The sequence below is a fragment of the Triturus cristatus genome, chromosome 2_1 (genome assembly GCF_964204655.1).
Source record: "Triturus cristatus chromosome 2_1, aTriCri1.1, whole genome shotgun sequence".
NCBI classification, from domain to species: Eukaryota; Metazoa; Chordata; class Amphibia; order Caudata; family Salamandridae; genus Triturus; species Triturus cristatus.
The window spans coordinates 657,188,884-657,333,062 of record NC_140581.1 but is presented as its reverse complement, the minus strand read 5'-3'; positions in this window follow the sequence as shown (position 1 = coordinate 657,333,062).

The following is a 144,179-nucleotide window of genomic DNA, read 5'->3' as shown; positions in this document are numbered from 1 at the left end:
TGCCTGCAGGAGTCCGAATTTTTTCTAAGATGGACCATTTGAGGTCCAGCAAAGAGTGGTTGAGATCCTGCCAATGTTGGACAAGGGGGGCTGATGTTTTTCCGTTCCTGATGTTAGACTTGTGTTCCCCTATTCTCGTTCTGCATTCTCGTCCTGTTTCTCCGACATAGATCATTCGACAGGGACACATAATGAGATATACAATGTTAGATGTACGGCAATTAGTCATGGTGGTAAGTTTGATTAGGCGTTCAGGGGTGTCAATGCTGTCTCCAATGATGGCATTGGGACATGCCTGACAATTACCACAGCGATGGTTACCTAGGACAGGTCCGGCATTGGTGATGCCGGTTTGTAGGAATGGAGGAAGTTCTTGGAGTTTTCCTCTGACTAGATGGTTCTTGAGGTTCCTGTTCCTTTTAAACGCGAAAATGGGCTTGGAGATGATATTGTCCTCATTGTTTATGTTGAGGAGACACCAGCATGAATTGATCGCTTGTCTCAGTTTGTGGTTGATGTTGGAGTGTCTCGTTACATAGACAAGTTTGTCGGTCAAGGGTTTTTCTTTAGGGAGAAACATAGATTCACGATTGAAGTATTTGGCCCTTTTGAGGGAATCCTTAACAAGCTTGAGAGGATAGCCACGATGGATAAGTTTACTTTTCAAAATGTTGGCCTGATCGGTGAAGTCATTGATATTGGAACAGTTCCTTCGAATGCGAAGAAACTGACTGAATGGGATACTGTCCCTTTGGCAGCGAGGATGGTAGCTGCCGTACTGTAGGAGCGTGTTCCTGGCGGTGGGTTTAGTGAAAAGGGACACATAGATTTTATTGTCCTTGTGTCTGATCCACACATCCAGAAATTCCAATTGGGAATTATCAACATGGGCCGTGAATTTCAAGTTGGTATCGGCCGCATTTATCCAGAGTAGGAAGGTGTCAAGGGAGGTATGATCACCCTCCCATATGAAAAAGATGTCATCTATGAATCGGACACATGAGCGAACATTTTCATAAAATGGGGCCAGCTCATTAAAGATGTTTATCTGTTCAAAACGTCCCATGTATAAGCAGGCAATGCTGGGGGCACAAGAAGCCCCCATGCTGACTCCTTTAATCTGATGGAAAAAGCAATGATTAAACTCAAAATAGTTCTCGTAGAGAACAATTCTGAGACATTGCAGGATGAAGGGAGCATTAGTAATCTCTGGTTCAGAGGCCAAAAACTCTTGTATCACCAAAAGGGCCCCCTCTTGAGGGATGTTGGTGTACAGTGATTCAAGATCTAAAGTCACCAACAATTCCCTATCAGCTGTGAATCGAGATCCCTCGATTCTAGAGATGAAATGGCCCGTATCCTTTACAAAGGACTCAAGTTTATTGACCATGGGTTGGAGAAAACGATCAATGTATTTAGAAAGGGGTTCTGTTGCTGATCCGATGGTGGATACTATCGGTCTAAGGGGGGGGTCCGAGATGTTCTTGTGGGTTTTGGGGACCCCGTAGATGATAGGCATGCGGGTGTAGCTCGGTGTTAAAAATTCCGCTTCCTCCACTGGAGTCAACATTGCTCCCACACGGTGGGAGCAGCTTCTTCTGTTTACTTCCACAGGGCGAGAGCAATAACAGTTTCCCTGCCTGCAAGAGTGCAGTCAGGGAAACAGAAGTGTGCTTCCACTCTGCGGAAGCATTTTCAAAGCTCTTTCTGCTGGAAGCACACTACTTTCCCTGCCTGCAGTCCTGGGAGCAAGGAAATGTACTGTGACCCGGGGGTTGGCTCCATGGGACACAGTTCCGTAGCCGGCCCCAGGGGATACGCTTCTGGGGACTTGTAAGGCTTGGGTAATGCAGCTGCATGTCCCCATACCCTCTACATGGTCTTTGGCCCAGTGGTATATGGTCCTTGGGCCCATTTTGGCTCGGGAGAGGGGCTGCATGCCCCCTCCTCTAAAGGTGATTTTTTTTACCCTTGAGATGGGTCTCCAGGGCCAGTACAGGCTTCCTACCCCTATAAAACATTAATATTACCATACCAATATATCTTTATTTCGGTATTTCACCATAAAAGAACAGCCACAAATATATACAAGCAGTTAAAAATTTAAGAGGAATAAAAACAATTCATCAAAGATATAACATTGTTAAAAAAAGACAATAAAATGAGGCACAATCAAGTCCATGATCTTGCATCTTGAGGAAGTTTCTCCTGACCCACCACATGGAGCTTAAAAAACGTGAAACTGCAAAGACTAAATAAGAATCTGTGTTGTACTTTAAGATTCTAAATGCTTCCCTGCAATGAGTGGTGCCCAGGTTTTTGCACAGCTGAAGCAGCCATCTACGTCTTGCTGTTTGATAGTCCGGGCAAAAAAAGAAGACGTGGACTTCGGTCTCATCACACAAATTACATGCCGGACACCCACTTGTACTTCCTCCCAACCATTTGCCCGTGAAAGCACGCAGAGGGAGGCAGCCATGGCGAAACTGCACATATAGTTTCCTTCCTAGTGCCGGGCGGATTTCATCAAGACATGCCTCTAGCCTGCAGGTGTCTTTTATTTCCAGGAAGAGTGAAGTGAGGGTGCCATGTGCGGGTTCTGCATGAAATTTTGCGGATATTCTGCCCCAATAGCTAGAACTCAGAGACTTTCGTGATATGCTCAAACAGGCTGTGTCGGGATTCTCCCATAATTGTTTTAGACCTATTTCATAGAGGCTCTCCCTGACAAATAGAAGCCATGGCAGCTTCCCTGAGCCAGGGAGTTTCAGGATTTCCAAAAGCTCTAGTCTGTACTCGGATAATTCCGGTGTTGCCCAAAGGCACCGCCACAAGAGTAGTGGCCTGCAGGCAATTACCTCAGCAATGGATCTAACCCCTAGGTCCATACGCATTGGAACCAAGGGGGAGCTTATCGGTAGCCCAAGCAATTGTCAAAGGAAGTTGTTCTCTGTAATGGCGAAGGACCTGTGATTAGAGTGCCCCCAGAGTTCAACCCCATATAAGGCAGCGCTCCTCGCCTGGCTTTTATAGATCTCCATAACCGGGCTAACTGGCTTATGGAAAGTCTTTCTAAAAAACTTAGCCCGGCCGCCTGTGGTTTGTGTCAATTTGAAGGTTGGATTTCTTAATCTGAGCCCCCCATGTCATATTTTCAGTAAGGGTTAGGCCCAAATAGTCAAATACAGAGACCTAGTCCAAAGGGATTCCATTCATATGTGGGTTTGGGCATGTGGATTTACTGGGGTTGAAGATCATAAATTTAGTTTTATTGATGTTAATCTCTAATCCCCTACCACTACAAATCTTGCAAAACCCATCTAGAATTCTTTGGATGCCCATCGGTGACCTGGAGAGGAGGAGAGTATCATCTGCAAACATCATAGCAGGGAAATGCTTTTGGGCGATTCTCTGAGCATCTGTGTCTTTGCATGATCTCAAAGCATCTATCAACCCCTTGATGTAAATGCAGAACAGGGTGGGGCAAGCACACATCCCTGCCTGACTCCCCTATTGACAGGGATGGGCTGCGTTAATTCCCCATTTTTCCCAAATCGAATTTGGGTGTAATTTCCATTATGTAATCTACTCAGTAAATTTAACAGATAAGAGGGAAGTCCCAACTCACTTAAAACCCTCCATAGTGCATCTCTGGGTACCAAATCAAAAGCACTCTTCAGATCAACAAAAACCAGAAACAGGCTACCCCCTTTTAGTTCTACTGTTTTCCAATAGAGAAGTTGGAGCCTGAATATCTGGTCTATTGTTGACGTTTTCTCCCTGAAACCGGCCTGCAGGGGGGTCAGGATCTTTTGATCTTTGAGCCAGGATTGCAACCGGTTCAAGAGGATCCTTGCAAAGAATTTCTGCGAGACATCGATCAGGCTGATCGGTCTATAATTTGCCGTGACAAGGGCGATCCCTTCTTATACACTGGAATGATCTCGGCACCAAGCCACGTTGCAGGTAGCACTATTCCCTGCAAGATGGCATTAAAGATCACCCAGAAGTATGGGCCCCAGATCTTGGGTTCGGCCCGATATAGATCCCCTGGGATCTTATCCAGTCCGGCTGCCTTACCAGATATGATTTTGTTTAGAGCTTTATAGACCTCTGTCAAGGTTATCTCGGGAGTATCTGTCCCAGGCCCCAGTGGAATCAGGGTGTCTAAGGTCTGGCCTCCCTCTGTATCATCTAGTGAGGCATAAAGGGCTAGGAAGTGCTCTCTCCAACTATCAGCCGCAATATTTGGCTCGAGTGCAGCGTATCCTGTGTTACTACCTGTAGTCACAATGCTCCAAAAAGATTTCATATCTTTAGAATCCAGGGCGGATTTCAGACTGTCCCACTGATCAGTTTCCCATGAAAGTTTAGCAGCTGTAATGGTGGTTTTATAGTCATATCTAGCTGCTTTCACTGTAATGTTGCTCTGTGCTTTTATGGCCTCTATTAATGCCTTTTTGGCCGCCCAACAGTCTTCGCTAAACCAAGAACGCCTAGGTGTCCTCCCACGGGCCTTGGTGCACGATGACCAAAATGTCTCCTGGAGCTTTGTGATTGTAGATTCGTTAATTATTTTGAGTTCATCCAGAGACGCGGCAAGGTCTCCAGACTTCACTAGCTCTGATAGGGCCTCAATATTGGGAATAATGGTAGTGAATAAATGAGCCAATTTACTATGTGATTTTTCCACCCAGTTCCACCTGACTTTCCGTCTATTATTTGAGAGGGTCAGTCTATGGTCAGCGTCACATGGTTTTACAGAATTATACCCACAGGGAGGCAAATTTAATGTGAGTTGTAAGGCGTTATGGTCGCTGTCGTGCCGTGAGCAAACAATAAAATCTCTGGCCAAAGGCCAGAGGTTGGTTTCTAAAAGAATATAGTTTAAAATAGAGGAGTGGCCAACTCTATTAAAGGTATGGTTTCCAGGGGAGTCTGAACCAAAATGCTCCGCTGAGCACCATATCCCCATCCTTAATTTGAGCCCCCCACTGCGACGACGAAGCCAGCGCGCTCACCGCCGCGGCCTGGAGGCCTGGAGGAGTGCCCTGCTGTGTCGCGAGGCCCAGGCGAAGTCCGGGGCCCCGTCGCTGCCGTCGCAGCCGTGTGAGGAGAAGCGCAAGGTCGGGGCAGAGTTCCCCCAACGTCGTGAGGACGGACGCCTGCTGACGCCGAAACGGAGGTAAGCCCGGAGGCCGAGATCCCCCCTGGTGCGCCCCCTGCTGGTCTGGAAACCACACCGCACTTGGCCCGGGTTGTCCCCTCCGTGGGAATCCCCCTCCCCTGCCTGCGCGACGGAGAGACCCCGCCGAGGGATCCTGTCCATGTCCCCCCTCCTGTGTTACTGAGCGCGGTGCTCTGTGAACTGCACCGGAGCATAGGGACTCGCTCCTCAAGTCCAGTAATCTTCCCCGCTGGAAGCCGTTCAAAGTACTGACTGACATTACTCTCGTGTGGCGCTTCACGCCACCAACTCTGCTTCCTCAGCCGGAGAGACCGGGACGGCGAGTAACCCCATGTGTTATATGCACTGCTCGAAAGTAACTATATGCCAAGGAATGCGAGTAGCGCATTGTGTTATATGCTCTGCTCGAAAGTAATTACATGCCAAGGAATGCGAGTAGCGCACTGTGTTATATGCTCTGCTCGAAAGTAGCTATATGCCAAGGAATGCAAGTAGCGCATTGTGTTATATGCTCTGCTCGAAAGTAATTACATGCCAAGGAATGCGAGTAGCGCACTGTGTTACATGTTCTGCACGAAAGTAATTACATGCCAAGGAATGGGAGTAGCGCATTGTGTTATATGCTCTGCTCGAAAGTAGTTACATGCCCAGGAATGCGAGTAGCGCACTGTGTTATATGCTCTGCTCAAAGGTAATGACATGCGACTGATTACGAGTCACGCGATGTATTAAATGTTCTACGCAAACGTATCCACATGCAACTGATTGCGCGTAGCGCTATGTTTATATGCCTTGCTTCACAGTACTAGGGGCCCTTGATCACGAGGAGCGCTCAGTTCTACAGGCGCCATGTTAGTGAACCCAATGTGTCCCCTTTCAAGTATTACGCTTAGTTAGACGGCCGGTTCAGGGAAAGACTTTACGTAAGCGCGCACGGCGCTAGAACAAGGTTAGGCACTGCATAGATATCACCCAGAGTGTCGAATGTAATGTCACAATGGTATTATGATTCATGTATTACCTTGTTATTTCCTGAACTGCATCTGACCAGCTATACTTGGATAAACTTGAAGAATTTGCATAATTTAAACGGTGTGGCATCCCTTACTGTGTGTGACTCTAGTCCATGAGAAGCGTGTGGTGTATGGTTGCTTAACACATAGCCCTCTGGTTGCCCGACCGGCTCGCGCCACGCTACCGCCTATAGGGCCTGGTGACCCCAGGTTCCTACATTGGTGGCAGCGGTGGGATCCTTGGGACTTGTGACCATACAGCACCCTTCCGTGAGGCGAAGGGCGCCACAATTAAACGCCTATCCTACATTATTTTTGTTCCACAGCTCAGAAACCATTGTTGCTGGATCATTAGTTCCACTGTCCAGGTAGAGAGTGCAAGAAGCCTGGTTAGCTATTGACTGTTGCCTACACCCTAGGAATTTTCTCCTTAGTGTCTAGGTCCCCATCTGCCGGAATGGAATCCCGGTTAGCTGACCTCGAGGGGTACACAGCGAAGCAACTAAGGGAGTTCGCGCAGGAGTTGGGGGTGCCTGGGATGCGGAGGGCCAAAGGGCCGGAACTCCATACCGCCATTAGGGCATGGGTAGAAGCCCACCCAGACGGGAGAGGGGATGAGGGACAGGAAGCGCCAGAGGCACCTCAGGGGGAGAGCGCCCAGGAAGTCCTAGACATCGTGAATGTAGACATGTCTGAGAATGGGGCCAGTAGTAGGACAGGGTCCAGGAGGAGCGCGTCTCCACAGAGTACGAGGACAGGAGGGAAGAGAGGCAATTAAAATGGGAGCTTGCCAAATTAGAGCAGGAGAAAGAAAGGGAAAGGGCCAGATTGGAACAAGAAAGGGAGAATAAGAAATGGGCAATGGAGGAGAGGAGGATGGCGCACGAGCTTCGGATGAAGGAGTTGGAGCTGCGTGCCCTCCAGATGAGTGTGTCCAGTGAGGACACTGGTGGCAGCATACCGGAAGCTCCACAGGAGCTAGAAGTTTATTTATCCCAGGATGACATCACCAGGGTGTCTGAGGAGGCATTGGGGTGTGTACCTGAAGGGGGTGGTGCAGGGATCTCCCAACCCAGCGAGGTGGGAGAAGTGGCAGATAGCCCAGCTAGGTCCCAGGGAGAGAGGGTTGTAGGGCCTCACGACCTATCTATAGGAAGGCGTGAGACGGGGAGGTATCCCGAGGTGCCCCAACCGAAGTCTCAGGGCCTGGAGAGTTCCGCAAGGGAGCCCCAGGTTGGGAGCCTAGGCTGTCCCGATGTGCCATCCAGTGCAGGGGAGCCCCTAGTGTCAGGAGGACCCAGGGCGACTGTAACCAGCGCGCCTGAGGTTCTGGGGTTGGCCCAGTCGCAGGGTTTAGATCCTGTGCTGGGATGCCAGGCTCAGGGGTTGCCTGACCTGGCGGGTGGGGCCTCTGCTAACAGGGTCCCCCCGAAATTGACTTCCAGGGGTACCTTTCCAGGTGGGAGGGTGCGGAACTCTGGGAGGGGGTGCAGAGGGAGGAAGGTCTCGCCTCGGGCACCGACTCAGACTAAGGGTTTAGACCCTAGGTTGAGGAATCAGTTGAAGGGTCAAGGCCCTGTACTGAGGAGGAAGTGGTGGTTTGAGGGTGCCTCGCAGGGTAGGGTGAGGAACCCCAGAAGGAGAGTTAGGGGGAGGAGAGCCTCGCCCCTGAAGGCTGGTCAGCCTAAGGGTGTGAACCCCAGGAGGAAGGACCAGAGGCAGTTTAGGACTGCAAGGAGGAGGACCGGAGTGGTCAACGGGCACTACAGGCCTGGGGCTACTGCCCCCCACTCCGCGAGATCACCCGGGCCAGAGACATCTGGACGGCCCAGGGGCCGTTCCTGGCCACGACTAGCTAGGGAGCCCCAGTGGGGTGGTTTCGTTGGTCCAGGGAGGTTTGTTAGGGAACCATCGGGTTCCAGAGCGGCAGAGAACCTGCGGGTGCTCCTGCCGTTGCGGGCCTGCGTCCACCTTTTCTCGCCCCAAGCAGGGAAGACCATCAAGGCATTGATCGGTCTACCCTGGCTTTCGGCTGGAAGGGGGTTATGTTGGACTTGGCCCTTTTTCCCTCATTTTTTTCGTTTTTGTAATGTTAAGGTGCAGGTGCTTACTTCGCCCAAGATGGCTGCCACAGACCCCTGCTACTGCAAGGTGGTCGTTTTTCATAGTAGCACCCTAGCTGCCAGGAGCTGGCTGGGACCCACAACAATGTTGCGATACCAGCCCGCCTTTTTGTCCCATAGTTAGAGTGGGGAAGCTCCTGGAAGAAGCTGGAACCTTCTAGAAGGGAGGTGGGGTTTTACTTTTGCCGCCTTGGCTAGAGGTCACCTGACCTAGGGCTACTTAAGAGTGGGAGGGAAACTTTTGTGGTGAGTTGGCCATTGGGGTGAAGCAGAGCTGGAAGAATCCACCAGGAGTGTAGGCGGTAGGGCCTAGCCAGGGACTTATGCCTCTGAGAGTGACAGGATTTAGGTACTGCCTCTTAAGTGAGTGAGGTGCCCTGTGAATCCCACTGATCTTGCCCAGTAGTAGGAGGACCCAGAGACTCTCTGCCAGCCTGACTAGGAAGGACCTAGTCGCCCTCTCCATCCCTACCCCTGTAACAGAACCCCTTAAGGGCGCCAGATACATCTGCGCCAAAAGACTTCATCTGTCAACTGAGAACTGAAACCTAACTTTAAGAACTGAGACTGCATGACAAGAGCGAGCTGTAAGCCTTGAATGCCAGAGCTGAGACTGCGTGTCCAAGCTACCCTAGTGAACAAAATACTAAGCCGATTGCCAAGTCACCGGGGATCGACCAGGTACTAGCGCTGTGACCCCCGCGCTCCCTGCCCTGGTCTGGGACCCCCGGCAGCGTGCTCCGCTGAGCACCATATCCCCATCCTTAATTTGAGCCCCCCCCTGCGACGACGAAGCCAGCGCGCTCACCGCCGCGGCCTGGAGGCCTGGAGGAGTGCCCTGCTGTGTCGCGAGGCCCAGGCGAAGTCCGGGGCCCCGTCGCTGCCGTCGCAGCCGTGTGAGGAGAAGCGCAAGGTCGGGGCCGAGTTCCCCCAACGTCGTGAGGACGGACGCCTGCTGACGCCGAGACGGAGGTAAGCCCGGAGGCCGAGATCCCCCCTGGTGCGCCCCTGCTGGTCTGGAAACCACACCGCACTTGGCCCGGGTTGTCCCCTCCGTGGGAATCCCCCTCCCCTGCCTGCGCGACGGAGAGACCCCGCCGAGGGATCCTGTCCGTGTTCCCCCTCCTGTGTTACTGAGCGCGGTGCTCTGTGAACTGCACCGGAGCATAGGGACTCGCTCCTCAAGTCCAGTAATCTTCCCCGCTGGAAGCCGTTCAAAGTACTGACTGACATTACTCTCGTGTGGCGCTTCACGCCACCAACTCTGCTTCCTCAGCCGGAGAGACCAGGACGGCGAGTAACCCCATGTGTTATATGCACTGCTCGAAAGTAACTATATGCCAAGGAATGCGAGTAGCGCATTGTGTTATATGCTCTGCTCGAAAGTAATTACATGCCAAGGAATGCGAGTAGCGCACTGTGTTATATGCTCTGCTCGAAAGTAGCTATATGCCAAGGAATGCAAGTAGCGCATTGTGTTATATGCTCTGCTCGAAAGTAATTACATGCCAAGGAATGCGAGTAGCGCACTGTGTTACATGTTCTGCTCGAAAGTAATTACATGCCAAGGAATGGGAGTAGCGCATTGTGTTATATGCTCTGCTCGAAAGTAGTTACATGCCCAGGAATGCGAGTAGCGCACTGTGTTATATGCTCTGCTCAAAGGTAATGACATGCGACTGATTACGAGTCACGCGATGTATTAAATGTTCTACGCAAACGTATCCACATGCAACTGATTGCGCGTAGCGCTATGTTTATATGCCTTGCTTCACAGTACTAGGGGCCCTTGATCACGAGGAGCGCACAGTTCTACAGGCGCCATGTTAGTGAACCCAATGTGTCCCCTTTCAAGTATTACGCTTAGTTAGACGGCCGGTTCAGGGAAAGACTTTACGTAAGCGCGCACGGCGCTAGAACAAGGTTAGGCACTGCATAGATATCACCCAGAGTGTCGAATGTAATGTCACAATGGTATTATGATTCATGTATTACCTTGTTATTTCCTGAACTGCATCTGACCAGCTATACTTGGATAAACTTGAAGAATTTGCATAATTTAAACGGTGTGGCGTCCCTTACTGTGTGTGACTCTAGTCCATGAGAAGCGTGTGGTGTATGGTTGCTTAACACATAGCCCTCTGGTTGCCCGACCGGCTCGCGCCACGCTACCGCCTATAGGGCCTGGTGACCCCAGGTTCCTACACCCGCAAAGAGTACTTTAGGGTGAGTGCCTTAATTTGAGGTGCCAGTGATGTCCAGGCCTTTATGGGGGGAATATTGGTTTCAGGGATAGCCCACAACTCGTCCTTCTCTGTAACAAATGGGCCCATTAGATCTTTCAGAGGTTCAAATTGGCAATTTATATCGCCACCCAGCACTACTGAGGCATTATTCGGGAGGCTGGCTAGCAAATTATCAAGTTGTTCTAAGATTGCTGACTCCCGGCCTGTCCTAACCGGCCTTCAGTATATGTTAATTAGGGCAATTGTTAGCTCAGAATTGAATGTCAGTACAAGGTAGATTATGTCTGTGGAGATGTGTGGCACTAGAGTGGTCCTGCATCTAAGATGGCTCCCAACCACGTGCAAAGCCCACCCGATGGTCTACCTCATCCCTTACTTACAGCTGGTATGTGGAATGAAATAAAACCCTTACGGGTTGAGTTCACCACCGACCAGGTTTCCTGAAACATGCAGATGTCACATTTATCTACAAATATCCCCCAATCAGGGCAGTCAATCTTGTTTTTAATGCCTGCCACGTTCCAGGACATGATCTTAAGCTCGTCTGATTCTCTATTACTGCCTGCGAGATCCCCCTGCTCTAGAATCTTTGCTTGGATAGCAGTGGCTGGTTTAGGTGCAGTACCTGGAGTTATTGCTAGGGGCTTGTTTGGGGGATTAAAATGTCTTGTGGTATCTGCTCCCCTAGCTACATCATCTTTGTTTCCCCTGCTGTCACATGGGTAGATCGGGGCTAATGGGTAAGTAATGCCAGATTATAAAACCATGGGGGTAGGGGAAGGTTTAGGGCTGGCTGATGAGATTGGGATTGAGGGGCGATCAAGGAGAGTGATTTCCCCTATGTAGGTGTTTTCAGTGATCAAGGTGGGGTTAATTTCTTGCGAACTAGGTGACTTCTGGTCAGGGTCGCAGGCTTTTCCCATTGGGTGATCCATCGCAAGATAAGTCCAAGGTTGCCCCATAATAAAAAATCAATCGACCTCCTCTAGGGCCCCAAATCTATTTGCCAGGGGCAGGTTGAAGACATAGGGTTGCATTAAAGGTGGTCTGTGTCCTGTCATTGCCCGTGTCTGGTGCCATGTGTTCTATTTAACTCTGGGACCTTCCCTGCCTTCGTTGGAAAATAGTGGGACACATGGGGAGCCCTGCCCTGTACTTTGCCGATTCTGACTCCATGTGTGAAGCCTCGATCTAGGATTATCCCTTTCATCATAAAAAGCTGCTGGTACATAAAAATGGGTGAGCGGGAAGAGTCTAATAATTGTACCTATAAATGGAAAACAATTGCTTGAATGCAATAGACTGTACACAGTAGTGGGGTTTCTGAAATTAACTATCATACAGTCCCCCCTGACATCTTTAGGTTTGTTGCCCACCCAACCCACTCTATGTGTCAGGAGTATTTCATCAGCATTGGCACAATTAAATTGGCTGTGTCTGGCAAACAGATATAAACATTTGTTTTTAAGCTCAAAATGACTTTCCCTCAGTCCTTCTTTAAGAGATGGAACTCCTGTAAGAACGATGACGTAAGGAGCGGAGGCTGGTGGAAGTTTATAATGGGCAAATCCATCGCGTCCCCACCTCTCAGTCTCTTTGTGTCCCCCTTATCATGGAGTGGCCCAGTGGTACCCTCATGTCAAGATACAGTGCCCCTTTCTTTATGGCCTTTCTCACGCTGTTTAATTTGGCCCTCCTGAATGGCATTTGGGTCCCTGCTAGTAATAGTGGACTCCTCTCTGAACTCAGTGATTCCAGATTCGGCTGGCTCTGCGATCACTTTGTCGATCTCATTTGCCAGTGTGGAGGGCTTAGATACTATCCTAGCATTGCAAGAGCATTTAATAGTAAGTAGATCCAGACGAGCGGATATGTGGGCAAGTTCCTCAGTCATAATGTCTCGAATTTGGCCACGTATTGCTTCTAACATGGGAACTACCCAAGCTGGTGGTGTTAAGTCGGTGAACCAAAGTTCCCCCTCCGACAATTGGGTCTGGCGAGCCATCGTTGGTCTTTTTTTGATAAACTTCTTTTTATTGTGTTTTGCGGCATAAAGAACAATATCAGGAATAATATACAGCAGTGCAGTGAACAAGGCATCAGTATCGGCAATCAGGAAAGCATCAACAGGCAAGTGCAAAAACCCTCCCGCCCCCTCCCATCCCCCGTCCCCCCCCCCCCTGCGCACCCACCCTTCAAAGCAGGCCCCCCAACCATTTCCCCCATATCTTGCGAAATTTTTTTGGGCAGCCCCGTGCAGTGTATAGCGACCGCTCCTGAGCTGCACACCAATCCACCCCTCTACTCCAGGTAGCCACTCTGGGCGGGTCTGGCTGTGACCACGCCGCCGCTATGTCTCTTTTAGCCACCATAAGGGCAGTGGTGAGGAAGTACTTCTCATTGCGGGACCCGTCCATCCCGTCCATGATGCCCAGCAGGGCCATTCTAGGCTCGTGGGGGACCTCCCAACCCAGGACCTCCGCTAGATCGGCCTCGATCGCTGCCCAGTAGTCCCCCAGACGAGGGCAAGACCACACCATGTGGAAAAAATCTGCCGGAACCTCCCCGCAGCGAGTGCAAGAGGCGTCCGCGCGGAGTCCCGCACGATACAGGCGGGCCGGGGTCAAATAGGCAGTGTGGAGGTAATAAAGTTGGATAAGCCGCAGCCTCGCGGAGGTGGTAAGCGACCGAGGGCCCATAAGGGCGTCCCTCCAGTCCGCCTCATCCAGGGGTCCCACCCAAGCCTCCCATCGCTGCTTTAGCCCGCTCCAATCCACCGGTGTATTGTTAATTAGGGATTTATAAATGCGGGATATGCCCCCCCTCCCAAGATACCCCAACATCACCTGGGCCTCAGGCGGACTATGGGAAGGCAGTCTGGAATCTAGAGGGACGTGAGCCCGAACCGCGTGGCGCAATTGAAGGTAGCGGTAGAATTGAGAAGGCTGCAGCGAGAAGCGGGTCCGAAGCTCCTGGAAAGAACACATGCGGCTTCCACGCCATATATCGCCCAGACAGGAGATACCGAGAAGATCCCACTGCCGAAAGCCCGTGAGTCCCACCACCTCCCGCAGCCACGTCCCGTGCCAAAGCGGAGTGAGTTGCGTGGACGTCCCCGACCATCTGGTGTGTCGCAAGGCCGCGCGCCACGCGAGAAAGGGAGCCCGCACGACGCCGGGGAGCGACAGGGGGAATCGTTGTGCCGTAGAGCATGTTTTGGATGGAGGGGAACCCGAGGCAGTTCACCTCGAGTCGATAAGCCGGGTCGCCCCAGCCCCCTGAGAACCAATCGTGGACCACCAGTAGTTGGGTGGCCAGATAGTAGAGGTAGAGGTTGGTCATGCTTAGGCCGCCGTCGTAGGAGGGGACCCTGCAGCGGTCCAAGGCCAGCCGAGGTCGACCACCGCCCCAAAGGAATTTGGTCACCATCTTATCCAGGTCCCGGAACCACGGGCGCGGAAAGGGGCATGGAGTGTTCTGCAGCATGTAAAGAAACTTGGGGAGGATCATCATCTTATATAAGGCGACTCTCCCTAGCGGATTCAAAGGGAGGGCCTGCCACCGGAGCATATCTGATCTGGCTTTGTTTACTACTGGAGCCACATTGAGTGCCCAGCAGAGTTCCGGGAGGAGGGTGACCCAGATCCCCAGGTACTTAAAGGAGAGTCTCCGGAGGGGAATATCTGATTGCCAGTCGAAACATTCCCGCGACGGGTGTAGCGGGACTAGAACAGATTTTTTTGGGTTCAGATGGAGACCCAACGCCTGGCCAAACCGATGGAGGATCCGGCGGACCCGGGGCCCCGAGGTCGCTGGGTCGGAAAGATAGAGGAGGACATCGTCCGCGTATAGGGCAATCTTATCGGGGGCCACAGCTGGCCATTCCCAACCGCGAAGAACGGGATCCGCGCGAATCAGCATTGCCAGGGGTTCCATGGCCAACGCAAAAAGGAGGGGCGAGAGCGGACAACCCTGGCGCGTCCCCCGACCTATGGGAAACGGGCGAGAGAGAGCCCCGTTGACCAACACCCGGGCCCGCGGGTGCGCGTATAGGACCGCTACCATGGCACGGAACCGGGGGCCGAAACCCATGCGTTCCAGGACGTCGGCCAAGTACGCCCATCCCACGGAATCGAAGGCCTTTTCAAAGTCAACCAGAAGGAGGGCCAGGTAGGGAGAAAGGCGGCCGCGGTGCGCCATCGCAAGATGCAGGCGCCGCAGGCAGTGTCTGGTCCCCCGCTCCGGCATAAAGCCGCATTGATCCGGATGGACCAAGGAGGCGAGCGACGGGCGCAACCGCTGTGCTAGGACCGTAGCATAGATTTTGAGTTCGGTGTTGATAAGGGATATCGGCCGATAGTCAGAGCAGGACCGCGAGGGAGGCTGAGTCTTGGGGAGGGCAACTATGGTTGCCGTGTCCGTCTCGGGCCGGAACGAGCCCGTGTCCACCACGGCTGCAAACAGGTCCCGAAGCCTCGGGGCCAGCGTCTCCCGATAGTGAGCGTAGTACTCCTGGGGGAACCCGTCGGGTCCCGGGGTCTTCCCAGGTGCTAAGCGGCCTATGGCCTCCTCGATCTCTTGCAGCTCGATCGGTGAATCAAGGGTCTCGGAAACCTCGGGCTGCAACCGCGTAAGTGTAGCCGCGGTCGTCCCCAGCAATTCCTCAAGGGAGAGCGTGGACGGCCTGCGGCGGTATAGCTGGGAGTAATAGTCAGCGAACGCCTGGGCTATCGCCACCGAGGCTGTGTGAGTACCACCCGCTGGGTCCGCGATGGCCGGAATGATCCGTCCCGCCCGGGGATAGGTCGCCAGCCGGTGGAGAAGAGTGCCGTTTTTGTCTCCCCACCCGTAGACCCGGGCCACCGAGGAGCGCCATAGAATCTTCGCCGCCTCCAGGGAATGGAGGCGAATCTCCTCCCGCAGGAAGGCCAAGCGACGAGATCGGGCGGCATCGTCCAACTCCCCCAGACCGCGCTCTAATTCCACGGCTTGGGCTTCGCATTCCGCGAGCTTCTGGGATTGTGCCCGCCGTTGGCGCTGCAGATGCCCCTTAGCGGCGCCCCGGACAGTCGCCTTGCCGGCCTCCCACAAGACGGCAGGGGAGGTGACAGAGCCCTCGTTATGGGAGTAGTAGTCGGCGATCTCGCCCCCGACCGCCTTCCGGAAAGCCTTGTCGTGGAGGAACCAGGCGTTCAGACGCCACATCGGACGGGCAGAGAGGGGTGGGGGACCAAGAGCGAGGAGCACAGGCGAGTGGTCCGAAAGGCCCCTCGGAAGAATGCGTACATCTCGCACCCCCGCGCAGTCGGTGGATGGTACGAAGATGAGGTCGATCCGGGCATGGGAGTGATGGGCCGCCGATGTGTGGGTGTATTGGCGTGCCTGTGGGTGCCAGATCCGCCAGACATCGCAGAGGCCCTGCGCTTCGGCCCAGGATGAGAGCTGTTTTGCGCGGGCGACGCGGGACAGGGAGACCGGGCCCGTCGAGTCCAGGGGAGGCGAGTAGACGGCGTTGAAATCTCCGCCGAGAATGAGGGAGCCCGCCGGAAGTGTCGGGAGGAGACCCGCCGCGTGGGAGAGGGCCGACTGCAAGAGGGATGGCGCCGCATAAAGGGACATCAGGGTAAGGGGTCGCCCCTCCAGATTGCCAGAAACCACCACTACCATACCTTGGGGGTGCAAATGCACCCGGGACAGGACAAAGGGGAAGGACTTGCGGAGCAAAATGGCCACCCCTCGGGATCCCCGCACAAAACCGGAATGCCATACCCTGTCGTAACCGTAGCGGCCAAGGAAGGGGCAGTTGTTACCCAACAGGTGAGTCTCCTGGAGGAGGAGTACATCGATCTCAGCGCGTTGCGCGTATTTGAGGACCGCCATACGTTTAAAACGGTCCAGAAGACCATTGACGTTCCAGGATAGTATGCGCATGGCGGCCCTAGGGACAGGCGGGTCAGCCATGGTCTAGGACAGGAGAGGGGGCCAGTAGGGGCGCGGCTGAGCAGGCCCCCAGAGAGGAAGGACAACGGGACATCGGGCAGGAGAGCAAGCCAGACAGCACATGATGCCTTAGTACAACAATTAAGAGGGAGTCATCCCCCACCAACAAAGTCTTCCCAACGGGGAAGAAACAACCCCAAACCAACCCCAACCCCCCCCCCACCCTACACTTCGAAAACGGAAGCATCTGTCGCCCGAACCAAATGGAAGAACCACCAAGCTAAAACGCTTGGGCTTGAGCGCTAGTGGACCCCTGAGACCGATGAATTCAGACCTGAGTTACCTGCCCTGGCCAAGAGCAACACTGATAACGGGGCATCCCATCCCCGTCCAGGCATCCCCAGCCCCCCCTCCCCCCAAAGGAAACAAAGAGAGTCAAATGTTGGGGCTGCGAGAGAGGTCCGAAGAGTCCACCAATTCGACCGGCTGAGTTGCAGGGCCCGTGGGCCGGGGCGACACGGTCCGCCGTCCATCTGCCCCGGGACTGGCATGTGCGGCCGAAGAGGCAGAGGAGGCTCTCGACCCTCGGCGTGACCTTCTCCCAGAGCGCGTGGTGATCACCTCCTCCGCTGTGCGCTCCCGGGGTAACGTGCGGTGCCGCCGACGGGTCCTCGATGTCCGGGGTCTTCCTCGTCCCCTCCGCATACCCACAGGCGAGCCGCGCCCAGAGCACTGCAGGGGGTGCTCCTCCGTCAACCAGGCCCAGGCCGCCCGCGGGGTATCGAAGAACAAAGTCTTGTGCTGGAAGACGACCCGGAGGCGGGCCGGGAACTGGAGCTGATACTGGAGTCCCAGAGAGCGCATCTTTTGTTTCACTTCCGTGTAGGAGCGGCGTTGCTCTTGGACTTCGCGGGTGTAGTCCGGAAATATCATGATTTTGTGGTTCTGGTAAAGGAGGGCGCCCTGGCAGCGGGCCTCGCGGAGGATGGCGTCCCGGTCGCGGAAGTTCAAAAGTTTGAGGATGAACGGCCGGGGAGGCGCACCTGGGGGCCTGGGGGCCAGGGAGCGGTGGGCTCTCTCCACCACGAACGAGGGAGATAGGCTGTCCGCCGGCATCCAGGACCGGAACCATCGCTCCAGGAAGTCGTCCGCTCGGCCCGATTCAACTCCCTCCGGAAATCCCACTAAGCGCAGGTTGTTGCGCCGGGCGCGATTTTCTGCATCCTCGACCCGGCGGTGTAGTTCCTTAGAGTGGGTGGTCAACTCCCGAACCTGGTCCTGTAGGTGGCGGATGTCGTCCTCGGCGGTGGAGATCCGGGATTCGGCCTCGGAAATGCGGGCGGTGGCATTCCGCAGATCCTGTCGGAGAAGAGCAACGTCCACTTTGACCTCTCCCACCATGCCCTCGAGGGAGGCGCGGGAGGAGTTGATGGCCTGCAGGATGGCAGCAAGGTCCGTGGCAGGGGCCGGGGCCGGCGCGGCCGTGGAGCCGGGCCCCTTGTCGGTAGTAGTAAATTTGTCCATCCTGGTTTGGGTGGCCCCGGACGCTGGCTTGCCGGCCCTGTCTTTGCCCATATCTGTGGCGGCCGTCCGTGAATCAGGGCAGCGAGCGAACGTCACACCCGCAGAGCGTCAAGGGGCGCTCGAGCGGACAGGGGCCCAGCACGGGGGCGGCGGGGGGAGCCCGCAGCCGGACAGGGCCCGACACGGCCGGCCCCAGTGGTCAGCCTCCGGCGGGGTCCCCAGCGGGGCAACGAGTCCGATCCCTCGCCTCGGCCGTGGCCGCGGGCCTCTCTCAGAAACGATCCTCCGCCGCCGCACTCACCGCCTATTCCTGCTCTCAGGCTCCGTTCGGGGGGGGTCCCAGCGCAGCCCTCCAGGGGGCCTCGGGCTGCAGCCGCGAGGTAGGACAGCACCCAGCCGGTGCACCAGCTCTCCGCCGCAGGCCTCGGGACACCAGGGCAGGTCCAGCAGCGTTGGTGGGGGAGAGTGGGGGGAGACTGTGCCCCGGCCGTCGACACCCGGCCCGAAGGGGAGGGCCCCCACCACCTCCAGCCCCACAGCAGCTCAGGTCGTCCCACCAGGGAGTGCCCCACTCACCGCCCGGCCCTCCGTCTGGTACCACAGCCCGGAATGGGCTCCACAGCACCTCGCCGCCGGCCACAGGATCCCAGGTCGGGGCCCCACCGAGGGGGGGGCCGCCACTGCTGCAGCGACGATCTCACCGGGCCGCCAGGATTCTCAGGCCCAGCACCCTCGTGGGCGCCGCGGTCTCGAGTAGCCGCGCGCCCGCAGCCAGCGTCAGGGATCAAAGCCGCCTCCCGCCGGGCGCCGACAGCAGGCAGCAATCACAGCTCCGGGGGGGCGGTCGCGCTCCAAACTCGCACCAGGGACAGCCAGGCGGGCCCGGGCCCCAAAACTGCCGAAATCAGCCGGCCAGGGCAGGATCAGGCGAAGAAGAAAGGATCGGCGGGGTCTCACGGCCGGAGCCTCACGGCAGAGCAGCCATGTCGGTCAGGCGCCACCTAGCGCTCCATCGTTGGTCTTTTTACGCTTGGCCCCAGCCCTTGTTGACTTGAATGGTTGTCTTGGGCAGGCGGGTTTAGCTGGACCCTTAGTGGCTTCCCTCCTTCTAGTAGCGAATTTGGGGGTCAAGCTAATGTCAGACCCTGGGGACCTGGTCAGTTTGGCTGCTTCAGGAGGTTGGTCATTTCCATGCTGTGAATTTTGAGAGTCTATAATAATACTAATCTGTGGGAGATCTGGAGTTAGTGATAGTCTACGTTCAGTGAGTTCAATCTCATTTGCCACAACACCAATTGCCCTTTGAAGCATCTGGTCAATAGATGCCTGCGGTAGAGAGGGGGGTACAAGCCGTGGTGGTGCATGACATGAAGCGATTGTAGTTTGTTATCCCATGATTACAAAGTTAGCTGAGTACAATACTAGAGGCAGTTTAATTTACTTAGACTGGGCTCAGGTGTGCCCTTCCACAGCTGTTTGCCGTGTGGGGACAGAAAGAAGGTCAGAGTGAACTATTAAAATAAATGCAGCTGAAAGAAAATAAGAGGCTTGAGTCACTTACGGTTTATCTTGCAATTGCCCTTAAAGTTGTTGTTGAAGTCCAGGCCTCAATTTGCCTCTGCTCTGATTAGGTGCGGCCACGACAAAGCAGTCCATTCATAATGCCGGGTAAAATGGGGCAAAACCAAGGGAGAGGGCCCAGCCCAGCCTCAGCCAGCCACGGACGGGCCCGCCCTAGGGCCCGGGCTTCGCCCGCGTGCGTCCCGCGCTACGGGAGCCGCAAGATGAATTTAAGCGTCTCCGTGCGCTGGAAGGTGGCGTCGGCCTGGAGGCTGCTGGGGCTTGCAGTCCCCTGAGCCCCCTCTGCCTCACAATGCCTGGTGCTGGTGGAAAAAGCTGGTGTCAGCGGCTCCCGCACTGCGGGAGCCGTGAGATGAATTTAAGCGCCTCCGTGCGCTGGAAGGTGGCGTCAGCCTGGAGGCTACTGGGGCTTGCGGTCCCCTGAGCCCCCTCCTCCTTACAATGCCAGGTGCCGGTGGAAAAAGCTGGTGTCAGCGGCTCCCACGCTGCGGGAGCCGCAAGATGAATTTAAGTGTCTCCGTGCGCTGGAAGGTGGGTCGGCCTGGAGGCTACTGGGGCTGCAGTCTCCTGAGCCCCCTCCTCCTCACAATGCCTGGTGCCGGTGGAAAAAGCTGGTGTCAATGGCTCCCCTGCCTTGCCTCTCCTCCACTCCTGTGCAAGCTCCTGTAAAGCGCCCACGCAACAGTGGGAGCCAAACACGCCACACACCGTGCGCCACACTCCACGCACCGGCCCCTCGGTGCTCCTGGTACCTTGTGCCTTGTACCTTGCTGTCGGACCGTTGCGGTTCTCTATGCCCCCTGCTGGCTTTAGTGCACCTCCGCGCAGCTCCCTGAAGGCTCCCTTGCAGGCTCCTCGCTGTCCTGCCCACGGCTCCTCTGCTCCTCGTTCTGCCCGCGTCTAAAAGACTTGCAGCCTCGCGGTCGGAGTTAGGCGGGCGGGGTTGAGCGCCGGGAGTCGGGCGCTGAGAGCCGGAGTCGGCAGCCTCTCGCCTCCGTGGATTTTGCTGCTGCTCCAGCTCCCGCCTCTCAGAAGCGTCCGGGCCTGGGGTTCCTTGGAAAGCCCTGTGACCCAGCCACAGAAAGGAGAGTTTGTTCTACGGCCACCAACATTAAAATTATTTTGGCCCCAGGGAATGAGCTCCCTGAGGCCTATAAAGCCTTAGGGAGATGTGCCATGTGCCCCCTTCCCCTTTACGATGAACTTGGCCTTGGGGATGGAGTCTCCTGGGCCATCTCTGGGTTGGGAAGGGGGTGCATGTGCCCCCTCCCCTAAAGGCGAATTTCTTAGCCCTGGGAAATGTGGTCCCCGGGGCCAGTACAGGCTCAGGGAGAAGGGGGCGCCTACTCCGTCCCCTATTAGTATATTTTTGGCCCTTAGGGATCGGCTCTCAGGGCCTACTAAGGCTTGGGGAGGGGGTCCACGTCCCCCATCCTCTTTATGATGAACTACGTTCCATGTCATGGGGTTCCCAGGGCCTATCTCTGGCTCAAGGGGGTGTGCCACATGCCCCCTCCCCTAAATAATTAAAAAAGACATATGGTAACAGGAGTTTTTTTGTTTTTAAATTGTGATCCCGCAGGAGTCCCGCGAGTTGCAGTCTCCCGCAGGATCACAACTTTTTATGTTAAAAAATATCTATATATTGGCTCCAGTGGGGTCCCTCTGCCCCCACCCCCCACAGGACTTGGGGAGAGAGAGTATCCCTACCCTGCCCCATACATTATTTTTTTTAACTACACTCAGGACAGGAGACTAAGTCCCCAAGTCCTGCATTGTCTGCCTGCAACGTTTTTCCTCATGTTGCAGGCAGACAATCAGAGCCTAGATGGCCCAAGTATAGAAAATCCCCATTGGACAATCAGACAGATCCATTGTTTAAAACTGGGTTTTAGGGCCACTCCCAAGAGTCCGTCAAATCAACCATCCACATATAAAAATATGTTTATACCTTAATATCTCAAAAACAACTGAACGGATTCAAATCACAAAAAGCCTGCTTTCTGGACAGCCACTGAAATTCACCAGCTATAGTTATGTCAAGTAACTATAACTTGTGCCCTAAGGTAATCATAACTCGCTCCCCCGCCATTCTCATGAATAATTTAATTGCAAATGTGGCAATGATATTTTTAATAATGTCATAGAAGATGTCCTGAGTGATGTAAGTTCTGTTACAAAACATCCATGCATACCACTGTGATTTGGTATTTAGAAGGGATGCCTTAAACAAGCCCCTTCCAAATAAGGAATCGCTAAACCAAATTGCGATTCGGTAACAGAATCGCAATTTGGTATATGTACATTCAAAATTTCATTTTTTGCGGTCGCAAATGGACCGATTCTTTGAATTGGCCTCTTCAGCATCGTCAAAGAGCTCTCCAACCCCAGCGCCAGCAACAACGACATCACGCCATCGCAAGACCTCTGCGACTCATTCGCCACGTTCTTCCACCGCAAGATCACCGATATACACGACAGCTTCAGCGCTCAGACCACGTACCCATCCACTGAGCCACCGCCCCCCACCACCACCCTGTGCACCTGGAACCCCGTCAGCACGGAAGACACCACCCACATGATGAACACCATCCACTCCGGCTCCCCAGCCGACACCTGCCCACACCACATCTTCAACAAAGCCGACTCCATCATCACACCCCAACTCCGGGACATCATTAACAACTCCTTCGCATCCGCCACTTTCCCGGAGCGCTGAAAGCATGCGGAGATCAGCGCCCTCCTGAAGAAACCCACCGCGGACCCCAAAGACCTCAAGAACTTCCGCCCCATCTCGCTCCTCCCCTTCCCAGCAAAAGTTATCGAGAAAACCGTCAACAAACAGCTGACCACCTTCCTCGAGACTAACAACTTCCTCGACCCATCGCAGTCCAGATTTCGAGCGAACCACTGCACCGAGACCGCCCTCATCGCAGCCACCGACGACATCAGGACCCTGCTGAACAACGGTGAAACAGCCGCCCTCATCCTCCTCGACCTGTCGGCTGCATTCGACACCGTCTGCCACCGCACCCTGACAACCCGCCTCCACCACGCCGCGATCCAAGGAGAGGCCCTGGAATGGCTCACCTCCTTCCTCTCCGACAGAACTCAGAGAGTCCGTCTCCCGCCCTTCCGCGCAGCGCCCACCAAGATCATCTGCGGCGTACCCCAAGGATCCTCGCTCAGCCCTACCCTCTTCAATGTCTACATGAGCCCCCTCGCAGCCATCGCACGCAAACACAACTTCAACATCATCTCCTACGCCGACGACTCCCAACTGATCCTCTCCCTCACCAACGACCCCGCCACCGCCAGAGCCAGCTTCCAGGAAGGAATGAAAGACGTCGCAGAATGGATGAAGCTCAGCCGTCTGAAGCTGAACTCAGACAAGACGGAAGTCCTCATCCTCGGACCATCCCCCTCCGCCTGGGACGACTCCTGGTGGCCCCCTGCTCTGGGCACCGCCCCCAAGCCCACGGACCATGCGCGCAACCTGGGGTTCATCCTTGACTCCTCCCTCACGATGACCAAGCAAGTCAACGCCGTTACATCTTCCTGCTTCAACACCCTCCGCATGCTCCGAAAGATCTTCCGATGGATCCCACTGGAACCAGGAAGACGGTCACCCAAGCCCTCGTGACCAGCCGACTGGACTACGGGAATGACCTCTACGCTGGGACCACCGCTGAACTACAGAAAAGACTCCAGCGCATTCAGAACGCATCTGCGTGACTCATCCTGGACATTCCCTGACACAGCCACATCTCTGCACACCTGAGAGACCTGCACTGGCTCCCCATCAGCAAGAGGATCACCTTCAGACTCCTCACCCACGCACACAAGGCTCTCCACGACATGGGCCCCGAATACCTCAAAACCCGCCTCACGTTCTACACACCTACCCGCCAGCTCCGCTCCGCCAGCCTCACCCTCGCCACCGTCCCACGGATTCGCAGAACCACCACCGGAGGAAGATCTTTCTCCTACCTGGCGGCCAAGATGTGGACCTTTTCCTGCCATCACGCGCATTACCTCGGATTCTTGCTTTTAACTTGCACAGCTCGATATTTTAAAAATTTGCGTCACTGTAATTGCGCAGCTGTATTTTGCTGTTTTATTTCTGAGCGCTGTTACTGCTGTCACCTGGGGATTAGATAGGCTTACCTGCATTTAAATTGTGCCCCACAAGCCGCGTTTGCGAGACTGAGTTAGTGGGGTCCCTGGTCCTGGTGATTCGTTCGCCATCTTGGGTAGGTAGTGACGCTCTGGGAGATTCTCAGGCGCCATATTGGTTGGGGTTAGAGGCTCGAGCAGCCGGAAGCCCGCTCGGCGTAATACTATAACTAGGATGTGTAAGCAGACGCGCAGCGGATGCGTGCAGCGGAGGCGCCGTAGATGCGCCGGAGGTGCGCCAGAGGTAAGCCCGTTTGCGCCCGTTCGCGTCCCGGGCGCCTCTGGCGCTCCTGCCCCTCCATACCCTGCTTCCACTGAGGACTTAGAGTCCGAGCCCATCATCACCCCGCATAAGACATTGTCTTGCGGCTTGTTGAACGCACGCTCTTTGATAAAGCACCACGCTGAGACTGCTTTATTAATTGAATCGTCACAGCTAGATATACTGTTCGTGACTGAAACGTGGGCCACGAAGGACTGTGGCATGGAATTGGGCTGGGCTTGCCCGCCAGGCTACTTGATAAGACACACCCCCCGCACCTCAGGCAGGGGTGGTGGGGTAGGCTATATCTTCAGAGATTCTATCTCCTTGACCGAATTGGTGACTACCAAGATAGCAGGGTTTGAGCTTATGGGCTTTTCCATCGTGGCTCAAGGAGGTACTTTAGTAGCAGGTCTTTTAGGCTATAGACCGCCCTCCCTGCCCACGACAGCCCTTCAATCTCTGATTGATCTGATCTACGACCTTTCGAACTCGCATACCAATTTTCTAGTACTGGGTGATTTTAACCTCTGGCCTTCTGGCCCCCATGACTTGGCCTTCCGAGAACTGTGTCAAGCCTGTAGCAATATCCAACTTGCTCAACTGGTACAGGTACCCACCCATGATAGGGGACATATACTAGACTTGGTATTTGCAGATAAAAACTTGGTTGTGGTAGATAAGGTCGAGGCCCAGGGTTGGACCGATCATTCCTTGATTGTTTTGTCCCTTCTTATGCCTGCCCCATGGAGACCCAATAAACTGACCAGTAGGAAGTTGAATCGGCAATGGAGTCGTCTCCTTAGGGAACCGATTCGACCCACACTCCTACCGGGAACCTTTCAGGTGGAGGAGAATGTGGATAAGAGCTATGCTTCTCTCTGCCGGCATATTGTATCATCTCTTGATGACCTGGCCCCCTTACGTAAGGTAAGAGACAGGCCCAGGGGCCTAAATGCCTGGTTCAGCGAAGAATTGGGGCACTCCAAACTTCGCTGTAAACAGGCGGAGCGTACATGGAGGAGAGGATACAGGGAGCAGGATAAGGCGGCTTATAAAGCAGCCTTGCACGAATACAAGGCCCAGTTAAGAACCGCAAAAGCCAAGTTTTTGGAAGACACTTTGGCGAAGGCCTCTAACAAATCTCAGACCCTGTTTAGATTGGTCAAGACTCTGTCTGACCCGCCTTGCATGGCGTCTACTATCCCGGCCTCGCAGGCACTGTGCGACTCGCTGGCCCTTGCATTTGAGGAGAAAATCAGGACTATTCTGACTGGACTCAAAAATTCTGAACAATCTGCAACACCCGCAGTCTCTCCTTTGGACCCGTCTGACAACCTGGACTCCAATTGGGCACCTAACAAGGAAGGTATGCCTCAGTTGTCCAGCTTTCCCGTTCCCTCGTTAGAGGAATTTGTTATCCTGGCAAGCAGTGTATCGTCAGGATCACCGCTGGATCCAATGCCTCATAAGATCTGGAAGGCTTTTCAAGAGGAGCTTTTCCCGCCGTTGCACTCCATCTGCTGTCAATCATTGACCACAGCGTCAGTCCCAGACAGCTGGAAGTTGGCTATTGTAACACCTCTGTTGAAAAAGGCTTCTCTGGACCCTCTCTGCGCGGCTAATTACAGGCCAATTTCGCTATTACCATTTGCGATAAAAATCCTCGAGAGATGGGTCACAAGAGCCTTATCCAACTTCCTAGAAACAAATCTGTGTCTGGATGCTGCACAATTTGGCTTCAGGCCAGCGCACGGCACCGAGACGGCCTTGGTCACCGTGTTGGACGATCTGCGAACGCGAGTCGACAAGGGCAAGTCTGCATTCTTGGTGCTACTTGACATGTCGGCCGCGTTCGACACGGTGGACCATGAAGTACTACTTGGCCGTCTTCGGAGTGCGGGAGTGTGCGGTCTGGCCCTAGACTGCCTCACGTCCTATCTGGACAACCGACAACAAGCCGTGGCACTACCACCTTTTCGATCAGCCACTAGGCGGGTGAAACAGGGAGTCCCTCAAGGATCGGCAATTAGCCCGATCCTATTTAATATATATCTCCGTCCCTTGATAGCACTGATAAAGTCATTCGGCATATCTGTTGTCAACTATGCCGATGACACTCAGTTGATCTTTTCATTTGAAGGTTCTGAGTCCATTTCAAGGGATGCCTTTCACCGTTGTATGGCAGCCACAGCAGCATGGCTGCGAGCCAATGCGTTGCAATTCAACGGGTCAAAAACGGAGGTACTCTACTGCTCCTTGGACCCCCGTACACTACCGGCCGATTTTTGGCCAGTGTCCATCCCGGGCTCGGTGGAGGCGGCAGATTCAGCTCGCAACCTGGGAGTTCTATTCGAACCCAATTTGCAGCTCGATGCCTCCGTAAACAAAACGGCAGCAACATGTATGGGTTTACTCCGTGCTCTACGGAAAATCTTGCCACTTCTCCCACGGGGCTCCAGAGCTGAGGTAGTGCGTAGTTCCATTCTTAGCAGGATTGACTACTGCAACGCACTACTTCTGGGTGCCCCGAAGACTCTGGTCCTAAAGCTACAAAGGATACAGAATATGGCCGCTAAACTGGCCTTGTCTCGACCACGGTCCGCCTCTCCATCGGCAGCTTTGGCCGATTTACACTGGCTCCCAGTCCAGCAGAGAATTGCGTTTAAGGCTCTCTGCCTTGTTTTTAGGGCCCTGCATGGACTGGGACCAATACCTCTTCAGACTCTCTTCCTCTGGTATCAGGCAGCCAGACCTTTAAGATCATCTTCGGCGTTCTTGGTAAAAGTCCCTAAAATTAATAGAACGAGAATGGGTGGTCGCGCTTTTAGTTTTGCGGCTGCCACGCTGTGGAACACTCTCCCCTTAGCATTAATGAGCTGCCCTGATCTGCTCACTTTTAAAAAGAGCCTTAAAACTTACTTGTTCCCCAGAGTAATGTAGCTGTTTAATAGATGCACGGTTAGGTCTCAGCGCCAGGATACCCTTTGGGTGACAGCTGCGCTCAATAAGCAATAAATACATACAACTCCCTCCCCACCCACCTACGACTGACCCAGGACCATCTCTCCTTCAGGAGGCACCTCAAGACCTGGCTTTTCGAGCAGTAGCGGCACCCCCCCCTCCCAGCGCCTTGAGACCCTCGCGGGTGAGTAGCGCGCTCTATAAATGTTCCTGATTGATTGATTGATTGATTTTTTGCGGTCGCAAATGGACCGATTCTGTGAATTGGCCTGTTTCTGACTACAAAAACGTTTTGTAGATATGGCCTTTAGAGTAAGATATTTCATGAACATAATGTGACATAAAAAGGCTACTTAACTTCAAACAATTCTCAACCCAGAAAAAAATATTTTTTTATGGTGTAAACAACATTCTGTAAATTTATCTGGGAAAATCTCACTGCACAGACTGGGGCCTATTTGCTAAATAGTTAAATTCATCAAATGGTGATTAATACCCTAAGCAATAAATTAATGTATTAGTATGGCTAAAGCCTTTTAAAAAACCTATGCACCTGCTTTTTTCCTATGTGTCCTTCATTTAAACTGGTAATAAAGAAAAGTGTCCCAGGATCTTCCTAACTGTATTTTAGTTTAATTAGATTCTAGAACGACTTAAAGAAGACATCCAAACTAAAAAGGCCAAGACACTGCTTGTATGAAGGAAGGATGAAGGCAACGAAAATTGTTTCCCAAAATTGTTAACTAATCAATGAAGATATTGAATACATCTTTGATAAGTAACAGTATAGTGTGTCTCAAGGTTGAGGAAGGTGGAATCACGCATTTACCGTGTCAACTTATTAGCGATCTAATGCAACAAGTACTGAGAAAAGACTCTTCTGCAAGGAGCATGGAAACACAATTTTGATTCCCGGGACCTTTTTCCCCATTGGTTAATGAGGGACCAGGAGTCACCCCATCCACTATCTCATGCCAGGCCTAAATGTTGCATCTCCAGGCACATTCTGAACCTGTGTAAAATCAGAAGAATGGACATGGTGTCTGTAACCTGCGAGGAGCCATGAAGGACTGGACCTGCTAACTCTTGTACCTAAGACCAAGAAGTGGACTCCAAGGGTCAGTTGGCTGATTACCTGCTTAGCTACAGAGAGACAAAAAGCTGCAAGAGACCTTTTCCTGGCGGTACCCAGCTGGCCATTGACAACTGGACCCTGCTGTTGGACTCTGCCTGACACCTGGGTAGTCTCTAAGTGCCTTCACTGAGGTCCTGGATGGCTTTAAAAGTGTTATTCTGTGGTGAGTTGGGACTTCAAAGACTAAGGCGCCAATTTATATCTTTGCATTATAGATACTCCATTGCAATGGCAAAAGAGTATCATTTATGGGCAAGTTAATGTTTCACCCACCAGATTTAAATGCGGGTTTAATTATAGCGGAGACTACTCCATCTCCGCCATTATTAAACATCTCCGATGGCCCTGTGCATTAAGGGCCATCGGAGGCATACCTGTAAGTTCACTCACGTAGTTTTAGATGGGTAGAATTGGAGTTCAGATTTCACTGGCCATCACCGCCAAGAAAACCCTGGCGGTAAGGGGCAGTTAAAACTGCTAAATGCTCCCCTCACAATCATGGGAGAGGACACCCATGGTACAGGGAGCATTATTTTCTTCTTCAAAAAGAAAATCCCCATTTGTGTTTTTTTTTTTTTTTTTGCTTGGTGGTGAGCTCCTTCCTATTGACAGAGCCCTGAACCAAATTGCAAAAAGCAATGACAGGAACTGCTGTGACTGTGGTTCCTGGCCATGCTTCATAAATGACTGCCAGCTTAGTGGTCATTTATAAATTCGGCGAGCTGCATCTTTGTCAGGGTGATGGGAGTAATTTACTCCATCACCATGACGGAGAAAAGGGCCGCCCGCCAATATCTAAACCAGGCCCTAAGAAGGTCAACTGACCTGGACAAATCTGGTTGGTGTATTTGATTCACGCTCCGTCATTGTCAGCCTCAAATTATGTCTTTCACTCTTAAATATAATGCTAAATCATAGATTTTTATTTCACATAATATTTCTACATTAAAACGTAATTATGTAAAAGGAAATTACACAGCTTTGGACATGCCTAGTAATAAAAAGGTAAAATCCAGGGGCTGGCTTCCTTGAGCCCAAGATGGCAGTTGACTCTTGAGACTCAAATGCTTAGCCACACTTCTTAATTCAAGCAGTGATCTAATTGAGCTTCAGATATGCACCCATGCTGTAGGTGTTCTGCCCCATGGAGCATCGCTTCTGTAAATTGTGGGAGCCTCAAATGGATAAAAGGAAGTAGCATGCTCCTCTCTCCTCCCCTAATCAGCATGTGTCTGAGATGCACTCTGCAGGTATCAATGGGTCATCAGAGGCCACTGGAGACCATGACTCCTGTGTAGAACTGGAGCAGCAATTTCTGACTTGTTGCACCTGATAGCACATAGAGGTCCAGAGAAGAAAGCTGGGACGATAATTATGGTTATGCTCCAGATGCAGGCTACATTACTCCTTACCTTCAATTGGCAGCATGATGTTTCAGACATGAAACTAGCTGAATGATCCAGTGATGTAGTGACCCCTCCCTCCCAGATCTTTGCTCTGTTCATTGCAGAACTTCAAACTGAGATTGATCTGACTAAGTGAGATTGTGCAGCCCTCCTGCCTACTTGTTGTGCCCATTGCCTGTAATGATGACAGAGAAGAAGTCCAAGGCTCTAACAGAAAGGTTTTTCCAATCTAGAACTCCTGACTTTGCAAGGGTCAGAAAGAGTATTGTGAAGATGGTCCATGTCTACAGCCACGCTCGTACACTGTTGTCAAACATAGAGGGAGGCTAGGAGCCCTTTAAGGTCCAGTATATAGGCTTCATTGGAAACTATCTAAAACAAAAGGTATGCAGTTTGTGGGGGGAAGGAAGGAAGGTAGGATCTAGGTATGGGAACCTGAGACAACAGATCAGAGGATCTGATTGCTCAGAAGCAAGAGCCCTCACATACTTGTGTGAGTGTCCTGCTTCATCATTGGGCAGCTCCTCGTTGGGCCGGTGTTGCAATGCCCAACTGGCCGCTCGACTGGGCTCTTTGCACGCTTGTACACTCTATCAATGTGCTTCGTTTTGGCCTGAAAGCAAAGAAGGACAGCAAACAATAGTCAGTGAAAGTCTTGGGGGTGAAGATTAAAACATTTTCAGAGAGGGTTCTGGGGGTAGAACAGGCAGTGGTGACATTGGAGGCCCTAACGGCATTACTGGAATGGTAATTTGTATGTGTATTTTGTCATGCAAATGGATTAGAGACTTCAAGTACTGGAGGCTTGGCGATCACCTGAAGTTACTAGGAGTTCCTTCCACTTTGCCCATTGAGGGCATATGAAGGATTCTGGCGGTGGTACCAGCACTGATGAGTTGCTAAACTTAAGAGGATGGAGCAGTACTTCTACATCATGCTTATAGACTCCCCACCAGAAGCCCCAAAGCCAGTTGTTAAGGGGAACAAAGCAGTTATGGTTGTCCTGCGATTGCCTGTACTAAAGCCAACTTAAGTTGCAACACAATACAGAAGATATTGTGTGTTGATGCTCCCTGGTCCCCCTCATAAGACCCTGATAAGGAAAAAGGCTCTGGAAAGGATGAAAATCTGAAATAATTGGCTTACAGGTGCCACTGGCCCTTAGTTTTCCTTCGAAACTCAGGCTGATTTATAGCGGGAAAATATTGTTTCAGGCAAGTTTTTGTCTAGCCTAAGATTAGAAGGGAATCTCAGAGAGGTGTGTTCTCCTCAGAATGAATGAGTACACTGCGGATTGGCAGTTAATGTGTTGGAATAATTACCTCAAAGGTGAGTCTCCCAGCGGGTGTTTGGAGATGGGAGTGGTGATTGGGCTCCTTTTGGAGATACTCTTAGGTTGTTTTGTGTCTCTTCTTCTACCTCTTTCCTCCTATGTAGGTTCTCAATGGAACCTCTTTAATCGACTTGTGTTCACATTTTTGTATTTTGGGGGTGGGACCCTATTATTTGAAACTATTGTTTGTTTTTATGGCTATAGACTCCCTAATTTGTCGGGTCAGCACCTTATCCAGAACAAATCAAGCTCTAATACCGCACAACCTTCTCCACATTGTTAGGTGCATGGGTACCCCAGCAGCACTTGAATCCAATTAATAGGGAAGCACCACCTTTGTTCAACAAGACTCATTCTGCCAGGACTAACACCACCTGGATGCTAACGATGCTCATGCATAAAATAATGCATGATCATTATGAACAAGCACACCTCGTGAAACAACCTGCTCTTCTACATCACAAAAACTAATTTCATGCTGTCCATTTTCTAATAACAGTTGCTATCAGCAGTAAGAGATGTATAGTTTGCCACTCAACCCATCCTCCACATGATCTTTCCTGAACACTGCTGGCTATAATTTACTCAATTTACAGGGCCAATCAATTAACAGAAAACCAACAAATGACAGTGGCTGCCCCCCCCCCCCCCCCCCTTCCCACCCCAACAGCCTGTAAGACAAAGATCTATGGTGCCTGCAGTATCTACGCATACCGACGATATACATTCTGGGTACTTGCCTCTCCACGGAAGGCAATAGTGTGTATTTCTTTCAGATAGTTGTAAAAATGTTTATAATTCAGAACCAACGTGGCGATTTTAGACGACGGGAATGACAGCGTTTTCTAGATAACCAGAAATGAGAGGACCAGGCTGTCAGCGAGTGGAGAGGGTATGGTTGACATCTGCTGGTGGCGAAAGCACACTAGGTGCAGAGTGTTGGTGGCTTGTCTTACATAGAAATGTTTGGGGTGAATATGGAGACGAGTTCGCTCTGACTACAAGTAACAGCTAAGACACAAAGGAGTAGGTCTTCAGGAGACAGACTGTACATGGAAGTAGAGAACAGAAGCACATCCCGAGCTTTGTGCATCCCAATTCATGGTGGAGAGAGCAATGACGCAGAATGGAAGTTAGCCACAAAATGGCGACCGTGAGTGTGCAGTGAGAACGCCGGAACAATCTTGCTCTCAATGCTTGTCGATGCTCTGTGAAGAGCCAATATTGAACATGTGTCGCCGAATTTGACATGGTTACGTCGGTTAAAAAGGTGGAGACAATACTGTGTCCGACGAGCTCAAGACCTTGACATACCTACTAAGAGAAGGGATGAACGTTGGCGTAGCTCGGCAGAACAATGCTTAGAGTTTCTCTATGCAAGTGCTAGTTCTGTAGTGTGGCGATTTCCACATGACTTGGCAATGCTTCCACGTTTCAGTGGTCCAAATCCCCCAGAGTGGATCACCTCAAAAATTCAGAGGATCTAGTGACACAAAATGAACAAGCGGCTCCTGCAGCTACACTTGTGCCTGCATCTGTTGACAGCAAAACCCTCAAGCCCGATGCAGCCCAGTGTCGACATCACTAGGACTCTGTAAGGCTGCCCGGGGGGGGGGGTTGCGCAGCGGCCCGCCCCCTTGAGGGCGGCCGCCTTAGTGCCACAGGAAGGCACAGGGGTGGGAGGTCGTGTCCCTGGGCTTGACCTAGGGAGACCCCAGTCAGGTAGCTGCTTCCGGCGGGGAGGAGCCAAGGGGGGGGTACATATTCGGTCCCCGCCCCCTCCTCGACCTCTTGTCCGCTCGTTTGCCTTGATGCACCGCCTCGACTGGGTCTGGCGTCGTGGTTTGTCGTCGTCGCGTTCGTGGGTGCCTGCAGGGCATTTCGGGTGAGTCCCTCGCTACGGGGGTGCCGCGCTGCCTGTTTGTCGCTGGATCGTGTGCCACCTTTGTTCCCTCGGGGCATGGGGTGGGGGCGCTTGAGCGTGCATCGGTTCATGTGCGGGCATTGTTTGCCCTACGTTTCTTTGCGTTGGGGGAGTGGTTCCCTGTTCCCCTTGTGGGGTGGATACTCGGTGTCCGGGGGAGGAGGCGGCGCTGTGCGGGGGGCGGAATTGCTTCCCTCGTGGTCTGTCGGGGGGTGCATGCGGACTAGCTGCTGCGGGTCGCCGCTCCGAGTTTGGGATACATTGTTGCCTGCAAAGGGTTCGGGCACTGGTGATGGCCACAATTGTCGGGTTTTCTGTTTGGAGGGATCACCGGAAGGGGTGGCCCTATTGTCATGTATACTGCGAGGTTTGGATGCGTGGAAGACGTGGATTGGCCGTCGCGCTCGGCTGAAGACGGGGGAGCGTTCCGTGGTGGGGTTGCCTGGACTGCGGTTTCTTGGTTTCAAGTGTGGTAGGAGTAGCCTTGGATGGGCACGGCAGTCGGTCGGGCACGTACTGGATGAAACGCTGCCCTGCCTAATAGATAGGACTGTGCATGGTGCACAAGCGTTTCAGTTAAGGTCTGAGACTCTGTCAGGTAGCTCTCTTTTGGTAGTGCCTGCTCCGGGACACCCGGGCCCGCGTTACCGTCCCCCCCCCCCCCCTCGCCTAGAGACCCTTACGGGTGATGGTTCGCGTTCGTGGCTTTGTGGCAGAGCTGCCGTCCTTGGGTCTGAGGTATCACGGTTCGAGTCCGGGCTTTTAATTTCTCGGTTGTCAAGTGGTAAGGCGTCGATCTCGTACATCTCGTAAACCAGAGATCACGGGTTCGGACCTCGTCCGAGCCTCATATTGGATTATTTTGGACTCGGCAAGTGGTACATTGGCGCCACTTGAGCGCTTTGGCTGGTGCATGCCGGGCGTTTCTATACGCCTGTCGGGGGTCGGTAGTGATTAGGTGCGAAAGGGAGCAGTCAGGGCACCCGGGTCTGTGCGGCCCCTTCTCCCGTAATCCCCTCGAGGCAGTGGCATGTGTCCCGGGAGGGTTGGTGGTCCGCCGGAAGCGAGCCTGCTGTCGGGTGTAGGAACTTGTAGATCGCGGATCGACTAGGGGAGAGGAGTTGGCAACGGACAGGGCGCTCGAGCTCGGACCTGGGTTCAAGTTCGTTTTTTGACGCTGAACTTCTTAACTTCTTGTGATTCTGGGCAAATCACAATCTCCCTGTGCCCGACAAAATAAATAAATAATGTGCGTCCCCATGTAATGCAACTACCTGATTGGACTCCGGCAAGCTAGCACTGTATAAAACTCTGCAATATTAGATAAATAATAATGTGCAAGTTTTCAGCTATCCTACATGCTTTATAAAAGTTGGAATAACCTTCCATTGCGTCAGTGGCCTGGGCAATTCTCTCCCCCCGTCTCGTTTTCTGCTGTGGTGTGCCATGCTCAGTGGTCGACTGGGTGGCAGGCACCCCGGGTCGTGCCGCGGGGCCGCGCTCCGTCCGCTACACTACCACTTCCCCAGGCCGGCAACCTTTTAACTTACCAGGAGCAGATGGTACAGGGTAGGTTTTCGGGGCTCACGTGCAGCAGCCTACATCGGGCAGGCGTAGGCGCCCAAGCCTTGTGTCTCTTTCATGCTATCCGGGGTAGCAATTTTCCTCGCCTGGACAGTTTGCACTTCGGCGCCCGGGTGCTGCCACCGCTCTGAGGGGGAGAGTCTGCGGCCAGGGCCAGGCCTATCCCCCGAGACGGCCAGAGAGGAGGTAGTCTGTTGGCTAGATGGGCCACTTTGGTGCAGGAACCAGGGTCGAACCTCGGGTCCCGTTCACTGACGGTGATTCTGAGGAACTCACTTTTCCTCTCTTGCATGAATGTGTTAGGTATATACTGTGCTCAGGTAAGCGCTTCACTCTTCTGGGGCGAGTTTGCGCCGCCGATTTGGTGCTGGAACCAGGGTTCTAGCCTCGGGGTTGCGTTCACATACGGTGAGTCTGGGCAACTCACTTAATCTCCCCGTGCCTGAAAGTGCAATGTATGAACTGTGCCCATGTAAACACTCCTACTTTAGGGTTGAGTCGCGCTGTCGATATTGGTGCGGAATTACATTGATCCTAATCAGCATAGCGCAGGACACAAACCACATTATTTCCGGCAACTAATAATAATTTTCTAGGGATACCCAATGAAACTTGTTTATCGGGCGGAAAATAACAGAGTTCAAACATTTACCTACTGAAACTTATGCTTTCCATGCACAACTAGCTAGTGCATGGCCCATTACGATATGCTGGAGAGAACCAGGCCCGAAGTCTCAGCGCATTCTCAATATGCAGTGATTCTGGGCAAATCACTTAATCTCCCCGTGACAAAAAAGAAATGAGTGTGTCCTTGGTGTAGCGTTATTTGGTGCACAGGGTGTATAGACCAATGCAATAATCCTGCATCAGTTGTAATTTGGACTTCAGCCCGCCTGAAAGAGATTGTTTATTTGTTGTTACAATGCAGGATATGGTTTAGCTTGGTTGAAGACTGTTTAGATATCACCATCCTATTATGGAGAGGAGCATAGTTGAGTAGACTGCCTTAAGTCTTTAGTTTTGACTAGGCACTATTTAAGAACTCTGCTTCATGTGTGTGAGATGATTTTCATCTGGCAAGGAAATATATGGAAAGGGCTTTTAGGGGACAACATATTCTGTTTGGCACGAAGTAGAAATGACTTTGAGGAGGAAGGTAGGGGTCATGTTTATCATTGCCTTGTTTTTGGTGTAATGTGATATATGGCTTAATGAAACATAGGGGCTGCATCACACAATTTGGTACTGAAGTAGTGGCAACGCAGCACAAACTGTGAACTGCAGCTATATGCAGGGGCTTCAGTTGGAAGGCATTCGTGTAAATAGCTCATTGTTATGATCCCTGGGAGAATCCAACATATTTGGAGAGGAAACCTTGTATAAACTTCCATAAATTCCTATATACTGGGAGAGTGAGGAAAGAAGTAGGGGAAGAACTTTGTCTATATGCAGCAAGAGCTGCTAAGAGCCATGAGTTGAACTTAATTAAATACAAAACATGGCCTCGCTCTTCTCTTTTGGGACCTTTAGTGAATCACCTGACCGCTTGGCAAACTTGATGCACAGCTTCTTCTATTTGCATGTGGAAGATGGCCAGATGCTCTTGGGGTTAAACGTTGACTTTATGTCTCAACACTTTCCTTTAATTAAGGAACTGTTTAAGTCTACAGTGCCTCTCTTCTAAATTATTGTGCTGGTGGTGAATGGACAATAAATATGCCTTTACAACTTGTTTTTATCACGTGTGCTGTGCATTCAAAGACAGGTCATATGTCCCTGGTTGCGGTTTGGGTTTGCGGTGGTTGATTTGCCTTCCTCCCATGCATTGTCATGTCATGGCATCGTTGCTTGTCTTAGAGATTGGGTGACGTTGCTTGAGTTCTACCAGGCTGAAAACTTTCGGAGTGCACGTGGTGAGTCGGCCACCTTGCAGGCAATGTTCTGAAGGGGTAATGTGTTAACAGCATCCATTAGGGGGTAAGTGTCCTCCGCCACAGTAGATTACCTCGTGGGCCTGAGTCGGGCAATGGCATAGGGTGAGGGGCCCGTTTTGTTGTGTCCGTCAACTTCCCTTGTCCAGGAAGGAGGTGTGATTTCCCGGTTATTGCCTGCGTTGGGCCAGGCAGGTTGACCTATTGTGTGAGTTCTTGGTGGCCAAGTGCAACATCTCTGTGTCCACTGCTTTACCAGCCTTTTGTACAAGTCGTTCATCGCCACCGGCCCAACATTGTATTCTGGTGGCTATGCATTGCAGATGCCCTCAACGTATTTGGTATCTCAGTAAATGTTGTAAATAGACCTGGGGAAGCAATGATCTGCCTGACTTTGCCTGGGTCACCAGTAATGACTACGGCTCTCACTTTTGGTAATGCACATCCTTCATCGGGATGGGCTCGGGGCCCGTAGGTATCCCATGTGCCTTTTGATTCGAATAATATTTACACTGAAAGTGCTTTGGAGTGTAAAACTTTAGTAAGTTTGGCTAGTAGTGTTGGTGACCTGGCCTTACCATGCCTGAACGGAGGCATTTTTCAAGAGGATATGCCTGTTAGCCACAATCATGACTCATTCATCTTAGGCACCAAAGAGGCATAGTCAAGCCAGTACTGATGATGAGAGATGGGAGGTTGATTGATAGTATTCCTGCCGAAGCGGGGGACTGGGTCTGGTTTTGGGGGGATTGGTTGCAATGCTTGGTTTCATTGGCAAATTAGGCCGAGTGGACTTAGAACACGTATTAAATGCGCGGTGTGTTGGTGGCCGGTCTGTATGCCATAGTCAGTGCCGGAGCATGCTGGGTAGCCCTGCAGACCAGTTTTACTCTGGAAAACACTTGTAGCTGCGCAGGGCTCCCTCGGTTCTGTCGAGGTCTTTTATATTAGCCGAGCACTCCTGGGACACTTCACCACTATGGTCGGGAGCAGGGGGAGGTGTCACTTTGCATCCAGCACCTAGGCTAAGCAAAGAGTTACGCCTAGGTTGAGTGAGTGTTAATGTACCTGGTCGTTCTTTGGGGCTCCTGAGGGTATGATGACCTACCGGCAAGGAACAGCTAGGGTGGTTTACGTGTGCATCAGCAATCAGTTAAAAAAAAAAAAAAAAAGAATGCAACGGGGGCCCTGGCTCACACGGTAGTGGGCAAAGATCACACACGCCACAGGTGCCGAGGCCTGTTCTGATGCCTGGCGTTGTGCTCCCAGGTTACTCCTGAAGGGCTAGGCCTTCAGATGCTGAAAGGATGTCCGTTGTTATTTACTTGATTGTTAAACGATGGGTTATTTCCGGGGTCTCCGCTGGTGTAGAGCGTTAGGTGCTTGTTGTCCTTCCATCGGGCCGGTTTGATGCGGGATGGTGGTTTTTTGGGCACAGCCACGTGGTGGGTTTTTCTGTGTCTGACTGGGGTTAGCTTTCCGTTAATCTCCCTGTGTGTCGCACACGGTTGTAAGACAGGGGGGTCGATTTGATGCGGGATGAAGGTTTTTGGGGCAGATCACAGGCTGCTTCCTCTTGCTGTGTTTGTTCTTCTAGGTGTGGTAGGGTCAAGTGACGGAGGACAGCAATCATCTTGTGGTATATCTGGGCATGATAGAACGCCAGGCAAGATTGTAGCGTAGGCAGATAGTGGCACTTATCAGGGAAGGAATGTTGGTCTCAATGGCATGCCGCCATGCAAGGGGACCATGTACCTAGGTCACGTACATCAGGCAGTGACAGGTGAACAGGGACCATGTGTACTAGAATATCAGGAGTGGTTCCCACCACGGTCGGGCAGAAGGGAAGCTGTCATCTTGATGCTCGATGGACACCCTTACTCCATCACACCCATTGTAAGCTGAGGATGCCTGTTGACGCTGTTAGACCTGCTATTAGTTAGTACACTCACTGTTGTGCCTTGGCTCGGTTTGTCTCGCATCAGGGCCAGTTGGGTTACTGGCGAATTTTTTGCTCCATGGCTGAAGCGGGCGCTTCTAGAACAGGGCAAGATTGGTTAGGCCAGGCAGCATGACAAAGGTCTTCTCGGCACTGGCAGAATGGTACAGGCTGCGAAGTAGAGCCTTTGCAGAACTTAGATTTGTCTACATTCGGCTAGGGAATGTTTAGCAGCAGGAAGGTATTGAACCATGGTGAGCAATTGGTTTTGGGTTCGTGCGCAACAGGAGCAAGGGAATTGCGTTCTGTTCCATCAGGGTACGGGGACAGTCTATACCACCAGATACTGTAGAGCTGCCATTTTCGCTCTGGGCTGGGGTGTCAATATCTTCCAACTTTACAGCCAGACTCTGAGCAGGCAAAGGCATACTTGTGATGGTGCAACGGGCACTCAACAGTAGAGTTAGATGTGTCATCATACCCCGATATAACGTTAGTGATGAAACATAGGTTGTGGCTACACACGACCAGGCACTCTAGGGCAGCTGGGGCGGGGGTGTGCCAGTGCCAAGAGGGTGCGGGTTGCCTGGGTAGGGCTGCTGGCTTGAAGGGAGCACTACTCGGATCGCCACAAGGGCACGTTTGTGTCATAGAAGGCTGAATTGATACTTTTATGGCATGGTGCCAGTTGCTCTAGTTATGCGCATGTTGCTTGGCAGTGTCAGAAACATTCAGAACGCAATGCTGGTGGTTAGCCTGTTGTCATGCTGTTCAGAGGTATTTTAGCTCAGGCATGGCCATGCAGGGGTTATAGGCCGGGGGCCTGCCCTGGGATTCGTGTTAACAGGCAGGTGAAGCAGCAGAACTTGGAGGGGCTTGGGTTTGACCTCTGGATACTAAGGCGGAGCCTGGTTGCTCACTTGGTAGCCCTCCCTTGAGTTCGATGAAACAGGTACCTTTGATGCAAGTATTAGTACCGGGTAACTTCTCCCGCCCTTCAGCACTGGCTGGCAGCTATGCAGGTTGTGGAAGTGGCCTTCCAACAGGGGCGTATGGTCCATAGGATCGAGGGAAACACCGGGGTAACACTTTTGGGCTCTATTCCGCAGGAGAACATTTGGCTTCCCAGTATTCAATTAGAGAAGCATTTTACAAGTTTCTCTCCTCTGTGGTCACCCTGACCTGTCCCTCCCTGGTATACTAGCAAATTTTGGGAGGGCAAGGCTTACAGTTGATGGGGACTGATGGAATGCGATGGGCGTACTCCAACGGAGTGAAAGAGGAAGCAAGGCGGGCTTGTCATCTCTTACCACCTCCCGCATGGGCACTGCCAGGCAGGAGTGTCTTGTCAAAGGGATTGTTCCGTGGCCATGCAAAGGCAACCGTGGACCATCGCTTAGTTTGGTGTAGGTCATTTCAGTCAAATCCATGGGAGAGTTTAAAAGGACGGGGGAATTCGTCCTGTTGGTACACGCTGGCCGCCGGCCCGGTTGGGCGTAGACTTGTTTGGCTGGACCTGGGAGAAGCCCGGTACCGGTATGCTGTAGGTATAAAGGCCTACCGGGAGCCATGCGCAGTGGCGCAGAGCAAAGAGGTCTTGGCTTCATCAGGCATGGTCTTATACACGCCAAGTCCACAGGGTGCCTGGAGGGAGATGGAAGTGCACCTTTCTAGTTTAGGTATGGATGTTTTCCGACTGGACCTAGGGGAAGCTTTGGCTGCAGCAGGTTGTAAGTACATAGGTCTACCTTGGTGGGGGGCCCTGGTAGTGACGGTGGCCACTCCCAAGGCTGTGGAGGAGTTACAGGGCGATCCAGGGTCTGCACATACCAAGGGGTATAGCATGCAGCAGCACCGTGTGGTGCGAAGCCAGGATACCCAGGGATCTTTTAGCGTGTCCACTGGAAGACCTACGGCGCCCCGCTAACCGACAGGCGGTTGTGGGTCTGAGCAACCGGGGGCTGCCATGTATGCTCCGCCCACCCATCACGGGGGGGCGTGGTGAAGCATGTGGACTGGAGGTCCACGGATGGGAGGGGGGGGACCCTCCCAACATTTGGTAGACACCAATTGGCGTTGCCATGGTGACTCTAGGCTTATCAGACGGGCAGGCGGCATGGGGCTGGCCTGCCCTGGGATCGCCCGTAAGATAACCCACCGTGTTTGCATATTTATTATGCTAATAAACCTGCAGCAATATTTCTCCACTTACATTCAGTGTCATGTGTTTTATTATGGTTATGTACTGATGTGTGCTATGATAACGGTTGCCGATATTGGCACTATGTAAGGCTGCCCGGGGGGGGGGTTGCGCAGCGGCCCGCCCCCTTGAGGGCGGCCGCCTTAGTGCCACAGGAAGGCACAGGGGTGGGAGGTCGTGTCCCTGGGCTTGACCTAGGGAGACCCCAGTCAGGTAGCTGCTTCCGGCGGGGAGGAGCCAAGGGGGGGGGTACATATTCGGTCCCCGCCCCCTCCTCGCCCTCTTGTCCGCTCGTTTGCCTTGCCCGCCCATCCGCTTACCCGGCATCTGGAGGGACAAGAAAGGGGGGGGAGGTTTCTTCTAACAATTTTCACTTTGTGTTGCAGGAGGAGTTACAGGGCGATCCAGGGTCTGCACATACCAAGGGGTATAGCATGCAGCAGCACCGTGTGGTGCGAAGCCAGGATACCCAGGGATCTTTTAGCGTGTCCACTGGAAGACCTACGGCGCCCCGCTAACCGACAGGCGGTTGTGGGTCTGAGCAACCGGGGGCTGCCATGTATGCTCCGCCCACCCATCACGGGGGGGCGTGGTGAAGCATGTGGACTGGAGGTCCACGGATGGGAGGGGGGGGACCCTCCCAACATTTGGTAGACACCAATTGGCGTTGCCATGGTGACTCTAGGCTTATCAGACGGGCAGGCGGCATGGGGCTGGCCTGCCCTGGGATCGCCCGTAAGATAACCCACCATGTTTGCATATTTATTATGCTAATAAACCTGCAGCAATATTTCTCCACTTACATTCAGTGTCATGTGTTTTATTATGGTTATGTACTGATGTGTGCTATGATAACGGTTGCCGATATTGGCACTATGCACATCCCATCTGCCCGGTGACAGATGGACCACTCTGCGACATCACCTGGCAAATAAACCCACCTCAGGTTTCCAGGGCCCACAGCGTTGATATAAGTTGAAAAAAAATATATTTTCAGCATTTCTCCCCACTTGTATTTCCTTTTTGTGTGTAAACTCAGCTGCTCCTTGGGAACAGATTTGGAATGTTGTCATGTGTTTTTTTTCATTGCAAATTTATGACTGTGAAGCTGAGGTTGTGTACACCAGCGCCGAGAGCTACAGCAGCCGCGTGCTCTGACCTGACCCACCTGAGGACGGAAACCGTGGGTTGCCATCCGACGCTGCTCAGGGTGCCCTGCGAGCAGAGAATTTAGCATGGTTATAATGAAATTGAAAACATGAATTAATTCCTGGCTGTTGTGGGTTAGCTGGCCAGAGCGGGTACACAGGTAAATATGTATTCTCTTTGCACTGGGACGCCCTCCGGTATAATGTGTTTTTACAGAGACTCTGTCTACTTGTTTTTCCTATTACTACATTTCAAGGTAGCTTTTTAATCAGGAATGTGTGCTTTCCTTTTTATAGATGTTGTATTAAATATGTATTTCCTGGTGAAGGAAGTTATCACTGCAGGGTATTTTCAATGTGGTGGTGAAGGAACAAAATGAGTACAATCTATTCACTGTATTGCAAAGTAGAAAGCAACACTCTCCAATGGACACTCGCCCAGCCAGTCTCTTTATCAAGGGCTTTCTCCTGAGAATCATGAGACAAACAAACACTGAAAAAGAACATCCCAATTGTTGAAAATGTCACTAAATTTGTTATGCTTCAAGATAGCACTTCTTTATAATAAATGTGCTGGTGTGAGAGAGACAAGTAACTTTGTTCTCTGGCCCCTTCCCTTGGCGCCATAGTCACTGGTTTAGATCCCTACCGTCTGTGGAATGGTCTGTGTCACTTCCTACCTGGGCAGTGTTTTGGTGTTGTGCACGCATGCAGATAGCAAGCGTGCACTGGGCTTACACCTAGGTTATGGGGAAAGTGTGATAAGAGACACAGTCGTGTATGCTGATAACTACTACCTGTGACACGGTGTGACAAAGGTCATTCCACAGGCGGCGGTGTATGCATGCCCGATCACGTCTATTCTCACACTGTTTCCTTAACTTACGCCTAGGCGCAGCTACAGGCTTGTGGCAAGTGGCAACACCATTTGAGCACTACTTGCCATACACGAACACCACCAAACCATTGCGCACATAGGCCACAATGCACTCACACACTTTCCTATGCCTAATCGTTCCACCCTAATCCTTCTTTTATTTAAAAGCAGGCATGATGAAGGCACATCTTTGGTCTTCGTGCACAATATCATCCACTAGACTTGTAGACACACACTCACTCTCCCAACCGTAGTACTTCCACGGAGTATACGTCACGCGTACACCAATGCACCTCGAAGTCTCGTCAGGGGCATTAACAATATTAATACGTCTGCAATACACTTCTCGCACACGCGTTCAGTTATCAGGACTCTTTCCTTGTTTGCAGCTCCTCGGTGGGCTGCAATAGACATGCGATTAGATTAACGAAGCTGGAGAGTTTCAAGAAAAAATAGCCAGGAAAATCTACCCTAAGAAGTATTTCTGCAGTGCGGTAAAGATTTCGGGCATATCTACAAGGTGGCAATAGAAAATGATCGCCGCTTTTGCGTCCGAAAAGCGGCGATAATTTTATCGCCTAATTAGCAAGGTCACGCTAAGGCGTGAAACCTTGCATTAGCACACTAATTCTTAACACCTAGCTTTGCATCTCTAATGAGATGCAAAGTGGGCGTTCCTGACCTGACATGACAGGAGAAATGTCGCTAAGCGACATTTCTCCTATCATCAAGCCCCACGCTATAAAGCATAGCGGCAAGAAAAGTAGCGATAACCCCTGTTATCGCTAGTTTCCTTATGCCTGCTTCAGGACTGACTTAGCCATGATATCCTATGGAAGGTGGATATCATGGCTAAGTTTGTGAGGCCCTATCAACAAGCTAACGCCACATTTCGTGAGATTATCGCTGGGTTTCCAGCGATAATCTCACGTTAGGCAGTTAGCGCTAGGATTTTTATCGCTTTTGAAATAAGCGTTGCTAATAGCACGCTATCTCAGCGATAAAAATCCACGTTAGCCGGCGATAATTATCCTAGCGCTAAGTGCGCTTAGCGATAATTATCGCCGGTTGTTGCTGATATACCCCATAATTACTTATTTAATTGAAGGAGTTGTATAGCATGCCACCTAGCAGTCACTTCAAGGCACTAGAGGGTAAAACTAGTGAAATCTTCAGTAGGTAAAAACGAGGAGGTACATGCATGAAGGAAGGGCATCCAAAATAACCCATTCTAGACTCTCCCCTACTCTACCCCACCTTGCATTATCTGATACCTCTTTTACTATACCGATCCCCCAAAACAAGCCTTTCTAAACTCTTCCCTCTGATTCTTCCCCTCCACATTCCTTTTTATTCATCCCAAGCCTCCTCCTACTATGAACTCTCTCCCAAAAAGAAGTCTAAATCCTTCACTCTTCTATCCCTCCACTATCCTTTTCAATCAAAATACAGACTAAGATGTCCACTTCTCAAATTTCATATTTCTCTCTACTACTTCACCACTAATCCTTTATGGGTTCTGGAGAGGCGTGATACTTGCCAAAAAAGCGCTTCAACACCCCATCAGAGTTAACAAGCGCTATATAAATGCAAACCTCTATCCCTCTTCTATCCCTACGCTATCCTCCTCAATCCAAATAACTAACTAATATCCACCACTCAAATTACTTTCATATTTCACTATACTAATTCACCACTAATCCTTTATGGGTTCCAGAGTAGCGTGCTACTCTCCAAAAAAGCACTGCAACACCCCATCAGAGTTAACAAGCGCTATATAAATGCAAATCTCTTTCCCTCTTCTATCCCTCCGCTATCCTTCTGAATCCAAACAACTGGCTAACCTATCCACCACTCCAATTACCTTCATATTTCACTATACTAATTCAACACTAATCCTTTATGGGTTCCGGAGTAGTGTGCTACTCGCAGAAAAAGTGCTTTGATGCCTCGTCAGGGGTAGTAAGCGCTATATAAATGCAATTACAATACAATACATGCATGCACAGAGAAAGCTGTGGAATAAGCAATCACGGGTATTTCTAAGCTGTGCAATCGGGAGTCCTTGCTTGAAGATGACGCAATCAGTGGTACCGCTCATCCCCTGGTTGGAGGGAGTTCCATAATGTAACACCTCGCAGTTGAAAGCTTTGTCCACTCATGATGAACGGTGAGTATACCTGACTGTACTAATAGTAAGTTGTTTTTGGTGCACCGGTTCCATCAGTTATTCTAGTCAATGATTTTTAAGCGTTGCTGCTGAAGATGAGAAGACTGTGCTACTCTTTTAGGAACGGGGAGCTATGGGTTCACCCCGAAGTGACAGCAGATGAGACACTGGCCTGAGTTTGGGACAATAGATTTTTTTGATGTGTGCACATTGTGGGGCTACCACTGCAGCGGGTATTGACGGTGGCTTTGATAAAGTATAAAGAATCCTTTGTTGAACTGGGCTAATGCGGAATACTTACCTAACCAGTCTAAGGCAAACAGTTTTCATTCCATACTCATTTTTCTTGGTGAAGATGAACTTGATATCGAAGAAGATGTCTAGATGTTTAGCTCTGAGGCCAGTAGTCGGACTGGTGTTGATGCTAGGGGGCTAAATGAAGGGATGAGATAGCTTCATATGTGAGGTAGTGGGGAGAATCTCAGTTTCGGATCAGTTTTAGGCAAATACTTTCTTCCATATTGCTATTTCAGTGATGGTCTTCATTCATATATTGATACTGAAATGTAGCTGGAGGTCAGGGTATTGTTAAAGTTCTGTAGTGAAACCTCTACAGAGATCTTGGGGTACTATGCAAGTCACCGGTTTACAACCAGACAGAGCTAGTTTACTCATTTACTCATTCAAGGACAATATATTAAGTACCATAGATAACAGCAATGGTAACATTTGTCATTTACCATGCTTAAATGCGTCACAGCCAATTTCTCCCTATGAGGAACCCTCATATACACACCACCAGGACCCTGGCACCAATTTCGCTAGTGACATTATGGACTTCATCGTACCTCTCATCATGAATGCCAGCACTTCTTCCTCCTCAGAGACCATAACTTTCACATAGAAAACCGCACCGACCCAAACTCTATGACCCTTCTAGAAAACCTCAGAAATCTTGGCCTCAACCAGCACATTACTGAACCCTCCCACACCAACATCACAGTAGACAAGCCAGAAACTATGACATGGACAGACCTCGCCCATGTCAGTTTCAACATACCCATTCTGCACCATCACAGAGCTACCACTACAGGAACTGCCTGCTGCAGCTGTAAAAGCATCTCAGAAGAGAAGTGGGCTTCCGCCCTCTCTGAGCCACATCGCAAGCACATCAGAAACTTGCTTAAACCCTTCAAAAATGTTAATAGCGGTGGGCGTGGCTTAGGAGCTCACTGAGTAAGACGTGCTCTCTTGCAGCTCCAGACTCCAGCGGCCTTTTAAAGCATCTAAAGGCATTGGAACCATGACTAAATGGTATCGGAATGGTGTGGGCACTTGTGTTCTGTGCCCCGTCGGTGTGGGAGAACTACCGGACACAGAGTACGAGGCCTGGAATGCCAAACCCTGGACCAAAGGTGGTGGCCGTTACTGGGCTGACGGGTGTGCTATTTTGTCTCTCCCGGGACGTGGACGACCACGCTAAGTCCCCCTGCTGGGACCAGGCTGGCCTGGGCTTTATCTGTTGTGGAGGCAGTGGCTTACCTATGGTGGCGCCTCTGTCCCTCCGTGTGTTTGGGCTGCCTCGCAGCACTTCTCTTCTGCGGAGGGGGCCCGCCGGGTGAGCCACCATCTTACGACTGGTGGAGCCTGTGGCTGCATCTCAGCACATCCTTCTGGCCTCCCCAAAACCAGGAGGACCCTTGATGACATCGGGTGTGCTGGTCTTCGGTGCTGCTTGTGGGGTCCCTCCATCCACGCCTCATTCTACCCAACAGTTTTTTGACTCCTGAAAAGGGGGGGGGGGGCGCCTACAGACCATGCTCCACTGTGGAGGGCTGCAGACAATTTGCTGACTCTCCCTGCACCACTGAGACCTCACCTCCTATGGCCCGTCTGGTGAGTTGTATATCGGCGATAGCAGCCTGACACGGGTCCCGCTACCTCCTGTCGGGGACTCCCTGGGGCCTGTTCAGTGGATACTGGTGTGACTGTTCTGGTTCAGGCCTGGGGCATTCTTTACGGAGGGTGTACTGCCGCAGCCTGTAATGGCCATTAATTAACAGCTTGCTGTGACCGCTCCAGCCCACATCCTGTCCTGGTATTGAAGGCCCTTGAAGGTCTCTCGGGCCTGCGTGCCCATGCTTTTATGTTCAAGGGGGCTTGCTGGAGTAAGAGGTAAGGAGCACATAGTTACCTGGGGTCCTCTCTGCCTCTCTGTTCAACTGCTTTTCAACTTTGAGCGGCATGCAGGAGGTTGCTGGGATGCTCTCTAACCCCTCTATGATGCAGGCTTGAGACCAGCACTTCCCTGGGTCTACATCAGGGTTTGGGTCCTCTTTTATGCAACTTCCTGGCTCTATGCAACAACCCAGGTCCCATCCATATTGTCTCTGCATGAGAGTATATTCTGGGAGGACCTTGGCTGCCTGCCCTGACTGCTGAAACTTGGGCAAACCCTTCAAAGACACTCACCGCCTGATCATCTTGGCCTTTCTGGTTACTAGTCTCCCCTTGCATCCTGTGATAGTATTTTCCAGAGAATCTGCAAGTGCCACTCTGGTCTGCTGTGTCAATTGCACCCCAGCACTTCCACTGGCGGATACCATGCCTCATGGCAAAACAGCGAAGGACACGTCTGCTGGATCTACTAGGGACAATCCAGTTATCTAGCTTTGGAACAAAACACCTGTGCAAGACATGAACTCTGTCACTCTGCTGCTCTGTGATACAGCTGGAGACACAGCATCGATACCCATCTCTCAAGAAATCCATACTGAAATTGTCTCCCTCAAAACAGACTTCAAATCCTGCTTAAAGGATATACGCCATGAGGTCACTAACAGGAGAATGAGTGGCCGATTTGAAATGCACGGTTGATGCACACTCCAAGGGCCAAGAAATGTTTGGTCGAGAGTGGCGGCACTGGCGGAGCAGCACACCGTGCTCCAAATGAAACAGGAGGATCTTGAAAATGAAAGCTGACGGAAGAACACCTGCATCAGGGGGGGTGCTAAAGGGGGAAGAGGGTAGTGACATTACTACTGAGCTCCTCCATACCGTTTGTGGAGATGACAACGCTTATTCTCTAGCACTGGATAGAGCCCACCACATGGCCTCCTCCTCAGGAAAGGTTGGAGTATGCCCCAGATATTCTGCCACATGTCAATTTGTTTGTTGAAAAAGAGGCCATCTTAAAAGTGTCGCGGAGTAAGGCGGATCTTGTCTTCCGCGGCCACCCTATTCAACTATTTCAGGATCTCTCCCCTGTTACCCTTCACCGCTGCAGGGACTTCTCGCAAGTCACATACAAATTGCAGGAGCTTAACATCGATTATCAGTGGGGCCATCCATTTGCTATCATGTTTATTTGGGAGGGTAAGAGACAAGTTATTCAATCTCTATCCTAAGCTAAGCAACTTCTTAAACTCCAAACGGATCCACCTGACAGCGCTGCATCGCCCCCTCAGACGCCCTCCAGAGAATCCCTTCAGCCTGTCTGGTCCTTAGTAGCATTTCACCACACCAACAAAAACCATAAGCCCGCAGCCTCACAGGAAACAAAAAGAGACATTATCCAACATCTCGCCAATATGGACAAGAAACCTTCCCCAACCCCTTCGTCAACAGGCTCTCTGTGACTTTGCCTTCAGTGTTATTGTGACTCAACATGAGTAATGTCTTGCAGGACTCACCTTGCTGGAGAGCCTCCTGCTTCACGAGCTACAGATCTTTTAGGGCTGTGCGGCCACACTACATGTAGTTGGGCTCCCATTCAACAGCTTAGAACTAGAGCGAATGCAGTGCATTAGACCACCCTACTGTCTGAAACTTTGGTTGTCTGCCCCGGGTGCCTCTCTGGCCTTAAAAGACCATGAACATTTGGCTGCTTCACGTATACCTCCTCTTTGATCCTAGTGCTGGTTCCTACTGGCTGCAGGGGTCTGGAATCTTCAGGGGACATCACTGATACAATGTCTTACCTGCTTTGTAGCAGAATGTAACCCCTGCGGTTCAATGGTTGCACACCACCGACATACATCCCCCCCTTGATTAACACCCTTGGAGAGTGACTTCTCTGTTGTGTTCGGTGTAATTGCTTGCTGGTCACAACAGGACACAAATAGAGTTGATAGGCCCTGTTGGCTTCACGATGTTTCTGGTTTTATTGCAATCTTTCTTTGTTTAAGGTCAACTACCTTGCGGGGTCCCCCCTCACTGTCCCCACACATGCTTCCCAAGTACCTAAACACTTACACCACACTCCGGGCCCTTCCAGTTACCTGAGTTGTTGATATGACACCAACCCAGACTCTTCCCTGGTCTGGGACCCATGCACAGGAGAACGGTCTACCTCCAAAGGGCTGTCTCCATATCCCTTTTGGGTACACTCTTGCATGTCTACCCGATAATCCCATCACTACACCTCATCCTCCACACAATGACCACCACATGACATATCAAATTACTGTCACCTAAAGTGAGGGATTTAATTCCCCTAATAAGAGAAGGCAAATATGGCGATATCTCCTTTTACAGGACCCCAGTGTAATCTTTCTCCAGGAGACTCCCCTCCGGAGTGAGCAGGCTCCTTACGTGGTCCACCTGAAATATCCTCACTGCTTCAGCATGCACGCCCCTAACAAAACAGCGGGAGTGACCATCATGTGTAAGGCGGGTTTCTGCACTCAGATACTGAACACAGTGCGTGACGTCAATGGTCACTCCGTGAAACTTACCATGCAATGTGGTCCCCACCTAATCACGCTTTTAAAAGTCTATGCCCCTAATCAGTTACAAGACCCTTTCCTTAGGGAATTATTGTGGGAACAGCTGGCGACCGTGAGTGGTGGAATAATTATGGACGGGGACTTGAATTTAGTGTGGGACCATCAGCTAGACCATACTACCACCTCTTTCCAGGGCTCGGGGGATAAGTATGCAGCGCTCAAAAGAGATCATACGGACCTGGTTTTGGTGGATGCTTAAAGGTATAGGCACCCTAACACTCATGACTTTTCATTTTATTCACATGTGCATCCATCTTATTCCAGAATAGATCACCTCTTCCTCACCTGCTCCCTGCTCCGAGTGCTGGAGACTGTCTCCATCTCAGACATTTCCATATCTGATCACGCTCATGTTAAAATTTTGTGGAACTGGGGTTCAGCCATGCTGTAGATTTCCTTCACACCTTCTCAGAGACCTGGTCGATGTTGCTGAAATTCAAAAAGGGGTCACAGATTGCTTTGATCCTTGATCAGTCTGCCCCCTCCCGATGCAATAAGAGGTGGCTGGCCTTGTTACCAGGCAGATTCTTGCACCCTTTCAATGAGCTCCACATGTGTTGAACTTGGCCCTTTTTGCAGGGTCATCCCAGAACTTTTTGCCTTCTTCCTGTATTTTTTCTGACCTGTCGTTGGTGGTTTTAGGACTCTGAGCACTTTATCACTGCTGTTCAGTGTTAAAGTGCATGTACTCTATGGTAAACTTGGTAAGATTGGTCTACACCTGTTTGGCATATTTAAGTTACCTATCAGTCCCTTGTACAGTGGTATCTCATATACCCAGGGCCAGTAAATTAAATGCTACTGGTGGGCTTGCAGCGCTGCTTGCGCCACCCACCAAAGTGGCCTTTCAAACCTGTCTCGGGCCTCTGCCATTGTAGGGCTTGCGCGCTCTGTTTACTGCCGCTGTGACGTGGCACATAAAGTGGTTGCCACGTCCGTGACTCTCCTTTTAATACATATCATTCATCCCTAAGGTAGGCCCTAGCTAGCCCTATGGGCAGGGCGTGGTGTAGGTAAAAGGTAGGACATGTGCCTTAACGGTGTGGTATGTCCTGGTAGTGACAAACAGCCTATTTGGTGTCTCACTGCTGTGAGGCTGCCCTCTCATAGGAATGCATTGGGGATTCCCTGATATGTGCTTCAGTGGTAACCTTGACATGAGATGAGAAGTGTGATCAAGTTTGGTATGTTTGGAATAGTGGTGATAAATGCTGCGTACTGGTGCTCACAGATTTATTATCACTATTTTAGAAATTCCACTTTTAGAAGCAGGCATTTCTGTGCGTCTTTGTGCCTGCCTGTTGTACATTGACTGTCTGGCCTTGGAGTCACAGGGGCTGAGGAGGTGCAGTGGCTCCAGAGGGTTTGGGTGAGTCAGCGCTAGGCTGAATAGGCTTGATCTGCAGTTGGAGAAGTGGGAGGAGTAGCACATGAACCTGAATATGGCTGCGCCTGCCTTCCACAATGCCGGCTCCGCCCCCTGTGGAGTGTCTGGGGCCAGGGCTTACACTGACAATAGAGGTGGTTGTGCACTTGACAATATATGTGTAAGTGCCCCCCAGAACTGGTTCAGACTGGGCACAGAGCTCTGTGCCAGGGGGAAGACCAAAGACATTTGTAATATAAATATTGGGGCTGTGACACCATGTCTGTTGAACTGACTTGGGTTTGAAGAGCACTCTGCCAGGAGGAGCCGCCGTGGGTCTCAATTGCTGCCTGAGGGGGTTGGAGGGGTTGCCCTCTGCTGGGGGGCCCTGCATGCTGGCCTGCCTGTGCCCAGCTCTGCCCTTGTGGACTTGTGGTGAAGAGCGCTGTCCTCAGCTGGGAGACAGGCTGAGCACTCATTGATTGTGCCCTCTGAAATTCAACGCTGGTGAAACGCTTCACACTCTCTGCCTCTGGTCCTGGGGCTGAGTGCAGGTGAGGTGGAGTGCTTGGTTATGCTTGATTTTATTTTTAATCAAAGCACATTTTGAGAGTGCTGAAAAACCGATTGCCCACAGGTGTGGGCCCCTGCACAGTACAGTTCATGGAGTGCGCTTCTACTTCCATCTCCTTGAGCCTTAGGAGTAGTCTCCAGCCTTGTGGATAACGGGTGCGGCCGCGACATGGAGAAAGGGCTGCAGAATCGACAAGGAGGCCACTCCGTGATCCCTATAGTCGGAAGTCAGGCGGAGGAAGCCTGACTGTGGACAGAGCTCCTATGGGGAAGAGGAGAGCCCCGTGTGTTGCCGAGCCTGGTGGTGGGCAGGGCCCGCGGCCAAGAGTAAAGGCGAGGGAAACGAGTGAAAACAAAGTGGATGGATACTTCGCCTGTGTCCCGCCGCAGCAGCCGTGTTGGACTTGTCCCTTTTTGCAGGGTCATCCCTGAAATTTTTGCCTTCCTCCTGTATTTTTTCTGACCTGTTGTTGGCTGTTCTATGACTCTGGGCACTTTACCACTGCTGATCAGTGCTAAAGTGCATATGCTCTCTCTACTGTAAAATTTATATGTTGGTTGGTTTCCATGATTGGCTTATTTGGTTTACTGTCAGACCCCAGTAAAGTGCACCAGGAGTGCCCAGGGCTTGTAAATACAAATGCTGCTGGTGGGATTGCAGCACTGGTTGTGCCACCCATAGAAGCGGCCTAGTAAAATGTGTCTAAGGTCTGCCATTGCAGAACCTGCGTGCAGTCTGGTACTGTCATGCTGACTGGGCAAGTGCACCCACTTGCCAGCCCCTAAACCTTCCCTTAAACTTCATATTAGTCACCCCTATGGTAGGCCCAAGGGCAGGGTGCATTGTAAGCCTAAGGTAGTACAAGCCCTGATGTGTGTGGCATGTCCTAATAGTGAATTACAGCCATTTTCGTTTTTCACTATTGCAAGGCTACCTGCTCCCATAGGCCAGAATGGGCTGTCAGAATTGTTACAACCTATGATCCTAACAGACCCAGGGAACATGGTAGAAAATCGAGTTTAGTATGCCTGAACTCAGAATAATACAATACATCTTTTAGTAAAGTTTATTTTAGTATTCTGTGTTTTCAAATACCACTTTTAGAAAGTTGGTATTTGCTTGCCTAACCAATTTTAGCCCGCCTCTGCTATGATGTGTATCTGCCTGTCTGGTTTGTGTGAGTGACAGGGCTGGGGAAACCCAGAGGGGCAGGGCTAGGTAGCCTGGTGGTGAATAGAGAGATTGACATCCAGATGGGTGGGAGGAGTGCACCTGGACTCTGAATAGGGCTGTGCTCGGCCACCACAATGCTGGCTCCACTTCCTGTGGAGCGGCTGATGTCTCTGCCCTGCACCCTGAATAGAAAGTCAGAGTCATGTCAACAAAGTGCTCAGGAACTGGTTTGGACTGGGCAAAGGCCCCTCTACCCGAGAGGAACAAAGGAATTAGGGGTATAAGTATTGGGACCCTGCTCCCAAGAAATTAGATCCTGCTTGACAAGAAGAACCTCTGCCTGAGGAGAAGGCACTGGGAAAGCTGTAAGGAGGAGTACTGCCCCTGACCAGGGGGATTGGCCTGCAGTGGTTGCCTTGCTGCTGAAGGAGAGGAGAAAGACTACAAAGACTTTATTTCAACTTGTCCTTAAAAAGATCTCCAAGGGCTTGGAATAGAGCTTGCCTCCTGCTGAAGTCTCAGGAACAACAGACTTCACCCCCCAGCTCCCCAGAGTTCTTTGGAAGTGCCTGCTGCTGTTGTTGGGCCTTCTGAGGGACTGCGTATCGCAAGGAGCTGGAAGCACGACTCAAGGAGGAGAAGCGTGCCGCCGTCGGAGCTGCTGTCGTCGCATCTCGTAAAGTGTGTCGCCACTGCAGCATCGCATCGAGCGGAAGCGTCTCGCATCATCCAAGAAGTGTCTCGCAACGCCGAAGAAGCGTGTCGCCATCGCAGCCATCGTAGCTGACGCATCGCACCGCATCAAGAGAAGAGTCTCGCATCGAGGAAGAAGCGTGTCGCCATCGCAGCCATCGTAGCTGTCGCATTGCACCGCATCAAGAAAAGCGCTTTGCATCCACGGAGAAGCGTGCCGCCGTCGGAGCTGCTGTCGTCGCATCGCTTAAAGGGGTGTCGCCGCTGCAACATCGCATCGAGCGGAAGCGTCTCGCAAATGTCGGAAAAGAGTGCCGCTGCCAAGGCCGCTGTCGTCACATCGCGTAAAGGGTGACGCCGCTGGAGCTGACGCATCGAGTCGAGTCTTCTCGCAACATCGGAGAAGCGTAACGCATCTGGAAGATCTTCACGTCTTTATTTCTTTGCACCAAAAACTTAATCGCATCAACATCGTTGCAACAATTTTGTTGCCCTGTGTGTCGCATCTAAAAGGTACATTGACTTAAAGTGTCGCATTTAAGAACTTAAGAGAACTAAGCAAAATTCTACCATCTAAAGTAACAGTTTAGTGTATTTTTGTCGTTTAATGGTCTTGTGGTAACTCTATATAAAGAATCCTTATTTTTAATATAAAACCTGTGTGGTGTCCATTTGTAGTGTTGTCACTGGGTTACTGTATGTGTTCACAAATGCTTAACCTAGAACGCTCTGAGATAAGCCTTGTCTGCTCGCGCCAAGCTACCTAGAGGGTGAGCAGGGGTTATTTTAGGAGTGTACCCCCTTATCCTGACTAGAGGAAAGGTTCCCTGCTTGTCACAAGTACCTATCTGTGCCAACCAGAGAACCCGGATTCTGACAAGCCCAGATTGGAGTCACTTCAGCACGACGTTGGTGGGGAGAGTGACCCCGTAGTGCGTGGTGTCCCGGTCGGTGCGGTCCCTCACGTCCAGGTATTCTTCTAACCCGGCCCAAGGCCGCAGTGGTGAAGCGTCCCACATTCCAGTTATTGTTGAAGCTGCGCCACATGGTTACGGGCAGCTGTGCTCCTCCTTGATGTTGGGGGCATTTTTTAGGGGCATCACGGGGCAAGTCCAGTAGGGGCCCCTGATTCAGAGGTTCCCACGATGTTCCCTGGCTGCCCCTGGGGCCTAGTTTGGAGGTCTTGTGTTGGTAGGGGGCCTAAGGGGATCACTGCCACCCCTCCCGGGAGTGCCTGCACAACCAGGAGGGTTCCTGGCAATTTGGAGCTACTGTACCTGGCTGGTTATTACTAGGATGCAATGTGGATTACGTGCATACCTAATGTGTCATGCCGTGATGTAAATGGGCTGCGGATTGCATTCACAGTGACGGAGTGGTGCTAATTGTGATAATTGTGACAGTGGCCCAATTGTCCTACTGCGATGTAATGCATACTGTACTGTGTTATGCCTCATGCCTGATGCATTCATAGAATGTGCCCGTTATTAGCATTTACTCTAGTGCACTACTGCTGATCATGTTCTGAATCGTGCCTTTGTCTGGAGGGGAAGGCAACCCAGGTTCTTGAACTCTGTTCTGATTCCTGGGGATTGGGGGACTCTTTTACCCCAATCTCCTTGAATGCTATTGGGCAGCACATCTCTGTTTTATATCTGTAATGTGGTGCGAGTGGGCGAGAAGCACTGGTTCCACATGGATCAAGCAGTCACTTGCAGACCCCTTTGGGACCTTGCTTGTCTCCCTAGGCATGAACGACCATGGAGTACCTATATTGCGATCCATACCAGGACTGTCCTTGAGAATTGGGATAAGATTGCACTTAAGTGCGGACTTACCATGTTTCTCTCCCCGAACACTCCCTTGGACTGCAACCTGGACTTCACCCCAGCCTTGAAACCTCACTCATTCCCCAGATGAGAGGAGGGAGATTGTTGCACCTTGTGTGATCTGTTAATAGGGGCATCTATTAAAACATTTGAAAAATGCAAACATGAATTCCAAATACCTGAAACAGCTCGGCTGCAATATTGTCAGCTGTGCCACTGGGCACTACACCCTCAAATGTTCAAGGGACGACACGGCAATTTACCCCTTTTGAAACATTGGCCAGGGCTTATGATGGCATGAGAGGTTTGATATCCCTTACCTTCCAGGTCCTACAACATTCGCCCAGCACATCTGCATGCATATCGATTACAATGGCACGCTGACACCACTGAGGGGATCCCCCAGAAGTAGCAGGAGACACTCTGGTGAGATATCCCCAAGATTAATCACAGTATACAACAGCGCCAGACAGCAAACAAAATGATGACACAATGGTATTACACACCGTCATGCCTTCGCACCTCATCTGATCTTTGCTAGTGCTGTAACTCGGCCCCTGGCGATTTCATAACATATGGTGGTCATGCTCTGTCATCTGCACTTATTGGAAAGAAATCCTAGGCCACATTAAAGGCCTTCTTGGATTCCCACTTCCAGCCTCCTAAATCACAATTGTTATAGGCATACGCCCCCTAGAACTAGAGGCCATGACGCACACAGATTAGCGCCTTGCAAGCCACATGCTGGGTGCTGCCAAGCAATTTGCAGTGCTCCATTGGAAGCAACCCTCTGCACCCGTTATGGCTCTATGGTTCAAATGCTTTTGGCACATTATGGCCATGGAGCTTTTGTCACATAGAATTTCACATTCCGATACTAAATTTGCTTGCATCTGGCAGCCTTTGATTGACTATTTCACACACATTGAATATACCTGCTTCAATCCTCCCACACTGAAAGTGCTCCAACTCTTTGACTGAGCTGCATCTAGGCGGGAGTGGCGAGGCCCTGGTACCTCTGACATGCCCTTCATTCTTTCTCCCCACCTGCCTCTCCCACCAGCCAACCCTACCTTACACATCCCTACCTTCTTTCTGTTAGGACATGAGGGCTCCCTGACAATAGGCCCTTATTTATCCTGTCTTCTTGACCTTTTGTATTTTGTTGTTTAAGCTCTACTGTTTTGTACTAAACGCAGGTTCATGCAATGATTACAAGCTTGCTTGTCTCTCCTGCTGTCATCTTGTTTATCTATGGGAAATTTATCGTCACAAACCTTCTTTGCATTTTGCTGTTTCTTTGTCTGCAACAAGATTGACGTCACTATACATGAACAGTCTTATTCTTTAACTGCTATGTGGATTTGTGGCAAAACAAATTTCAATAAAAAGACTTCAAGTAAAAACCTCAACAGCTGTATCACCACATGCGCTAACACTTTGGCTCCCTTCAAGAGCAACCGTACGGCAAGAGCCTGACCACAGGCCAACTGGCACACAGATATACCCAGGCTGATGAAACAGCACAGCAAGCAACTGCAGTGCGAAAGGTGAACAAGTCAAGACACCGCAGATTAAGACATTTTCAAATTAACTCTAAGACGCTATCACCAGCAGATATGGACCATCAAGCACACAACTCTTGCAGATCGCATCAACACCAGCACTAACAGCTGCAAGGAAATCTTCACCATTGTAGTGTCTTCCCAGCCTGGGTACCCGCCACAGACTATGCCACGCATGGAGTTTGGTATCACACGTCTTTATCCATCCACCTGTAACTGCAAACTCAATATTTTAAAGCAGGTATCACTGCAATGCACTCTATTCATTACATCATAGCTCTGTGGAGTTCATCAGAAGCCAAAAGGGTTCCGTCATTGTTAACCCGCAAGACACCACAACCATTATCAAAGATTTAACTGTGCCTTCTGCTGACTCCAGCAACCTCACCCTTACCAAGACCTCTGCAACACGCCCTTGGAATTCTTCTGTAACAAAATCACCTCCATATACAGCAACTTCGACCCTCACCCGGACCCCGTCACTGACAAAGTCGCCCCCACCAAAACCACCAAGCTAAAGAAATCCACCAAACATGCCAGTTGGTACACCGCACAACTGAGAACCACGAAACTCAACTTCAAGCAACTAGAAAGGAAATGGTGTACCAACAGGGACCATGTCACCTACAAGACAGTGCTGAACCACTGCCACCAACTCCTGAAAGAGATAACAAAGAATGACCTAGCCAACAGCATAGAAGGCAGCTCCTACCACAGCAAAGAACTCTTCAGCATCATCAAGGAGTTCTCCAACCCCTCAGCAATCAAAAACCTCATCACCCCTTCCCAAGAACTCTGAGTCACCCTGGCGTACTTCCTCCACGACAAAATTGCCACCATCTATGAACACTCCAACCCCCAACTAGCAGCCGCGAACATTCTCGACCTCCTCGCTCCCTGTTAGAAATGGGGTTTCACATCTCCTTCCACCAACCACCCAGACGTCTCTGCTCTGCAGGACTCCTACTCACACACATCCTAGGGAAACAGAGAACCAGATCAGGAGGACATGCGCTCTCTTTCTTCACTCCTAAAGTGTGGCACACCCTCCCATTCCACATCAGAGTCTCCTCTGTTCTTGAATTCCACAAGAAGCTGAAGACTTGGCTTTTCAATTAACCAACCGCCCATAGACAGGGCTAGGCACTCACACCTGCTCAGAGCCAGGATGCCCCCACCAGTGATAGTGCACTTTACAAATACACATAACATAACAAACACACTTTTTCATATTATTATCAAGTTCTAGGAAAAGTGTTACATTTCATTTACACCGCTATTAAACAGGACTTGTTTGGACTCTACCTCAGACTTACAGCGCTAAACTGGAAGCTGGGACATGGACAACTGAAGATGAAGAGGTACAAAAAGGAAGAGAAACAGAATGCAGGCCTTCTCCATCCATGCACAAAGGATCATGAATGACATCCCCATCGTCCTCAGAAGTGCTACAACCCTCCTCAGTTCAGGAAGAAGCTGAAGACACATCTATTAAATGAGCATTAGCTCCCCCATATACATTGTAGTACACACCTGTTATCTGCTGCTTTGTAAACATTGTAAATGATCGGAGTTGTGCTCTTGTGCTCACACCTGTTGTCCGGCACTCTGTTGCTTCTTAGCTAGGTTTGTCCTATTATTGATACACATGTGCATACCCTAATTAAGACCTGTTAGGTCTAGCACTAAGGCCTCCTACACCTATAATCAGCATGGTGGCTAAAAGTCCTGGTTGTACACGTCTGTTCTGGTGCTCTCCTTGAGTACTGTCTCTGGAATCATTTATGCTGTGCAAGGAGTCAAGTTATGAGTGTCAGACTCAAACTCTATTTCCTACCTTTCCTTCTCCTACGATTACCTTGAATGAAGATTTACAAATTGTGTAAGAGAAATTGGTTATGAGCCTGACTTGCATCCAGTTTCTTTCAAGTATGTCACTAATTTTGTTTTACTCCAAGTCTGACTGGTAAAAGAAGTGTAAAATGATGTAAAATGCCTGGTGAGTAAATGGACTAATGCACATAGCGGTTAATGGCGTGATATCAACCCCAGTTACCAGAAGGACTAGAAAACGCAGTACCCTCATTTCTTACTGTAGAGACAGTTCTCTGGCGTGAAACTTTGTATGACGATCCTGGGAAAGGGCATACATATTTATCATTGTTGTATGGAATAGACTTCTGTGTAAGATGAACAAGGTGAACCTCTGAGGCATCCTCCAACAAAAACTCTGTGATGGAGATCCTTGGCCCTTGGCATTGCTGCTTGTGTATTTTTGCAGAAATTATGGAGGTCACGATTCACTAGAACAAGGTGGTGCATGAGCAAGACGAAATCTTTCATAGAGTAGAGGCAAAGGGTGAATTTTAATTCACCTTTTTCTGTTTTATTGGTCAAGACGTTTTAGCTTTCAGAGACGGTTCTGAAGGAGAGAACATGAAACACTCAAATACTTAAAGGTCTCTCACTGTACCTATTGTCCTGCAGGAAGGAATATTTTTACATTTTATGTCCATTGAACAACTTTGTGCCTGGCAGAAACACTGTACCACTCTAGAAAAGTTTTTGCAGAAAGTACAACGAAATCTTTGTCCCAAAGAAGGAATAGTACCTATTTGATAATCAGTTCCTTTCTGTTTCAATAGTAAATGCTACACAACATCACCTGATTCTCTGCTACTGTGGGGACTAAGGACTCGGGTGGTTGCTCTTCTGAAAGCTGAGAGTGTCACAGGTGGTACATGAAGTTAGCTGGGTCAATAGGGCGAGTATGAGGATCACAGATGTGACCACTGCCAACCTCTAAGTGACTCCTGTGCTTCAGACACGTCTTTCTTTTGTAATCACAAAACACACCAAACTGCTGTACACAATATTAATAATCGTCAGTTGAAACATAAGTTAAGAACAGAATCATATCAGTAAAACATATAATAAATAACAGCTAGTTTTTATGTAAAAATGTCATTTAAAAAAATAATCCATTCCTAATAGCACAGTATTCACTTGTTAACATCTTTAAGAAGTCTCAACCACACTACTGTCTGACATGGAATATTACTCAATTACTTACCTATTGTAAAAACAAATATCTTTTTCAATCAAGACACTATTAACCCTTTGCGTATTCCTTTATTGCTGAATGTTACTGAAACCTCTTCTCCCAAGAAAGTAGAGACACAGGAAGCACAGAAGTGCTCATGTGGTTTGAAGCTCTACTGACGTTCTTCGGTGGTTTTGAATGAGAGGTCTGGGCCTCTCTTCCTGGGTTAGGGTGGCACTGATGGGCAGCTTTTAAAGGGAGGAATGCTAGTACTAGGGCCACATGGCAGGTGCTCTGCCGGGGCAGGAGATAGGATGTGTGATCTTACTAGGAAGAGCTCAATCACTGAGGTCCACTGGCAGCCTTAAGCATCTGGCAAAGCATAGGAGAAGGTGTTTAAATGTGCTATTACATCTCAGTTTATTAAAATTCTCTCATGTTCAGATCACTCAAAAAGGTATTTCAACCCACCCTTGGTTTGTGCAAAATAGAAAATGTACACCAACCACCTCAAAAAACCATTTCACAGTAATTTGCCTAAGACTGACTATGCTTCCTTCACCCAGGCTCTCAGGACTCCCGCTCTTGACAAGACTTTGGCCATATTCAACGGCAGACATCTTAGGACACCCTCCTTCCTTGTTCAGACGGTCATCTGATTTCTCACCTCCGGGGTGCCTGGAAAGGTACCATGTTGCAACAAACCACTCATATATAAACTTACCTTGAGGTCCTCTGAGGCCACCACAAGATAGTTTGAAACACTTTACAAAAATCCAATCTAAAAAAATTAATGCTCTGTATTTCTGTCAACCCTTATCCCTTGCGCCCTAAGTTTGAGTGACCAGTTGCTATGATATTTTTAAGAGAATACCAAATGTGCTTAAAAAGTCATAGACACGCTTATAATAAGCACATAATTCGTGCAAGGATATGTCAGACTCGAAACAGCCAGAGTGAGTGATTTTCTACCCAAAATGCAGCTTCAGCCACTCTGACTTTTGACTTCAATAGCAATTTATTAAATAGACTTTATTTAGACATTTCTTTAATATCTTTGCTTATTATCTGTATGATAACAGTACCAGTCTTCATAGAAAGGACAACATATCATAGAAGTCAAACATTCATGAATCCTCAGGCAAAATGAACGTAGAGAGTTAATGCATAGAAGCAAGGGATCACTGGTAGTGGAGCCAAAGAGATGCTTTTTGGAGCAGTCTAAATACCAGAATCAATGAAGACACAGCTTAAACATCCTTCTTCTGCCAGGACACTTTTGGAACACTGTTGATGGAAACCTCCCTTTTTTCATCGAGATCATGAACTAAGGAGATAATGCTCCCGGGGCTGGAAGGACGTTTTCTGGCACTAAACTATTTGGAAGCCAAACTCTAGACTGCCACGAGGTACCCAAGAACAAAATCCGGGCTAGAGTTGCATAACTTGACGAGCCAAATATAAGACAAAGGGCCTGATTTATGATCTGCATGCTGTAGTAAGTTATGTAGTACTACAAAATGTACTCCAAAGTGGTATTCATAAACTGAACGTTTGTAGCAATTTACAGTTTTATGATAACCTACTGTTTTGTAGTACATCCCTGCGACAAGTTTAGCTTGCAGCCTCGAAGTACAATTATATTGTTGCAGTGTCACACTATAAATGAGGAAGTAACTCGCAACTGTGTTGGCGTTCTTGAAATAGGGCAACCTTGTGTTTTTGGATTTAATTGCGGCGCGTCTCGCCGTAAGAATGCCCTGCCGCATATCCAGAGCGGACCTGGCACATGAACTTTCGAGTGCCGTTGGAGTTGCGAGTGCCCAGCATTGCGGTATGTGATACTTACAGACACAGAAGTGCCGATTCTACATGGAAACCCACTTGGGGAATGAAATTTGTGGCATGATAACCCGATCAAGCAACCACTTGGTAAATATACGGACTACCAGTCCCATCATACAGTACGAAGTCCTAAAGAGGCGGGACAATTTGGTATAAAGTCTTCACAGCTGCCGGGACTTTTGTGTTTAGCCATTGAGAAAGGGCAGGAGCCCGAAATGCATTTGGCGCTGTTCGTGTGGAAGTCAGCATGCTGTGTTTGTGACCGCAATAAATGAGGAAGTAACTCGCAACTGTGTTGGCGTTCTTGAAATAGGGCAACCTTGTGTTTTTGGATTTAATTGCGGCGCGTCTCGCCGTAAGAATGCCCTGCCGCATATTTAGAGCGGACCTGGCACATGAACTTTCGAGTGCCGTTGGAGTTGCGAGTGCCCAGCATTGCGGTATGTGATACTTACAGACACAGAAGTGCCGATTCTACATGGAAACCCACTTGGGGAATGAAATTTGTGGCATGATAACCCGATCAAGCAACCACTTGGTAAATATACGGACTACCAGTCCCATCATACAGTACGAAGTCCTAAAGAGGCGGGACAATTTGGTATAAAGTCTTCACAGCTGCCGGGACTTTTGTGTTTAGCCATTGAGAAAGGGCAGGAGCCCGAAATGCATTTGGCGCTGTTCGTGTGGAAGTCAGCATGCTGTGTTTGTGACCGCAATAAATGAGGAAGTAATTCGCAACTGTGTTGGCGTTCTTGAAATAGGGCAACCTTGTGTTTTTGGATTTAATTGCGGCGCGTCTCGCCGTAAGAATGCCCTGCCGCATATCCAGAGCGGACCTGGCACATGAAATTTCGAGTGCCGTTGGAGTTGCGAGTGCCCAGCATTGCGGTATGTGATACTTACAGACACAGAAGTGCCGATTCTACATGGAAACCCACTTGGGGAATGAAATTTGTGGCATGATAACCCGATCAAGCAACCACTTGGTAAATATACGGACTACCAGTCCCATCATGCAGTACGAAGTCCTAAAGAGGCGGGACAATTTGGTATAAAGTCTTCACAGCTGCCGGGACTTTTGTGTTTAGCCATTGAGAAAGGGCAGGAGCCCGAAATGCATTTGGCGCTGTTCGTGTGGAAGTCAGCATGCTGTGTTTGTGACCGCAATCAATGAGGAAGTAACTCGCAACTGTGTTGGCGTTCTTGAAATAGGGCAACCTTGTGTTTTTTGATTTAATAGCGGCGCGTCTCGCCGTAAGTATGCCCTGCCGCATATCCAGAGCGGACCTGGCACATGAACTTTCGAGTGCCGTTGGAGTTGCGAGTGCCCAGCATTGCGGTATGTGATACTTACAGACACAGAAGTGCCGATTCTACATGGAAACCCACTTGGGGAATGAAATTTGTGGCATGATAACCCGATCAAGCAATCACTTGGTAAATATACGGACTACCAGTCCCATCATACAGTACGAAGTCCTAAAGAGGCGGGACAATTTGGTATAAAGTCTTCACAGCTGCCGGGACTTTTGTGTTTAGCCATTGAGAAAGGGCAGGAGCCCGAAATGCATTTGGCGCTGTTCGTGTGGAAGTCAGCATGCTGTGTTTGTGACCGCAATAAATGAGGAAGTAACTCGCAACTGTGTTGGCGTTCTTGAAATAGGGCAACCTTGTGTTTTTGGATTTAATTGCGGCGCGTCTCGCCGTAAGAATGCCCTGCCGCATATCCAGAGCGGACCTGGCACATGAACTTTCGAGTGCCGTTGGAGTTGCGAGTGCCCAGCATTGCGGTATGTGATACTTACAGACACAGAAGTGCCGATTCTACATGGAAACCCACTTGGGGAATGAAATTTGTGGCATGATAACCCGATCAAGCAACCACTTGGTAAATATACGGACTACCAGTCCCATCATACAGTACGAAGTCCTAAAGAGGCGGGACAATTTGGTATAAAGTCTTCACAGCTGCCGGGACTTTTGTGTTTAGCCATTGAGAAAGGGCAGGAGCCCGAAATGCATTTGGCGCTGTTCGTGTGGAAGTCAGCATGCTGTGTTTGTGACCGCAATAAATGAGGAAGTAACTCGCAACTGTGTTGGCGTTCTTGAAATAGGGCAACCTTGTGTTTTTGGATTTAATTGCGGCGCGTCTCGCCGTAAGAATGCCCTGCCGCATATCCAGAGCGGACCTGGCACATGAACTTTCGAGTGCCGTTGGAGTTGCGAGTGCCCAGCATTGCGGTATGTGATACTTACAGACGCAGAAGTGCCGATTCTACATGGAAACCCACTTGGGGAATGAAATTTGTGTCATGATAACCCGATCAAGCAACCACTTGGTAAATATACGGACTACCAGTCCCATCATACAGTACGAAGTCCTAAAGAGGCGGGACAATTTGGTATAAAGTCTTCACAGCTGCCGGGACTTTTGTGTTTAGCCATTGAGAAAGGGCAGGAGCCCGAAATGCATTTGGCGCTGTTCGTGTGGAAGTCAGCATGCTGTGTTTGTGACCGCAATAAATGAGGAAGTAACTCGCAACTGTGTTGGCGTTCTTGAAATAGGGCAACCTTGTGTTTTTGGATTTAATTGCGGCGCATCTCGCCGTAAGAATGCCCTGCCGCATATCCAGAGCGGACCTGGCACATGAACTTTCGAGTGCCGTTGGAGTTGCGAGTGCCCAGCATTGCGGTATGTGATACTTACAGACACAGAAGTGCCGATTCTACATGGAAACCCACTTGGGGAATGAAATTTGTGGCATGATAACCCGATCAAGCAACCACTTGGTAAATATACGGACTACCAGTCCCATCATACAGTACGAAGTCCTAAAGAGGCGGGACAATTTGGTATAAAGTCTTCACAGCTGCCGGGACTTTTGTGTTTAGCCATTGAGAAAGGGCAGGAGCCCGAAATGCATTTGGCGCTGTTCGTGTGGAAGTCAGCATGCTGTGTTTGTGACCGCAATAAATGAGGAAGTAACTCGCAACTGTGTTGGCGTTCTTGAAATAGGGCAACCTTGTGTTTTTGGATTTAATTGCGGCGCGTCTCGCCGTAAGAATGCCCTGCCGCATATCCAGAGCGGACCTGGCACATGAACTTTTGAGTGCCGTTGGAGTTGCGAGTGCCCAGCATTGCGGTATGTGATACTTACAGACACAGAAGTGCCGATTCTACATGGAAACCCACTTGGGGAATGAAATTTGTGGCATGATAACCCGATCAAGCAACCACTTGGTAAATATACGGACTACCAGTCCCATCATACAGTATGAAGTCCTAAAGAGGCGGGACAATTTGGTATAAAGTCTACACAGCTGCCGGGACTTTTGTGTTTAGCCATTGAGAAAGGGCAGGAGCCCGAAATGCATTTGGCGCTGTTCGTGTGGAAGTCAGCATGCTGTGTTTGTGACCGCAATAAATGAGGAAGTAACTCGCAACTGTGTTGGCGTTCTTGAAATAGGGCAACCTTGTGTTTTTGGATTTAATTGCGGCGCGTCTCGCCGTAAGGATGCCCTGCCGCATATCCAGAGCGGACCTGGCACATGAACTTTCGAGTGCCGTTGGAGTTGCGAGTGCCCAGCATTGCGGTATGTGATACTTACAGACACAGAAGTGCCGATTCTACATGGAAACCCACTTGGGGAATGAAATTTGTGGCATGATAACCCGATCAAGCAACCACTTGGTAAATATACGGACTACCAGTCCCATCATACAGTACGAAGTCCTAAAGAGGCGGGACAATTTGGTATAAAGTCTTCACAGCTGCCGGGACTTTTGTGTTTAGCCATTGAGAAAGGGCAGGAGCCCGAAATGCATTTGGCGCTGTTCGTGTGGAAGTCAGCATGCTGTGTTTGTGACCGCAATAAATGAGGAAGTAACTCGCAACTGTGTTGGCGTTCTTGAAATAGGGCAACCTTGTGTTTTTGGATTTAATTGCGGCGCGTCTCGCCGTAAGAATGCCCTGCCGCATATCCAGAGCGGACCTGGCACATGAACTTTCGAGTGCCGTTGGAGTTGCGAGTGCCCAGCATTGCGGTATGTGATACTTACAGACACAGAAGTGCCGATTCTACATGGAAACCCACTTGGGGAATGAAATTTGTGGCATGATAACCCGATCAAGCAACCACTTGGTAAATATACGGACTACCAGTCCCATCATACAGTACGAAGTCCTAAAGAGGCGGGACAATTTGGTATAAAGTCTTCACAGCTGCCGGGACTTTTGTGTTTAGTCATTGAGAAAGGGCAGGAGCCCGAAATGCATTTGGCGCTGTTCGTGTGGAAGTCAGCATGCTGTGTTTGTGACCGCAATAAATGAGGAAGTAACTCGCAACTGTGTTGGCGTTCTTGAAATAGGGCAACCTTGTGTTTTTGGATTTAATTGCGGCGCGTCTCGCCGTAAGAATGCCCTGCCGCATATCCAGAGCGGACCTGGCACATGAACTTTCGAGTGCCGTTGGAGTTGCGAGTGCCCAGCATTGCGGTATGTGATACTTACAGACACAGAAGTGCCGATTCTACATGGAAACCCACTTGGGGAATGAAATTTGTGGCATGATAACCCGATCAAGCAACCACTTGGTAAATATACGGACTACCAGTCCCATCATACAGTACGAAGTCCTAAAGAGGCGGGACAATTTGGTATAAAGTCTTCACAGCTGCCGGGACTTTTGTGTTTAGCCATTGAGAAAGGGCAGGAGCCCGAAATGCATTTGGCGCTGTTCGTGTGGAAGTCAGCATGCTGTGTTTGTGACCGCAATAAATGAGGAAGTAACTCGCAACTGTGTTGGCGTTCTTGAAATAGGGCAACCTTGTGTTTTTGGATTTAATTGCGGCGCGTCTCGCCGTAAGAATGCCCTGCCGCATATCCAGAGCGGACCTGGCACATGAACTTTCGAGTGCCGTTGGAGTTGCGAGTGCCCAGCATTGCGGTATGTGATACTTACAGACACAGAAGTGCCGATTCTACATGGAAACCCACTTGGGGAATGAAATTTGTGTCATGATAACCCGATCAAGCAACCACTTGGTAAATATACGGACTACCAGTCCCATCATACAGTACGAAGTCCTAAAGAGGCGGGACAATTTGGTATAAAGTCTTCACAGCTGCCGGGACTTTTGTGTTTAGCCATTGAGAAAGGGCAGGAGCCCGAAATGCATTTGGCGCTGTTCGTGTGGAAGTCAGCATGCTGTGTTTGTGACCGCAATAAATGAGGAAGTAACTCGCAACTGTGTTGGCGTTCTTGAAATAGGGCAACCTTGTGTTTTTGGATTTAATTGCGGCGCGTCTCGCCGTAAGAATGCCCTGCCGCATATCCAGAGCGGACCTGGCACATGAACTTTCGAGTGCCGTTGGAGTTGCGAGTGCCCAGCATTGCGGTATGTGATACTTACAGACACAGAAGTGCCGATTCTACATGGAAACCCACTTGGGGAATGAAATTTGTGGCATGATAACCCGATCAAGCAACCACTTGGTAAATATACGGACTACCAGTCCCATCATACAGTACGAAGTCCTAAAGAGGCGGGACAATTTGGTATAAAGTCTTCACAGCTGCCGGGACTTTTGTGTTTAGCCATTGAGAAAGGGCAGGAGCCCGAAATGCATTTGGCGCTGTTCGTGTGGAAGTCAGCATGCTGTGTTTGTGACCGCAATAAATGAGGAAGTAACTCGCAACTGTGTTGGCGTTCTTGAAATAGGGCAACCTTGTGTTTTTGGATTTAATTGCGGCGCGTCTCGCCGTAAGAATGCCCTGCCGCATATCCAGAGCGGACCTGGCACATGAACTTTCGAGTGCCGTTGGAGTTGCGAGTGCCCAGCATTGCGGTATGTGATACTTACAGACACAGAAGTGCCGATTCTACATGGAAACCCACTTGGGGAATGAAATTTGTGGCATGATAACCCGATCAAGCAACCACTTGGTAAATATACGGACTACCAGTCCCATCATACAGTATGAAGTCCTAAAGAGGCGGGACAATTTGGTATAAAGTCTACACAGCTGCCGGGACTTTTGTGTTTAGCCATTGAGAAAGGGCAGGAGCCCGAAATGCATTTGGCGCTGTTCGTGTGGAAGTCAGCATGCTGTGTTTGTGACCGCAATAAATGAGGAAGTAACTCGCAACTGTGTTGGCGTTCTTGAAATAGGGCAACCTTGTGTTTTTGGATTTAATTGCGGCGCGTCTCGCCGTAAGGATGCCCTGCCGCATATCCAGAGCGGACCTGGCACATGAACTTTCGAGTGCCGTTGGAGTTGCGAGTGCCCAGCATTGCGGTATGTGATACTTACAGACACAGAAGTGCCGATTCTACATGGAAACCCACTTGGGGAATGAAATTTGTGGCATGATAACCCGATCAAGCAACCACTTGGTAAATATACGGACTACCAGTCCCATCATACAGTACGAAGTCCTAAAGAGGCGGGACAATTTGGTATAAAGTCTTCACAGCTGCCGGGACTTTTGTGTTTAGCCATTGAGAAAGGGCAGGAGCCCGAAATGCATTTGGCGCTGTTCGTGTGGAAGTCAGCATGCTGTGTTTGTGACCGCAATAAATGAGGAAGTAACTCGCAACTGTGTTGGCGTTCTTGAAATAGGGCAACCTTGTGTTTTTGGATTTAATTGCGGCGCGTCTCGCCGTAAGAATGCCCTGCCGAATATCCAGAGCGGACCTGGCACATGAACTTTCGAGTGCCGTTGGAGTTGCGAGTGCCCAGCATTGCGGTATGTGATACTTACAGACACAGAAGTGCCGATTCTACATGGAAACCCACTTGGGGAATGAAATTTGTGGCATGATAACCCGATCAAGCAACCACTTGGTAAATATACGGACTACCAGTCCCATCATACAGTACGAAGTCCTAAAGAGGCGGGACAATTTGGTATAAAGTCTTCACAGCTGCCGGGACTTTTGTGTTTAGTCATTGAGAAAGGGCAGGAGCCCGAAATGCATTTGGCGCTGTTCGTGTGGAAGTCAGCATGCTGTGTTTGTGACCGCAATAAATGAGGAAGTAACTCGCAACTGTGTTGGCGTTCTTGAAATAGGGCAACCTTGTGTTTTTGGATTTAATTGCGGCGCGTCTCGCCGTAAGAATGCCCTGCCGCATATCCAGAGCGGACCTGGCACATGAACTTTCGAGTGCCGTTGGAGTTGCGAGTGCCCAGCATTGCGGTATGTGATACTTACAGACACAGAAGTGCCGATTCTACATGGAAACCCACTTGGGGAATGAAATTTGTGGCATGATAACCCGATCAAGCAACCACTTGGTAAATATACGGACTACCAGTCCCATCATACAGTACGAAGTCCTAAAGAGGCGGGACAATTTGGTATAAAGTCTTCACAGCTGCCGGGACTTTTGTGTTTAGCCATTGAGAAAGGGCAGGAGCCCGAAATGCATTTGGCGCTGTTCGTGTGGAAGTCAGCATGCTGTGTTTGTGACCGCAATAAATGAGGAAGTAACTCGCAACTGTGTTGGCGTTCTTGAAATAGGGCAACCTTGTGTTTTTGGATTTAATTGCGGCGCGTCTCGCCGTAAGAATGCCCTGCCGCATATCCAGAGCGGACCTGGCACATGAACTTTCGAGTGCCGTTGGAGTTGCGAGTGCCCAGCATTGCGGTATGTGATACTTACAGACACAGAAGTGCCGATTCTACATGGAAACCCACTTGGGGAATGAAATTTGTGTCATGATAACCCGATCAAGCAACCACTTGGTAAATATACGGACTACCAGTCCCATCATACAGTACGAAGTCCTAAAGAGGCGGGACAATTTGGTATAAAGTCTTCACAGCTGCCGGGACTTTTGTGTTTAGCCATTGAGAAAGGGCAGGAGCCCGAAATGCATTTGGCGCTGTTCGTGTGGAAGTCAGCATGCTGTGTTTGTGACCGCAATAAATGAGGAAGTAACTCGCAACTGTGTTGGCGTTCTTGAAATAGGGCAACCTTGTGTTTTTGGATTTAATTGCGGCGCGTCTCGCCGTAAGAATGCCCTGCCGCATATCCAGAGCGGACCTGGCACATGAACTTTCGAGTGCCGTTGGAGTTGCGAGTGCCCAGCATTGCGGTATGTGATACTTACAGACACAGAAGTGCCGATTCTACATGGAAACCCACTTGGGGAATGAAATTTGTGGCATGATAACCCGATCAAGCAACCACTTGGTAAATATACGGACTACCAGTCCCATCATACAGTACGAAGTCCTAAAGAGGCGGGACAATTTGGTATAAAGTCTTCACAGCTGCCGGGACTTTTGTGTTTAGCCATTGAGAAAGGGCAGGAGCCCGAAATGCATTTGGCGCTGTTCGTGTGGAAGTCAGCATGCTGTGTTTGTGACCGCAATAAATGAGGAAGTAACTCGCAACTGTGTTGGCGTTCTTGAAATAGGGCAACCTTGTGTTTTTGGATTTAATTGCGGCGCGTCTCGCCGTAAGAATGCCCTGCCGCATATCCAGAGCGGACCTGGCACATGAACTTTCGAGTGCCGTTGGAGTTGCGAGTGCCCAGCATTGCGGTATGTGATACTTACAGACACAGAAGTGCCGATTCTACATGGAAACCCACTTGGGGAATGAAATTTGTGGCATGATAACCCGATCAAGCAACCACTTGGTAAATATACGGACTACCAGTCCCATCATACAGTACGAAGTCCTAAAGAGGCGGGACAATTTGGTATAAAGTCTTCACAGCTGCCGGGACTTTTGTGTTTAGCCATTGAGAAAGGGCAGGAGCCCGAAATGCATTTGGCGCTGTTCGTGTGGAAGTCAGCATGCTGTGTTTGTGACCGCAATAAATGAGGAAGTAACTCGCAACTGTGTTGGCGTTCTTGAAATAGGGCAACCTTGTGTTTTTGGATTTAATTGCGGCGCGTCTCGCCGTAAGAATGCCCTGCCGCATATCCAGAGCGGACCTGGCACATGAACTTTCGAGTGCCGTTGGAGTTGCGAGTGCCCAGCATTGCGGTATGTGATACTTACAGACACAGAAGTGCCGATTCTACATGGAAACCCACTTGGGGAATGAAATTTGTGGCATGATAACCCGATCAAGCAACCACTTGGTAAATATACGGACTACCAGTCCCATCATACAGTACGAAGTCCTAAAGAGGCGGGACAATTTGGTATAAAGTCTTCACAGCTGCCGGGACTTTTGTGTTTAGCCATTGAGAAAGGGCAGGAGCCCGAAATGCATTTGGCGCTGTTCGTGTGGAAGTCAGCATGCTGTGTTTGTGACCGCAATAAATGAGGAAGTAACTCGCAACTGTGTTGGCGTTCTTGAAATAGGGCAACCTTGTGTTTTTGGATATAATATATAATATATACACTTACTTAATAATTACTTTTAATAATAATTTCTGTAACATATAAATTATTAAATATTTATTTAAATTACCAATACATCTATACACATAAAACAATAACATTAATAAATATTAAATAATTACATATAGCAAATAATAATCAATAATTTTAATTTGATTAATTTTTATTATTAATTATATATTACAATAGCTAAAATATTACAAAACATATTTAATATCAGACACAATAAAACTACTAGTCCAACTTCAACAAAAACAACAGTAAGGAAAATGTTGGATAGCGTAGGGGTAAAAATAACTATTCCAACTCCCGAGAGTGCAACAGTAGGGAAAACATTGGATAGCGTAGGGGTAAAAATTACTATTCCAACTCCAAAGAGTGCAACAGTAGGGAAAGCGTTGGATAGCGTAGGGGTAAAAATTACTATTCCAACTCCAGAGAGTGCAATAGTAGGGAAAGTGTTGGATAGCGTAATGGTAAAAATTACTATTCCCACTCCAGAGAGTGCAATAGTAGGGAAAGTGTTGGATAGCGTAAGGGTAAAAATTACTATTCCCACTCCAGACAGAGCAACAGTAGGGAAAACGTTGGATAGCGTAGGGGTACAAATAACTATTCCAACTCCAAAGAGTGCAACAGTAGGGAAAACGTTGGATAGCGTAGGGGTAAAAATTACTATTCCAACTCCAGAGAGTGCAATAGTAGGGAAAGTGTTGGATAGCGTAAGGGTAAAATCTACTATTCCCACTCCAGAGAGTGCAATAGTAGGGAAAGTGTTGGATAGCGTAAGGGTAAAATTTACTATTCCCACTCCAGAGAGTGCAACAGTATAGAAAACGTTGGATAGCGTAGTGGTAAAAATAACTATTCCAACTCCAAAGAGTGCAACAGTAGGGAAAACGTTGGATAGCGTAGGGGTAAAAATTACTATTCCAACTCCAGAGAGTGCAATAGTAGGGAAAGTGTTGGATAGCGTAAGGGTAAAATTTACTATTCCCACTCCAGAGAATGCAATAGTAGGGAAAGTGTTGGATAGCGTAAGGGTAAAAATTACTATTCCAACTCCAGAGAGTGCAATAGTAGGGAAAGTGTTGGATAGCGTAAGGGTAAAATTCACTATTCCCACTCCAGACAGTGCAACAGTAGAGAAAAGGTTGGATAGCGTAGGGGTAAAAATTACTATTCCAACTCCAAAGAGTGCAACAGTAGGGAAAGCGCTGGATAGCGTAGGGGTAAAAATTACGATTCCAACTCCAGAGAGTGCAACAGTAGGGAAAGCGCTGGATAGCGTAGGCGTAAAAATTACTATTCCCACTCCAGATAGTAAAACAGTTGGGAAAGCACTAGATAGCATAGTGATTCTATGAACATTATAACCAATTCAATAATTTGTTATAAAAAAATTGCATGTTAACAATGTTTTAAAAAAATAATTATTATTAAATACCAATTATGTAAAATAAATATTTAAATAAATAAATTTAAATTACATCCCACACTATTCCCCCTTTAACACACAACACACTACACATACAAAATACACAATAGATTTAAATATCAATATATCTCTTATTTATAATTAATAATACATTCTTTATAATTAATATAGTTATTAATTCACTAATTAATACATATTAACACCAAAGTTCAAAGATACGTGCGCTCTCAGGTCAGTAAACGACACATCCAGGTTATAATAGTGACCAGGTTTATTCCATAACGCGTTTCGACTGCGTCCGCAGCCTTGCTCACATGGAACCCATATTAACTACGAAATTACAAATATTCACCTATTAATTATTAATTAACAATACATTAATTAGCAATAACAACAAATAAAATACAATAATCAATTATTTATATTTACTATATTTAACTAACTAATAACAATTAATTAATAATAATTACAAATAAATAAAATATATCATTATTTATTTTATTTTAATTACATCCAACCCTATTCCCCTATAAACCCACAACCCACTACACATAAAAATTCACATAATTAATTTTAATTATCAATTAATCACTTAATAAAATTAAATCACCAATTAATTACTAATTAACAATTAATTAATTAACTATAACAATAAATAAATATTATTAATAAGCTAATTATAATTTATATAATTAACCAAATAATAAATTATTTTTACAATTAATAATTAATTAAAAAATATTTAATCTATTAATCAAATTAATTACCAATTATTAATTGATTACCAATTAATTAATCATAAATACCAATTAAACAATACATATTAATTCATTAATTATAATTACATTACTTCCCACCCTATTCCCCTATAAACCCACAACCCACTACACATATAAATTCACATCATTAATTTAATTATCAATTAATCACTTAATAAACTTAAATCACCAATTAATTACTAATTAACAATTAATTAATTAACAATAACAATAAATAAATATTAATAATAAAGTAATTATAATGTATATAATTAACCAATTAATAAAATAATTTTACAATTAATAATTAACAATTAATTAATCAATTAATTACCAATTATTAATTAATTACCAATTAATTAATCATAAATACCAATTAAACAATACATATTAATTCATTAATTATAATTAAATTACTTCCCACCCTATTCCCCTATAAACCCACAACCCGCTCTGATACTAAAACGCTAAATTAAATGTAAAATAATTATAAATCTCTAAACATTTATTTTTAAATGTATTAAAATACATTACAATAATCTTTAACATACAAATAAAATACATATTAAATGACATTATACTAAATAAATATCGATATTATTGACATCGAAATTTTTACTTACGATATTACTTACATCGATATTAAGTACTTCGATATTATTAACTTCGATATTACTTACCTTGGGATCGATATTCTGTCCACCGATATTCTTGACTTCGATATTCTGTACCTACGATATTAAAAACACGATATTATTGTAGGTCGAAATTTAAAACTCGATATTTTGGCTAAACACCCTTATAAACATAACTGACCCTGGGAACAAGATGGAAAAGTAACATTTAGTATGCCTGAACTCAGAATGTTAAAGTGTATCATTTAGTGAGGGTGATTTTTACATTCTGTGTTTGAAAATACCACGTTTAGAAAGTAGGTATTTTCTTGCCTAACCTTCCAGGGTGCCTCTGCTAGGTTTGTGTATTTGCATGTCTGGCTTTTGGGTGACATGGGCTGGAGAGGGACAGTGGCTCCAGAAGTCTGATTAGCCAGGGCTGGGCTGAATTGACCTGGGCTGCATTTAGAGAAGGGAGAGGAAATTTCCTTTCAAGTGAATGGGCCTGGTCTGCCTTCCACAATGCTGTCTCCACCTCCTGCACTAGTGAAGACAGAACTGGTTTTGGCTGGGTACAGACATTCTCTGCCTTCAGAGAACAAAAGATTTTGATGTATAAAAAGAGGGGCCTAGACCCCAGACTTTTAAGATCACTTCTTGGAAATCAAGAGGAACCTTTGTCAAGGAGAAGAGCCTGATAGGCTGAGGAGGAATACTGCCCCTGCGCTGTTTGCTGTTGGCCTGCAGTGGCTACTTGCTGCCAAGGAAAGGAGAAAAGGACTTTGCTGCTTGCTTTGCCCCCTGATTGAAAAAACAAATCTCCCAGGGATTGAACTGAGCTTGCCCCCTGTCCTAGAGGTCTCAGGAACAGAAAAGACCTCACCATGTCTGTGGGCACCGTCTCTGATCATCGCCACAGAAGAAAAGGGTGACCAACTTCGTCACCGAGTCCGTCACAGGATTACGTGTCCTGAAAGCCCTGCCAAGAGCAATGATTCGCTTCGCAATGCAACCCTGGTCTCACCGACTCCGTCAACGAGCCACTGCTTGCACTGCGTCCTGAGGGCCGGCACTCCGCAACGCTTTGCTACACGCTGCAAGGACGTCACTGACTCCGTCGCGGCCTGACCGGAACATCGACCAGCTCTATCGCCGCACTGTGACCTGTTAGTACCGCTGTGGGCACCGTCTCACCCTTAAACGCAAGCCCTGGTCTCACCGACTCCGTCAACGAGCTGCTGCCTACACCGCATCGTGAGGACACAACCCGCTGCAACGCTCCGCTTCACAAAACAACCACGACGTTTGCCCCGACTGACTCGCACCGAAGTGTTGGTCGCAACAAGAAGGGTACTGTGTCCGAGTCTGTCCACGCTTTAGCTGGCTCGTATCGTAGCGGTCAGCTGGAATTGGTAGACTCTGTCCTAAGCAGTATCGCGGTAGCCCCAGGAGGAGCTACTGAGTCAGAAGAATTGTGTTTTAATGATTTTCCTGCAATTTAACGGTTATGTTGCGCAAGTACTATTATTCAAGAGTATTGTATGTTGGATTTTTATCGTATTTGGTCTTATTGATTTAGATAAAGATTACTCATTTTTCTAAACTGTTGTTGTGTCCCTTTGTAGTGTTTTCACTGTATTACTGTATGTGTTCACAAATGCTTAACACACTGCCTCTGAGATAAGCCTGTCTGCTCATGCCAAGCTACCAAGGGTGAGAGCGGGGTTATTTTAGGAGTGTATCCCCCTTACCCTGACTAGAACCAAGGGCCCCTATTTGGACAAAGGTACCTACCTCTACCAACTAGAGAACCCTATTTCTAATAACCAGTCACTCCCGCTTAAAATTTTTTGTAAAAAATGGAGGAATGATATAGAAAACAATGATCAATGCCCAGCTTGCAATGAAGGCACTGAGTCCATTACCCACCTCCTATTTTTCTGTCCAATGTATAAATCATTGAGGGCCATGTGGATTTTTCCACTTTGTAAGATTGTTGGTACCGGACATTATTTGGAGGTGCTTAGACTTTTGAGCACGGATACAAGCAGGGTTGTGGTTTTTGGTTTATCAAGATATTGGTATGAGCTGTGGCTGAAAAGGTCCAAATATCTGCCCTGATTGACACTGTAAAGTGGTGGGTAAATTAACATACACTTTAGAGTACAGAAGCCACATATGATTACCCATTTTGGACTATTTGATGGCCCGCTCGTTTCTTTTTGATTTTATTGATTATCATTTTTATCTTTGTATTTTATCTGTATCTTTCTAAAGGATTATCTGGTATTGACCATTTTTTTAAGTGTACTTTTATCATGCTGTGTGTACTTTTATGATCTTGTGGTCGAAATAAAGTAACTAATGATGATGAATAACCAGTAACCCAATTTCTTACATTATTTATCTCAATTCAAGCTGGAGAGCACCAATCTACCAAGCGATAATTGATTGGAGTGGAAGTAGCTTAACAAAACAATCTCATAGAAGGCTACCAAATAATTTTCATCTGAGCTCCTCAATAGAATGTACTGCAGTTCCTCTGGTGTAGAAGGCAGTATTAGTTCACCTACTTTTCTTTCAATTTTCAGCCTTTATTAAGCATCCGACTCTGTGCTTGTGATTTTAGCTTATATTCTACCAGGTCCATATCCTCTGAGTGACTGAATGTTTTCAAAAGGCTCAATTTCCTCATAATGGCTCAATCTGTTCGCCCTATCAACCTGACCATGGCTTTCCTTTCTTTGGTCTACTAAGACTGTGTTTTTTCCATACACCGTTATGTAGAGGCTAGCAGAACCTGCTTTCAAAAAGAATTAAGTCACTTGCAGAAGGGCTAATTGCAGACATGTTACGTGCCCCTTAAAGATTAATGGTTCAAGTGAACACCGTTCTTGCAGTCTTCTAAAGATAGACAGATGGATTCCAACTCTCCACCTAGCTTTAGCTTCCTTGAACCTTGGTGTCTCTGCATAATAGTGTCGTCAATATCAAATGCTTTTTCGTTAATAAAAATCAGCAACACAATGCTTTAATTTTCCCTGGTTTTTAAGAAGAATTTCTTTCAAGGACTCTTCTTTTTAATTGATACATATCTTTCATTCTTGCTGTACCTAACATATATGTTTATTGATTATTCTATTTTCGAGGTACTCGAGATGGATCTTGACTTACTTAACACATTTTTCCTCACTGGTTATGCCACTCGGTTAAACCAACTGATCCTTTTTTGCATTGTCTGTAGTGTCCCACTTACCATTCTTAGCTTCACCTGGAGATATGCCACGAAATAGAAACATAAACTATTGAATATTTTCGCTATAAGTAATTAACTCCCAGTAGCTACTTTCTATATATAGTCCAGAGTTGTTAAATTTAAATTCTTATTGTAATTTCCAGCCTTTTTCTGTGGTCTATAATCTAGTTCATTTGGCATATTTTTCATCCTTTTTTGACTTCTAAAATGTGAATCGTTTTAATTTGTTCTTGTTCTTTCAGTTCAAAATTAAATCTGGTTTTGGGAACCTTTAATCAACATAGATTAGTGAACCTCGGTCAACTGATTAAATAGTCAATGGCAAGGAACCTGCAGGCTAATATTGCTGTTATTACATAAGATAGGTTGTCCTACCTAGCAAACAGCTTTCCATGAAATTATTTCGTGATCTCAAGTGCCAAATTGCACATAAAGTGAGCCTTTCTATGCCCCTTGTGTCTGCTAGGAGCTTCAAAATAATATTACAGGATGTTCTACAGTGTTCCCAGGACATCAGAACCATTCGTAGTTCCCAGCCTAGCCTTAAAATCCATGCTACTTCTAAGGAATGACATATTTAAAGAAAGCAACATGATCTGGAATTACTGCATCCTTAAACTTTTTAGGGGCATATTCTCAAGAACGTGTGATAAACATCGCAAAATTAGCACAACGCAACTTTGCATATCGCAGTCTATCGCGGGAAAACAACGCTGTGTTAACGCAGTAGTCTCATCATGGCGGCACCATGCGATAGTGCCTTGATAACGTGTCAAATGACCATGTTAAAATTAACACAACGCCGCAAAAATGCGAAACACAAACGACCAAAAAGTTGCGATGAGGCCAATCGCGATACAAAAATCAGCGATAACCAGCGACAGGCCTGCAATGAACCATAAAAGCAGAGTAAAAAAATGGTGCGATGACAATGTACGAGCACAACCCCACATCCGTGACGTAGAACAAATGACCCTTGTCCCGCATCAAATAGGCATCTCCTCACAGTCACAATGTACATTGACGTGCAGGCTGCATGTAAACTGCGCCAATGCTGAAACATGTATGGAGCACACTGTGAAACCGCATCTCCCCTTCACATTGCAGAGGTACAAGCCACCCCCCCTGCACACAGACGTGTCATGACCATGATCAATCAATAATGAAAGCGTGGACGAATGTATGGGCAGTGACTCCCACTTATGTACATGTTAACCATGTTGTGGGACTTGAGTCACAGGAGGCATCCCTGCATCATAGTGGTACATATCTGACCCCAATAGGAGCCCTGTTGTCACCTGTAGGTCACAAATGGCAGCCAAAATGGAATGATTTGGGACACATGTGAAAACGCCGAAAAGTGGGATTCCCTACTAACTGTGACACACAGAACTGGCAGTTCGAATATGTGACACCCTAAACAGCCTCTCTGCATAGAGGTGACACACCCACCATCCATGAACAAATCATACAATTGTTAGCACCACATGTCGCACTCACACTTGTCTGAGTGATGTGCCTGTACAGATGAGTGACATGCACTCAGGGAATGTGTTTTTGGAATGCATTTATTTGCACATGCTGTGCCTGTGCTCAATTTGCACTGTCCCATGATTGCCAAGGACTGTCATAATGTGACGTGCTCATGTGAAGAAATTGTCAATGATGATGTGCCTACGGGTTTTCCTGCTGCGGCTGCAGTGGGGTGTGGTCCACCTTCCTCATCCTCATCATCATTGTCCGGTGCATCTGGCACTTGTATCCATGGGGCATTGCTGCATACACATATGTTGTGCAACACACAACATGCAACGATCATCTTGCACACAATGTCTGGGCTGTACAGGAGCCTTCCATCTGTGACGTCCAGGCACCTGAAACGTGACTTCAACACACCAAATGTGCGTTCCACGATGCCCCTGGTGCGTTTGTGGGCAGCATTGTACTGCCTCTGGGCCTGTGTGTTCGGGGCTCGGAGGGGTGTCATCATCCAAGCGCAGAGTGCATATCCTTTATCACCTGTGACAGTGCAGAGAGACATGAGTCAATAGTTGGTTCTGCATGATGTGTTGGCAGGCTCACTGGTTCATTGGTGTGTGATATGTGTGACTATGTGATTCCTGTATGACATGTACTGCTTGTTGTAAATGAGCGGCATCAATGTGTATTACGTAGCCCCACTGCTGCTCCTCCCTTCCCACAAGCCTATTCCCTAGTGTGCGCAGCGCGGTTGCATCACTTGCACCCCTACGGCACACCATTGTCATGCTTGTCTGTGCATGTCCACAAGCCTGACAACGACACAGTGATGTTGTGTGCTGAAGGTGGGTGGCTACGTGTGTATAGGCCTATGGTAAGGACAGGGCGGACACAGATGTAGAGTTCATGCCTGGCTGAACTCGCCATGAGGTTGAGGGTAGACCTTTGGCTTATGCTTCGGAAATAGCGACACACACAACAGTTGGAATGTATGATCCCGGACCCCGATCGGGCTTGCGCACCCTCATGTACTCCTCAGCCGAGCCTGCATTTCGGGGGCATGCTACATAGCAACATTCTATATTGCGTGACAGGTAGCGCGGACACTACACCAGAGACACACACATTAGTTACTTCCTTGGCAAGGCCTAAACTCAACCACGCCCAGAGCCACGTGTTGAATGACCACACCCCTACGCCGTACTGCAGTACACAGGTCCACTCCCTTATGCTCACAGGGTGGTCTGACACAACCACATTTCCCAGGTCTACCCCACTGCCTGAGGTGACAAGCTTGTGCCCGCTGTACACAGCACAATGTAATGTAGTATGGCCATACTACATTATGCATACATAATGACCACACGGACACACTGAGATAATTTGTGGAACTGGCTATGGGCACGTGCGCCCAGCACCTTTTATTGCCAGGGTCACACGTCCAGTGACGCCTGTCCTGGATGGGTGTTGGGTAGTTTAAGCCACCCCTCGGGGGTTGGTTGGTGTTGGCAACCACTACAACAGTGATCAGACAATCAGAAGTTCAAAGTACAAACAGCAAGGGTCCATGACTTGAGCTGCACAGAATTAGTGGCCCCGGATGCACTGCGGCCGGCACAGGCACACCGACACGGGACGGTGACTTGCGATGCACTAAGGTAGGGCTACGAGAGCTGAGCGGGTCCTCTTTGATGTCCAAGGAGAATGTCGCGGAGTGTTATGAGGACAGTGGAAGGTGTCGATCCAGGGCATGATGCAGAGGACAGAAGCAAGCAGAAACAGGCATTATGGAGGGGTTGAATGCTACAGTCTCATTTTTCCCACCATGTCAGTATCAGCTACATGATGATGAAGACAACCCCCAGGCCATGGACTCAGACGCCAACAAAGTTCAACCGGAGAGTGTCCATGACTCTCGTGGCACAGAGTCAGTGGCACCAGAGCTGGAAGCGGATGCAGTCTGCGATGAGGCCTGTGCAATGATATGAACTCTGCCATGATGAAATCAAGACTCATTTCCAAATGTGTGACCTACTCGACCGCAGTGTAGGCCGGGGGGCAGCGGTCTGAGCGGGTCACCCGCTGTGCAGCCAGCTCCTACTGGATCTATAACACACAGCGTTGAAATGGCATGTGGAGTGGAGTTCTGGTTGATGGAGGTGGGGGAACCAGAGCTGAGCGGGTGTGCAGCCTGTGATGATGCCGTGTCCTGGCTGGTACGGACTGTATTGGATTGGTGTGAGGCCTGCTGGAACGCAGTGTAGGCCAAAGGCAGAAGTCATCATGGGTCCACAGACACGTGTGGTCGGAATGCTATGCACAGAGTTGGTGGCACCACATCGAAGGGAGTATAGTGCCATAAACACAGCCATAAAATATGTACTCTGCCATTGGGTAATCAAGACTCAGTTCCAAATGTGTGACCTACTTGTCCGCTGTGCATGCCGGTGGAGTACGTCGACAAGAAAGGAGTACTGTGGACCTTGCTCGCGGAGGCCGTGATGGTCTGAGGAGGCTGCCAAGGTTGCGGGCCTTGTGCTTGGAGCTTGCACCGGAATGTGGTGGGCCCTCTTGGTGACACGCCGGTGTCGGACGGTGAGCGGCGAGGCCTGGATGTGAAGGGGTGGGCAAAACGAGGTCTTGGAAACAGCGGCCTGGGGTGCAGTTGGCGCTCAGGATCGCAGGCAACACCGCTCATGGCGTTGGCCTCGTAGCGGGGTGTGAGGCGCTGCCCTGGCAGGCACATTGGCCATTCGTGAAGAGAACCATGCCCAGGGCTACGTGCTTTTTATTCACACCCCTACGCTAGCCTGGCATATGCCGGGCAAGCCCACTCCACACATGCTTACAGGGGGGACGTAATGAGCTACATTTCCGAGATCGTCCCCACTGGCTGTGGTGACATGGTTCCATCCACTGTCCACAACACTACCACCACCAGCAGTGTATGTCGACATGGATATGTCTGTGGTCTGCATACTGCTGTCTGGCCGGCACATGAACGCCTCACTTGACATTGTGGGCATTCACATTCATGGGTCACTTGCCTCCTTCGCACATGCCTGGTTCCCACCTCTCTCCACATTCTGCTATTGTGTGGCTGAGGTGCCATGCCGTTGATGGCTCGTGTACATGGATATGTTGTTTGGCATGTTGTATGTGAGTTTGTAACGTGTGCATTGCCAGAGTTGTGAGTTTCATGCTTGTGGAGTTGAGGTGTGTGGTGTGTTCATTTGGTACTTACCAACGAGTACTGCATTTCCGTAGGTGCCATCCTGGAAGCGCTGGTTGATGATGCACTGTCGGAAGATGTAGGAATCATGCACACTGCCTGGGTAGTTGGCGATGACATTGGTGAAGAGTCCCCGGTGGTCCACTATTGCCTGCACATTGGTGGAATGCGTGTGCTTTCTGTTGTGGTAATTGTGTGCAGTATCGGCAGGGGGCACAAGTAGGACATGTGTGCAGTTAATTGCCCCCAACACGTGCGGGAATCCAGCTATGGCGTAGAAGCCTTGCTTGGTCTCCAGCTGTTCCTGCGCAGTGTGGGGGAAGTATAGGTACTGGGGTACCAAGCTGATGATGGCATCCAGGACAGTTGTGAGGTACTTGGATAGGGCTGGCTGTTAGACTCCTCCGACTCTGGCGGTTGTTGGTTGGAATGTCCCAGAGGCCAACAGGTGCAGCACAGCCAGCAGCTTTGTCTGAGGTGGGATGTTGGTTGTTCGCTGTGTTGGTACCGTCAGCCTATGGGCAATGATGTTCAGGATCTGGAGGATGGTTGTCCTTTTGAGTCTGTAGTGGGCAATGACATTCCCTGGTGTTAAGTCTGTAAAGCTGGTGCATTTTCTGAAGTACCGCTGTCTTTGTCTGCGCTGCCTCTGTGGTGGTCCGTGAGGGGGGGAGGGGGTTGGGAAAAGGTCTGAGGGTGGTGGCGGTGGGTGTTGTGGCCCTGTTGGGGCTCCGAGCTGCATGATGAGTAGCTCCATGGCATCTGTTGTTCTTCAGGTGTGGCTGTGGGCTGGGCTCCCATTTCTGGTGCAGGTTGTCGTCCGACTTTGCACCAGGTCAGAGCAGGTGTTAATCTCCTGCTGCTAACACGCCTTATCGCCTGCTCTGTGGTCTTTTCGCCGATCTGGCTGGTCGTTGAGAATGCTGAGGTGTGGTGTTGTTGCAGCTTTTTGCTCGGGAATGCCTACTCTGCATCTCATTAGTGATAGTTGCCGGGGTCATCTGTGGTGATGTTTTTGCGGATGCTATCGCAGGTAAACTGGTGGTATCGGCTGTTTGCACCAGCTTGGGAATGGGCGATACATTTATTGCGACTTTGGCTGCGATAAAGTGCCGATAGCATGGCGATAGATCCTTGAGAATATGGCCCTCAATATGTTGAAGAGTCTGTATTGTTAAGGTCGCATATGTGGGCCTACGAGAGTTGGATCCAAGGATTTCAGGAGAAACACATTGGCTTCATTCATCTACAATAAATCTATTTGGCAGCCATTTAGATAGTCAGTTGTTATTGGTAAAATTTGAATTTAATGCAGCACTTGTGGATCACAAATACTCACACATGCTCTATTCTCTCATCCATTTGCCCAAAGACCAACAGCAAATGTATTCACGGCTACGCATTTCCTCTCGGATAGGATCATCATTCCTGTTACTAAGATTCAGAGATTGTAGGTATGAATACATCCTTGCTTGCTTCATTCCGGTCTTTATTGTAAGATATCAAATTAAGTTGGAGCCACTGCAAAGCTTTTATTTGTACTCCAGGTGCAGTGGCACCAAAGCACAGTGCTGTGAGTGGTCCACTGAATCCCAGTTACTGAAGGGTTATGATATCCATGTGGGTGGGAGGAAAGCGTGGCCCTTTGGCTTACTTACATTAGGGCCCAGTCACAGTGGTGCTGGAACAATTTTCAGAGTGAGGGTGGTGCCAGATACGGATTGAAAAAAATCCAAGCATCACACAAACAAAAAGTCTAGTAAATGAGTCACGTGCTTTTAGGAGGAGTGTGGTAAGGATGTAATACGTAGTCACTGGTGCATTATTTTGTGTCACTGGTGTATTTTGGAGCACACTTACACAGATCTATAACTACAACATGCTGTTGTAGACTGCTTATTTCCAGACAGTACATTCAGCAATAAAAATGGCCACTAAATTCGCACAAATACAATTTCACTGAAAAACTACATTGCACACAAATTATGAGTGGAAATCAGGTATCAGCGAATATTGTTCATTTGCACATCACCAAGTAGAGTGTCTTGGTTTGTTTTCATCCTAATAAAATCTTTATTTCCATTACACTTCAGAAGTACAAAAAAGTGTTTAATTTGTAGTTTCCTAACTTCTGAAATACTTTAAATATTTGTACAGTTCATTTATAGATATTTGAATTGTGTCATGTGCTAGAAACAAATGATGTCCTACAGCCTTTCCTCATTTTATAAAATCCTCTCAGTTAGCTGTCAGAAAAAAGAAAGTAAACTCAAACTTACATGTTAAAAGAATAATCAGCAATTTGTCAGAAGACAACAAATGTGACAGAGAAAAACGAAATTTAAAGGCATCTCTATTTTTTATTCACCGTCGGAACTCTAGCATAATTATTTTGGGGGTGATGTAGTATCCCCAGCACCTCTACTTCCAGCACATAGGGGATCAGAGCACCATCACTTTGCCACTGATGGTAGCGACCAAAAAATGGGGGTCCTTCAGGTTGTGTTTGTTGCTGTTACTGAGGTGATCAATTTACCCATCCTTTAGATGAAACAAGGGTAACTTGCGTCCTAGAGTCCTACTGACAAGTCCTTTTTTAGGTTGAGCCTGTTCAGCACATTCGCCTGCTCTGTGAGGCATGCTGTATTCAGGTATGGACTTGAAGCTCCGCCCATATTTTTCAATGGCTTGTGTCATTGTCCTTTGTAAACTCTAGCTTTTCATTGGTCAGAAGGATTACTAGTCCCTCCTAAGTACCGCCTTGTCTCATCTTGTCACCTCCCATAAGGACTGGCCCTATTATGTGTGTTGGTACTTGGTAGGCTTTAATTACAGCCTCCGAGCACTATTTCGTTAAATTGTTTTCACCTGCCTGCTGTTGCAGGCAAGACTCGCTCTCTCCTAACCTTTATATTGTTTTTTATAGCACGGCACACCACAGTGGTTGCCCCGCCTTTGATTTATTTGCGGTGCCGAATGTGGCCACATATATTTTCTTTACTGTTTATTCACTTTTTTTGTTGTGGTTTACAATCGCCCCATGCCAAGCTTTCACGTTAATAGAGCCTGTGTCCCTTTCTTTAGACAAGCTGCTTCTAAAAAAAGGTCCGCACTGCTATTAAAGTGAAACCACAGAATGGAGTGCTTTTACAAAAAAAGCATTTGTTCCTCGCCTTCACTTTAATGCCGGCAACGCCCCTTTCTTTAGACGCAGCTCGGCTAAAGAAGGGGGCATCTATTAAATGGAAAGCGCAGCATTTGGCACTTGTAAACAAAAAAAATAATATTTGCAATGCAATTGGTCTCGTATTTGTGAGAATTGAAGCTATTGCCATTTACAATGCCAAAAACTCAAACTCCTGTATATGCGAGACCTATTGCATTGCAAATGCTTATTGTTTGTTTGCAGGGCCTCACTGCAAAGTAAAGGGACGCAAGGTGACGTGTTAGTGTTGTGCAAAACACAGAAAACAAATACACACAAATATTTTGTTTCCTCTGATTTTACTCACCTCATTATCTTATAGCCTCCCACAATGCTGCATGAAAACATGTCATCCATCTTGATTCACAAAACCCAGTTTAACAACCCCTCTGTCTCCTATAGTTAACATTTAAGGTTGGAAACCCAGTACTTCCTTTGCTATTATAACCCAGAGGAAATTACTAAATGTTCTGCAGAAAGCATAATTTCTGACACTGTACGAATATTAAAGCTAAAAATACTTGTTTTTATCGGTTGTGCTGTAGTACCTGCTCATTAAATAAACATGTTTGTTAACTTAAGCTGTTGTGACTCTGTCCCTCTGGGTACAGTACCGCCTCTGCAATGCAAATGAGTTGGCTCCTAATTATACACAATTAGATTGACCTCAGTCAATCGACAGCTCAGTTAGACTTTTGCAATAATTAAAAACAAATCACACTGTCATGGTGAAACTCCTGCGATAATATGAAACTTTTAAGATTTACCACTGCAAAAATAAAAAAAGATGTTCATTGTGCTGTACACTCACCTGTAAGGCTGTCATTTCCCACATCCCATCTAACTAACGGACTAGATTATCTTTTCAAATCTCTCAGGGCTTGTAAAGAAATGCATAATTTAATCACTCTTCATATTTAATTGGTTTTTACCGGTACACAAATTTGACATTTGAACCCATTTATGATAACAAACAAATTTGTTAAGGCACTGTAAATATAGTTCTGTTAACATAAATATCATGTGAAGCCAGTCCTATACCCATTAATCAAACCTGGGACTGTGAGTAATTCACACCTAAGGCACGAATAAGACATATGAAATCCTAGGAAAACCTTGTGCACTTGGTAAATGTTGATGGCCCACCACTATCTTGGTAAAGAGCTGGGTCCAAGTATATATATATTCACTGAAAAAACCATAGGTTTCAGGGGTGTTATAGTTAGCTGGACTTTTCACTTGTACAAAACCATTGAAATTCCCCCGTGTTATAGTTAGTTCATCTAACTATAACTCGCGCGCCCGCAATGCACTGCTGATGACGTCACATATTACATCACTCATGACATGGTCAGTGACATCACTCATGACATCACTGATCACATCTCAAATGACATCACTGATGACATCATCCTTGTGATAGAGTGGCAGACCTCCTCTCACCCTAATATAACCTTTGATACACACATTCAAAAAGAGACTAACATTTTCAAAACAATGGACATACCAATACCAGTTACAACAACCTCTTCAGTAATTCTAAGATCCACATACACATCCACTCATTCACCAACAATCCTATACAGTCACTCATACATGTACTCACTCATCATATGTACTCATACACCTATACATCCTATTACACAATGCCACTCATCCATAGAGTTACTCACACACATAGTCACTCATGCTAATAAAGAATCAAACATACATTTACTTGCATATACAGTTATACACACACCACCACACTTACTTCTACGGAAACTTACACATACTCTGTGGAGATCTAAATATAAATGGTCTACACGGTCTGTGGAAAAATGATCCATCCAGGTTCACAGGCCGAAAGAAGAAGACTCATAAGGCATTAATGCAGATGATGCAGGATAATGGGCTGACTGATATATGGGAACAACAAAAGGATGGGGGAAGGGGAGGGGGGAGCACTTATTACTCTGCACCACACAAATTCTTGGCTAGATTGGACTATTTTCTGGTATCATCTGCATTGTTGTCGATCTCCAAGGTCAAAAAACTACCGCGGGTGGTGTCAGATCATAGTCCCCTGATACTTGATATAGATATCCCAAACCAACAAAAAGAGAGATCTAGCTGGACTTTTGAGAGAGCCTTGTTGTATGATCCTAAGTATATAACTTGGATGGATAGCTGGCTAAAGGAATATTTAAATATAAATAGAGGATCTGCGCCCAGGGCCTGTCTCCTAATTATATTTTTTTGACCCCAACACCCAGGGCCGGCCACTGTTTTTTATTATTTTTAAAAAATATATATTTATAGACACACCTAGGACATGCTGGACAAACCGTACGTACCTATCACCATGACGATTTGCGTGATATTCATTAAAAGGCGACTATGCATACAATGAATCCACGTGGAATGTATTTACACCAAGGGTGTCTACCGTGCCTAATCCCGGTAGACACCCTTGTTGTTTATTTATACAAACATGGGTAGCTATTGACGGGCACATTTAATACACATGCACACCAAGCCATTCAAAGGGGATTCGACAAAAATTCGACCAAAACTATGCAAGAAACCCCCCTCACGGTTAATAAAACACACATCCACTGCCGGATGTGTAATACTTTTTATTTTACTCTCTGGAAAGGGGACGAACATCACTTGAGAGTCACAGCGCGCTCCTGGCAGAGCCCAATGCTGTGTTACACCCACAATTGCCTGCTGAGTGCCACACACCTCTGTGTTGTATTCCACTAGCTAGTGCATATGCTATGACACTCTCTAGCCCATGTGCACTGTAACACCAACCCGTGAATATGTCATGCCACACTTGTCTTCGCACGGGTTATATTGCCCCATCTAACGTGCCTTCCTCGATGCCTATGTTATAACGCACAGTGCTATGCCATACATATTACAATCTGGGATCCATATCTTTGTCACAGTGCATATGCAACGTTACACTCCCCAGCACATATTTTATATTACAACTTTAGAGACTAGTTAGGTTACACAACACTGCCCTGTGCATATTACACTCCAAGGCGCATATCGCATAGCACGCGCTAGTGCCTGTGCTATCTCGCGCTCTCCAATGAATCTGTCATTGCGCACAATGTATTGCATATTATATTTCACGCCCGGTTCATCTTATATCACACTTTTTGGTACATAGTTTATACCATACACTATATCTAGTTTTCATTTTCAATCGTGCTCTCAGGACTATGTTCTATATAACACTGTGTTCACCTACCCTTTTCACGGGCATTACATTTTGCGATAGGGGGTGGAGGATCAGGGGGTGTTTCTGCCAAGTGAGCCCGGAGTCACAGTCACAAACGTCCTCTTCTTCCTGAATAAAAGTGAGATTATGCTGCATACTTGTTCATATTTTAAGTAGTTCACACAGACACACGTTTTAAAAACAATAAAGTTCCTAATTCCCGCCTTCTCTGAACAGTTAGCTTGCTGCCCCATCCCCCTCCTCCCTATCCTCTGTTGTGTGAATCCATGGACTAGCCTCCTCCCTCCTGCCATGCATGGTCTGATGTGCTGCCACTGCCCTCAATTTAGTATGATGTACCAGTCCACTCCTCCTGCCCTCCATTGTCCAATTCTATGCCCCATCATTGACCTCCTGCTTAAACTCTGTGCTTAGCTTGCTGCCCCTATTCTCCTTCCCCATGCCCTCCGATGTCTTTGTGCATGCCCCTGCTCCATCCTTTTTGCCCACCATGTTCCATGGACCTGCCACTCCTATCTACTCTGAGTGTTCTGTTGAGCTGCCACTCCCCTCCCACCTGCCTAGCATTGTCAGATGACTGTAACCTGTCCCTGCCACCTCCACCCTGCCTGTCCACATGCCATGCCCCTATCCTCTTCCTCCTGTCCTACATGGCCCATTGTACTGCCACACCCTTCTGCCCTCCCTGGTCTGTTGTGCTGCAACTGCTGCTCCTGCCTGCCCCGTGCGGTCTGTTGTGAGGCCCCTTCCCCTGAACTTTCTTGTCTGTGCACAGGTCCTGACCCTCCCTTCTATCCTCCATCGTCCTTTGTGCATGCCCCTGCACCCTCCTTCTTGCCCATCATAGCCATTGTGCTGCCACTAACCCTCCCACTTGCCATGCATGGTCTTCTGTGCTGCCATGGCCCCTCCCACCTTCCCTGTGTGGTCAGTTAGCTGCCCCTGACCCCCTCCCACCTTCCCTCCATGGTCTGTGTGTATGCCATCACAGTCTCACTGTTGCTCTTCATGGTGTGTCTTGCTTCTAGTGCCCATCCTGCCTGACCTCCATGGCTATCTTGCTGCTCCTGCCCTGCCCCCTTGCCCCCAGCCCTCTGTTTACATGTGCAGACCCCTACTCCCTCCCTCCTGGCTTGTCTGTTCCATTGTAATGCCCCTGATCCGTCCCTCCTGCCCTTTATGGTCTGTTATGCTGCAGCTTTCTCTCCTGTCTGTCCATTATGGTCAGCTAGCTACCATTGCCTCTTGCCCCTCTGTTCTCTGTTGTCCATGTGCATGGTCCTGTCCCCTCCCTCTTGCTTTCTATGGATTGTTGTGCTGCACTCCCGTCCCGCATGCCCTGTGTGGTGTATTGTGCTGCTGCAAACCCTGATGCCTGCCCTGCAGGGTCAGTTTGGTGCACCTCTCCATGTCCCTCCTGTCCTCTGTTATCCAAGTCCATGTCCCTACCCTATTTCCTTCCATGATCCAATGTACCATACTTGCGAACATTTTGAACTTGGTAAGAGGGAGATTTTGAAAAAAAACTGGGGTATTGATTTTCCCCTTTGAGTTACATTGAAAAAGAGGAGATTGTAGACAGGAGACAGATCAAATCAAGCCCATTTGACCTTAAAAACATTGGACGTTTCCTGGCTGAATCGGGTCTGTTGGCATGTATGGTTGTACTACCATTGCCTCTTCCTTCTGCCCACAATGGTCTATTACATTGCCACAGCCTCTCTTGCAAGTCCTGTATTGTTGGTTTGTTGCCCCTGCCCCCCTTTCCACTGCCCTCCATAGTCTGTTCCTGCCTGCTCAGTGTGGTTAAATTGTTGCCTTTGCACCCTCCTACCTGCCTTCAATTTTCAGAGTCCGTGCCCCTGGCCTCTGCCTCTCAACAGTATCCTAATGAACAACTAGATTGCTAACATTCTATATTTATTACAAAAGTGTGGAACGCCTGACGTCATCTTGATGTAATCAAAACTGTAATACCTAGAGCATTTCCTTTAGAAATTACATATATGAGAGGGTCTTATTGGCATCAAAATTATGGTTAGTGCTCTAAAAGACTAAAATAAGGACATATTTTCTGAGTTTTCAAATAGCGACAAAGCACTTTTAAATTATTTGTTATCTTTATGTTTTTTTATCCAGTTGACCACTTGATTAAATGTTGCACTTAGGGGAGAGGATGTGGTGTTACTTCCAGAACTGCAGACTTTGCAACTGGGGAACCAGGTTGGAGTTTCTGCTTCAGCTCGACATTCTGTGATTCTGGTCAAATCACTTAGTCTCCCCATGTCTACAACCAAAATGAATTTGTTCTTGTGTGATGTAACCAATGCTCATGTAAAGCACTCCAATACCTGACAAGTCTGCACTATATAACACTGCAAAAACACAAAATAATAAGTGTTTTGCACACTTCTGTCATTGGGCTATATTTGGGCTACATCTGGGTGATTTTGGGCTACATTTGGGCTCTTTTGTCTCCGGTGGCCATCTTGGGAGATTTATTTGTTATGAAGTTTCCTAATTTCCTCATGTACTGCAGTCTCCTCAGTAGGAAATGCTTTCAGTTTTTTACTTTGATTCCATCATGAAGGTACTCAGATATGTCATACATTTGCCATAAATTCTGAATGTTAGCACTCTAGTTGCTCATTAGATCACTGTAGTAAAACTACTGTTCACCATGGAAGTCTGCTCCTGTTTCCAAGACGGGGGAGCATCTCTGCCGTTCGAAATATCGTTCACCATCTTTAAAAAGACCGAACCCAAAGTTCTTAGAAAAGTTCTATAGAACTCCAGAGGTAAGGCGTCCCCCCCGACAGCTTTCCCTGAGGGTAAAGCCTTAATTGCTTCCAAAATTTCAGCTCCGTCCACATCCCTGTCCATTGATAGAGTAGTAAGGGAGTTTAAAACATTCAACCCGCTCTCCTGTAAGTAAGCTGCTAGCCCAAACTGATCGCATGTCATATCATCGCTGTATAAATCTATGTAAAATTGCCTAAATTGCTCCAAAATCTCTACAGGTTGGTGATATGTCAGACCGTCCTCCCCAATAATACTCTGAATTTGCGTATGGGCCCAGGAATCCGCAAGCTGATAGGCTAATACCCGTCCGATCCTCTCTCCATATTCGTACTGTCGTAGTCTCGATTCGTGGTATTGACTAGCAATTTTCTCCCTCATTTCGCGAATAATCTTAGCTCTTAGTCTTGGAAACAGACTAATATAATTGTGTTTCTCAAAAAAGGGAAGCCTCAAGCTGAGAGAGGCTCCTACCGCCCAATTTCACTCATCAACCATGACGCTAAAATCTTTTCCAAGATCCTGTCCTCTCGACTCGCTCCATCTATACAGTCAATAGTGTCGGATCAACAGCACGGTTTTGTCCCTGGGCGGGATACTACAACCCATATTAATACTGCCATAGCTGTGTTTGATGCAGCCCAATGTTTGGGTGGCAAAGTAGCGATGATAATGTTGGACGCCGAGAAGGCTTTCGACCAAGTTACATGGGGGGCACTTTGGGCCATAATGCTGGAAGTAGGGATCGGTCGCAAGTTTGTTTCGGCTATCCAGAAAATTTATGCAAACTCGCAGGCTGTTATCAGGCTTAACGGTCTGACTTCGGATCTATTTTCTATTCAGAGGGGCACCCGACAGGGGTGTCCCCTCTCTCCTTTGCTTTTTGCAATTTATATTGAACCATTTATTCGCCATTTGTTACGGAACCAGCAGATCAGCCCGGTTTCTTATAACCAAGTATACATTAAAATAACCACCTACGCGGATGATATAGCCATTTTTACAACGGATCCGGTTCAAGCGATGGGGGAGATCGTCTCGGAAGCACAGAGTTTTGGATTAATTTCAGGGTATAAGCTTAATACCAACAAAACTCAAACAATTACTAATATTGAACCTATCCCCTGTTCAGCTGTTTTGGGTGTTATTCAAAAGGCTACCTACTTAGGAGTTAGCCTCACTTGTCATATGGAAGAAATAATAAAGATTAACTATGAACCATTATTTAAGAAAGTTGCCACGGACCTGCGTAGGTGGCATCAATTACCATTAACTATTTGGGGGCGCTGTAACGTTATTAAGATGAATATTCTTCCTAAGTTTTTATATCTGTTTAGAAGTATTCCCCTCCGGGTTCCACTTTCATTCTTTAAAAGACTGGATGGCATTATAGGCAGCTTTATTTGGGGGTATAAAAGGGCCAGGCAGGCTATTAAGTTTCTTAAACTGCCATATGAGCGGGTAGTTTTGGATTACCGGACTTTAAACTATATTTCTGGGCTGCTTTCGATACGCGCCTGCAGAGCCTGATGGAAGGCCCTGGCACATGTCAAAAGCTGACTGCTTATCAGTTAGTATGCGGGCCGGAGTATAGGTTTGTATTTTCTCAGATGACAGACCCGAATTACTTCAAACGTGTTCGTTTTAAGATACTGAGGCACGCTGTCTGGATTTGGCGTGACATTTCAAAGCAGTATAATATCCCTGAATTGCATGCAAGTACCTACTTAACTGGGAACCCCAGGTTGGGGGTTATATTTGGCGACTCAGCTTGGAAGACCTGGCAACACTGTGGTGTAATACAGCTAGGGCAATTGTACGACCAGGATGGGTTCAGATCTTTTTCTTCTTTTAGAGATGAATTTGGGGTTCCCAATAACTCTTTTTTAAATTTTTTGCAAATTAGGGATTTTTTTATTAATGGGGAAGGCTTAGTGAGCGTTAATACGTTAGGGGACTCTGCAAGCTCATTTTTACAACTCCGGGGCAGGGGATGTATATGAAAAATCTATAAATACTTGATTATAGGCGCAGCTGATGATGCTGTTCAAGCTGCTGAAAAATTAAATCGTTACTTTGGAACTAATATCACTACAACAGATTTGTATAGGTCATTATTGACCATTAAAACTTCGGTTGCATCTATTAATCTAAAACTTCAGCAACATCGTATGTTATTTCTTCTGTACTATACGCCGGAAATTATTTCTAAATGGGCTTCGCTTAATATAACACCTAAAACCCAGTGCCCTAAATGTTCACTTTATGCTGCAGATATTAGACACATGTTCATTACCTGTTCAGCACTTTCTGCTTTTTGGTCACGGATTGCTGAGGAGTTGTGCAATCTTTCAGGAACTAATATTGTCATTTCTGAGAAAGAGATACTTTTGGGCTTATAGTGGACTCAGGTTTAATATCAGCAGCGTTATTCTCTATTATTATGGCTTGCTGTCGCCTATGTATCGCCAGGGTCTGGATTGAATCTAAACCCCCAACGTTGGTGGAGTTCTGGCAGCTATTAAGAGGGGTATACGAACTGGAGATTGCTCTAGCTAAGGTCAGGGGCCTCCCCTCTCAGATTAGAACTGAACGAACCTGGCATTGTCTTCAATGGGACTAAAAGTTTTCGATGATTTTTGTGTTCACGTTTTATGCTGCTTATCTTGCTTTGATTTATTGACTGTATGCTATGTTTTGTAATTTGTTCCCTTTTGGTTTCCTCCTTTGGCTTAATAAAAAAAAAAAAAAGGAAGTCTGCTCCTGGTATTAAAAGTGCACTTTTGTCATAATGAAGACAGTAAGCGCTCTAGTTGTTTTTAAGAACACTCTGGAACACTCTGTCATTGGGCTATACTTGGGCTACATCTGGGTGATATTTGGGCTACATTTGGGCTCTTTTGTCTCTGGTGGCCATCTTGGGAGTCTTATTTGTCATGAAGTTTCCTAATTTCTTCATTTACTGCAGTCTCCTCAGTAGGAAATACTTTCAGTTTTTTACTTTGATTCCATCAAGAAGGCATTCAGATGTGTCACACATTTGCCTAAAATTCAGAATGTTAGCACTCTTTTTGCTCATTAGATCACTGTAGTAAAGCTACTGCTCACCAGGGAAAACTGCTGCTGGTATTGAAAGTGCATGTTTCAGTCTGCATGTCAGAATTTTTTAATGAAATAGAAGAGGATTTGAGAAGTCACTCAAAATGTGCCCTAATTTTTTTTTCTGCAGCACTAATCATACTTTTTATGGAAAAATGAACCCCCTCATTTTGTTCCTTTTTAAATTAAATGTTTTAAGAGTTACCACTTTAATCCAAGCACGATGGCTTCAGGTGTGCCATACGTTTATCATAAGTAGGACTGTTAGCGCTCTAGTTGTTCTTTGGAACACTCTGGGAAGCTGCAGTAGAACACAAAGGAATCAACTGACAGTCTCTGCCCTTGTTGGATGTACATTTTTTACTGAGAATGTCAAACTTCATTCTCACATGACTGAGAAAGATAATGTGAATTTACAGAAAATAAGCTCTCAGTTTAGCTTATAGATCACCTTCCAAAGCTCTGTGGGAAAAGCATGAGAAAATATTTTTCTCTCAATCATGGTATCCCAGCAGAAGGCTTTTTCACATGGTGAAATCACCTTAGAACATACCACAATTCCTAAAATGAGTATGGTACCATCAACAAATGATTTATAATGTAACTAAAGTCTTAAAACCTTCCATTAACTGCAATGCTTTGTAATGAGGTGCTATCATGTATATTGGTCCCAAGATGGCTGCCAACACTTCTTGGATGAAGTGCTGACAGCCAATCAGATCTCAGGATGAGATGTGTGGTTAGGCTCCGCCCACATATATATATGATTTTACTTTTGATTTTCTCAGGAACTACTGAACAGATTGACATCAGACCTGCAAAAGGCACTTCCCTGACCTAAGGACTACCTCTCTGCCAAATTTCAAGTAATTCTGTTCAGCCGTTCGGGCTGTACCTTCGACTAAAGGTCCTATGAAAAAATGCATGGGGAAAACAAGTTTTGGGACCCCCCTTTTTTCTCGGCCCCCGCTTTACGAATCACCCCGAGACTTTCAGAGTAGGAGCGGAGCGGAGCGCCCCATCTATTTTGAAAATTTTGCGAGGATTCGTCAACCGCCGCCAAAGTTATTCCAAATAGAATGTTGCGGATTTCCTATGGAAACACGGTCCTAACTATAACTATCTACTGGCGACCGCCAGTAGATAATATATATATATATATATATATACACACACATATCAGCCAGGTCGGGGATTGCACCATTGTAGGAATCAGTACAAGTCCTGTGGCATGCAGATGCAAAGTGCCATGTGGGAGCAACAAGTTGCGCTTTACTTTTGGGAACAATTTTGAGAGACTGCACATGTAATACTAATAAAAGAAAAATATGCTGTTTAAAATTTCAGCCTGTTTTGTTTCCGGACCCACGAGGATTTAATATGGACTCCAACTCCCAAGATTCTTAGCAGGGATTTCTACTCCCATGATGCTTATCAAGACCCACCTGGGCAGGTTTTCAAATTGAAGGGGTTATTTCAGTTGGAGGGACCGTGAAATGAACATGGCTTGGCATGCTGCCTCTGAGGAAGGAGGTTTACTCTGAAACGCGTCAGGCAAGGCATGCAATGATTATTTTATCTGTCTTTCTCTGAAGTTGTTCCTGCGCTTTTGAAAGACTTGTTGGGAGTGCATTCTGCTAAAGGCAACTTGTGAAACTTTATTAATACGGCCAGCCAGGTCGGGGATTGCACCATTGTAGGAATCAGTACAAGTCCTGTGGCATGCAGATGCAAAGTGCCATGTAGGAGCAACAAGTTGCGCTTTACTTTTGGGAACAATTTTGAGAGACTGCACATGTAATGCTAATAAAAGAAAAATATGCTGTTTAAAATTTCAGCCTGTTTTGTTTCCGGACCCACGAGGGTTTAATATGGACTCCAACTCCCAAGATTCTTAGCAGGGATTTCTACTCCCATGATGCTTATCAAGACCCACCTGGGCAGGTTTTCAAATTGAAGGGGTTATTTCAGTTGGAGTGACCGTGAAATGAACATGGCTTGGCATGCTGCCTCTGAGGAAGGAGGTTTACTCTGAAACGCGTCAGGCAAGGCATGCAATGATTATTTTATCTGTCTTTCTCTGAAGTTGTTCCTGCGCTTTTGAAAGACTTGTTGGGAGTGCATTCTGCTAAAGGCAACTTGTGAAACTTTATTAATACGGCCAGCCAGGTCGGGGATTGCACCATTGTAGGAATCAGTACAAGTCCTGTGGCATGCAGATGCAAAGTGCCATGTGGGAGCAACAAGTTGCGCTTTACTTTTGGGAACAATTTTGAGAGACTGCACATGTAATGCTAATAAAAGAAAAATATGCTGTTTAAAATTTCAGCCTGTTTTGTTTCCGGACCCACGAGGGTTTAATATGGACTCCAACTCCCAAGATTCTTAGCAGGGATTTCTACTCCCATGATGCTTATCAAGACCCACCTGGGCAGGTTTTCAAATTGAAGGGGTTATTTCAGTTGGAGTGACCGTGAAATGAACATGGCTTGGCATGCTGCCTCTGAGGAAGGAGGTTTACTCTGAAACGCGTCAGGCAAGGCATGCAATGATTATTTTATCTGTCTTTCTCTGAAGTTGTTCCTGCGCTTTTGAAAGACTTGTTGGGAGTGCATTCTGCTAAAGGCAACTTATGAAACTTTATTAATACGGCCAGCCAGGTCGGGGATTGCACCATTGTAGGAATCAGTACAAGTCCTGTGGCATGCAGATGCAAAGTGCCATGTGGGAGCAACAAGTTGCGCTTTACTTTTGGGAACAATTTTGAGAGACTGCACATGTAATGCTAATAAAAGAAAAATATGCTGTTTAAAATTTCAGCCTGTTTTGTTTCCGGACCCACGAGGGTTTAATATGGACTCCAACTCCCAAGATTCTTAGCAGGGATTTCTACTCCCATGATGCTTATCAAGACCCACCTGGGCAGGTTTTCAAATTGAAGGGGTTATTTCAGTTGGAGTGACCGTGAAATGAACATGGCTTGGCATGCTGCCTCTGAGGAAGGAGGTTTACTCTGAAACGCGTCAGGCAAGGCATGCAATGATTATTTTATCTGTCTTTCTCTGAAGTTGTTCCTGCGCTTTTGAAAGACTTGTTGGGAGTGCATTCTGCTAAAGGCAACTTGTGAAACTTTATTAATACGGCCAGCCTGGTCGGGGATTGCACCATTGTAGGAATCAGTACAAGTCCTGTGGCATGCAGATGCAAAGTGCCATGTGGGAGCAACAAGTTGCGCTTTACTTTTGGGAACAATTTTGAGAGACTGCACATGTAATGCTAATAAAAGAAAAATATGCTGTTTAAAATTTCAGCCTGTTTTGTTTCCGGACCCACGAGGGTTTAATATGGACTCCAACTCCCAAGATTCTTAGCAGGGATTTCTACTCCCATGATGCTTATCAAGACCCACCTGGGCAGGTTTTCAAATTGAAGGGGTTATTTCAGTTGGAGTGACCGTGAAATGAACATGGCTTGGCATGCTGCCTCTGAGGAAGGAGGTTTACTCTGAAACGCGTCAGGCAAGGCATGCAATGATTATTTTATCTGTCTTTCTCTGAAGTTGTTCCTGAGCTTTTGAAAGACTTGTTGGGAGTGCATTCTGCTAAAGGCAACTTGTGAAACTTTATATATATATATATATCCAGCACAACATCCTCCGTTTACTGGGGGCCACCGACTCTGCAGGGTGGGCTCAAAGGTTGCAGGAGCGGAGAAGCCTGCATGTTCAATGCTTCAAAAATAAAGCCCCACTCCGACTTCTGTGCAAACACAAGACTTTATTCGTCTGAAGCAGCATATATATAACTCAAGTCCTGACCGGTTTCGGCGTCACCACGCCTTGCTCACAGGTGAGTTGAATATTTACCATGTGGTCACGAGGCCATAGGATCAACTACAGCCCCCAGCATGCATCATCGTTGTTTTGTAATCACGAGGCATTGCTTAGTATTCATGTTTTGCCCAAATAGCGTTTTATGAACAATGTCCCAACAACGTACCAAATTGTAATGTGCACGCATTCCTTCTCACAGCAAGTGCACTTTTATGCTGCCTCTGTCCATGATAAGGGTTAGCACTGCGGAGCTTCCAAGAGGAGAAAACTCCCCTATTCCCTTTCTCTCTGAAGCGCTACCAATACTTCTGGCAATCCTTCGTTTGGTGCGCGAGAGCGTGTCATGCCCCCTCCATAAACTCCAGCACAACATCCTCCGTTTACTGGGGGCCACCGACTCTGCAGGGTGGGCTCAAAGGTTGCAGGAGCGGAGAAGCCTGCATGTTCAATGCTTCAAAAATAAAGCCCCACTCCGACTTCTGTGCAAACACAAGACTTTATTCGTCTGAAGCAGCATATATATAACTCAAGTCCTGACCGGTTTCGGCGTCACCACGCCTTGCTCACAGGTGAGTTGAATATTTACCATGTGGTCACGAGGCCATAGGATCAACTACAGCCCCCAGCATGCATCATCGTTGTTTTGTAATCACGAGGCATTGCTTAGTATTCATGTTTTGCCCAAATAGAGTTTTATGAACAATGTCCCAACAACGTACCAAATTGTAATGTGCACGCATTCCTTCTCACAGCAAGTGCACTTTTATGCTGCCTCTGTCCATGATAAGGGTTAGCACTGCGGAGCTTCCAAGAGGAGAAAACTCCCCTATTCCCTTTCTCTCTGAAGCGCTACCAATACTTCTGGCAATCCTTCGTTTGGTGCGCGAGAGCGTGTCATGCCCCCTCCATAAAATCCAGCACAACATCCTCCGTTTACTGGGGGCCACCGACTCTGCAGGGTGGGCTCAAAGGTTGCAGGAGCGGAGAAGCCTGCATGTTCAATGCTTCAAAAATAAAGCCCCACTCCGACTTCTGTGCAAACACAAGACTTTATTCGTCTGAAGCAGCATATATATAACTCAAGTCCTGACCGGTTTCGGCGTCACCAGGCCTTGCTCACAGGTGAGTTGAATATTTACCATGTGGTCACGAGGCCATAGGATCAACTACAGCCCCCAGCATGCATCATCGTTGTTTTGTAATCACGAGGCATTGCTTAGTATTCATGTTTTGCCCAAATAGCGTTTTATGAACAATGTCCCAACAGCGAACCAAATTGTAATGTGCACGCATTCCTTCTCACAGCAAGTGCACTTTTATGCTGCCTCTGTCCATGATAAGGGTTAGCACTGCGTAGCTTCCAAGAGGAGAAAACTCCCCTATTCCCTTTCTCTCTGAAGCGCTACCAATACTTTTGGCAATCCTTCGTTTGGTGCGCGAGAGCGTGTCATGCCCCCTCCATAAAATCCAGCACAACATCCTCCGTTTACTGGGGGCCACCGACTCTGCAGGGTGGGCTCAAAGGTTGCAGGAGCGGAGAAGCCTGCATGTTCAATGCTTCAAAAATAAAGCCCCACTCCGACTTCTGTGCAAACACAAGACTTTATTCGTCTGAAGCAGCATATATATAACTCAAGTCCTGACCGGTTTCGGCGTCACCACGCCTTGCTCACAGGTGAGTTGAATATTTACCATGTGGTCACGAGGCCATAGGATCAACTACAGCCCCCAGCATGCATCATCGTTGTTTTGTAATCACGAGGCATTGCTTAGTATTCATGTTTTGCCCAAATAGCGTTTTATGAACAATGTCCCAACAACGTACCAAATTGTAATGTGCACGCATTCCTTCTCACAGCAAGTGCACTTTTATGCTGCCTCTGTCCATGATAAGGGTTAGCACTGCGGAGCTTCCAAGAGGAGAAAACTCCCCTATTCCCTTTCTCTCTGAAGCGCTACCAATACTTCTGGCAATCCTTCGTTTGGTGCGCGAGAGCGTGTCATGCCCCCTCCATAAAATCCAGCACAACATCCTCCGTTTACTGGGGGCCACCGACTCTGCAGGGTGGGCTCAAAGGTTGCAGGAGCGGAGAAGCCTGCATGTTCAATGCTTCAAAAATAAAGCCCCACTCCGACTTCTGTGCAAACACAAGACTTTATTCGTCTGAAGCAGCATATATATAACTCAAGTCCTGACCGGTTTCGGCGTCACCACGCCTTGCTCACAGTTGAGTTGAATATTTACCATGTGGTCACGAGGCCATAGGATCAACTACAGCCCCCAGCATGCATCATCGTTGTTTTGTAATCACGAGGCATTGCTTAGTATTCATGTTTTGCCCAAATAGCGTTTTATGAACAATGTCCCAACAACGTACCAAATTGTAATGTGCACGCATTCTTTCTCACAGCAAGTGCACTTTTATGCTGCCTCTGTCCATGATAAGGGTTAGCACTGCGGAGCTTCCAAGAGGAGAAAACTCCCCTATTCCCTTTCTCTCTGAAGCGCTACCAATACTTCTGGCAATCCTTCGTTTGGTGCGCGAGAGCGTGTCATGCCCCCTCCATAAAATCCAGCACAACATCCTCCGTTTACTGGGGGCCACCGACTCTGCAGGGTGGGCTCAAAGGTTGCAGGAGCGGAGAAGCCTGCATGTTCAATGCTTCAAAAATAAAGCCCCACTCCGACTTCTGTGCAAACACAAGACTTTATTCGTCTGAAGCAGCATATATATAACTCAAGTCCTGACCGGTTTCGGCGTCACCACGCCTTGCTCACAGTTGAGTTGAATATTTACCATGTGGTCACGAGGCCATAGGATCAACTACATCCCCCAGCATGCATCATCGTTGTTTTGTAATCACGAGGCATTGCTTAGTATTCATGTTTTGCCCATATAGCGTTTTATGAACAATGTCCCAACAACGTACCAAATTGTAATGTGCACGCATTCCTTCTCACAGCAAGTGCACTTTTATGCTGCCTCTGTCCATGATAAGGGTTAGCACTGCGGAGCTTCCAAGAGGAGAAAACTCCCCTATTCCCTTTCTCTCTGAAGCGCTACCAATACTTCTGGCAATCCTTCGTTTGGTGCGCGAGAGCGTGTCATGCCCCCTCCATAAAATCCAGCACAACATCCTCCATTTACTGGGGGCCACCGACTCTGCAGGGTGGGCTCAAAGGTTGCAGGAGCGGAGAAGCCTGGATGTTCAATGTTCATAAAACGCTATTTGGGCAAAACATGAATACTAAGCAATGCCTCGTGATTACAAAACAACGATGATGCATGCTGGGGGCTGTAGTTGATCCTATGGCCTCGTGACCACATGGTAAATATTCAACTCACCTGTGAGCAAGGCGTGGTGACGCCGAAACCGGTCAGGACTTGAGTTATATATATGCTGCTTCAGACGAATAAAGTCTTGTGTTTGCACAGAAGTCGGAGTGGGGCTTTATTTTTGAAGCATTGAACATGCAGGCTTCTCCGCTCCTGCAACCTTTGAGCCCACCCTGCAGAGTCGGTGGCCCCCAGTAAACGGAGGATGTTGTGCTGGATTTTATGGAGGGGGCATGACACGCTCTCGCGCACCAAACGAAGGATTGCCAGAAGTATTGGTAGCGCTTCAGAGAGAAGGGGAATAGGGGAGTTTTCTCCTCTTGGAAGCTCCGCAGTGCTAACCCTTATCATGGACAGAGGCAGCATAAAAGTGCACTTGCTGTGAGAAGGAATGCGTGCACATTACAATTTGGTACGTTGTTGGGACATTGTTCATAAAACGCTATTTGGGCAAAACATGAATACTAAGCAATGCCTCGTGATTACAAAACAACGATGATGCATGCTGGGGGCTGTAGTTGATCCTATGGCCTCGTGACCACATGGTAAATATTCAACTCACCTGTGAGCAAGGCGTGGTGACGCCGAAACCGGTCAGGACTTGAGTTATATATATGCTGCTTCAGACGAATAAAGTCTTGTGTTTGCACAGAAGTCGGAGTGGGGCTTTATTTTTGAAGCATATATATATATATATATATATCTATATATATATATATATATATATATATATATATATATATATATATTGCTTCATTACCAATCCAGTGAAGGTGGTCCACCGAACAAAACAGGACACGGACCACAAGTAAGTGCAAGAGATGTAAATTTTACTCCTTCTCTGCCATGACGCGTTTCAGCTCGTCAAAAAGCCATGTTCACATTGTGGAAATATGGATTTTTCTGATCAGTTATGTCCCCTATCTTGGACCCCAACGGTTTCATGTACGAATCACAAGTACATGTATGTTCCCTCCAGTTCCAGTTATGAAGACGCAAACACATGTGCGTCCACCGTCAACATGTCCTCTGTCAGATCCGCCATGAATAGGCCGGATATTCCATTCCTAAGTATGAAAGGCCACCGGCTTTATATGGTTCACTTATGCCATTTTACAGTCCAGGCAAGTAGGCCCTGATTCTGTCATCACACTCTTCTTGCCTTCTGCCTCTAAAAGCTCCAGTCTGAGCCTGCATCTGTGACCATGAACTTTGTCTCATTCCCTGCGCGGCTCACGAAGCCTGACATCAGCCTATTCTCTGCCAAAAACTGTATTTCACCTTCGAAATTATCTGCTCCGTTCCCTGCCCAACGCATTCCTGTCTAGTAGTTTAGATAAACATTCTTCCAGCTACCGAGCAAAGGCCCGGCTTCTCTGTCTTTATGCAAGTAATTCATAACCCTATTACTATGGAAGATTTCCGCCCTCGCATCTAGTGTAGACACTTAGACGCTTGTACACGCACTAACAGTCAGTATAGTCAGTATAGAATAAGATTCTACTCGAAGAGACCTCTCTTTTGGATAACATAGTACTTTAAACATAGGATGTTAGATATGATTTGGGATTAGGTTGACTTGACCCTCCAGACTTCTGTCGCCACATGTAGAGCTAAATGTCAAGTCCCCTTCACCCCCTAGTTGCACGTCAATTACACGTCATGCTGCTGCGCGCGCATTTCTGCCAAGTATTTCTGCTGACATTGCGAAATTCTTTCATAGAACCACCCTATTATGACATCACATCTAATGACGTTCTTTCATCACTCCCAGTTACGCCTATTTTTGCTACGCACGAATATATTATCCGTATTATCAATTGTTACGCCTCTTGTATTTGCTTCACTGTAATGCCTATTGTATAAAAGTAATTGATTGTCAATAACGTATGTACTTCACTTCCTGAACCTTCGTGGTGATGGAACTTGGAGCAACCGATTATAATCGACCATTGGAATAAAGCCCATTCCGAACCTCTAATACCACGGATTCTGCCTCTTATTTACTGAGCTATTTTATTAAGTTTCTGTATCAAATTAAGTCCCGGTAATTAAATTATTTACCACATGAATGGCGCCCGAATAGGGACTCTTTCTCATCTCACGCGCCGGTGGTGAGTTGCAGGCCCAGTCTCCTGCCACAGCTGGACGGACAACAACGCGTACCAGCAGGATTTCCTGTATCTCCCTCCGGTCAAGCGGGGGCAACTGAGGCTGCGATCGACACCCAGACGAGGCGGTGAGAAGTGCGAAGTATCCCGACCAGAGCCTAGCTGAGAGAGCAAGATCCGAGGTATACAGAGGCCCACCAGTTTCCGAAGTCCTGAGTCGAGTCCAGTTTCCGAAGTGTTCGAGTCGAGTCGAGTCCAGTCCGGTTCAAGTTCAGTTCAGTTTCCGAGGCCTTCCGTTTCCGAGCTACCCGGTGAGTACCATTACTGGGGAGGCGTTCTGACGTGCACATAGGTTGTGCCGGTCAAGACGGGTTTGGGTACACAAATCCGGTCTGCACTGTTTCAGCAGTGTATCTGTACTGTTTAGCAGTATATCTAGTATATCAAGTATATAAATTCAGAATAATTCAGTTAATGTCGAGTATTATGTTTAGTGATTAAGTTTTCCTTAGACCATCATCATCATTGTTGCTCAGTTAAATGTTAAATGTTAAATGTTTTAAGTACGTTCTGCATATTGTGGTATGAATGACTGTTCATTATCGTGTTTACTGTATTAAGTTTGTTCAAAATCAAGTATCAGATCAGTTTTCAATATGCCGCTCTTTTCGAAATTAAGACAGATCACAACAAGAAAAGAGGTACTCGAAGAAGCCGTTCCTATTCCTCCTAGGGACACTCCAGGGTACTTCATGTATCATAAACATGGCTTAGACGCTATATTATTTCTTGATTTATGGGTAGACTACACCAAGGAATTACCAGAAAGTCAGAGGTGGCCCACAGCGGGGACCTGGGATGCAGAGTGCATCATGAAAGTAGAGGAAGAGTTATGGAAAAGGAAAGTCAGACAGTCACAGAAAGACGCCATTGAGTTATGGCGTAAAGAATCTCATAGACGTACAGAAAAAGCACTCCGACAGGAAGAGAAGAATAAAGAGAGTTCAAATAAAGTCCGAGAAAATCTATTAATTGAAGAAGGTATCCGAGTGAAAACAGAACAAGTAGACAGACAAAGAAATGCCCTTATGAATGGTATGTATCCCCTTCTGGCCGAAGGATTACCCAAGGCTACTCCGGAAATACCAAAAGACTTGCCACCCCCATTGTTTCCAATAAAAGCACATCCTAAGGGGCATCCTAGAACCGCAGAAGACGTTTTCCTTTCCTCATATTTAGATGACGCAGCTCCCGAGTATGCTAATTCCGCCCCACATAGACCGCCTGCCAGGGAGGTTCATCGCCAAGATCCAGTACCCGTATCTCTACAGCAACAAGTCCTGACACAAGTTCCGGCAAGCACATCTGTTTCTACATCTGTTCCTACAGCTACTTCTATAGCTGTGTCCACACCTATAGTTGCTGTGTCGCGTTCAACGAATCCTTTCAAGCCCGATACCCCAGATGGGGCTACGGGAGGTGCTAGCAACATTTTTTCTACGCCACCCAGAATAAATAAACTTACCTTTCCAGAGTCAGCACATTCACGTACCCCCAAACTCATAAATGCCCGTACGCTTAAGGAACTTCTTATAGATTGTAGATATGACCCTGTGCCCGGCAAAGAGGACGAAATGACCCTGGCATCATTACGTATCAGACGAGCCGCAGTGTATTTAGGGAAGTTACCAGGAATGACTGCGCATCTAGATAATATATATCATTTTGTTCAAACAGGGCGAGATTCAGAATGTATTAACAGAGCTATGGAATACCAGAAAGTGGAGATACAGGGGGAACTGTTACGTTTCCTTATAAATTGTGTGATCAGAAATCAAGACCGACCGGGGGTAGACCCGGAAGCAATGCAAATTCTTACCAGATGGAGCCAGAACATATCAGAAGGGAGACATGATAAGCAAAATTGTATAATAGCCATGTGCCGAAAAATCCGTAAAGAAATAGAACGCCTGCACGAAGAAAGATTAGCGGTAGACCAGTTCGAGCAAGACGAGGAGGAAGGATCAGGACTGCCCACAGGACAGTCAGACACCATAGCCTATGTAGGTAGAGGAAGATCTTGTAATAGTAATAGATGTCTTATTGACCCGATACGTCCGATATGTCCAGATAATAACAGGAATTTCCAAACACCTATAGTTAATATAAGGTCTAACGAGCATTCGTTCCAAGCCGCTGACAAATTACTCCGAGAACGAAGGGGTTATCATTTTCTCGATTCTATGGATGAACAAGAATTAGCCAGGTCAGCTGTCCATTGGGTTGACAGTCCCGGAAAGTATGGTGATGATACAGTAGCACGCACATTTTTGAATCTCACCCCAGATGAACAGCGTTTAGCTGGGATTTATATGATTCAACAACTCCTTATACTATATCAGAGTCAGCATTCGGACCCTGGTCCCTTGCCTGATATATTGACTGAATTACTCATGAATAGATGGAGAGGTTCAGGTACTAAATTAATTAAAGAGATATTAGAATCAAGAAAGCAGTACATTCTTTTTGTATGTTCAGAACATGTCTCACTGCCCATTAAGGAAAGAACCACGTATTACATGGACAGACAGAATCCCTTACGAGAAGTACACCCAATAAAAGGCGAGGACAATGAGTTTAAACGCGTATTTGTATATACGCCCATATCGAAAATAGAATTGTTAGAAATGAAGAAAGTGGTACCCAGTCATGACAAAGACCCAGCAGGTTTTCACCGAGAAATTAAAGACATGTTACTCATGGGAGAGTATACCTATCCCGACATTATGACAATATTAAAAGTATTAATGCCTGCTGGCATTTATGAAAAACTCAGGGAAAAAGAGTGGGAGGTAGGAGACCAAAAGATAGAATGGTCAGCATTAGAAGCAGAAGAAAAGGCCCGAACTGCAGGAGCAGGGCTTGGGGATAAAACTAAAGCACTACCAGGTTTACTAGTACAGGTACTGCCACGTTTATTAACTACGAAAAAGGAAGATTGGGGTACAATTTCAGCCTGTAAACAGAAGCAAGATGAAGACACTAGTGATTTCTATGCCCGATTTGAAAAATGTTTTGGTATAAATAGTGGCATAAAAGCAAGTAGCGAATCATACCCACACCTGTTTGTGACAAAATTAGTAGAAAATGCCTTGCCTCAAGTGAAGAATAGAGTATTAAAATTCGAGAGTACCTGGCAAGGTAACACTCCATCACAAATGTTACAAATGTTACAGTACCATCACAATAGAATTAGAGAGGAACAAGAACATGAACAAAGACGCATGAAAGATACGAAAATGAAAATGCTAGTCTCCCAGACAGTTCCAGCTGAAGGACATAAAAAGGGTACGACACATTCCGGTGATTCAACAGGACCTGTAAAAGGGACATGCAACTATTGTAAAAAGCCAGGTCATTACGTACACGATTGTCCAGTTTTGAAACATAATATCGCCATAGGTAATACAAAAGAAAGACCACGGCCACCTAGACAGGATCAGAATGAACAAGGAGCCCCGCAGCATGCACAGTCCATGCCAGCTCCACCACAGTCTATACAGTTTGTGCCAGCTGCCCCAGCGCTACCTGTTGCTGCCACACAAACCACGACACGACAGCTGTACCAGACCGCACAGTATGACTATCCTGAGTATCAGCGATACGCATGAACCAGCCTAGAGAGGGAAGTTGACTTACCCCTTATCGAGGTCCCTGTAGACCAAGAAGGACCTTATGTACATAGTGAATTATTAGGCCAAGACAGAAAATTTTTACTCGATACAGGGGCAAGTCGAACAACCATAAAACGTAGTGAAGTTCCAGGGGCACCCCTCTCAGGCTCACAGAATATTTCCCTTGGTTTTTCAGGAAAACCTATTGTTAATGAAGTGTCACAGCCTCTTCCACTTACGATAGGACCCTTGACCCGAACTACAGATTTATTGCTTACTAAATCATGTCCAGAAAACTTGTTAGGTATAAAAACACTGAAAGCTCTAGGAGCTATAATATGTTGTTCTCCGGAAGGAGTAAGATTGTTTTTACGTGATTTTAAAGGTCATTATGTGTCTAGAGACATGGATCCCCGACTGCAGACTTTACCTACACATCTATGGGCACAAGGCCCTACTGATGTTGGTTGCATGAATATTACACCATATCGAGTCACACTAAAGGCAGGAGTGGTACTACCACGAATGCGACAATACAAGTTACCACCAGATGCTGTAGTGGCTTTACTGCAAATCATTGACGAGCTTATTGCCCAAGGAGTGGTTGTGGAAACAGACTCCAATGTATGTAATTCACCGATAATTCCGATTCTTAAACGAACAGATCCGAAGGCCCCGCCAGTATATCGATTGGTTATTGATCTGCGCGAATTAAACAAGTGCATTGTGCCACAATTCCCTGTGGTCCCTGATATCTCGTCATTACTAACAGCTATTGATTCCGAAGCAACATTCTTTACTGTAATTGATCTCAAGAATGCCTTTTTCAGCGTCCCAATAGATCCGGAAAGCCAATATTTGTTCGGATTTAGTTTAAATGGACGTAGCTTTAAATTCTCCCGCGCACCTCAAGGATTTACAGAAAGCCCCAGCATCTATAGCCAAGCACTGAAACGAGAACTCGACAGTATCCATATGCCAGTTAACACTGCTCTCCTTCAATATGTCGATGATCTGCTGATCACCGCTAGAAGCGAACCCGAATGTGAGAAAGCATCACTGACAGTTTTACAATTTCTAGCCGAAAAGGGACACAAGGTGTCCCCTTCTAAGCTGCAATTCTGTGTCCAGCGAGTTGTTTATCTTGGACACTCGCTGTCCAAGGAGGGAAGGCAGCTTACACCCGACCGCATTCAGTTAATAGCTAACATGCCAATACCCAAGACACAAAAGGAGGTACGGGCTTTCATAGGCCTCACTTCATATTGTAGGCAGTGGATCCCTCAGTATGCATTTCTAGCAAAACCACTCATTCAGTTGACAACACAGGAGGCAGCCACATCGACTGTTCTCCCTTGGACTCAGGAACATACACAAGCTTTTGAAAGCTTAAAGAAAGCTTTATGTCAAGCACCTGTCTTAGCAACACCATGTTACAGTAAACAGTTTACACTTTTTGTTACAGAACGCGAAGGTACTGCTTTGTCAGTACTCACACAGGAACAAGCAGGAGCACACAAACCATGTGCTTATTTTTCTAGTACATTAGATCCCGTAGCTCAGGCTTTGCCTGCGTGCCTAAAATCAGTGGCAGCAACAGCTTTAGCAATTAGACAAAGCGATGCCATAGTGTTAGGACATCCATTGACAGTTCGAGTACCACATGCAGTAGAGGTTCTTGTAAATAGAACACAAACACAACACTTGACTATAGCGCGACTTACAGGGTACGAGTTAACATTGTTTCAACCACATATAGAAATCAGACGTTGTAACACATTGAATCCTGCCACACTTTTACCTGTAATCGGAACAGACCCACTAGCCCATGACTGTATTGAAGTTATTATGATCACAACGAAACCCAGACAAGACTTGACGGATGTCCCATTGTCAGACCCAGACCTGACGTTGTATGTAGATGGTTCATGTATGAGAACAAGTACAGGAGACTTAGTGGCCGCTTACGCAGTCACAACAGATACTGAAATCATTGAAACAAATTGTATAAATACCTTGTCAGCCCAATCCGCAGAGCTCATCGCTCTGACCCAAGCCTGTATTCAAGCCACAAATAAGAAAGTCAACATATACACTGATTCACGTTATGCATTCGGAGTTGTACATGACTTCGGCGTGCTGTGGCGGGAGAGAGGTTATTTAACTTCTCACGGTGCCCACATTCAGCACGGACCCCTCATTCATGCCTTATTAGATGCGATACATCTACCCACTGCAATATCAATCATGAAATGTAAAGCTCATACGAAAGTTACTGATGTCATTTCTCAAGGCAATGATCTAGCCGACAGAACAGCTAAACAGACTGCTCAAACTCAAACATCCGACATGACAAAGACAATAGTCCCGATGCCAACACATTGTATGACAGTTAAAGATCCTACTCTTGACGTAATTGATATACAGACACATGCTACACCAGACGAAATAAAGAAATGGACTGAATCAGGAGGGATTCAAACGGATCAAGGATGGATGATGAAGGAAAAATCTGTGTGGTTCCTTCCTGATTCAATGGTCCAAGTTATAATTAACACTATACATAGTCCAGCACATCTAGGAGAAAAAGCTATGCTAGATAGCATTCAACACATTTGGTTCAATAAACATTTACGAGCAGCAGCCAAACAAAAAGTTCGTACCTGTATGATCTGTTGCCAGTTCAACCCAGGAAAAAGCGTTCCCGTAGAACAGGGTGGATTTCAGCCTCCTGATCACCCTTTTGAAGTCCTCCAGATGGATTATATCCAGATGGAACGATGTAGAGGATTCAAATATGTTCTCGTAGTTGTTTGTGCTCTTTCCCGTTGGACGGAGGCATACCCGGTTTCAGATTACACTGCCCCGACTACTGCCAAACAGTTGGTTCGAGAATTCTTCCCACGATACGGTTTACCACGTGTTGTTCACTCAGATAACGGCCAGCCGTTCTCATCCGAATTAATGAAACACGTTTCACTTTTGTTAGGCTATCAGTGGAAATTCCACTGTGTTCGGCACCCCGAGGCAGCAGGTCTCGTAGAAAGACATAATCAGACCCTGAAAATTAGATTGTCCAAAATATGCAGAGAGAAAGGTGTCGACTGGGTAGTAGCATTACCAGTTGCACTCTTTTACACGAGAATGGTAGCACACTCTCGAACAGGGCTATCCCCGTATGAGGTGATCTTCGGCAGACCACCAAATATGTGGGGGACGCCTATACCACGCAAAATAACTGATATTGACTGTAATATGCTGACAGATTACTTGGCTTCCTTGATGTCTGCACTACAATCTTGTCGTTCACAGGTAGCTGCAGCTTTTCCTGACAACACTGAGGTGAAACCCCATGACGTAGTTCCGGGAGACTTGGTCCTGGTGAGGAACTTTGATCGAAAGACTCAGCTGGAACCTAGGTGGAAGGCACCGCAGCTTGTCTTGCTCACCACAAGGACAGCCGTGAAGATCGAAGGCAGAAAAGGTTGGATTCATTCAAGTCATATCAAGAAATTTCATGGACTACAATCAGATGTGAATACCACACCTTGTGTGTCTTCACCCATTGACTCAAAACTTCCTTTTGTTGAAAAAAGTAAATCCGAACTGTATAAACTGAAACTCAGATCCAATCAGTCAAGCAATTTGATTGTTTAAGTCCTCTCCAAGGTGAAGCGGTTGAATTGTCTCTGACATGTATCCCTTGGACCTGAATAGAGATAACACCCGAAAAATGTTGAAACGACAGGCGTACTGTAAATCACTGCGTAGTCATTGCATAGTGACATTATTAATTTTGTTTTTCTTAAGTCTTTTAATAATTTCTGCAAGTATATTGTTGCATATATATTATCCTATTTCTAGATATGTTTATAATGTTACTGCTGAACATTCTTTTAGTGAATTACCTCCGCTTGAGTTGTCTTATAGAATTGCGCTGCGCAATAACACGTTTATTAGTATGTTACATCATTCCCATCAGGTTAGCAATGCTACAAATTGTTGGATATGTGGCCGACTCCCTCCCTATCAGAATTATAAAGGAATTCTACCTCTCTTTCCATACCCGTTCACACACAACGGCTCCTGTGGAGCATGGTTTAGTTTAATTAATTCTCTAGATTCGAATTCTGCAGTTTATCAAGATAACTGGGTATGGGGAAATTTGAACTTAGTTTTGCTTAAGGTCTGCTACCCTAACAAGGAGGGACTTCCCCAGAGAACAGGAACTGATCTAGAAAATGAAGTGTATGGATTAGGTAATTTTACGCTTAATCTTATGATCCTAAATGTCGAATCCGAAGCTACTCCAATTTTACCCGCTATGTCAATATTTCAAGTAAAGGGTGAATTATGTGTAAGAAAGAATGGTTCCATACATATGGGCCACAGTAGATGCACCACTGTAATAGAATTTAGTGATCAAGGCAAGTCTACATTTAGAGCTTCTCGCCATTCCTATTTCGTATGTGGTCAGACGGCATATGTACGTTTGCCTCTAGATTGGGATGGTACTTGCTATATTGGATTCCTTTTGCCACCTGTTTTCCTAGCTCCTCCTGATTATCACAGAAATACTCATTTAGTAAATAATAGAGTAAGGAGAGATCTCCCAATAGTCGATTACACTGAAACAGCATGGGAAAAATACACAGATTTCAATAAAGGTCTCTTTCCCTATATAGGTACCGTTACTAATAGTAAGCTGATACGTAGATTAACTAGAACCCTTGAAGCAGTAGTGAACGAAACTATTTCCGCCTTAGGCAATTTAACAGAAGAGCAGTCTGCTATGCGGATTGTTGTGCTTCAAAATCGTCTTGTCCTTGACGTCATCCTGGCTGATAGGGGCGGAGCTTGTAGGGTCATCGGATCAAGCTGTTGCATTTTCATACCAGAAAATTCGCCATCTGTATATAAAGCCATAACTCGCCTTCATAAGATTGTAAGCCAGATACACCAGAACCCAGGCACCTGGACTTGGTCCGGTTGGTTTTGGAGTGTATTATCTACTTTTGGATGGAAGGTCCTATCTTTCCTAGGTATTGGCCTTCTCATACTATTCAGTTGCTGTCTATGTCTACAATGTGGACCAGCGATCTGTGGTCTGTGTGCCACATCGTGTATTCCACCACCAGGATTTCATTCATCACGGAAGAAGAAAGAAGAACAAATGATGTTATATGAACAGATCAATGGATTGATGAAGATTGATATCTCTTAACGGGCAAGTAGGGGACAAGGAGGGAATGTGGAAATATGGATTTTTCTGATCAGTTATGTCCCCTATCTTGGACCCCAACGGTTTCATGTACGAATCACAAGTACATGTATGTTCCCTCCAGTTCCAGTTATGAAGACGCAAACACATGTGCGTCCACCGTCAACATGTCCTCTGTCAGATCCGCCATGAATAGGCCGGATATTCCATTCCTAAGTATGAAAGGCCACCGGCTTTATATGGTTCACTTATGCCATTTTACAGTCCAGGCAAGTAGGCCCTGATTCTGTCATCACACTCTTCTTGCCTTCTGCCTCTAAAAGCTCCAGTCTGAGCCTGCATCTGTGACCATGAACTTTGTCTCATTCCCTGCGCGGCTCACGAAGCCTGACATCAGCCTATTCTCTGCCAAAAACTGCATTTCACCTTCGAAATTATCTGCTCCGTTCCCTGCCCAACGCATTCCTGTCTAGTAGTTTAGATAAACATTCTTCCAGCTACCGAGCAAAGGCCCGGCTTCTCTGTCTTTATGCAAGTAATTCATAACCCTATTACTATGGAAGATTTCCGCCCTCGCATCTAGTGTAGACACTTAGACGCTTGTACACGCACTAACAGTCAGTATAGTCAGTATAGAATAAGATTCTACTCGAAGAGACCTCTCTTTTGGATAACATAGTACTTTAAACATAGGATGTTAGATATGATTTGGGATTAGGTTGACTTGACCCTCCAGACTTCTGTCGCCACATGTAGAGCTAAATGTCAAGTCCCCTTCACCCCCTAGTTGCACGTCAATTACACGTCATGCTGCTGCGCGCGCATTTCTGGCAAGTATTTCTGCTGACATTGCGAAATTCTTTCATAGAACCACCCTATTATGACATCACATCTAATGACGTTCTTTCATCACTCCCAGTTACGCCTATTTTTGCTACGCACGAATATATTATCCGTATTATCAATTGTTACGCCTCTTGTATTTGCTTCACTGTAATGCCTATTGTATAAAAGTAATTGATTGTCAATAACGTATGTACTTCACTTCCTGAACCTTCGTGGTGATGGAACTTGGAGCAACCGATTATAATCGACCATTGGAATAAAGCCCATTCCGAACCTCTAATACCACGGATTCTGCCTCTTATTTACTGAGCTATTTTATTAAATTTCTGTATCAAATTAAGTCCCGGTAATTAAATTATTTACCACAACATGTGTATATATATATATATTCACTGAAAAAGCCATAGGTTTCACACACGTTATAGTTAGGAATTAGCATTTAAAAAACTTTGCAAATTCACTGAAAAAAACAGAGGTTTCACACACGTTATAGTTAGCTGGACATTTCACTCGTACAAAACCATTGAAATTCCCCCGTTATAGTTAGTTCAGCTAACTATAACTCGCGCGCCCGCAATCCACTGCTGATGACGTCACATATTACATCACTCATGACATGGTCAGTGACATCACTGATGACATCACTGATGACATCTCAAATGACATCACTGATGACATCACTGATGATGTCATCCTTTGACTGTGTGTTTCTGAACAGTTTTAATATGTTTAATATTTTTAGGGAAAGGCCTGTTGAAGAATAAGTGGGTGTAAAAGTGATTAAATGGATGATTTTGTAGGTGCGTAACTGACTCTATAAGTGAGTCATTAAATGTATCTTACTGCATACTAGTGACTAAACTGTGTGAATCTCTGTATGTGTCTGTGTGTTGGTGTAGAAGTGGCTGCATGGTTTTGTAAATAGCTATATGAGTGTCTATATGGGTTAATTATTGGTTTTCTAAGTATCTGTATGGGTGCCTGAGTGTATTAGTGGGTGAGGTGTGTGTAACTCTGTGCAAAGATGTATGAGTGGGTGATTCTATGGGTACATGGTTTTAAGAGTGCAACTGTGATCGACTGTATGGTTGGCTGAGTGTATGTAAGGGTGTGTTAGTGATTGAATGTATATCTCAGTTGTACATGTGACAGTAACTACATATATGAAACACAGTGAATATGTGTATAAGAGTATATAACTATCTATATCTGAGATTGCGGGACTGGCTGTATGGATGAGTCTGACCTTGTACTAGAAATTGAATAAGAGTGTCAAAATGTTTTAGTATTTTTATGAGTAAGTGAATTTGAGTGTGTTTAACTGTATAGGTGAGTTAATTGGAGTGTGCTTATTTATTCGCACAACTGACTAGGCGTGTCAGTACCTCAATGGATGATTGTTAGTGTGTGAGTGTCTACATATCTGTATAAATGCATATGATAGTCTTGTACGGAGTGACTGTTAGTATAAGTGACTGTACAGTTGAGTGAGTGGAGGTACATGTAGGTCTAAGAGTCAATGAGTGGGTATATAGTTATTGGTATTGGAGTAGCTATGGTTTTCAAAATAGCCGTCTGAAATTTTGAGTTGGTGTATCAAAATGTATATTAGGGTGGGAGAAGGTGTACTAATTTATCACATATATGACGTCATCAGTGATGTCATCAGTGATGTCATTTGAGAGGTAGTGCTCGGCTGAGCTGCCGATGATGTACTCGGCTGAGCTTCTGCGGATGTGCTCGGCTGCACCTTACGCGGAAGCGCCGTACGCGCATGCGCGCGTGCCTTTAATGCGTATGCGCACGTGCGCGCGTGCCTCTAATGCGCGTGCGCGCGTCTTACGTATGCGCATGCGTACTTTTACCGCGCGCATACGGTAAGCGTACGGAGCGCGCACGGTAGGTCATGTGATCCAGAAACAACACTTTTCATTGGTTTAAACTTCTTTCATTTCCAGAAACTTCCAACACCACACCCATTCCCCTCATTATTGCTTGTGATTCCCTAGGAGAAGGAGCTGAAGTGTCTTTGGGATACAATGGCAGAGCAGCAGTCCTCTTCTGGGAGTGGGCAGGACAGCATTATCAGACAGAGAAAGAGGAAACAGAAGGATTCTTTTGTCTGGCAATATTTTACATTTCCAGAGGGGCAGAAAAAAAGTCAATGCTCCATTAGTCACCTGCAAACTTTGTGGGCGTGTCTTGTCTAGAGGAGATCCAAAGAAGAATCTTCACAATGTTCAGACACATTCGGGATGTACATCCTGCGACTTTTGCCCGACATACTGAAGCAACCCCTCCAGTAAGTCAGCCGAGCACATCCGCAGAAGCTCAGCCGAGTACATCATCGGCAGCTCAGCCGAGCACTTCCTCTGCGGTGGGAGCGTCACCCTCTTCTGCTCCTCTGGACATTTACCCTCGGTTTCAGAGAGTACATATAAGGTGCAATACTTGCTACTCTCTTATTGCTTTTGGGGAGTCAAGTATTCCTCTAATAGACAATAAGATAGAGCAGCACAAGTGCGGTACCTTATAATATTGCCATTCTTTCCTTCCTCTGTCTCTGTAGTAACACAAGGGCTCTTTTAATAGCCACCTTACCTCACAATTTTTTTTTTTAATCACTTTTTCTTATTGTTTTCTACCGTGCGCGCTCCCATTTTTTTTTTTAGAAAAAATTAAATCTTTATTTCACCCTTCAAGGTACTTGAGGGACCACAAGGGAAATGTGAAAAGCAGAGTGAGGAGAAGTGAAAAAAAGGGAGTATGAAAGTAAATGTGTGATAAATACAGATATTTCAAACTTACCTGACCAACAAAATAACTTAATTATCAATAAATGGTTTTATTTAATTGCTAGAAAAAAGGATTAATTTTCCTAAATTTTCTTTCTCAATCTGTAAAAAAAGAAAAAAAGTATTAATATTTAACAATACATTTTAGAATACAGTACACATATTTTCATATTTTAAAAAACAATATTTTGCCCTTTTTTTGCTGTTTTCAGAATATATTGAATTTCACTGTAAATCGTGAAACCAATTGCATTCATCACTTAACAGCGGGCAAAAAAACTAACAATCTGAAAGATTGTTTAAAAAAAGCCCTTAATCTCTTCTCCGTAAAACATACCTTTATAGAAATGTAACATATTTAATAAAAACATCATCTAAAAACAATAACTATTTGCAATAAATATCGTCTGTAAATCTTGTTGCTTAAGCACATACACCAAAATAATATCTGTCAAAGAAGTCCACAAGAGAAATTTTTACCTTTCCATGAGGCCAAATGGTAATTTTTAAATTCTTTTTTGATGAAATATCCAATGGTAATCCACTAAAATCGCAAAAATGATTTGTTCAGATGTTGCAATTTGTATCTAAAATTTTGGTTTCAGAAAAATTAAATAGGAATTTGGTAATTCTGCAGGCAAACGTTGCTTGAAAATCAATTGAGAATCATTACACAGTGTCCAGCCTTTTTCACATTTAAGATAAACTGTGTAATGACCAGAAGTTATAGAAGGTCCATCATGGAAAATTATTGCAACTGCAACAAAAGTTTTTCCAGATATTGATAATTGATGTCCTGTAAACCTCTCTATTAAAGTGTCCAATTTTGAACCATCAGCTCTACAACGTTGCATCATTAAAATTACATACTGTCCATATTTCTTTAAAAATAACGTTGAAAACATGTCTGATTTACATTTACAACATTCCATGTTGTGATTGGCATCTTTAACTAATTTACTAAAAGTCACTGATTTAGTCTCTGGTAATGTTAAATATATAAACCTTTCTGAATCAACATTAGAGCTGCATGTGTTGAAACAGTTTTCACAACTATGTTCCCATTTATAAGAGAGACCAAACATATTTTCTATTTCTACTCCTTCTTCTTCCAGTACCATAAGGATGTACATCAAGAGTTCCTGTGCATCTTGCTGGACATTTTGAGTAAACTGTGTACATCCTGAACATACATCTAAAAGTTTTCTAACATCAGAAGCACTTTCTATTTTAGTTTTATCAATACTCAGCTTCTCAAAAAGAAAACTCATCAGAGAACAAAATCTTTTTTCATGATTTACTATTATCTGCTCTTGCAAACTTTCAAGATAAAATACAACATTCAGCACTACATTAGCGTAGCAGTTGACACCAGAGCTATTTTCAAAATGACAACCAACATCCTCTTGAACATTGTCCTTTTTCTTTTTGCTTGCAATCACATCCCTCTCCTTTTGTTTTCTCTTCTCTACATCCTCATTACAGATATTCTCAATTCTCCTTTTCTGAGAAACAACACATTTTTCAAACACAGGATACTGACCTAAATGAGGAGCATAGGTTCTTCTTAATCTATTATACTCCTTTACACAATTTGCATCAGCACTAACTTTTGAGTCATCAAAGTCTATCATGAATAAACCAGATAATGTTTTCACTCGTGACAAAGCAACATATGCCATACCTTCTTTGAACACAGTAGAACCAATGTTTACAAAAGCACTATCTACAGTTAATCCTTGAGATTTGTGAATAGTTACAGCATATGCTAGAGAAAACGGAAACTGCTTCCTACGTACATATAAGTCTTTTACAAGCAAAAATCGGACTGAACAACGACTAATGTCTTTAACCTCTTCAATCTGATCAAATTTTATTTTTAAAAATTCAGTCCCATCTTTTTTCTGGTATTTCACAAAACCCACAACTTTACCCATAGCTCCATTCACTAAATCTTTTTCTACATCCAAATTTCTTCTTAAAAATACTTGACAGTTCATACAAACAAAAAGATTTTTTTCTAATCCAGCTGTTTTCGAAATGTTCTTCTCTAGAGAATCCAATTTATTTTTCAATTTGCCTGTTAATGTAATAGTAATTCCTTCATGCTGAATTTTGTCCACTGCTTCCATTTTCTTAATCTCTTCCTTTTCCAATTTCAAAAGTTCCTCATTGAATATCGAGCATTCACGTAGTGTTGGCATTAAGCAGATTACAGTACTTTTTTCTGCAATGTTCTGGTATATTTTCTCTGCAACTATTTCTTCACTTGGAAATAAATTATGTAGCAACCAACTCTGTAATGCTTTTCTGCCAACTTCTGTGAGTAGTCCAATTCTGATATCTTTCAGAATACTTGCATAATCTTCATCATTTGCTTGCCTCATATTGGTAGTGAGTTCTTTGTACTCAAAGAATGACCAAATATTCGCATTACCAATACTTCCTAATGACTTCTTCGTGTCTTCATGTGTCACAGTATTAAACACTGGTTGTCCTTTAACTGGAGTGAGTTGCAGAAGATCCCCAAAAACTATAACATGTTTTCCACTAAATAACACGTCATAGTCTCTCTTTAGAATTTGCTGCATTCTTAAATGCACAAAGGCAAGCATTAAGTTTGATACCATGCTTACCTCATCAATAATGAGAACTTGCATCTTCTTCAACACTCTTGAAACTTCGAAGCATGCTTCTCCTGTTAGCTTGTGATATTCTATTTTGTTCTCATGCTCCACTGGTAACATTAGCAAGTGATGTAAGGTAATTCCTTTTATGTTATATGCTGCTAACCCAGTTGGAGCAGTAACAACACAAGACAAAGTTGAATCTGTTTTTTGCTGTAGGTAGCTTCTGATGACTTTAATTAAGAAACTTTTTCCAGTTCCACCTTGTCCACCTCACATACATCCTGATTGGTTCAAATGATGTGCATGAGCACTCTTTCTTTTTCATGTAGTAATCCATGATCAATTTTTTTTGTGACTTCTTCATAAATTTCTTGTTGTTCTTCATTCAGTTGCTGTTCCAAATTTGGTAAGTCTATTAAATCTTCCTGAGCTTGATTCATAGCTGTTTCCACTTCAGTCATTGCTATTGCAGCTTCATTTTCTACGATTGGTTGTCCTAGGGGATCTTGACTGAGCGTTCCAGAACTTTGGCTGTCTTGAGAACTGTCTCTAGCTACTTCAGCTGCAATTGTAGCTTCCTGTTCAATTTCTTCATTTAACATTTGTACATAATTTGTGAAAGTACTGTATTCAATCGTACCTTTACATGCATTAAAGGAATCTTCATAGCTGTGAAAATCTCCAAGTAATTCATCCTCTGAACGCCATGGTTTAAACAGCTGTAAAAGTGCTAAGTAGTAAAATTCCTTTTTGTCAGGAGTGTCGCAACTCAGCTTCCTGTGATTAATCAAACTTCCTTTTGTTTGCTTCACCAAACATCCTCTTGAACATTGTCCTTTTTCTTTTTGCTTGCAATCACATCACTCTCCTTTTGTTTTCTCTTCTCTACATCTGACTTTATATTTTCCATTGTTGATGTCTTCTGTGGCTTTCCGTGTAAAAATGTAGTTCTGCAGCACTTCATAGAGACACATGTTCTCAAGATGACGACTTCTTTTTTGGTAATATGTGTCCAACATGTTTGATTTCAAAATATCTGTACTTTCCGGGTCGTTCTCTGCCAAATATTCAATTTCTCCAACAGATTTCAGTACCCGATTTCGTATTCCTGCAAGGCCTAAACTTACCCAAATTATTCTTCTGGATTTGGATTTGGAGTACAGACTTGCAGATGATAACCTATCTGAGCATTCATAGGATCCAATTTCTCGATGCGATAACATCTTTAAACTGAAACTGTATAGCTTCTTACTGACAGTCTTCTCGTGAGAAATCTCTTCCCACATTTCCTTCAATTTCGTTTTCTCAGATTTAGTGATGTAAGATGTGACATACCGAGCAACAGCAATAGAATTGTCAGCAACATACTGTATATCCATGTTAGCATTCCACATGGATAAAATGACTGGGTTGTAGTCATTTATATATTTTGACTCTTCTTTTCTTCTTAGGTTGTACGTATTTTTGGGAGATTTTCTTGTAATAGTATGTCGCACAGCTGACATAAAACTGTTGACCCTTCCTTTTGAAAGAACAGGTCGTGGAAATCCAAATCAACATTTTGTGTAGAATTTTTCTTTACTCTTGTACTTTCGTCGACAGTATTTTCCACACCGATGACTTTGGAAACGTAAAACTTGCTCTTTTAAGTTTTTCTCTTCTGTGCTTTTAGGTATAGCACATGTTGCATATTCTTCGATGAAACTTAAAACTGCATCATCAGAATCTGTTCCAAATTTTGGGGCATCCTTGATCCACAACAGCATATGAATATGAGGAGCACCTCTTGCTTGGTACTCTTTTCTCCAAAAGAAATCCACAACTTCTCCAAGAGGTGGATTTTTTTTATTGCAGATGAAGGACATCATAGCCTCAAATCCATGATTGAAATATCTGCAAACATTAACCGGATCCAATGAGCACAATTCTCCTGCTGTCTTCTATTGGATGTTTTTAATATTTGAATTTGCCTCTCGAAGAAAATCCAGAAGATCATCCCAAGCGTACTCAGCACAGCTTAGGGTGAGAAACGATGTATGAGTTCCTAAATTCCGTAACATACATTTCAATTCTCTATGGCGTCGGTACCAATATTCATTAGTTCCACTCTGACAAGCCATCAGATTCAACAATTGTGATTCCAAATGATCATCTCGCTGTTGCACTTTGTTCATAAAATCCTTTGCAGACACATTATGTAGATGTACTCCACTTTTTAAAATGTGATTTACTGCATAAGATAGTGCAGACAAGTCACATTCAAATAAAAGATGGAACAAATAAGGAATACTTTGACGAAATCTTGGATCTTCTGCATATAATCTTGTAGTCCGATACTCAGAAGCAGGAATCTGTACTGGACGTTCATCATATCGTCCACCTTTTCCTGTAGGAAACAGCTGGGGAAAACAACGAGCTTCCAAGCTCTCCTCCCATACACTCACGGGAGTTCCTTGTGCTTTTTTCATCTGAAACAGATCAATAGTGTTTGCCATAACTTCTTTTGAATGAAGAGGATGTATGCTGAAATGTTCATAAATTTCTTCTTCTTTTGACTTATCCACTTTTTCAATTTGCCCAGCTGGTATTCCTGAGTCTGGTAGTAAAACTTCTTCATCTTCATCCATATAAATTGTTTCATACCATTTATTATTTCTTTTCAAATATAAATTTGCTCTTTGTACTTTTCGTACATCTACCAGCTCCTGCCAAATTTTCTTATTCTTTGTTGGTACTCCATTAACCAGAATAACTAATGGTTCAGTTTCCAATCTATCTGCAGCAATTGTTTCCATATTTTTTTTCAAATCCAATGGCAAATAGACAACTCTTCCTTTTAAACCTCTTTGTAAATCCGAAGGAGGTAATTTACCTGTTTTTGGCTCCATACGCACTATGGTCTGAAACGGATGGACACATTGAATGAGTATAGACTCATACGTATTTAATTCACTAAGTTCTGTAGGAATATCAACCAATTCTAAATTATTATGTACAGCTCTGGCTGGCATTCTATTTTCTTCTAACTTGTTATAACAGTATTTACAAATACGCTGATCTTCACCCAAATCAAAACTATTTTCCAGAAATATATATGTTGCAAAATCCTTCCACTTATAATTATCTTCATTTTCACTTTTTTTATACAGATCAACATTTCTTGTTTGAATTTTTTAATGGCTTCTCCGGCAACAAATACAATAAATATTTGGTCTTTCATTAGAGATGATAGTAAATTTTGTCATTTGATCCTCAAAATTTTTACTAACAGTGGGTTCTACATTCTCTTCCACATTTTCTTCAATAACTGTGTCATTACCTGCACTTTCTTGTTCCGGACCAAAGTAACAAAACTGAATTTCATCAGTAACCTTCTGTACATCTGATACAGATCCACGGAACAAAGCCCTATTCAACTCATTTAACTTTTGTGCTGGACTTTTAGCAAAATACAATCTTCTCACAAACTTTCTCATTTCAGTATGATGAACTGCCAGCATCCTAAAATGGTGAAAAACACTTTGGCAAACTTTCCTAGAAAGACAAGCCAGAGAATGTCCTTGCAAACCAGTATTCTCTCTCACTCTACATGGATCTAGTCTTTGAAGCACCTTAATCTTCTGTTTAACACTTTTTTTTTACTATATTCTCTTAGAAACTCACGTAATTTCTCAATAGATTCTTGTCGTACAGTACAAATACTACTACAATTCCAAGTCTACACTGGGGCTTTAGGACGTCTCCCCATAACCTCATCAGCGATCACTTCTTCCTCATTTCTTGGAACCATTTTCTCTTTTTCCATTACACAACCATCTTTCACTTCATAAGCACGACCTCTGGTGTCAACTGCATGCAGCAAAATATTACTTTGAAGATGACTGTCTTCATTAAAAAATGGTTCAGTACTTGAACTATGCATCCATTCTCCTAAAACACTTTACAAAAGTTATTTCTTTTCACTACTCTTTTTGTTTTGCTTTGTGACTTCATTACATTGACCATTTTATCTAATGTACGGATCCTGTTCAAAATTCAAATGAATAGTTTTCTTTTCAAATCTAAAGCCTTAGCAACAATTGATTCAATTTCTTTCTTTCTCTTATAAAATTTTGCTTTCTTCTTATATTTTTTCACATCCTTTAGCAAATTGGACATCACTCTTCTCTGAAAATTTTTTCTACGAATGTCTTTAAATGCTGTTTTTCTTTTTAAGTCAATCTTTATTGCTTCTGATTGTACATTAGCATTTAGTAATTTCTCACTTTTGTCCTGTTGTTTTCTACTTGAAACACTATTTGCAGTGGGGACATTTTTCAAATTTTTTCTTTTTTTGAAGATATTTAAAAAAAAATTCTTAGTCTGCTTACCAGAAGACCTTTTCTTTTTTCCAACATGAGGATCTTCAACTAATTTGGGTCCTCCAGTTGTCTTCAAATATAAATGTTTTTTCTGTTCTTTTCTCTTTCTTGATTTTATAGGCATCTTTAATTTATTTCACTGTTGTTCAGCATACCTTTATATAATTTAAATATATTACTATATTTTTTTTCAGCTTTTCAAATCTTATAATACTATCTACCCCTTTCCTTCAAGTGAAAAACACAATAAAACCAACACGAATTAAAGCTTTCCCTTTCCTACGAATGCAATTCTAAAAGAACCAGAGTAACACGAATTAAATCTCTGACAACAATTCCTGTGTGCGCACAGACTCATGGTGTGATTCTAGGCAGAAAACGAAATTTGATTTGCAATTTGAAAGCACACTTACTACTGTGGTAGAGCAAGTGATAATTACTCTAACAGTCTGACACATTTTATTATAGTTTTCAGAAACAGAAAAGAGCACATGTCCAAACAGCTTTTTGAGACCATGAACATGTATAACCTGGATGACGTACTACACTCTAGCAAAGGAAATGAGCCTTGGTGATGTTCAATGTATTAGCGTTACTCACTCCTATCTGAAACACCGCACAGCGCTGAATAGTAAGCATGACTGTACAGGAGAAACAGCTTGCTCTCTGCTAAGAGTGTGCTTCTGGAGACTGTCTACTGTCAGGTGCAAGAGAGATCTGCATGGACGCTTGCACAACTGCATAAACACTGGCGACATGTATGTAAGACTACATGTGTGGTAAGGGTTAATAGGACTTTTGAACATGTACAAACTACATGACCCATTGCAGGAGTGGAAGGAAAATCTACCATGTTGATTTGAAATGTGTTAGCATTGCCCTCTCATTTGTGACATATTAATTTGGGCTGAATGCTAACCATCACAGTTCAAGAAAACAAACTTCCCCTTTCCTACGAATGCAATTCTAAAAGAACCAGAGTAACACGAATTGAATCTCTGACAACAATTCCTGTGTGCGCACAGACTCATGGTGTGATTCTAGGCAGAAAACGAAATTTGATTTGCAATTTGAAAGCACACTTACTACTGTGGTAGAGCAAGTAATAATTACTCTAACAGTCTAACACATTTTCATTATAGTTTTCAAAAGCAGAAAAGAGCACATGCCCAAACAGCTTTTTGAGACCATAAACATGTGTAACCTGGATGACGTACTACACTCTAGCAAAGGAAATGAGCCTTGCCCTCTCATTTGTGACATATTAATTTGGGCTGAATGCTAACCAACACAGTTCATGAAAACAAGCTTCCCCTTTCTTACCAATGCAATTCTAAAAGAACCAGAGTAACACAAATTGAATCTCTGACAACAATTCCTGTGTGCGCACAGACTCATGGTGTGATTCTAGGCAGAAAACGAAATTTGATTTGCAATTTGAAAGCACACTTACTACTGTGGTAGAGCAAGTGATAATTACTCTAACAGTCTAACACATTTTCATTATAGTTTTCGAAAGCAGAAAAGAGCACATGCCCAAACAGCTTTTTGAGACCATAAAGATGTGTAACCTGGATGATGTACTACACTCTAGCAAAGGAAATGAGCCTTGGTGATGTTGAATGTATTAGCGTTACTCACTCCTATCTGAAACACCACACAGCACTGAATAGTAAGCATGACTGTACAGGAGAAACAGCTTGCTCTCTGCTAAGAGTGGGCTTCTGGAGACTGTCTACTGTCAGGTGCAAGAGAGATCTGCATGGACGCTTGCAGAACTGCATAAACACTGGAGACATGTATGTAAGACTACATGTGTGGTAAGGGTTAATAGGACTTTTGAACATGTACAAACTACATGACCCATTGCACGAGTGGAAGGAAAATCTACCATGTTGATTTCAAATGTGTTAGCATTGCCCTCTCATTTGTGACATATTAATTTGGGCTGAATGCTAGCCAACACAGTTCATGAAAACTAGCTTCCCCTTTCCTACGAATGCAATTCTAAAAGAACCAGAGTAACACAAATTGAATCTCTGACAACAATTCCTGTGTGCGCACAGACTCATGGTGTGATTCTAGGCAGAAAACGAAATTTGATTTGCAATTTGAAAGCACACTTACTACTGTGGTAGAGCAAGTGATAATTACTCTAACAGTCTGACACATTTTCATTATAGTTTTCAGAAACAGAAAAGGGCACATGTCCAAACAGCTTTTTGAGACCATGAACATGTGTAACCTGGGTGACTGACTACACTCCAGCAAAGGAAATGAGCCTTGGTGATGTTGAATGTATTAGCGTTACTCAGTGCTATCTGAAACACCACACAGTTGCACAGTTGTGAATACTAAGCATGATAGTACAGGATAAGCAGCTGGGTGTGTGGTATGAGTCTGCTTCTGCAGACTGTGTATTTTCAGTTACAATAGACATGTGCATGGACGCGTCCACAACAGCATAAACATTGGAGTGATGTATATAAAAGTACATGTGTGGTAAGGGTTAATTGGAGTTTTGTACATGTAGGAACAACCTTACCCATTGCATGATTAAAAGTAAAATCTACCATATCAATTTCAAATGTGTTAGCATTTGCCTCCCATTTGTGAGATACTGTTTTATGCGGAATACAAACCATCACAGTTCTAAAAAACAAGCTGCCCCTTTCCTACGAATGCCATTCTTACAGAACCAGACCAACACAATTAAATCTCTGACAACAATTCCTGTGTGCACACAGACTCATGGTGTGATTCTAGGCAGAAAACAGTATTCCTGGTGGAGAAGTGTGGCTCACTGGTTAGAGCAGGCAGACCCTGAAGCAGAGGTCAGACCCGGGACCAGGGTTCAATTCCCGACGCGGCAGGGTCTTGAGCTCAAATGTCCATGGACTCGATAATTCTCGCTTCGGTGCCTGACCTAATCATGGGTTCACACTCTGCAACTCTGGGCATTAAGCTTGCTTAATCTCCACAACGGCCCCCCGCGGCGGGATGCCTGGCTTTCACCTTGGGGATGCCCTGTAGGAGCTATCTCACAGGGAAAAGCCAGGACGGGTTCCCAAGGCAAGCGCGGAGATACCCCTTTGGGGGTCGATTCAGGCGCTATATAAGAAACATAATAATAATAATAATAATAATACCAGTACACCTTAACTTCTAGAGAAGACATACTCCATAATATCTTACAAGTTCAAGGCACTTAAATATCTTCCTTAACATAAAATGTAAAACACAACTTTAAAAGAGGAAGGAAAATGTACCATGTTGATTTCAAATGTGTTAGCATTTGCCTCTCATTTGTGAGAAAGTGATTTCTGCTGAATGCTAACCATCACAGTTCAAGAAAACAAGCTGCCCCTTTCCTGCGAGTGCAAGGCTAACAGAGCAAGAGCAACACAAATTAAATCTCTGATAACAATTCCTGTGTGCACACAGACTCATGGTGTGATTCTAGGCAGAAAACAGTATTCCTGGGAGATACCAGTACACCTTAACTTATGGTGAAGACATACTCCATAATATATGACATGTTCAAGGCAGTTAAATATCTCCCAAAACACAAAATGTGAAACACAACTTTAAAATAAGAATCACATTTCTATTATTTATATCAAAATGCATTACATACATCCCCTCTCATATTCATAACTCACCTTTAAAAGTAGTTAGTTCAGAAAGAAATGTGGCACTCAAACAGCAGATTATCACAGCAACAATCTCTGAGCTGTACACCTCTCTCCTCTCACCAGAACTAGTTAATGGCAATGTTTCCCTCTCTTTTTTCACATACATGTTAACTCTAAATCACAGTGCTTCCCACATTTTTTTCAAATGGAAACACACATTTCTATTGGTTGGAAATGTCAACCCTTTGCAAATGATCCCTACCCCCAACATTACTTCTGCCTGCTACCATAGCAACAGGTCATGGAACACTGGTGTGAGCAGAGAGGTCAGAAGTTCAGCACACAATGTTTCAAATCCTTAGAGCAAGAGTGCTTGACTTTTCAAACCTAACAGCAAATCCAAACTAATGTTCTGTTAGAACACATTTTTCACAACCAATACAAAACATGCTTTTATAAATGTAAACATACAGCCTAGTTTTTAGTGTAGAATGGTTTGAAACAGCTAATGAGTTCTTTTTATTTAAAAAAAAGTATGTAAGCTTCAATTTTACAACTATCTTTCTTTTCATATTGCCATTCTACTGAAAGACACCTTCTGAGTGCATCCAGATCTCCTTGAAAGATGTTCACAGTGTGGATTGTAGGTCATAGCTATGTCTTCTGGAGTGAAAAGTTTGCAGAAAAAAGAGGTATTGTGAAAGACCTTGCTTTGCCAAATGTAGACATTAAATGGATTGGTCAGAGAGGGTTAAAGTGGCACCAATTAATGCCTTTGGTGAAAACCTTTCTACATCTCCCACAGCCTAACCTTATTATTGTGCACTGTGGTGGAAATGACCTAGGCACTTTACCTGGGGTAGGTCTGGAAATGCTTATTAAGGACACCTTAGTGCAATTGATGTCACTTTTTTCCACAAACTGCCTTTGTATATTCTAATATATGCCAAAGGCAAAAGTGGAACTGGTCCAACCAATTTTGTCCGCAGATTGACAAAGCAAGGAAGCACGTCAATAAGTCTGTTTCTGCTTTCCTCAGAGACTATGGTATGGGTTCTATATACCACAACAACTTGCGTTACAACATGCAAGACATTTATAGAGGAGACGGTGTACATTTCAATGATGAAGGGAACAGAGTCTTCCTCTTGAACTTTAGACTCTGCATCCGTACTTACTTGTAGGTACCAAAAAAACACTTCATAAACACAACGGCTCTTTTTAGAGCCACCTAACATCTAAACATTTAATTTTGATTTTAATTCTATTTTTTTTTTACCGCCGTACGCGTACCCTACGCGCACAGTACGCGTACCCCGCGATTTTTAAAAAAATAAATAAAAATGTATTTTTCACACTTCTGGGTCCTTCTTGGACCCCCTGACAAAGGCTAGGGGGTCTGCAACTCTCTACCTTGCCCCCTTTTCACTTTCTTCACCTTTGTTTTTCAGTGCGAGACACACAAAATGGCGGCCGACACTTCCTGATTTCGACCGACTGGAATGTTTACTGTCATGTAACCACCAATCAGAATTACGCTCGCGCACGGCAGCGTGCGCGTACGGTATGCGTACGCGTACGGTACGCGCACGGTGCGTGGCTATAGATATGTATGTACTTTTAACTGCAATTTTCTCAGGAACTCCAGATATGCAAAAGGCACATCCCTGACCTGAGGACTTTCTCTTTGCCAAATTTCAAATAATTCTGTTCAGCCATTTGGGCTGTACCTTGGACTAAAGGTCCCTATGGAAAAATGCATGTGAAAAATGTGTTTTGGGACCCCCCTTTTTTCTCAGCCCCCACTTGACGATTCCCCCGAGACTTTTCGGGTACGAACGGAGCGGAGCGCCCCACCTATTTTGAAAATTTCGCGAGGATTCGTCAACCTGCGCCAAAGTTATTCCAAATAGAATGTTGCGGATTTCCTATGGAAACACGGTCCTAACTATAACTATCTACTGGCGACCGCCAGTAGATAATATATATATATATACAACTTAGTGACAGCAACACATACACAATCTCCACAAAGGCAGAATATAACAACAGTATCTGTAAGATCTGGGAGTTACTAAATGAATGGAGGGAGATGGGATTGCTAGAATGGGAGGAATTCTGTTTTCTAAAGAAAGACTATCCCATCTTACCAGTGATGTACCTGCTTCCAAAGATACACAAAAACAAAGAAAACCCCCCAGGTAGACCTATTATTTCCTCAAGAGGCAGTGTGCTGGAAAACGTCTCAAGGTATGTGGACCATTTTCTGAGGGATTTTGTGTGTACCCTTCCCTCATATGTACGGGACACCAAAGATTTCTTAAATAAAATAGCCAATTTGGTGTGGAAGGAGGATTATATCCTTATAACCTTGGATGTTAATTCACTTTATACAGTAATTAACCACGATCAAGGGGTACAGGCCTGTGCCCACTTTCTGAAACGCAGAAATATTGGTTATTTAGAACATACCAATATGATCCTTGAAATGATGAGGTACTGTCTCACGAACAATTATTTTTTGTTCAATGGGTCAGTCTACAGACAAAGACATGGTACCGCGATGGGCACATGTTTTGCCCCGAGCTTTGCCAACCTTTTCATGGGGGCTTGGGAGGAGGAAATTCAGAACAACAAGAACCTTGAGAAAGCCCTTACAAGTGTAAAAATGTGGCTCAGGTACATCGACGACATTTTTGTTGTGTGGCAGGGTACAGAAAGAGATGCTTTGCAGTTCATAGAAGAACTTAATAACAATGAAAAAAATCTCACTCTTACCTGCACCATAAGTAAGGAGAAAGTTGAGTACCTGGACACACAAGTAGTAGTGAGAAGTAATACCATCCACACAACTCTCTATCGTAAATGCACAGCGGGCAACACTCTTCTTCATGCTCTGAGCAGCCATCCCGACAACCTCAAGTGGAGTATACCATATGGGGAGCTGCTCAGAGCTAAAAGGAATTGTAGCTCGCCTGCTGACTTCCTGAGTGAACAACAAATCATGATAGAGAGATTCAAAGCTAGAGGCTACCCAGCATGGGTTCTCAAAAGAGCAGTCGCTAGGGTAACCGAGGTTGAGAGATCGAGTACTCTAGCTCAAATCGAGAAAGAAGCACTAGAAAGTGAAAATGATGAGGGTAACAACACACGCATGATTTTGACGTATAATGGTAACTCTACCCAGATACGCAAGGTAATCAATCGTCATTGGAACATTCTAAGAAATGACCCCATAGTTGGCAAGTCGTTATCAGAAAGACCCAGTATAACATACAGAAAGGGCCGCAGCCTCAGAGATTCTTTGGTACATAGCGATTTGACAACTAATGTTGAAGGGAGGGGTCTAGATATAAAGGGCTTCTATCCATGCGGCCACTGTAAGGCGTGTAGTAACAGCAAAATGGTGAAAGAATTCTGGAATATGAGCACAAACACCATGATCACCATTTCTCAATTTCTAACGTGTGCCAGCACTTTTGTCATATATGTATTGGAATGCCCGTGTAAACTACGGTACGTGGGCAGTACAACACACATGGCAAAAAAACGCGTACTTGAACATATGCGGGCTATCACTAACAATGATAGACAATATCCGATAGCCCGCCATTTTGCAAGTCACCATTTTTCAGATTATAAAAAGTTAAGATATTATGCAATCGAGCAGGTTCTACCGAAAGTGAGAGGTGGAAACCGTGTGCTAAGACTAAGGCAACGGGAATCAAGACACATCATTGGTATGTGTACCCTATTTCCCGAAGGCCATAACTTAGATGAAGAAATGGCCATACACTTACAAGAGGAATGAGGGCCCTATGAGACTACCTGTTCAATACTCAAGACATGATAAAACAGTGATGACGTATATCGTTTGATTACTATGCCGCAAAGTACTGTACATATTCAACAACATACCTGTCTTGTTCATTGTTTTTATCTTTTATCTTTTATCCTATAATGTGAGCTGGTAAAGGTCTTTAACTGACAGTACTTCATAAATCTGACAACTACATTTCTATTTCCCACAGGAGGAAAGGAAGGGAATTGTCATCTATGGTGCCAACGTGATCCCTACCCTTTCTTCAGATCATCCTGCAGTCACAACACTGAGATAAGATTTTAACATACACCTTTTTGACTTTATTACCTTGATTATGTACTTGGGAAACCACGGGTTACCCTAAGGGGTAGGGGGTATTGAGATGGATGCCGGTTTATTTGTATTGTTACTTTCCGTTTACATTTTGCAAGAGGACTGATTGGTATTTTACCCGCACGGAAGCTTATACCTCCTTGACCATGGGCTTATTTCTCCACAAATGAGGGTTTGCCTGTATGGCCCATTGTGCATATACATATATTTGATGCCTATAATCTTGTTCAATATATTTTCAAATGTTGTATGACAATCAATGAAATAGCCATCTTATATGAAGGACAGCGTTATACCCACTAGCCAGGGTGTTTCACAATAACTTAGACGTTGTATGGATATATTTTCATTTCCATATTGTTATATTTTGAATGTGACTGCGAGACGGATTGCGTATATAGTCTGGTCTAGCACCTACACGAGGATGCGCACCTACTACGAAAATATTACCCACTATTAAGGGGAATTCTAGCATAATCACACATGGAACATATAACGCGAACATCTTATATGATGGACAGCGTTATACCCACTAGCCAGGGTGTTTCACAATAACTTAGACGTTGTATGGATACTTTTTCATTTCCATTTCATATTGAGAGTGTAATTGCGAGACGAATTGCTTACATAGTCTAGCACATACACGAGGATGCGCACCTACTACGATAGTATTACCCACTATTTAGGTGAATTCGAGCATAACCCCACAGGAATATATAACGCGTACCTGCTAGCGTGTACAGGATAGCCCCTATATGAATTGATTATTAATTGTGGATCAATGAATATATCTTAACATAAATACTATGTATAAGAACAGTTATGCTTTTTTTACGTTATTTTACATTATGTTAAGACGTTACAAGATCGCGCCCGTAATGCGGCTACTTGCTGTACAAACAGTGGAGTCCTTTTGCTATGTTTATTCAATACCAACACGGAAGTATATGTATTGGCATCTTTATTGAAAATCACTGTGTGAACAAGCCACCACGGTGGCGAAACGCGTCACGGTGGGTTTATGAAAAGAATAAACCCCCACTTGGATATGAACTAGAGCCTGGTTTACTGTGTCAGAAGTTTTTGAGAGCACGAGTGGGATCCCGTTCTTTTGACATATTGATTTACCGGTTTCTCCACCGGTCTCGCGCCACCCCTCAACGGATTGGGGATGCTAAAGGAGAGACTCGGACTGATATATATATATATATATATATATATATATATATATATATATATATATATATATATATATATATATATATATTACCTACTGGCGGTCGCCAGTAGGTAGTTATAGTTAGGACCACCTTTCCATAGGAAATCCGCAACATTCTATTTTGAATAACTTTGGCGCCGGTCGACGAATCCTCGCGAATTTTTCAAAATAGGTGGGGCGCTACGCTCCGCTCCTACCCTGAAAGTCTCGGGAGGATTCGTCAAGCGGGGGATGAGATAAAAGGGGGGTCCCAAAACACGTTTTTCCCATGCATTTTTCCATAGGACCTTTAGACAGGGCTACAGCCCGAACGGCTGAACAGAATTACTTGAAATTTGGCAGAGAGGTAGTCCTCAGGTCAAGGAAGTGCCTTTTGTAGGTTTGGTGTAAATCTGTTCAGTAGATTCTGAGAAAATAGCCTTTAAATCAATATATATATCTGAGCCAGCTTACGGTGCGCTTACGGTACGCTTACCGTACGCGTACGGTGGCGTGCGCGAGCGCGATTCTGATTGGCTCTTAGATCTTAGTAAACATTCGAATCGGCCGAAACCAGGAAGCGGCGGCCGCCATTTTCTCTCTCGCACTGAGAGTGATGATGAAAATACAAAGCACAAAAACATGTAAAGGGGCTGTTTAGACAGCTCCCACACACATAGCCATGTTGAGGGAGTCCCCAAAGATCCCCCAACGCCAAAAACTGAATTTTTTTTTTTCGCTAATTTCGCCGATTATGCTTACCGTACGTGTACGGTAAAAAATTATATATAAAAAAAAAATTATCCACACTCTCCCCACCCCGTGTGCAATTGGTGGCCGAAGGACACCAATTGTGCATGGTTTATAACAGCTGAGATAAACTATAATATTTAAAAAAAAAGAAATAAAAAAAAAAATTATCCACACTCTGTCCACCCCGTGTGCAAATGGTGCCCGAAGGGCACCATTTGTGCATGGCTTATAAAAATTACGAAAAATTAAAATATTACCTTTCAAAACGAAGTGCATCATATGTCCTCCATGTGCGCACGGTGCGCGAAGCGCATCGTGCGTACATGGCCCATCTAGCGTAACGTGGGCACGCGGTGCGCGTAGCGCACCGCGTGCCCACCGTGCGTGCACGGCACTAACTGCGTAAAGTGGGCGCGCGGTGCGCAAAGCGCACCGCGTGCTTACTGTGCGTGCACGGTGCGCGAAGCGCACCGTGCGCGCACGGAACGAACTGCGTTAAGTGGGCGCGCACGCCACGAATGGCGTAAAGTAACTTAGCATTTAAAAAACCGTACAAATTCACTGAAATAACCATAGGTTTCACACACGTTATAGTTAGGAATTAGCATTTAAAAAACCTTGCAAATTCACTGAAAAAACCATAGGTTTCACACATGTTATAGTTAGCGGAAATTTTACTGATAAAAAACCAATGCAATTCCCCCGTTATAGTTAGTGCAGGCAACTATAACTCACGCGACCGCAATCTTCTGCTGATGACATATGTGTCTTTATGAAAAAAAAATATTTGTAATATATGTATAGCTAAAAATGTATGGAAGAACACATGGGCAAATAAGTGTCTAAATACAGTATTAGCATCAGCAGAGGATTGCGGTCGCGTGAGTTATAGTTGCCTGCACTAACTATAACGGGGGAATTTCATTGGTTTTTTATCAGTAAAATTTCCGCTAACTATAACATGTGTGAAACCTATGGTTTTTTCAGTGAATATATATATATATATATATATATATATATATATATATATATATTATATATAAATAACATAGTGGCGGTCGCCAGTAGGTAGTTATAGTTAGAACCTAGTTTCCATAGCAAAAGCATTTTTTGATTTGCTAATTACTTTGGTGTCGTTTGACGAATCTCCGCGAAATTCTCCCAAAAGAAAGTCTCTCCAGGTCAGCTCCTATCCTGAAACTTTGGGGGTGATTTCTGAAGCTGGGGCTGAGAAAAAAGGGGGTCCCAAAACGCGTTTTCCCCATGTTAATTTCCATAGGAAATTTTGGGACGCGCTACAGCCCAAACTGCTGAACGGAATTACCGCAAATTTGGCAAAAAGGTAGAGCTTGGTTCAGAAAGCAACCTTTTCTTTAATGGTGTAAATCCGTTCAGTAGTTGCTGAGAAATTAAAAAAATAAGAGTCAAAAGATCAATTTCCTGTAGGAAACTTTGGGCAAGGCTACAGACTAAACTATTGAACGGAATTACCCCAAATTTGGCAAAAAGGTAGTGCTTCATTCAGAAAGCGACCTTTTGTAAAATGGTGTAAATCCATTCAATAGTTGCAGAGAAATCAAAAAATAAAACGTTATATATCTTTGGCCGAGGAGGGTTCACGAACCTTCCCAACCACAAGCTTTATTCTAATTGGCTGTCAACACCCCAAACCAGGAAGTGTTGGCAGCCATCTTGTGACTCGGTAGAACCAAGTCAAAAGAAAACAGAAAAACAAAGGTGAAAAAAAAGAAAAGGTGGCAGGGTAGAAACACCCTGACCCCCTAGGCCTAGGTCGTTGCCACCACAGTGCATGAGGTCAGGGGGTTGGAGATGTAAAAAGGTTTTAACCAAAGTCATCATTGGTGCCACTTTAATCCTCTTTATCCAATCCATTTAATGTCCACATTTTGCAAAGCTAGATCTTTGTCAATACCTCTGTGTTCAGCATACCTTTTGCACCAGAAAACATAGCTGTGTCCCACAATCCACACTCTAAGCATCTTGAAGGGAAGTCTCGGTGCACTGAAAAGATGTGTGTAGTTGAAGTACACAGTTGGTAGAATGGTAGATATCTAAAATGGTGGACAAGATGCAGTTTTTAAAGAAGAAGAGAAATGATTGGCTGTTTAAAAACATTATATAGTCAAAAATAGGGTGCATGTTTCTGTCTTTAAAAAGCATGTTTCTTATTGGTTTGTAAAAAATGTTTGAAACGTACATTAGGTAGGATAAGCTCATATTTTGGAAAGTCAAGCACACTTGCTGTTTGTATTTGCAACATTGTATGCTGAACTTGTAACCTGTGAGTTCAATTGAGTGTTCCATAAACAGTTGTTATGGAAACAGGCATACGTTGTACTCCTGAGGCGGAAGCCGGGAGGTAATCTTAATTCTTTACTGTATTTGACCCGCATGACAATTTTAACTGCTTTTAGACCATTTTTGCCCTCAACTCTCACCCGTGTCATCTGTGTGTGTCTCGCTGCCGCTGCCACTGTTCGGACCCGTCGCACTTCTGCGAGCGGAGGACTTGGCTGCCAGCAGCGGGCCGCCATCTTGGGTGGGGGTTGTGTTTAGCGCTCCAGGCACCGCGAGCCAGTGGATATAAATCCCGGATGCCAGCGCAAGCACGCAGCATACGTTGTACTCCTGAGGCGGAAGCAGGGAGGTAATCTTAATTCTTTACTGTATTTGACCCGCATGACAATTTTAACTGCTTTTAGACCATTTTTGCCCTCAACTCTCACCCGTGTCATCTGTGTGTGTCTCGCTGCCACTGTTCGGACCCGTCGCACTTCTGCGAGCGGAGGACTTGGCTGCCAGCAGCGGGTCGCCATCTTGGGTGGGGGTTGTGTTTAGCGCTCCAGGCACCGCGAGCCAGTGGATATAAATCCCGGATGCCAGCGAAAGCGCGCAGCGGACACGCGCAGCGGGCGCGCTAAAGGCAAGCCCGTCTGCGCCCGTCCACGGCCGTATGGGACCAGGGGCCTGTCACTCTGCCCAATTTTACTCATATTCCACTAATGACTTACGTGCTCTCCATCATAACTGGCCCGCTACTCCTCGCCTAAAACGGAAGCTCTCCTCCTGCGGGATTCTATCTTCATGGCACACTTTGCCAGCACTTCCCCGTCCACTGCACAGAGAGTGTTTTCCTGTCCTCCCGGTAGATACTTCCAATCCCTCCGACTTTACCAAATTGGCACTGAAGTTCTATTATCTCAATACACGATCATTACCTAAACATCAATTAGAAATCTTTCACCTTCTTGATTCAGAAAAACCCGATGTGCTTCTTCTTTCTGAAACCTGGCTTACGGATGATTCTCTACCGGACATCCTGGCCGCTATCCCTACGGGGTACTACATATTACAGACCAATAGATCCTCTGGGCAACCTGGAGGTGGTGTGGCTGCTATTATTCATCACCAGTTACAATTCACCGCTTTAACTGTTACTAGCATTCCTTCTGTCGAGGGCCTTGTTATAAAACTTGAGTCCTCTCATGCCCCCCTTATTTGCGCCTTGTTCTACCGGCCTCCCCATTCCATGCCCTCCTTCCCTCAGTTACTGGGGGATTTAATCTCCCAACTAATTATAAACAACTCCAAATTAATGATAATTGGTGACTTCAATTATTGGCCCTCTGACCCCAAAGAAAGTCCCAACTCCCGAGACTTTACAGATCTTCTTTCGGGTCTCAATTGTACCCAGCATGTCCACACTGCCACCCACACCAAAGGCCATCCTCTGGACCAGCATTGGACAGCCAATCTGCCCATCTCTTCTTTGTCCATCTCCCCCTGTCCTTGGTCCGATCACTACTCTATTCAATTCTCTCTGGACCTGCCCCGACCAGCTAAACCCTTAACACTGGGTAAACTTTTAGCCAGGAACTGGAACCGGGCCAACAAAGACGAGTTCTGCTCCTTGCTCTCCACCTCTCTACCCATAGAAGCTGACTGTCCTAACGCTCAGGCAACTGCTATCAACAACTGGCTAGTTTCAGGCAGTAATATTGTTGCTCCCTGCAAACTCTCCATACTCAGGCGACCTCATGACGCCCAGCGTTGGTTCACCAAGGACCTCAGACAAAAAAAACTTCTCCTTAGACAAGCGGAACGAAGTTGGAGACGAAACTATTCTCCAGACGCAAAAGACATCTTCACTGGGCTCCTAATTGAATATAAAAAATCTATCATCGTGGCTAAATCCTCATATTTTTCAACTAAAATTATGAGTTCGACCACCAAAACTAAAGACATCTTCTCTATCGTAAATGAACTATCTCTGCCCGATAGAGTAACTGCCAAACCTTCACCCACTCAACATCTTTGTGACGCCCTTAATGATTTCTTTATCCAGAAAATTTTCACTATCAAAAAGAGTATTCCTCCGGTCCCCACTCCCTCAGTCTTGGGGACCTCGCCTAAGAACACGCAAGTATTAGATCAAATACCTTTGATCTCCAAAGAAGCCTTTTTTATACTCTTAAAAAAGGTCAGCTCCGGTTCCCCTTTAGATCCCTGCCCCCCCTTTTTCTTCAAGAAGCTTTTTTCTCCTGCCCCGATCCCCCGCTTGCACTCCTTAATAACTCCCTAAAAACAGGTGTTGTCCCTGATTCTTTTAAAGTGGCAGAGGTCATTCCCATTCTAAAGAAACCTCACGCTGATCCCACCAACCTCACTAATTATCGCCCCATTTCCCTTCTTCCTTACTTGAGCAAAATCTTGGAAGCCCATGTTACGCACTGTCTTGGTTCCTTTATCGAACTCTCGTCCTTCTTTGACCCCCAACAGGCTGGTTTTAGGCCTGCACACTCCACCGAGCTGGTCATACTTGCTGTTATGAATGAGCTCAGAAAGGGGGCCGATAACAATCTCTCCCAAACCCTCGTCCTTTTGGATCTTTCTGCCGCCTTTGACACGGTCGATCATAAACTTTTGATCGACTGTGTCAGGGAAGCTGGCGGCCATGGCACGGCTCTAAAATGGAACTCCTCTTTTCTGGAGAACCGATCGCAGGCCATTCGCCTTGATACCTTCTCCGCCAAAAGGACAAGTCTGACTTGCGGTGTACCTCAGGGGTCTTCTCTTTCCCCTCTCCTATTTAATCTTTACATGGTTCCTTTAATTCATTCCCTCCGCAACTTTGAGGTAGCTTGCTTTAATTATGCGGATGACCTCCAACTTGTGTTCAACATCAACTCTTCCCCCATGACTGTCTCCAGCTTTCAGGCCACTTTATGTTTCATTAGGCATTGGATGAACGGTAGCCAACTCAAGCTCAATCCGGACAAGACCGAGCTGGTTCTGTGCGGTACCTCCAACCCCTTGAATAACAATTTTTGGCCCCCCACATTAGGCAATCCCCCTCTACCTACCAAGTCTGTTAAAAGCCTCAGAGTGATAATCAGTAATGATTTGTCCATGAAACCTCAGATCTGTGCAGTTACATCTTCATGCTTTTTCCATCTTCGCAGAATTCGCAAGATCTCAAGATTTCTAACTATCGAGGCTCTTACGGTGGTCCTCATGGCCTTAGTCATCTCTCGGCTAGACTATGCCAACTCCCTCTACGTTGGTATTCCTGTTTATCAACTCCACCGCCTTCAACTAGTTCAGAATCATGCAGCGTGGCTTATTTTCCATCAACCACGTACCCAACACGATCGCCCCCTGTTGAAACGCCTCCATTGGCTTCCAGTGGCCAAGCGCTGTTTGTTCAAACTGGGCTGTACTATCTTTAAAGCCTTAGCTGGTCTGGGGCCGGCTTTCATCTCCTCCTTAGTCTCTCGCTACACCCCGACTCGTGCCCTTCGCTCTTTTCATGCCAACTTTCACACCATCTCTCGTTTAATCGGAAAAAACATGGCGGACTCAGTTTTTTCTTTTTGCCACCTCAAATGTGGAATTCCCTTCCCTTGGAACTCAGACTTGAAACATCTCTTCCACACTTCAGAACCCTCCTGAAAACCCTTTTATTCACGCAGGCTTACCTATAACCTCCTGGTTTAGTACATCATTGCTATAGCGCCATGAAACCGCTGGGTGTACGAGCGCTTTATAAATAATTTTAACATAACATAACATAACAAGGAGAATGGAGTTTTGAAATTTAAATGTGGCATTAAAATGTGAATTTGTTATAAATATTAAAGTACTATGCTATTACAGTGAGATTTCCTAAATCCGTGCTATCTTTAGAAGTAGTGCATTATTAAAAAACAAGTGGTAAAAATGTTTGTAATATATTTTTGAACTCCTGTATGGATTTGCGGTGCCATCGCTTACAGTGCACGGTGCAGGCGCGACTTCATAAAATTCCAGAAGCTTTTTGGGTTCAGTTAGAAGTCAGTTGGCAAGGGTTGATATGTGTAACCAATAGAAATGTGTTTTCGAATTTGAAATAATCTGGGAAGCAATGTGATTTGTTATTTACATCTATATGTGTAGAGAAAGAAAGGGAAAGTTTGCCATTACTGGTTTTGCTAAGAGCAGTGCATTATATTGATTGAGTGCATAACAAAATCTGGTGTGAGATTCTGATACTTCATAATCTACAAATCAATTTGAAAGGTGAGTTATCAATTTGTGAGGTGTGCTATGTGGTGCCTTTGTTTTAAGAGATAAAATATAAATCATGAAATTTGACATTTGAGATATATTTTGAAATGAAGAAATGTATATTGCAGTTTTTTGTAATGTATTTAAATGTTGTTTAATATAAATTCTGTATAGTATTATGTGTGTTTTGGAATAAGGATTGCGGATTATGGTAGTTTCTTTCAGGATGTGGAAATGTACATTAGTAGTATGCCGCATAATTTAGGTGTTGATTTCAAATTGGAAGTGCGTATGTTGAGTTAAGGTATTAGTGATGAGACTACTTTTTATAAGTTTCTAGAGAGGCACAGATGAAATATGCCCCATAATTTTTGGTGTTTGGTTTAAAATTAAAGTTTGTTCTGTGAATTTATGAGGTGTAGATAGTGTTGTGGTAGATAGATATCCATTTAGGTTTTCAGTAATATGGTGAGACTTATAGCAGAGACATGTGAATGGTTCCTGCTTTGTATTTGTATAGTATACCGCATAATTTTAGGAGTTGATTTTAAATTGGAAGTGCATATGTTGAGTTAAGGTATTAGTGATGAGACTAGTTTTTATAAGTCTCTAGAGAGGCACAGATGAAATATGCCCCATAATTTTTGGTGTTTGGTTTAAAATTGAAATTTGTTCTGTGAATTTATAAGGTGTAGATAGTGTTAGTACTCATACACGCCTCTAATCACTCATCCAGGCCTATCTACTTATCCCATCATTTCGCCAATAGCTAAGCACTTATAAATTCACTGTGCACTCTGTTTGCAGGACTGTAATCATTCCAGTTACTAGTCACGTACTAACACAAGTACAGCTACAATAATCTGTAAACTATCCATGCAGACCTTTAACCAGCTTCATACTATTAATACACTCCTCCAATTACCCAGTTAGTACCCATGCAGTGTAGGAATCCTCCAGTCAGTCCCATGCACTTCCCCAATCACCCATCCAGTACTATCTTCTTATCTTATCACTCCGCCAATACCTAAGCACCTATAAACTCACCATGTACTCTGTTTGCAGCACTATAATCATTCCAGTTACTAGCCATGTACTCATATAATGGACTAGCCACTAACACAAGTACAGCTGCAATATTATTTGCACTATCCATGCAGACCTCTAACCAGCTATATACTATTGGTACACTCCTCTAAATCCCCAGTTAGTACCCATGCAGTCTAGGATTCCTCCTGTCAGTCCCATGCACTTCCCTAATCACCCATCCAGCACGATCTACTTATCATATCACTCCTCCAATACCTAAGCACTTATAAATTCACCATGCACTCTGTTTGCAGCACTGTAATCATTCCAGTTACTAGTCATGTATTTATGGAATTGTCTAGCCACTAACACGATTATAACTACAATATTCTGTGCACTATGCATGCAGACCTCTAACCAGCTACATACTATTAATACACTCGTCTAATTACCCAGTTACGAACCATGCAGTCTAGGAATCCTCCAGTCAGTCCCATACACTTCCCCAATCACCCATCCAGTATTATCTACTTATCTTATCACTCTGCCAATACCTAAGCACCTATAAACTCACCATGTACTCTGTTTGCAGCACTATAATCATTCCAGTTACTAGCCATGTACTCATGTAATGGCCTAGCCACTAACACAAGTACAGCTACAATATTCTTTGCAGTATCCATGCCGACCTCTAACTAGCTATATACTATTGGTACACTCCTCTAAATACCCAGTTAGTACCCATGCAGTCTAGGATTCCTCCAGTCAGTCCCATGCCCTTTCCTAATTACCCATCCAGCACTATCTACTTATCCTATCACTCCGCCAATACCTAAGCACTTACAAATTCACCATGCACTCTGTTTGCAGCACTGCAATCCTTCCAGTTACTAGTCATGTATTTATGGGATTTTCTAGCCACTAACACAAGTACAGTTACAATATTCTGTGCACTATCCATGCAGACCTCTATGCAGCTACATACTATTGATACTCTCCTCTAAATACCCAGTTAGTACCCATGTAGTTTAAGAATGCTGCTGTCAGTCCCATGCAGTTCACCAATCACCCATGCAGCACTTTCAATTTATCCTATCACTCCGCCAATACCTAAACACTTATAAATTCACCATGCAGTCTGTTTGCAGCTCTGTAATCATTCCAGTTACTAGTCATGTATTTATGGAATGGCCTAGCCACTAACAGAAGTACAGCTACAATATTCTGTGCTCTATCCATGCACACCTCTAACCAGCTACACACTATTGGTACACTCTGCTAAATACCCAGTTATTACCCATGTAGTCTAGGAATGCTGCTGTCAGTCCCATGCACTTTCCCAATCACCCATCCAGCACTATCTACTTATCCTATCACTCCGCCAATACCTAAGCACTTATAAATTCACCATGCATCTGTGTTTTTTCAGCACTGTAATCATTCCAGTTACTAGTCGTGTACTTATGCAATGGCCTAGCCACTAACACGAGTACAGCTACAATATACTTTGCACTATCCATGCAGACCTCTAATCAGCTACATACTATTGGTACACTCCTCTAAATATCCACTTAGTACTCATGCAGTCTAGGATTCCTCCAGTCAGTCCGATGAACTTCCCTAATCACCCATCTAGCACTATCTAGTTATCCAATCACTCTGCCAATACCTAAGCACTTATATATTCACCACGCACTCTGTTTGCAGCACTGTAATCATTCCAGTTACTAGTCATGTATTTATAGAATTGTCTAGGCACTAACACAAGTACAACTAGAATATTCTGTACACTATCCATGCAGACCTCTAACCAGCTACATACTATTGATACACTCCTCTAAATACCCAGTTAGTACCCATGTAGTCTAGGAAAGCTGCTGTCAATCCCATACACTTCTCCAATGACCCATCCAGCACCATCTACTTATGCAATCACACCGCCAATACCTAAGCACCTATAAATGCACTTAGGCACTCTTCTTGCAGTATTGTAATGTTTTAGTCACTAGCCATGTATTCATGAAACGATAGAGGTACTACCCATGCAGTTCCACTATCACATGTGTACCACTAATGCTGTGCTCTACTTTCTCACACACTACTCATACACTTGTACAATTATGCAGGTAGCACTGATTCACTGCTCAAATCATTGATGTAGTTTCTTTATATGTATTTTTATAATTAGATATGTGAATATTTTTATAATATTATTTTAATTATATTAAATTGTTTTCAAAACTTTTCTTTTTTTACAGATATTTTGCATAATTATTAAGAAAGAGTTACAATGACAAGAAAACAACAAAGAAAAAGAGAACGAATAAAAGAGGAATATGTAAAAAAGAAAGCAAAAGAGCAATTACATCGAGTACAACATTGATTTTTAGAGAAAAGCCTTCTGGTAAGAGAAGTAAAGATTATTTTTTTAAACTTGTAAACAGTGTTTCAAATTCTAAATATGAAGAGGAGAGAGATACAACAACAACAGTGAAAGAAAAGCAAAATAAAAATGTACAAAAAAGTGCAACATTGGATTATCAGAGAAAGAATTATGTTGGAAGCAGGAAGAAACTATTTTCAGAAATTCGAAAAAGATTGTATAAAAGTAGAGTACTCAAATATTTACTACAAAAATATAAAAGGGGACCAGCATTTTACAGACAAAAAAAGGAGATTCTAAGTGTCATTGAAAAAGCATTTGAATTGAAATGAAAAATGTTTATCCTAATTTTAAAAAGGTTGAAAACTTTAAATACAACAATGCAATCTATGAAGGAGAAATGTAAAAGAAAAAGAATTGTAAATAGAACTAATTTTTGTAAAATATTTTCCGGGGAATGGAAGCATACTTCTAGTACGGAACCTTTTTTTAATACAGAAAGCTATTTTCAACAAAATTCATTAGTGCATGCAGTTGATACATGTGGTCGTTGTTACGAACTGAAAAATTGTTGTCCAATTGAAAAAGAAAAGATGGTTCCTAGAAATGTTGAAGAAGTAATAGCTGAGGAAGTTCAAGGGAGACGTACCCAGGCTCCAGTGTTTACATGGGATTGTAGTAGTATTTGTAGTATACGTTACGAATCTATTGATATTTTAGTACATTTCTTAGAGAATATGGAAAAAAACTGTGAAACAGAAGATTATGGACTGGATCCTTGCAAAGTGAGAAAAAATACAGGGTTACAAGGTCATTCTCTGGCTTGTCTTTCTAGGAAAGTGTGTCAAAGTTGTTTCCATCATTTAAGAATGTTAGCAGTACATCATTCCAAAATGTGGAAGTTAGTAAGAAGATTATACTATGTGAAAAGTCCTTCACTATGTCTAAATAAAATTAATACAGCTCTTTTGCATGGTTCAGTGTTGGATGTAAAAAAGGTTTGTGATGATATATAGTTACGTTTCTTTGCTCGTGAAGAGGAGTGCTGAGAAAGTGAGAGTTTGATACGTGTAGGGTGTTGAAGAAGAGATGGAAGTTACTACTGATGTGAAGTTTGATAAAGAAATAAGAAAGTTTAAAATAGTTTCTGGTGAAAATCCCAGCTTTATTTGTATTTGTTGTAGACGTACTCACTATAAAATTCAAACTAGGAATGTAGATGTGTTTTTAAAACGTGAAAAGGAAAACAATGATAAATGGAAAGAATTTGCTGCTTATCTGTTTGTGGAAGGTCGTTTTGAGTTAGGTACTGTACAATGTATTTGTAATATTGCCATAATAAATTAGAAGATAACAAAATGCCAGCTAGAGCTGTCCATAATGACTTAGAATTAGTAGCTATACCTACAGAACTTAAAGATTTAAATACATATGAGGCCATCCTTATTGAATCTGTACACCCGTTTCAGGCTATAATTCGTATGGAGCCTGAAACAGGTAAGCTGCCTCCAACAGATCTACAAAGAGGTTTAAAATGAAGAGTTGTGTATTTACCTTTAGTTTTTAAGAAAAATGTTGAAACTGTTGGTGTAGAAAGTGAACCTGTAGTTATTCTTGTTAA